The sequence below is a fragment of the Hemiscyllium ocellatum genome, chromosome 43, assembly GCF_020745735.1.
Source record: "Hemiscyllium ocellatum isolate sHemOce1 chromosome 43, sHemOce1.pat.X.cur, whole genome shotgun sequence".
Classification (NCBI taxonomy): Eukaryota; Metazoa; Chordata; class Chondrichthyes; order Orectolobiformes; family Hemiscylliidae; genus Hemiscyllium; species Hemiscyllium ocellatum.
In genome coordinates this window covers 14,483,117-14,627,295 of record NC_083443.1, presented here as the reverse complement: position 1 = coordinate 14,627,295, position 144,179 = coordinate 14,483,117, and the positions used below count along the sequence as shown (strand labels likewise).

Sequence of the window (144,179 nt, the reverse complement as noted above, 5' to 3'; positions counted from 1 at the left end):
ACTGTGACCATGATTGTCAACCCCCAGTCAGGGAAAACATCATCCCTGCATCTAGTTTGTCCAGCTCTATTAGAATTTTATACCTTGCAATCACATTCCCTCCCTCTAAACTCCAGTGATTACAGGCCCATTCAAACCAACCTCTCCTTATCGGACAAACCTGCCACCCCCGGTATCAGCCTGGTGAGCCTTCACTGTACACTCTCTATGGCAAGTATACCCTTTCTTAGTTAGAGAGATTTTATGTCTCAAAAGATATTTTAGATACTTTTCTCTGAAACCCTCTGAAGAGAGATAGGAAAGTAAAGTAAAAGTCAAAGCAAGGAAATACTTGCCCTTCCCTTTATTATACTAGGCCTGATAGTCAAATACACTTTGAATTCTCTTAATACCTTTGGCTCAATGACCTTACCTTGAAGATTGTTTTAAAATGTTATCACTCTTTGAATAAATATGTTTTTAATGTTCTGTTTTATATTTAGATTTCAAGAAATTAATCTGCTTTGTTCCTTTTAGCCTAGTTGACCTTGGAGTAATATTCCAAGTTTATCTTATCGGTACCATTTTTTACCCTTGAAACTCACTCTTTCAAATATGGAAATTGAAGTACTCGAGTAATTTCTTAAAGTCCACTGTTTTTATCCAGATGTAAAATCTTGTAACTATGAAATAAATGCAAGGTGTGACAGAACAACTCAGCAAGCCTAGCAAAATCCATGAGGAGCCTTTCAGGCTTTTAAAAAATTAGTTCATGGGATATATATGTCACTGGCCAAACCATTATCCTGGTTTATTTCCATCTTTAGTTGCCTTGGTGAAGATGGTGGTGAGCTGCCTTCTTGAACTTCTGTACATGCAACCACAGTACTATTAGGAAGAGAGTTCCTGCGTTTTAATTCAGCAACAGTAAAGAACCGAGTGTGTGGTGCTGGAAAAGCACAGCAGGTCAGGCAGCATCCGAGGAGCAGGAGAATCGATGTTTCAGGCATAAGCCCCTCATCAGGAATCAACAATGAAAGGACATCAATATAGTTCCAAGTCAGGATTGTGCATAGCTTGGAAGACAAGCTGCAAATGATGGTGTTTTCATATATCTGCTGCCTTTGTCCTTCCACATAGTACAGATCATGGGCTTGGAAAGTGCTTTTGGAGGATCCTTCATGGGCTACTGAACACCAGTTGAGGATCTATCTCAAGAAGTGCAAGAAATTAACAAGAACACAGCCTGGAAAAAGGAATGGAGGAAAGAACAGCATAAAGTGTGATTAGTCCTGACATGCTCTCCCACACTCTTCTTTGAACCATGGTTGATTCACCAGCTTTATGGTAAATGTAGAGTAGGGAATATGTTGGGGCAAAAACTTGCAGATTTTGTTTGAGTACAATTCTGCTGCCAGTTGTGTACTGTGCCTCTTGTATGCCCAGTCTTGAGTCACAAGATCTCTTCAAAATCAATCCCTTATAGCACAGTGGTAGTACCAGACAACATGATGGAGGTTATCCTCAATGCAAAGATTGGGCTTCTTTTCAACAGGATTATGTGGTGATCACTCCTACTGATCTTACCTTGGACAGATGCATTTGCTGTATGTGGATTGGTGAGGATGAGGTCAAGTATTTTGCTCCCTCGTCTTGGTTCTCTCACCTCCTAGCAGCTAGGTCCTTTAAGATTTGGCCAGCTCAGTCATCAATGGTGTGAGCACACTTAGTGATAACGAATGTTGAAATAACCCCATTGTATGTGCTACCCTTTGTTATTCTCTGAACTCGAAGGGGATTAATACACTGGTAGGGAGATTTGCTGGAGCTACTTGGGAGGATTTAAACTAATAAGGTGAGGGGCTAAGACCCAGTGAGATACTGAGGAAAGAGATTAGTCTGAGAATGGTGCATTTCGAAAAAGAAGCAAGTTAAACAGTCAGGGAAGGCTGGAACAAAGCAGAGAACGAGGTAAATTAAACTGCATTTAACTAAATACAAGAGACCTAACAGGGAAGGCAGATGACCTCAGGGCAAGGTTAGGAACACAACTGGGTTATCATAGTAATTAGAGACATGGCTCAGGGATGGACAAGACTGGCGGCTAATGTTCCAGGATACAAATGCTAAAGGAAGGAAACAAAGGGGTGTGGCATTTTTGATAAAGGATAGCATTACAGCTGTACTTATGGAGGATATTACTGAAATACATCCAGGGAAGTTATTTGGGTGAAACTGAGAAATAAGAATGGATGATCACCTTATTGGGATTGTACCATAGACCCTCCCCCCTCCACCTCCAACAGTCAGTGGGAAATTGAGATAAAAATTTGTAAGGAGATCTCAGTTAGTTATAAGAATAATCGGGTGGTAATGGTAGGGGATTTTAACTTTCCAAACATAGACTGAGACTGCCATAGTGTTAAGGGTTTAGATGGAGAAGAATTTAAGTGTGTCAAAGAATGGATTCAGTATGTGGATGTACCTACAAGAGAAGGTGCAAAACTTGACCTATTCTTGGGAAATAAGGCAAGGCAGATGACTGAGGTGCCAATGGAGGAGCACTTTGGAGCCAGCGACCATAATCCTATTAATTTTAAAATCACGTGATTGAAAAGTATAGACAGGATCTAAAAAGTTGAAGTTCTAAATTGGAAGAATTTTGACGGTATTAGGCAATAACTTTTAAAGGTTGATTCAGTGTGGATGTTCTCAGGTAAAGGGATGGCTGGAAAACGGGAAGCCCTCAAAAAAGAGATAACGAGAGTCCAGAGACAGTATGTTCCTGATAGGGTGTAAGGTAAGGCTGGTAGGTGTCGGGAATGCTGGATGACTGGTCAAGAAAAGGAAGGAAGCATATATCAGGAATAGGCAGCAGAGATTGAGTGAATCCTTAGAGTATAAAGGCAGTAGGAATATACTTAAGAAGAAAATCAGGCGGGCAGAAAGGGGACATGAGATAGCTTTGCCAAATAGGGTTGAGGAGAATCCAAAGGGATTTTATAGGTTCCTTAATATCAAAAGAGTAACTAGGGAGAGAATAAGACCCCTCAAAGATCAGCAAGGCAGCCTCTGTGTGGAGTCGCAGGAGATGGGGAGATGCTAAGTGAATATCTTGCATCAGTATTTACTTTGGAGGAGGACATGGAAGGTACAGAATGTGGGAAAATAGATAGTAACATCTTGAAAATGTCCATACTATAGAGGAGATGTTGGATGTCTTAAAATGCAAAAAAGTGGGTAAATCCCCAGGACCTGATCAGGTGTACCCAAGAACTTTGTGGTAAGCTAGGGAAGTGATTGCTGAGTTATTTGTATCATCGATAGTCACAGGTGAGGTACCAAAAGACTGGAAGTTGGCTAATGTGATGTTCTATTTAAGAAAGGTGACAAGGAAAAGCCAGGGAACTATAGACTGGTAAGCCTGACATCAATGGTGGGCAAGTGTTGGAGGGAGTCCTGAGGGATAGGATTACCTGTATTAGGATAGGCAAGGACTGCTTTGGGCAAGGGATATCATATTTACTAACTTCATTGAGTTTTTTGAAGAAGTAATACAGAGGATTGAGGGCAGAGCAGTGGATGTGATCGATCTGGACTTCAGTAAGGTGTTCAACAAGGCTCCTCATGTTAGATTGCTTAGCAAGGCTAGATCCCATGGAATACAGGGAGAACTCGCCACTTGGATACAGAACTGGCTCGAAGATAGAAGACAGAGGGTAGTGGTGGAGGGTTACTCTTTAGACTGGAAGCCTGTGACCATTGGTGTGCCACAAGGATTAGTGCTGGGTCCACTGATTTTGTCATTTATATAAATGATTTGGATGTGAGCATAGGAGGTATAGTTAGTAAGTTTGCAGATGACACCAAAATTGCAGGTGTCGTGGACAGCGAAGAAAGTTACCTCCGAGTACAATGGGATCTTGATCAGATGGGCCAATGAGCCAAGGAGTGCAAGTGGAGTTTAATTTAGATAAATGAGTTTGATGCATTTTGGAAAGGCAAATCAGGGCAGGACTTATACACTTAATGGTAAGGTCCTGGGGAGTGTCGCTGAATAAAGAGACCTTGGAATGCAGGTTCATTGTTCTTTGAAAGTGGAGTTGCAGGTAGATAGGATAATGAAGAAGGTGTTTAGTATGCTTTCCTTTATTGGTCAGAGCATCAAGTATGGGCGTTGGGAAGTTATGTAGCATCTGTACAGTTCATTGCTTAAGCCACTTTTGGAATATTGAGTACAATTCTGGCCTCCCTTCTTTGGAAGGGTGTTGAGACACTTGAAAGGGTTCACCACAGTGGCACAGTGGTTAGCAATGCTGCCTCACAGCACCAGACACCTGGGTTCAATTCCTGCCTTAGGTGACTGACTGTGTGGAGTTTGCACGTTCTCCCTGTGTCTTCGTGGGTTTCCTCCAGGTGCTCCGGTTTCCTCCCACAGTCCAAAGATGTGCGGGTCAGGTGAATTGGCCATGCTAAATTGCCCGTAGTGTTAGGTAAGGGTTAAATGTAGGGGTATGGGTGGGTTGCGCTTCGGCGGGTCGATGTGGACTTTTTGGGCCGAAGGGCCTGTTTCCACACTGTAAGTAATCTAATCTAATCTAAAAAAAGATTTACAAGGATATTGGAGAGTTTGAGGGAGAGGCTGAATAGACTGGGGCTGTTTTCCCTGGAGTGTTGGAGGCTGAAGGGTGAACTTCTAGAGATTTATAAAATCATGAGACATGGATAGGGTAAAAAAACAAAGTCCCTTTCTTGGGTAGGGGGATTCCAGAGCTAGAGGGCATAGGTTTAGGGTGAGAGGGGAAAGATTTAAAAGGGATCTAAGAAGATACCTTTTCACGCAAAGGGTGGTGCATATATGGAATGAGCTGCCAGAGGAAGTGGTGGAGACTGGTACAATTACAACATTTAAAAGGCATTTGGATGGGTCCATGAATAGGAAGGTTTTAGAGCAATATGGGCTGAGAGCTATCAAATGGGACTAGGTTATTTTAGGCTATGTGGTCAGCATGGACAAGTTGGACTAAAGGGTCTGTTTCTGTGCTGTACATCTCTATGACTGTAACACAACTAATAAATCATTGCCTCCCAGCATTTAAAATTAGATATTAATATATGAATAACATCATGGTACTCTTGAGGGCCATTATAAATCTAGAATTTATTGATTATGATTTGGAATTTGTTTCAAATTTTTAAAAATGTTTTTGTGGTTTATTTCAGAGGGATAAAGTAATTTTGCAATAGAAGATTAAACATGTCACTTATGTCATGTGATACAAAATGGTAGATTGGATACGAATTGGCCTATGTGACAACATTCTGAATTATTTGAAGTGATTAAACAGTGTAGAAATTATTGTTTTTACTATTGATTTGAAAGATTGTTTTGGTAAAAGCAGAATAGCAAGCAGATCAGAAATGTAAGAGTGAGGTTAGAATGAGAGGAGTAAGTTCTGGCCGTTTAAATTAGTAACCTGAGAACATTTTTTAAAAGCTTGCAATGAGGATACAACTTTCAGAGCAGAAAAAGGAAAAGAAAAATCAAGGATTAAAAGAGCTATTCTATCTGGACTTCACTTTCCTGTGTCGTAGGTTTGTTGGATCTAGTAGTTTCAGGTAACCTTCCTTTAATTCATTTTCATTGGAATTGTGATAAAAAAAAGGTTTCCTTCTAGTAAGTGGCAAGAAAAAATTTGAATGCGTACCTGTGGCTATAACTTTTGAATTAAAGTTCAGATTTTATTTAGTGTTTTAGTTTGGTCTGCAAAGATTGAACATTTTGAAGTGTCCACCAGAAATAAAAGTTAACAAACTTCTTGAACAAAAGATTTTGAAAAACACAAGGATCACCAGATTGCATTTGGAAAAGAGAGCTATTTAGCAACTAGAGAAAATCAAGCTTTGGAACAGTCACTTATAATTCACAAAAGATGTTACTCTCTTGTTTCAATTTTTCTTCTGTGCCTATTTCTGCATTTGTGCAAACCAGTATATTCCACTTATAGAAGATAATTCATCATAATGCCTCCTTTCCCTTTTCAACAACCATTCTTTGCTCATTGCTCTCTCGAATCTACTTTGAACATTTGATTTTTTTTAAACTTCCCATCAACACATTTTTGCACAAAACATCCTCACTCTCAAAATAATCCTTTTCTGCCTTCTCAAAATATTTTTTTTTCTCTATTCTGGGAAAGCATCCTACTAGTCTAAACCTTATCCTGAGAAAAGTCATTTAAAAATGGTGTAGAATTCAGGAAAATGGCCATAAGAATAATCTAAGTTCCATCAAAAATTGTGCTGTGAAGAGATAATAAATAAATATGAATATATATTAATATAAAACATTCCTAGATAAAGTAAAAAAAAAATGCATTGCAATGTATATCCAAACATTTTCTGAGGAAGTCTTTGAGTGATTATCGGAAAATTCAGGAACACTGATGAAATCTAAAAGTATGCTGTTGAACCATTGCTAAGGATATATTTTAGATTTGATGACGTGTTTAATAGAAGAGTAAGAACAATGTACTTGTGGAGGGTTACAGATAACTGTGTTTATTTAATAAGTAAGATGTTTGCACTTAAAATCTCAAACAAAGTTGCCTCCAAGAGAGACATAGTCGAGAGTGTGTTGTTAGAAAAGCACAACAGGTCGGGCATTCGAGGAGCAGGAGAATGAATGCTTCAAGCATAAGTCCTTCATCAGGAATGAGGCTTGTGATCTATAGCATCTGTAGTCCTAATTTTTTTGCAAGTGAGATAGCACTTATGCCATAGCAAATTTTCTATAAATAACTGTTCCTCTATGTCACATAGAGAATACTTTCCACATGAATACTTGAATACACCTTTATACCTTATTCAAGATTATTAATTTAAATAACAACATTTTACATTTTCTTATACAGAGAGTGTATACAGCACAGAAACCGACCCTTCAGTTCAGCCAGTCCATACCGACCATAATCCCAAACTAAACTAGTCCTGCCGGCCTCCAAATGTTAATTATTTATGCACTTTCCAAATGTCTTTTAAACATTGTAACTATACCCTTATCCCCACTTCCCGTGGAAATTCATCCCACACATGAACCATTCTCTGTGTAAGAAAAGTGCCCCTCATGTCTTTGTCAATTTTTTGCCTCACACCTTAAAAGTATACCCTATAACTTTGAAACTCCCTATCCTCGGGAAAAGACACTTGCCATTCACCTTATGTATACCACTCATGATTTTATAGACTTCTAATAAGGTCATCCCTCAACCTCCTACATTCCAGTGAAAATGTCCCAGCCTATCCAGCTGTTTCTTATCACTCAAACCCTCCACTTGCAGCAATATCCTGGAAAATCTCTTCTGAACCCTCTTCAGCTTAATAATCTTCTTCCTATAACAGGGTGACCAGAACTGGACACAGTACTTCAGAAGAGGTCTCATCAGCATCTTGTACAACCTCAACAATGCATAGTACATTTTAGAAAATATATGTAAGTTTAAAATAGTCTGACAAAATTAAACTGAAAGAATTGTGAATTTCATTCAGTTTAGGTTAATAAATCTTAAAATAAGTGTAGGCTTCCTTGTTGAGCGAAGAATAGATGTAAAACATTTTTGAGCAGTTTGCCAGTCCATTTCAACCTTGCTACTGAACTCCTAAATGGGCATGCGCTTTCGAGGACCATGTGGCCCAACAAGCTCATGAAGGTTCTCAACTTCCATTGTAACTGAATGCAATTAGTCTCAAAATGTTGCTTTTGGAGATGTTGAAATTCTTAGAGAAAGACATGTATTTTGTTATAGCAAGGTTTTAATTTTACCACATCTTAACAACCAGCCTAGCTGAGCTTCCTATAGAACAATCATGATGCCATTCGCCAATCAAATGGGCAATATTGAATGAACATGTGATATACGAAACATCATATTTTTGCCTCGCTGAAGTAAACATTCGTAAAACTATGGAAAGTATCAATAAAACTGAAAGAACTGCAGATGTTGGAAATCCGAACAAAAACAGAAGTTGCTGGAAAAGCTCACCAGGTCTGTCTGGTAACATCTGTAAAGAGAAATCAGAGTTAATGTTTTGCGTCCAGTGACCCTTCCTCAGAACTGATGCTAGCTCAGATAGGTTGTTTTTTCATGCAGAAGATACAGTGAGGAGAGGGGACAAGGAGTAAATAATAGGTGGAGATAGAACCCAAAGAGAGAGAAAAACAGTTGGACAGATAAAGGAATGGATAATGTTCACCCTTGAAGAATGAATGGGGATGATTAGTGGGTTTTGTGTCATAGCAGATCATGAAATAACAAGGTCTGGTGTGTTGGAATTAGGGGTGGTGCCTGAAGCCCTAAAATTGTTGAACTCAATATTGAGTCCAGAAGGCAGTAGAGTTGCCAAGCAGAAAATGGGGTGCTGTTTTTCCAGCTTGCACTGAGCTTTGCTGGAGCACTGCAACAACCCTGAGACAGAGATGTTGGCCAGGAAACAAGGTGATTTGTTGAAGTGACAAGCAACTGAAAGCTCAGTCTTTTTTTATAGAAGATATTGATGTTCAAGTTTAAGTGGTTTTATTATTTACGAGATTTCTAATTGCTTATTTATTGCTATTGGTTATACAAATTTATACAACTAAAACAAAATATTAAAGGATGAGAACCTGAAATAGACAATTTAGCTTGTTCCTATTGTGAACCACCTGTAATGATTGGCTTCTACCCAATATTCTTAATGTGCTGAGTGAAAATTCTCTCAAATATTTCATTGCCTTCAAAGTGCAGGAAATTCTGAGTCTTGGTGAAACCTTGCAACTCGCATTATTCAACTTTGGTAGGTTGCTTTATTGCAGCTCTGTCTGAAGCAGTACTTAAACCATTTTGTTTTACAGAGTATTTGATTATATTTGCCTATTCGAATTTGTTTAATAGTATCCAGTTCCTTCCAAAATAATTTATCACAGGATTAAATGAGAACATTTTTTTGTCTGAAAGAGAGGAAAGCAAAACATCTGTGTTATTTTGTCATAATGGCATCACCCACAGATGATATATTTTTGGTAAATCTTAGTTTATTGGGTCACATGCTTACGAGTGAATGAGTACAACTTCTGCTTTTTAACAGAAAGTAAAATGTAGCCCTCGAACAGCTAATGTAAATCTATTCCTGAAGTCAGTATCCTGAAGATAAATGTTGCTAATCTCTAATATCATGTGAAGTTTGTTGATTTTGCATTCATCTCAGGGTCACAGTCCAAGCTGATTGACGTTTTTGAGATTATTTGCACTTGCAATATCCAAACTGTTCTGCATTCAGAAAAACAGGGTTGTAAAACATCAATGAAATCCTTCATTCAACTTCTTTCAATGAACAGTTCACTCAGTCTGTCTTCATAATCTGGTTCTTGAAGTATCAAAATCATCTTTGTCACTTTCTTTCCCAATGCAGAGTTTAATTTTTGAATACAGTATTTAAAATTGCATGTAACATTCCAAATGTGTCCTTGCAAATGACCATGAAAAGCTCAGATAATATGCTTTGACTTATTATCAAGTGACCCTGAATACATCTCAGTACATAATTTACTTTATTGGCAACAGCTTCGAAGTTGCACCAAATTCTCTACTTTCCAACTTTGCTCATAGATACCATCGCTGTGTATATTTATTTGCATTAAAATCTATTACCTCTTCTTAGCTCATCAGATCAACAATAGTTTGCATTTCTGGAGCACATTTAAGGCAAAATAAATATTGCTTCAAAATAGACTCATAATTAAAATAAAGCATTTCGGCAGTCCATTTAATTACTAAAATTCACTTAAATACTACCAAGGACCCCTGTTTTATAAGGTAATGGTTCTGAATGGGTTAATGCTGAACCTTACATTAAGCTCCTCCCAATCTGATGTCTTAATGACATGGGTGTACATTTTAGGGTGTTGAGGAAGGTAGACCTAGGTCTAGACTCTAGGTCTCCTCAGTAATTTTAATAATGTCTGCTGACTACTGTAACTTGTTGGTATTTCGAAGGATGAGAAGTGACCTTGTCAAAACATTGAAAATTCTTAAGGTAGTTGACAGAATTGATGCAGAGAGATTCTTTCCCCTTGTGGTACAGTCTAGGACCAGGGGGCATAATCTTAGACTTAGGAGTGGCACATTTAAGCCAGAGATAAGGAAGAGTTTTTTTTCTTTCGGACGGTTGCGAATCTGTGGAATTCTTTACAAAGAGGGCTGTAAAGCCTGGGTCACTAAGTATATTCAAGGCTGAGATAGAAAGATTTTTATTCAGGAATGGAATCAAGCACTATGGAAAGAGGCAGGAAAGTGGAGTTGAGGGTTATCAGACAGCAATGATTTCACTGAATGATACAGTCGACTCATTGGGCTGATTAGCCTACTTCTGCTACGACATCTTCTCGTCTAATTTACACTTGATTGCTGTCATGACAATAACTAACCTTGTTCAACCAAGAGTGTTTTCTCATGAGACTTCTTCATGGCTCTCTGCAACTATTTAGATCAAGTAAGCCTGTAAAACTATTCAGAAAAGAGGATGGTGATAGCTGTCTACCACCGAAAGCATGATAGCAGTGGAGTATGGGGGAGATGAGTCCAGGGCTTGGTTGCTCCCATCAGCTTTCTTTCTCTTGTTTTCCTTCTTTTAATTTTTGCTCTTTTTTTTCTTCGTTTTATTTTATTGAAAACCTGGAGAGTGGTGAGTGAAGGAGGAGGCCTTCAGAAGCAGGAGTAACACCAGGACAAGCCCAGGGTCTCCCATCGAACATGGAGCAGATCCTGGACTGATTCCCCCGGCCCAGATCCCCCAGCCGGGCTGAAGCTCCAAATCTACGGCTAGGCTCTGGAGCCTGAAGGATCCCGGCCCAGGAATGAGGAGGCTTCCAGTACCACAGCATGGTGGCATTGGCCTGGCAAGTCAGTCTTCTTTAGTGGAGGCTTCCAACCCAGTGTTCCAGCAGTTTAGTGTGGTGTTCTCATTCCGGCATGGTGTTCTTGTCCCAGAATTGCAGTCTCTTCCTGGCTGCTTCTTCAGGATGTTTCATCGTTCTTTAATCAGCTTTCTCTGAGCCCAGGAGCCATTAATTGAACTGTGATGAACTTTGTCTTCATTTAACTTTTTTAAAATTATGTGAGACTTCTGTCATTGATGTAGGTGCCGTGGTGAACGGCTTATAAAACTTTTCATGTATTTTCATGCAGAGGTGCACGTGACAGTAAATTACAATTCTAACCACATGTTGGCAGTGTTTGGTATTGCATGCTCATGTGACTTGAGGCTGCCATTTACTAGAAATTGGCTCCAGTGCCATTTTTGTTGAGTTAATGGAAATTTCTCTTCACAAGGCCTAGTAACTTTTCTGGCGTATCATCCCAAACTCGCCTTTATATTGAGGTACCATGTCAGCATCCAGTCAAGTACGGACAGTATGAAATTTCCCTTTCGTGTGCATAGTGGTGTGATGGCATCCACAAACCAACACTATTCAGGGCACATAGGTAGCATGGCTGTGAATTCTTTGCACATAAGATATATTCCTATATCTATGACTGTTTAAGCACCAAGACAACCAGCTTACCTGTTCTTATCCACATCCTATTTTACATCTCTCTGTGTAAGTCACTGCTGCTCTTTTCCCAACACTTCCAGCAGTTTATAATTATTCAATATGGGACTATCATTTAACAGGAAAATCTTCAAAGTCATAGAGATGTACAGCACAGAAACAGACCCTTCGGTCCAATTAGTCCATGTTGACCAAATATCCCAACTTAATCTAGTCCCACCTGCCAGCAGCCGCCCCATATCCCTCCAAACCATTCCTATTCATATACCCAGATGCCTTTTAAATGTTGCAATTGTATTACCCTCTACCACTGCCTCTGGCAGCTCATTCCATACACGTGCCACCCTCTGCGTGAAAACATTGCCCCTTAGGTCTCTTGTATATCTTTCCCCTCTCACCCTAAACCTATGCCCTCTAGTTCCCTCACTCCGGAAAGAGACTTTGTCTATTCATTCTATCCATGCCCCTCATGATTTTATACATCTCTATAAGGTCACCGCTCAGCTTCCACTCCAGAGAAAACAGCCCCAGCCTTTTAAACCTCTCCCCATAGCTGAAATCCTCCAACCCTGGCAACATCCTTGTAAATCTTTTCTGAATCTTTTCAAGTTTCACAACATCATTCCAATAGGAAGGAGACCAGAATTGCACGCAATATTCCAAAAGAGGTCTGACCAATGTCCTGAACAGCTGCAACATGACCTCCCAACTCCTGTACTCAATACTCTGACCAATAAAGGAAAGCATACAAATGCCTCCTTCACTATCCTATCTACCTGTGACTCTACTTTCAGGGAGCTATGAATTTGCAATTCAAGGTCTCTGTTCAGCAACCCCCCCAAAACCTTACCATTAAGTAGCAGGGGAAAGAATAGGAAGCTGCAAATTAATGAGGTGAAATTGGTTAATGAGGATGCTGTTGAATAATCCATATTTTGGGTCAACATGGCTTCGTCAAGGGCAGGTCATGTCTCTCAAACCTCATTGAATTTTTTGAGAAGGTGACCAAGCATGTAGATGAGGGTAGGACAGTTGACATGGTATACATGGACTTCAGTCAAGCCTTTGATAAGGCTCCACATGGTAGGCTGTTGGAGAAACTGCAGAGGCATGAGATTGAGAGCAATTTAGCAATTTGGATTGGAAACTGGCTTTCTGAAAGAAGGCAGCAACTGGTGGTTGATGGAAAATATTCAGCCTGGAGTCTGGTTACTTGTGGTGTGACGCAAGGATCTGTTTTGGCACCACTGCTGTTTGTCATTTTTATAAATGACTTAGACATAGGCATAGGTGGATGGATTAGTGAGTTTACAGATGACACAAAAGTCGGTGGAGTATTGGACAGTTTGGAAAAATGTTACAGGTTGCAGGGGGGACTTGGACAAACTGCAGAATTGAGCTGAGAGGTGGCAAATGGAGTTCAATGCAGCTCAATGTGAGGTGATGCACCTTGGGAAGAATAACAGGAAGGCAGAGTACTGGGTCAATGGAAAGATTCTTGGTAATGTGGATGTGCAGGGGGATCTTGGAGTCCATGTACATAGATTCCTGAAAGTTGCCACCCAGGTTGACAGTGCTGCTAAGAAGGCATTTGGTGTGTTAGATTTCAGTGGTAGAGGATTGAGTTCCAAAGCTGTACTATCATGCTGCAACTATACAAAACGCTAGTGCCGCCACACTTGGAATATTGTGTACAGTTCTGGTTGCCATATTTCTGGAAGGATGTGGAAGATTGGAAAAGGTGCAGAGGAGATTTACCAGGATGTTGCCTAGACTGGAGGGAAGGTCTTATGAGGAAAGGCTGAGAGACTTGGGTCTGTTCTCATTGGAAAGAAGAAGGCTAAGAGAGGATTTGATAGAGACATACAAGATGATCAGAGGATTAGATACGATAGACAGTGAAAGTCTTTTTTCGAGGATGTTGACGTCAGCTTGTACGAGGGGGCATATTGACAAATTGAGGGGTGATAGATTTAAGACAGATATCAGAGGCAGGCTCTTTACTCAAAGCGGTAAGGGCGTGGAATGCCTACCTGCCAATGTAGTTAACTCAGCTACATTAGGGAGATTTAACCATCCTTAGATAAGCATATGGATGATGATGGGATAGTGTAGGGGGACGAGCTGAGAATAGTTCACGGGTCAACGCAACATCGAGGACCAAAGGGCATGTTCTGCACTGTATTGTTCTATGTTCTAAGGGCCTCTAGTCACTTACTAATGAGAATCTTGTCTTGTCACTCGAGAAGCTCCTTGCTGGACATCTCACTCCCTTTTTATAAAATTCTTCTCCCTGCCAACGCTATTTATGTTTATACACTATAAAGGGTTATTTATCCCCAAAAGACTCCTGAGCACTTTTTTAACGCACTGCTTGCTGCATCAGCTATTCCAATTATTGTTCATTATGTTTTTGCCAAATCAATTTTCCCCAATAAAAAAACTTTATTGAATAAAGTTTGTTTTTCAATTAAAATTTGAGGACCCAAAATAACATCAATAATGTAGATGCTGGGACATTTCAGTAAATTTATCAAGGAGATAGATTTTTAATTATTAACAGGTTGAGGGAATGAGATCAGACATAATTACAGGTTCAAGAGGCTGTTCTTAGTCCTTAGGTTCTTAATGCTATGATTTTTTTAACTTACCTATTCTAACTACAAACAGTAAACTTTGAGTTTATTTTCAATTACTGTAAACATTGTGAACAGATATCACATTCACATAATGGGCTATCTTGATATACTATGTCCTATTTACTAGGTTAAACAGCTACTATGAAAGAACTTGTGAAGTTCCTTAAATCATCACATTAGATTTAGGTCACTTACGGTGTGGAAACCGTCCCTTCAGCCCAACAAGTCCACACCGACCCTCCGAAAAGCAACCCATCCAGACCCATTCCCCTACATTTACCCCTTCACCTAACACTATGGGCAATTTAGCATAGACAATTCACCTAACCTGCACATTTTTGGACTGTGGGAGGAAACTAGAGCACCCGGAGGGTGCTCACACAGACAATGGGGAAAATCTGCAAACTCCACACACAGTTGCCGGATGCGGGAATTGAACCCGGGTCTCTGGGGCAGCAGTGCTAACCACTGTGCTACCATGCTGCCCATACACATTAAAAATGCTCAAATTGTGATTGGATTATTTAGGGAATGCTAGCATTGAATTAATGTGTTTTAAAAACTTTATTGTCTGCTACATATCCCTAAAGAACTAAAGTGAAAGAAAAATAGTGCTGGAAAAGCTAAAAAGTCTTAAAATTGATAAATCTCCTGGCCCCAATGGGATGCATCCTAGAGTTCTGAGAGAGGTGGCTGAGGAAATAGCAGAGGCATTGGTTGAGATCTTTCAAGAGTCACTGGAGTCAGGGAAAGACCCGGATGATTGGAAGATCGCTGTTGTAACCCCTCGTTGTTCAAGAAAGGATCAAGACAAAAGATGGAAAACTATAGGCCAATTAGCCTAACCTCAGTTGTTGGTAAAATTCTAGAATCCATCATTAAGGATGAGGTTTCTAAATTCTTAGAAGGGCAGAATCTGATTAGAACAAGTCAACATGGATTTAGTAAGGGGAGGTCGTGCCTGACAAACCTGTTGGAATTCTTTAAAGAGGTGACAAGTAGGTTAGACCAGGGAAACCCAGTGGATGTGGTCTATCTAGACTTCCAAAAGGCCTTTGATAAGGTGCCACACGGGAGGCTGTTGAGCAAGGTGAGGGCCCATGGTGTTTGAGGTGAGCTACTGGCATGGATTGAGGATTGGCTGTCTGACAGAAGGCAGAGAGTTGGGATAAAAGGTTCTTTTCGGAATGGCAGCCGATGATGAGCGGTGTCCCGCAGGGTTCAGTGTTGGGGCCACAGCTGTTCGCATTATATATTAATGATCTGGATGAAGGGACTGGGGGCATTCTAGCGAAGTTTGCAGATGATACGAAGTTAGGTGGACAGGCAAGTAGTACTGAGGAAGTGGGGAGGCTACAGAAGGATCTAGACAGTTTGGGAGATTGGTCCAGGAAATGGCTGATGGAATTCAACCTGAGCAAATGCGAGGTCTTGCACTTTGACAAAAAGAATAAAAGCATAGATTACTTTCTAAACGGTGAGAAAATTCATAAAGCCAAAGTACAAAGGGATCTGGGAGTGCTCATCAACAATTCTCTAAAGGTAAACACGCAGGTTGAGTCCATGATTAAGAAAGCGAATGCAATGTTGTCATTTATCTCAAGAGGGTTGGAATATAAAAGCAGAGATGTGCTACTGAGACTTTATAAAGCTCTGGTTAGGCCCCATTTGGAGTACTGTGTCCAGTTTTGGTCCCCACACCTCAGGAAGGACATACTGGCACTGGAACGTGTCCAGCGGAGATTCACACGGATGATCCCTGGAATGATTGGTCGAACATACGAGGAACGGCTGAGGATCCTGGGATTGTATTCATTGGAGTTTAGAAGATTAAGGGGAGACTTAATAGAGACATACAAGATAATACATGGCTTTGAAAGGGTGGACGCTAGGAAATTGTTTCCGTTAGGCGAGGAGACTAGGACCCATGGACACAGCCTTAAAATTAGAGGGGGTCAATTCAGAACAGAAATGCGGAGACATTTCTTCAGCCAGAGAGTGGTGGGCCTGTGGAATTCATTGCCGTAGAGTGCAGTGGAGGCCGGGACGCTAAATGTCTTCAAGGCAGAGATTGATAGATTCTTGTTGTCTCGAGGAATTAAGGGCTACAGGGAGAATGCGGGTAAGTGGAGTTGAAATGCCCATCAGCCATGATTGAATGGCAGAGTGGACTCGATGGGCCAAATGGCCTTACTTCCACTCCTATGTCTTATGGTCTAAAGCACTGATGTGGTTCCCAACTATCTGCCACAACTTCAACAGTAAATGGAAAGTTGGAGAAATGTTATAAAAGGCTATTTCACCTGATCCGCCACACAAGATCTGTACAAGTACAAGAAAACATGAAAAATTTAATGCCATTGGTTTATAGCATTACACAGTAGTTTATCCTTTTAGCTTGCCAATGATAATTAACCAATATTTCTTACCTATTTACATACATCTGTTTATGTGGAACAATGCTCACATTAAGACATTCATCAAATGTGCTGGTATTCTTCTAAAGTACAAATTTTTACATTCAGAGAAGATAGATTTCAACAATTATCCTATTTTTTCAGTTTAGAAAAATAATTCAAAATGGTTCTTAAGTTCCTCAATCAGACCTTTACAATCAGATGTCCACAGTGTGCTCTTCAGCATAGTGAATATAGGCATCAGTACAGACATCACCTTCTTGCTCTATTGCTATATGCTAAAGGTTTGGCAGTTCTTTTGCTTAATTTAATAATTGAGTTATGTTTTATCACTTTCAGAAAGGTACATAATACTGAAATGCCAATAATGTTGGAAAGGATGAAACCCGATTCTGAACTGCCTGCCTTCCTCTTCAGTTTCAGCTAAAAGCTGTCAGAGTTAGTCCTGTGGGATTTAAACAATTAAATTTCATTTGTTCCATTAAATCATTTTCCGGATTTAATTTCAATCATCTGCATATGATAAACATAAAGGTTCTGTTGTAAGATCAATTCTAGTATTACTCCAAAATTCAGTTTATGATTTATGACCTTACTCTGAGTACCATGTGATGCCTGAAGGGAATCAAATAAATAAAAGTAATTTCGCTTTCCAATTCTTGTTCAGACTTATACAATAGGTAAGCATGTTTTTAAAGACTTTTTTCAGCCATATGTTAATGACAAAGCAACATACTTAAAGTAATATTTGGTGCAGCAAAATATCTGATATAAAGTGCAATTTGCAGCAGAAATTATTCATCAAATTTAGTCTGAGTTTGTATTTTGAGCTGTATGTTAACTGTGGGAAGTAATACTATTGATGAGGTAGCTGAGAAGCAAATCAACAAACAATTATGGGAGATCAGTTTTCACTTATTGCCACATTGCTCATAATATTTATTTTTTCCCCTAGGCACCGGTAGTGGTGAGCACAATGGAGCTTGGTATTAATTTCATATACAAAATCAATGTTAATGACTTTCAGGCAATGTCTAAGGCATGGACTGTTTTTCAGACAACCTATGACCGAACTAGATTAACTATAGTGTAATATATACAGTGCTATTTTAAACAGCCACTGTTCCACATGTGACCGCTTTATGTAAATGCATCTAAAATAAAAGACATTCTATTTACAATTCTTGTGAGTATTCTTTTACAAAAAACCAGTATGCTTAGTGACCACACTCATGGAAGCAGTATAATATCTCTCCAGTACTGATGAGGTCTCACAAATTTAGGATTTCTATCTATACTTCATAGGCCATCCTTTGATTAGATTAGATTAGATTAAATTTGATTACTTACAGTGTGGAAACAGGCCCTATGGCCCAACAAGTCCACACCAACCCTCCGAAGAGCAACCTAGCCAGATCCATTCCCCTACATTTACCCCTTCACCTAACAACAGTACGGACAATTTAGCATGGCCAATTCACCTAACCTGCATATTTTTAGAGTGTGGGAGGAAACCCACACAGTCACAGGGAGAATGTGCAAACTCCACACAGTCAGTTGCCTGAGGTGGGAGGCAGCAGTGCTAACCATTGAGCCACCGTGCTGCCCATAAATTTGACATAATTTCCTTCCATAAAGAAGTTAGTAAGCACTAAATTTCGAATACTGCTTATACCATGACATATTCACACAAGAGGTGTTAGAAATTATCATCCTTTGAATTTTGTCATACTTAATCTGTATATTCAGGGAGCAGAGGTCACAGCTCCCAAGAAAGTTTGGGTGGTTTTCAGAAACGAAAACCTTAAAAGTAACATGGATGCCATGAACACTGGAAAAGATCTGTATGATACAAGTTGAATGCATTTAACACTTTCAGTTTTATAACCAGTCCCTGGAAGAAGTTCCCAATTAATTATGATTCTCAACAGAATACCCAGAATCATTAAGCTCCTGAGTGAGGAAGAATGAACTGGCTCCCCCTCTGTATTCACTCACTATCTGGATTGGTTGCAACAAGGTTATTTTTTTTTTAAAAAGGACCCCTTTCCTTGTGGAATCATTTCATAGAATCCCTACAGTGTGAAAGCAGGCCATTTAGCCCATCAATTCACACTGATCCTCCAAACAGCATCTGACCCAGACCCTCCTTCCTACAGCCCTACGTATCCCATGGTTAATCCAATAGCCTGCACATCTTTGCACTATGGAAGGAAACCAGGCATAGGGAGACTTTGAAAACTCAATACAGACCGTTGCCTGAGAGTGGAATCAAACCTGGGTTCTTGGTGCTGTGAGGCAGCAGCACTAACCACTGAGTCAACAAATTCTCTCAGACCAATTTACCTTTGTTTAAAAAGGAGTCACTTAACCAGGCATTTTTTGAGTTTAAAATAAAAGTGAGTTTGTTAGCTATTAAAGGCAAGAAATATTTCCCTTATTAGTTTCAGAGTCTCTCACACTTGGTGCTTGTAATTTAATTAATACAGAATAAAACCAGTGGATTTATTGAGTTGATACTAACAAACAGAAAGAAATCCTGTCCTGTCATGACAACTTACCCCAATCATTGTTCTTAAGGGCTGGTGGTTCTCAACTAGTGCTCCCTCTTGCTGCAAGTGATAACATTGAAGCTGGGCCATGCCCAAGTTACTCATGACTTCCTGTAATACTTTGAACATGAAATTTGAGCTCTGTTCCAACTGAATCTTGGTGGGCAGACCATACCAATTCAAGAATTCGGCCAATTCCATCACCATTATTTTGGCAGATATGGTTCCCAGGGGAATGGTTTCTCAGAAATGGATAGCAATGACCATGATGGTAAGGGTATTCTATAATCCCATTTTTCTTGTCGGGGGTGATGGGTGGGAGGAGGGGATGGGGTGGGGGGCGGGGGAAGAGAGGGCGGGCAATGGTTGCAACACAGTTCACCAATCCCCTACTGAATGGCTTCACAAAAGGCGCCATTGTAACTTATAGGTATAAGCCATTTGGCATTTGGGGTTTTCCCACATTCTAACAGGTGATTCACATTCTGCAAAACCTTACCACATCCTTGTGGAACTGTGACCAGTAAGAATGCTGGATTTTGCATATACTGACATGCATCCCTTTGGAATTTTGTGATCTAGCCACAGTATTTCTTGATGGCACCGATCCAGCTCCATTACCTGATGGATTACCATCTCTCCTTATTTTCAAGTTTGATGGATCTTCCATTTCCTTATCAGCACCTCACACTTTATGTAGTACGGTGGCTGAGTGATTGGCACTGCTGCCTCACAGTACGAGGGTCACAGGTTCGCCCTTAGGTGACTATCAATGTGAAGTTTGCACATTGTCTGTGTGGGTGTGCGCAGGTCACAGTCCAAAGATGTGTTGGCTAAGTGGATTAGCCATAGAAATGTAGGCATTGGGCCTGGGTAGGATGCTCTTTGGAGGGTTGATGTGAACCTAATGTGCCAATGGGGTGTTCCCAGACTGAAGGGATTCTATGAATTCAAGGGCTGCTTCTACCTTAGCTACAAAGTGAGCTTTTTTTTTACAGTGGGTCAGCTTGGGCTGTTTCCAAGGAAGTTCTATTTACTATCTCATTCATTCCATGTCTAGGCTTCCTGTGGTAATAACCCTTCTTACTATTACGTTGATTTTACTTTTCAGTAACAGGACTACCTTACTCCATTTCCTTCTTACCTGTCATTCCTAATGATTGAATGCCATTGGCTATTCAGCTCCCAGTCTTGGTAACCCCAGAGTTATGTCCCTACAATTGTACTCCCATTTAGAAATATTTGCATTGTTCATTCATCCACCTTATTGCAAATGCTCCATGCATTCAGATATAGTACCTTTAGCCTGGTCTTTTTGACATTTTTACACATCTTTTGTGTGACAGTAGCTGCAGTTGCAACAGGAGCCAATTGTTGCACACTTGGTAACCCTGGACACTGGAACTGTCCCCTACTTTCCTCTACAGAAACTAATTTCTGGACTTTCATCTCCTCTTTATAAGAAGATTCAATTGTGATTTTTTTTCGCTGTTTTGCTCACAGCGTGACACCTGGTTTCAAAACAAGAAATGTTAATGTCTTTGTTCACCTGTATTCATCATGAACAAATGGATTTTTGGCAACAGTTATTGGTGCATGTCATGCATGCATCCACACGTGAAATGCCTTCTTCGCTTCAGTAAATATCCTTAAGTACATAATAATATCTGATTCTCAGTCTTGAGAACTCTCTGCTGGAAGACCACAGAGAATTTGTTGAAGTAACTTTTAATCAGCGGAGCAAATTTGTTGCTCCCTATTTTTGCTGAAGGACAAAATGTTTTTTTTTTGGTTAGCCTTATTGAAGTGATTATTTAATCCAACAGAGTGAATTCACAAAACTGAATTTCTTTCAACCTTTCGGTGCTTGACGTTCTGCCTACTTCTACATTAAATCACTGACAATAGTTGATGTTTCATGTCTTACGACTTATCTTCAGAACCTGTTCTGAAGAAGAGTCACTGGACCCAAATCTTTAACTCTTCTTTCTCTCCACAGATGCTGCCAGACCTGCTGAGTTTTTCCAACAATTCCTGTTTTGTTTCAGATTTTGAACACCCACAGATCTTAGTTGTAAAACAAGATTAATTGATGACTGTGGTCGATCCAAGATCAGTCTGATTTTAGTTCATTATACTTTCATATTTAATTTTATGGTACCAAAATCACTACTTCTTGCATTTCAAAAAGTTGCCTTCAGTCAATGGTTCCCAGAGGGTAAGTTTTTTGTGTCTGTAACTGAAAATACACATCCCATTCAGCTGATTAGAAACTCCAGTGGCCCTTTCAACTATGTTGAAATGATGTATCTTTTCAAAGTGCTGTCCTGCACTGCTAAAACAGTTTACTCTTCTGATTAATTATATTTGAAGAAATATATGCTGTTATTTTGGGTGCAAGTCTTTGGAACTTCCTTGCAGAACCATCAATATTGCAGACTAAATTGTGGTCAGTTGACAAACTCCATCTAATTCACTTACACCTTGTCAGGGCACTAATTTGATATGCAAACTTTAAAGGAAGCAAACCTTAAAGGATGCTTAGTTCTATGGCTGGGTCCTTCTGGCTGTGGTATACAGCAACTTTAGGCATGTTTATTAATTCACAAGCATGGATAGTTTATTTCTCACTGGAGTGAGTATACCTCTAGACTGCATTCATCCCATTGTTATGGATCAGACCAGATCCTCTCAAAATATTTTAAGAAGGTAGCCAAGACCCTAACATTTTCCTTAATTTAAAGGCAAATGTGAAGTCTCATGTTCCAGATGCAATGTGACTGGTGAAACTACTTGATATTAAGCAATAACACAATTTATTTAAACACTACAGTAAAAATACAAACAAAAGAAAAAAAAACTTAGAATAACTTAATTCTATTGGAAAACTTAACTGAACAATAGATACAGTGACTACTACTAATTAACTGTTCCAATATGGTAACATCCCATAAACACACCCCTTGACAAAAGGTAAATTAAGACACCGATTCTCACAAGCAGTTCTCTAATGCATGAGGAAAATTCATGGAGCTTAGCAGCTAGAAGACATTCACAAAAGCTTCTGTTAAGACCCCAATAGCTTCTGATGCTATTGAAAACGCAAAACACAGAAATCCTGATCTGTGAGAGCTGGCCACACATATTCAAGTTACTAACCAAAAACCCCAAAACCCCCAACTGTTTACTCTAGTGGTTCTGATAGACTGATTGGTACCTCTAACCTACAACTTCTGTTTAAAAAAAACCAGGACAAAATAATCTCTTAAAGCCTCAGCATAGTCACACCATGAATGATACATAACTTAGGTTTAAGATTTCTGACCAAAGGTCATGAAGAGTCTCAAAACAAATTCAGAACAAATAAATATCAGATTAAACTCTCACCTGCTGTGCATTTGTGCATCTGAACATGGCCATCCTTCTTTACAACATTTAGAGATCATGAAAAATTCAGTGGAATATACTTACTCTCTAATATTTCAATAAAAAAAAACTCATGTTCAATGTCTTTTCCAGATTCTCATTACCAGCCAAGCTCAGAGAACAAAACCACCTGCAAGGTCTCGAGGACTCTACATACTGATCACGTCCTGATGGACTTGTGATCAAAAGTGTTTTCTTTTGCAAACTTTTCCACAAGGGACAGGTGAAATGGAATGGTCCAACTACTAGGAGTGCTCTGCAGCAATGATACCAGTTCACAACAGCAGTGACAGGTAGAACTTCAGTACATAGTGCCACTTGTATTTGCATACCAAGGGTCAAGGCACAGCTTGATGCAGCCACACAGAAAGGTGACCAAAGGGATGAGGGCAGCATTGAATACGTTCTTCCACACTCCCTATTATCCAGAACTTTTACCAGATGAAGTGGAAGATGGCTCAGATGACTGCAGTGGTACAGGCTCAGGGATTACGGCAGACTTGCGCCACATACTCCAACAATCTCAACCTCTCACTTGATGACCAGTTGTATACCCACAATGGAGAGGGAACAGTGCTCCTATTTCCACCTTGATGAAAGCTCCTCCCAAATTTTGGGGCATCTCTGAGCCATATTCCTAGTACCTTCAGATAATGTATCCTTATGGTGAAGGGGATAAAGGATCGGTCTGGATACCTGAGAACATGGACTCACTTTTGCTTTGATTTACCTTGGCTCCTGAGGCCAGGTTGAACTGGTTGCAGATGCTCATCAGTCTGCACCCTGTCAGCAGATCCAATCTTACTTTTTGTTAGGCTAGGGTCCACTTATTCTGTGCAATAGTGAGCAATTGTTTTTGATCTAATCATTCCCTTCTGTCTTTTAATTTCAGGTTATTATTATGAACCTAGTGCGTGCAATTCTTTACAGACATTTTCTATAATCTTCAGCATCCCATTTGTGGTAAAGGCATTGCTGATGGAGCATTTGCTTTCTCAAGTAACCAATAGCTGAAGGTATATGACTTCTAATGGAAGGTAATAGCTTCTTTTCCTTTCATGAGGTTTCCAATTGAAATGGCAAGTTTGGCCTCCCTAAAGTGCAACCTCAGGTATTCCAACCTTTCCTTTGGTTTATTTCTGGTATAAATGATGTCTGAAACAACTTATTCCCATACATTTGGCTGACAGGATCTCATTTATATTTTCTTGAATAAAATATAAAAGAAGAATTGGTCATACCACATTTGGAGTATTGTATTCAGAAATGGGTACCTGTGTAAGGAAGGATGTTCTAGAGACAGTTCAAAGGAGATATTAGCAGACTATTAGAAGGAATGTCAGATTTTAGATATATGGAAAGATCAGAGAAATTGGGCTTATTGTCCTTGGAGTAGAGAAGATTATGTGGTGATCTTACTGGAGAGTTCAAAATTATGAACAATTTTTACAGGGTGAAGAACGACATTCAGTTTCCACTAGTTGGTATGTCAGTAACTAGGGATCACAATAGCAGAGACTAGAATCGAATGCAGTATTCCAAAAGTGGACCAACAAATGTCCTGTCCAGCCCAATTATGCCTTTTTTCATAAATGTGCACTTCTGAATAGAAAAATGTACATTTATGTATCCATATTATTAATGTGAACTTAAAATATGTAAATAGGGCTTGAAAATATAATCTCTGCCACTACTGGAATCGGCTTACGCTTTGTTGATTGATTTTGAGTCAAAAATTTCAAATGGCCTCTAGAAGGCACTGTATGCTTACAATCAAACATTGCCAGCAACTGATGCTTTCAGTTTTCTTTAGTACCAATGCAAATGCCATCCCTAAGTCTTGACGGTTTCTCGTTTCCTAGAAGTACTTAAAATTGGAGTTTTAAGCTAATAAAGAGTAAAATGCCATGGATGCTTGAAATCTAAAATGAAAACAAATATTGTCACAGATATTCAGACCAGACAGCAACTGTGGAGAGAGAAGCAAAATTAATGAGCTGGGGGATGTTTTCTATTGGGCAGAAGCTCTGGGCTCAAGACCCACTCCAGGACTAGATGGCCAAGAAAGATGCATTCATAATGTTATCAAAAAGGTTGAGTATTGACTTGGAAGGTCATGTTGCAGCTGTACAGGACATTGGTTAGGCCACCTTTGAAATATTGTATTCAGTTCTGGACTCCCTCCTGTAGGAAACAATTTGTGAAACGTGAAAGGGTTCAGAAAAGGTTTACAAGGATGTTGCCAGTGTTGGAGGGTTTGAGCTATAGGGAAAGGATGAATAGGCTGGGGCGGTTTACCTTGGAGTGTCAGAGGCTGAGGGGGACCTTATAGAGGTTTATAAAGTCATGAGGGGCATGGGTAGGATAAATAGACAAATTATCTTGCTTGGGGTGGGAGAGTCCAGAACTAGAGGGCATAGGTTTAGGGTGAGAGGGGAAAAATTTAAAAGGGACGTAAGGGACCAGTTTTTTATGCAGAGATGGTACATGTATGGAATGAGCTGTCAGAGGAAGTGGTGGAAGCTGGTAAAATTACAGCACTTAAATGGGTATACGAATAGGGAGAGTTTAGACGGATATGGGCCACGTGCTGGCAAATGGAACTAGATTAGGTAAGGATATCTGGTTGGCATGGATGAAGTGGGATGAAGGATCTGTTTCCGAGCTGTACATCTCTATGACTATGACTCTAAAACCTTCCAAACATGAGTCATGTGTTACATTTGTAGTTTAGTTTGAAGGTGGCAGAGTGTCATTAATGCATAGGATCTTCGTGGAATTGTAAGTCTCCTCCCTGGAACTGGTCAGCCACATAATGCAAAGAAATTGGATTTTCTACAATCACAATCCTTAACCTCAGGCTCCAAGGCACTTAGATGTGTACAAAGTTAAAAATCACACAACACCAGGTTATGGTCCAATCGGTTTATTTGGAGGTTTAGATTAGATTAGATTAGATTAGATTAGATTCCCTACAGTGTGGAAACAGGCCCTGCGGCCCAACAGGTCTACACTGACCCTCCGAAGAGCAACCCACCCAGACCCATTCCCCTACATTTACCCCTTCACCTAACACTACGGGTAATTTAACATGGCCAATTCACCTCACCTGCACATTTTTGGACTGTGGGAGGAAACTGGAGCACCCGGAAGAAATCCATGCAGACATGGGGAGACCCCACACACGGGGAGACTCCACAAACTCCACACAGACAGTTGCCTGAGATGGGAATTGAACTTGGGTCTCTGGCACTGTGAGGCAACAGTGCTAACCACTGTGCCACCATGCTGCCCAGTTTAAAGAGTAACCCACCCAGATCCATTTCCCTATGACTACTGCACCCAACACCATGGGCAACTTAGCATAGCTAATTCACCTGGCCTGCAGGAGGAAACCCTACAGACACAGGGAGAACGTGCAAACTCCTCACAGGCAGTCACCTGAGGCTGGAATTGAACCTGGGTCTCTGGTGCTTTGAAACAGCAGTGCTAACCACTGAGCCACCGTGCCACCCCTTGATTCCCTACAGTGTGGAAACAGGCCCTTCGGGCCTTCCAGTCCTCACCGACCTTCTGAAGAGCAATGCACCCAGACCCATTTCCCTCTGACTAATGCACCTAACCCTAAGGGCAATTTAGCATGGCCAATTCACCTGGCCTGCACGTCTTTGGACTGTGTGAGAAAACCAAAGCACCTGGAGGGAACTGAGCCACCGTGGTACTAGCTTTTGGAGTACTGCTCCTTCATCAGATAGCTGTGGAGCAGGATCATAAGACACAGAATTTAAAGCAAAAGATCACAGTGCCATGCAAATGAGACGATAGATTGAACAAACTGTTCATCTCTTAGAATGGGTTGCAGGTTTTGGTTTATAGACAAATCAGCTCAGATTACTTTGCTGGCGTGGCAGTATTTGAGCTGGCTTATTTAGCTGGATGACCTGTGAATTAGATGAGACTCATCAGTACGAGATTCGTTCCAGCTGGGGTACATTCAAGATCTATGTCTTTCCCCTCCCATAACGGAAATTATGGTGCTCTGAGTCAGATTTGTTCTCAAGCTGAGAACTCAAGAGGAGGTAGATTTAACAGTGGCATCAAGGATTTCACCTGCCAGCTGAGATCACCTCTCCCCGTACCATGGTTGCTTCCTGCCAACATAAGTGCTGCATCATTAGGTGTTGGAAGATCTTTTCCAGGATCAAGGACTGTGGGAGAGGAATTCTGTTAAGAGCTGCTGACCAATGAGAGACTGGCAGTACCACAGGAGAGTACATTTCTGCTGTAGGTATGATATCCATCCACAGCGTCATACCTTCTTCACCCAAGTGACAGTGGAATGATGGCAGGTGGAGTAGTTTACAGGGGAGGGAAGGGGCTCACCATCAAGTGCAAGGGGTTGGTTCTTTCTGGGGTCTCCCCTTCCTGATAGCCAGTCCCTCAATTAGACATTGTACTTTTGAATAAGTGACCTGCCAAGGGGACTACAAGTACCTGCCAACTGTTTTTTCCCTGTATGGCAAAGCCCCGTCCACTGCTGGGTTAATAATACTAGTGGCAAAGGCAATAAGAACCTTACATAGGCACTAATTATCCTTTGAGGCCCTTTAGTGGATATTAGTTGCCCACTTAAGTGCTTCAGTTGATGACAAGGTGGGCAACCCACCCACAGATCTTCACATCATTAAATTAATGGCAACAGAGGTGGGAAGGCACTTGGGTTCCCACACTGAAAAATCTCACAGTCAGAGTTATACAGCGTGGAAACAGACCCTTCAGTACAACTCATCCACATGGAACAGATATCCTAAATTGATCTATGCCTTTTAAATATTGTAAATGTTCCCACCTCTACCACTTCCTCTGTGGCCCTCTATGTTGAACCAATGGGTTCCATAGTAAATAAGACCGGCTGCTCTAATCCGGAAGAGTAAAAAGCCCAAGAAATCTCCTGAATGTGACTGAAAGAACCCAGTGGTATTGGAATCCTACATATTATTATTATCTTCCACAACTGTCCAGTTGTTCTTCTAATGCAGGTTTTGAACTCCAACTCTAGCAATTTGCTTAAATCATGTAAGATTTCCCTTCCATAACAGAATCTTAATACAAATTGCTAATCATAAATTGCACAAAGAAGCAGGAAGCAAGTTGATTGACTGGGTACTACTTGATTCTCCTCAGTCATGCGTCACATATAACCGTCTTCAGGCTTTAATGCATCTCCCATACAGGCTCATGCTCTACTTCTCTTACAACTTCAAGCATCATTTTCCCTCAATTGTCACTTACCCAAACTCCCCAACTACCCGTGCATGTCCTCTGCACTTACCCTCCAAGCTGCCTGCTGATCCTCTGTCTGCATGTGCACACGAAAAACTCTTAATGGCCAAGACCATGCAGTCACCTCCAGCCTGGTGCTGGAAGAGGTGTGGGGTCTCTGCCAGTCCTCTGAGCACTAGTGTTTCTACCTCCACTTAATCTAGCTAAAGTAACCATTGAGGCATCAACATCTGACTGGTGGAGAGGGCAGAAGGCAGCCTTGCCAATGTATCCACTGAAGGATCTGTGGTATCTTCCTCAGAGATGGAGAATACAATGTCTTAAGCTACTGCTCTCTTAAGGGTGGAGACTGTGCAGATGCCACTGAAATCAAAAGGACATAAAAGAGAGAACAGTTTATGAAACAGGTATAGATGCATGGACATATTTGATTTGATTTAATGTAATTTATTGTTGTCAGATGTACAGTGAAAAGTTTTGTTCAGTATGAGGATATACAGATCATAAAGTGATTGAACAGAGTGAATTATACAAAGTTACAGTTGCACAGGAGATTGTTCAAAAGCAAAATCAACATTTGGAGATGCCGGTGTTAGACTGAGCTGTACAAAGTTAAAAATCACACAACACCAGATTATAGTCCAACAGGTTTAATTGGAATCACGAGCTTTCGGAGCGCTGCTCCTTCATCCACAACCTAGTGCTTCCAATTAAACCTGTTATCAGCAGTCTAACAACAGTTGAGAAGAAGCTGTTCTTGAATTTGTTGGTATGTGTGTTTAAGCTTTTGTACCTTCTGCCTGACAGATGAAGCTATAAGTAATCATAACTGGGGTGGGGAGGGGTCTTTGATGATGTTGGCTGCTATTCCGCAGCAACGTGAAGTATAGACAGAGTCAATGGATGGGAGGTTGGCTTGCATGATGGTCTGGGCTGTGTACACAACTTTTAATAGTTTCTTATCCTCCAAGCTGTTATGCACCCAGATAGAATGTTTTCTTTGGCATCTGTAAAAGTTGGTGAGAGTCCTTATGAACATGTTAAGAATACCTTCACATTGGCAGTTATGGGAGAGCAGAACAGCAATTGTCAATGATCCTTATTTGGTTGCCAAGATTTGAGGATTTTGGTATCACTACACGAGTGGTTAGAGTCCTCTTCAGCTCAGGCAAGGATCTTCTCCTAGTAAAGGATATGAGACACCCCACCAGCTATCTTAGCTCCCTCTACCTTGAAGTGATGAAGGGCTTACGCCCAAAACATCGATTCTCCTGCTCCTCAGATACTGCCTGATCTGCTGTGCTTTTTCAGCAGCACACTCTTGACTCTGATCTCCAGCATCTGCAGTCCTACTTTCTCCTCCCTGCAGTGGGCCCTTTTTTTCCAGGAATGAAACCAAGTGAGGAATTGAGTGAGATGAAAGTGGATGGTGCAGCTATTACTGCTGGTACAGGTGAGGAAAGGTGTCCAGAGTAAGTGGGTAACTCAGACCACACAAGGTTAGTGGTGCAGGGAATTGGATGGGTGGGTGGGAGTGAGCAGGGGATGTTATTGCAGGCATTGGTGAGAATGGTAGAGCAACAGCCTTACTGGGAGGTGGCTGCTGTAGCACAGTTAGTAAGTATAACATAGCTGAGAGAAGATAGTGGCATTTATTATCACAGAACAATGAAGGTCATTGTCATTTCTGAATTCAACAGCATGGCACTGACCTGGATGTCAACTTAACGCAAAACTGGCAGAGTGTGGTGCTGTGGTCTTTTCTGGCAGTCTGGAAGAAAGACATTTGCCCTGTCCTGCACCACCCCCCCATCCAGGAGGATCTAAAGTTCCCTGTGGGCAAAGTAAGGAGCTAAATTGTTAGCCCTCCAGGGCAACTCTTTGGAAACAGAAATGTGCAGAGTGGCTCTGAATTGCCAGTGCCTGACAGTGTACAACTGCAGGTGAAACATGCCACCTCTGGGACAGCCCAGCAATGGCAAGTGCTTTGGGGAGACAATGACCTAGTGGTATTATCTCTGGACTGTTAATGCAGAGAACCAGGTAATGTTCTGGGAACACGAGTTTGATGATGGAATTTGAATTAAAAACTATCTAGAGTTAAAATATCTAGAAATATCTAGTGGCGACCATAAATTGATTGTGGGAAAAACCCATTTGATTCACTAATGTCCTTTGGGGAAGGTAACTGCCATCCTTATCTGGTCTGGCCTACATGTGACTCCAGACTCCCAGCAACGTGGTTGACTCTTAACTATCCTCTGGTCAATTAGGAATGGGCAATAAGGCCATCATCCCATGAATGATAAAAAAGTTAATGTGGTGCATTTAGGTGAACAGTCTGGGAGCTATCAGTGAGAGAAACCTAACAAACACGCCATAATTGACACTGAGCTGATTTCTTTGGTAAAATTCAGCCTAACGACCTCGATTTTGACCCAAAATACTGAACCTCCTACCCAGTTGAGAGACCTGATTCTGCCACTTTGTATGAAATTGTGGCTCAGTGGTTAGTACTGCTGCCCCACAGCACCAGGGGTCTGGGTTTGATTCCACCTCAGTTGACTATGTAGAGTTTGCACATTATACGCTGTCTGCATGGGTGTGCTCTAGTTTCCTCCCACAGTCCAGAGTTGTGCAGTTTAGGTGGGTTAGCCATGCTAAATTGACCAGAGTGTCCAGGGATGTGCAGGTTAGGTTAGGTTAGTCATGGGAAATGCAGAGTTACGGGCATAGGATGGGGTGCTCTTCGGAGGGTCGGTGTGAACTTAATAGGCGAATGGTCTGCTTCCTCACTGTAGGGTTCTGTCAACAGCAGCCGCTGGGTGATTGCTCACACACTTCCGGAAAAACGGTTATTTCCCAATTTCAGGAATAGGTCCTGCTCGGGATCAGAGATTGCACCCTGGCTCCCGACCAGTCTTTTAGCCTGTTTGATTATTTCTGAAGACTGCTTGTCTTGACATTCGGGCAGAAATGGAAGCAAAACCTGTATATCTATTAAGAAAGACTCCAGCAGGGCGGGGCTCACTGCGGAGGCGACCTGCCTTTTCATTGGCGCATTGGAAGATGCTGCCAAACAGGACTGGTAGCTCCTCGGAACGCCTCCTTTAGACAAGGGAAGCCAGTCTGGACAAAATTGTATGGCCACACCTATACATACCTATTCATCAGCTTTCATTAAAAAGAATCCCCTCAAATCAATCGTTAGATCGTGTTTCTTACTAAGACAGCAAAAGCAGAGAGTTGGGCTCACCCTGTATCTTCTGTGAAAATTACTTATAAACAAAAACACTTCTAATTTTGAAATTATGGCGACTAAGAGCGTATACAATGTAAGTAAATGGCATGGTTTTTTTTTTGCGGCGCTTTACAAATTCAGATGCATTGCGTTTGAAGTGCACGACGGAAAAAAAACGTGTTTCACACCTCAGGGTTTGGTCATTTCTTCTGGTGCCGCAGTTTCGATATCTCTTAGCCATCTCGTGTAAGTCACCATTGCTATCTTATGGCAAATGATCCAAATTCAGCCGATTTCTCGCAGATGGATTGGAATATAAACTGGGAAGGCATCGATACCTTCTCTCTCCCTTATATTAACATTGACACTTTGTAAATTCGTGCACACTGTTAATAGCTAACGGCCGAGTAAGACAGAACCCCTCTGAAGACCAATTTTATATCATTATGAGGAGCAGCGTGCTGTGAATTTACAGTTTCAGAAACATCTGCGGTAAATTACACTTGGTTTCTGGGCGTGGTCAAGTTGCTCACAAATTGGGAAGTACAAGAGTATTTCAGCTTCGGTTTTAACTTCATAGCACCGAATCGCGATTTTTTTTCCCCCCCATACGCGAGGGATTTCTTTCGCCTCATGGGTGAATTCTACAATTTCATCCAGAAAATGGTGTGTCCCCTTTCTAATGTCCATGGGCAGAACTTCCTGTTGAGCAGTTGTTCATTCTGTCACACCCAGTTTCCGAAAGAAAACAGGAACGTGATTGTTATACAGACTACTTCCGCACAGTTATTGAGACAGTTACAAGTCTTCACATCAATATTACCACACAATTTTGGAATGATATGGATGGTGCTAAATGCTCCAGTAACTAATGTAAGACCATGGTTAGAATATTTACGAAATGCTAGGGTACTATACAAATGCAACGACCCACAAAATTTCTCAGAATGTTCGAAATACTGAGGTGTGATACTTCGACTGTTTGTCCTTGGAGCTCTATAACAATAAGAGAGACAAAGATAGGAGATACTACCTTAAATGATCTGGCCAATTGAATAAATTAATTATTCCCTCATTGGAATGATCTCCCCACTTGGAGTCAATTTCAATACAATTTCTGTTTATCACAATAAGCCAACTCTTGAAGCTTATTGTGATAAACAGAAGCAGTTTATTTGCCCCAAAAGTACAAATGTTACCACACTAAGAGCCAAGGGGGAAAAAAAGGGGAAGGACAAACCTGTTGTAGGGGTATTACTAGAACCTGCCATAAATGATGTCAGAAATGGACCCTGATAAAAATGGGCAGCCATCATGGATTTGCAACCTGTAACCCAGCATTTCCCATCGCTAATTCACACAGCCTGCACATTTCTGCGCACTGTGGACAATTTAGCATGGACAATCCACTTAACCTGCACATCTTTGGACTGTGGGAGGAAACCAGAGGACCTTCAGAAACAGGGGAATGCGCAAACTCCACACAGACAGTCACTCGAGGGTGGAATCAAACCTGGATTCTTGGCACTGAGGGGCAGCAGTGCTAACCACAGAGCCACTGTGCTGCCCACTTGGAGCAAATATAGTACAGGAGAAAGTGAGGACTGCAGATACTGGAGATCAGAGCTGAAAATGTGTCGCTGGAAAAGCGCAACAGGTCAGGCAGCATCCAAGGAACAGGAGATTCAATGTTTCGGGCATTGGCCCTTCTTCAGGAATGAGGAAAGTGTGTCCAGCAGGTGAAGATAAAAGGTAGGGAGGAGGGACTTGGGGGAGGGGCATTGAAGACGCTATAGGTGGAAGGAGGTCAAGGTGAGGGTGATAAGCCAGAGTGGGGTGGGGGTGGAGAGGTTAGGAAGAAGATTGCAGGTTAGGAAGGCAGTGCTGAGTTCGAGGGATTTGACTGAGACAAGGTGGGGAGAGGGGAAATGAGGAAACTGGAGAAATCTGAGTTCATCCCTTGTGGTTGGAGGGTTCCTAGACAGAAGATGAAGCACTCTTCCTCCAACCGTCGTGTTGTTATGGTCTGGCGATGGAGGAGTCCAAGGACCTGCATGTCCTTGGTAGAGAGGGAGGGGGCGTTGAAGTATTGAGCCACGGGTGGTTGGGTTGGTTGGTCCGGTGTCCCAGAGGTGTTCTCTGAAACATTCCGCAAGTAGGCCGCCTGTCTCCCCAATATAGAGGAGGCCACATCGGGTGCAGCGGATGCAATAGATGATGTGTGTGGAGGTGCAGGTGAATTTGTGGCGGATATGGAAGGATTCCTTGGGGCCTTGGAGAGAAGCAAGGTAGGAGGTGTGGGCGCAGGTTTTGCATTTCTTGCGGTTGCAGGGGAAGGTGCCGGGAGTGGAGGTTGGGTTGGTGGAGGGTGTCGTGCAGCGGAAGGTGCTGGAGCCCGGTACCTTCCCCTGCAATCCACTCCCGGCACCTTCCCTTGCAATCCACTCCCGGCACCTTCCATTGCTCCAGTGGAGAGTCCAGAGTCCATTGCTGCAGTGGAGATAGAAAAAGGCAGGTCTTGATGGTACACCCATTCTATGGATATAAACTAATCGCAGAGTCAAATACGACACTGAGGTTACAGATTCCCTGGATAAAATAGTTCTGAGGAAAGGGCTGGAGTTGATGTCTAGGGCATGACTTTGTGGCAAACACTGAAAAGAATACTCAGTCTTCAGTTGGAGTTATGCACCAATGGGAGAAGTAATTGCGGGTAACAGCAATCCTTGGCAGTTTATTGAGGAGAAATATGGGAGGAAAATAGTGTCAAAGATGCAGACATTGAGAAGGATAAAGATATATTTCAGAGCTACATAGGAAGTGTTCTGTGATTTTTGATACCGTGGTCGGGGTAGAAACCTGATTGGGTAACTCATGGACTGCAGCAGTTCAAAAAGGCAATTCACCACCACCTTCTCAACTGGGGATGAGCAATAAATGCTGGCCCAGCCAGCAACACAATCATCCCATGAAAGGAATTAAAAAGATATAAAGTTACACAAAAGATTTGTGCTGATTGGGAGCATGTTTAAAATGTTGGGGAGAAAAAAACAAAACAGTAATTGATGCATACGATGGAAGTGAGGATGGGCTTTAATTTTCAAGGTCAGGAAGAATAGTGAAAGCAGGCAAATGTTTTCTCCAGAACCACCTCCTCACACCATGTCAGGGCCAAAACTGGACACAGTCTTTAACTGTGGCCATTTCAAAATCTTGCAAAGGATAATATTCTTTGCTTAAATTAGTTCAGGAATGTAGCCTGAAGTCTTACCCATCTTCACCACGATCTGGTCGTGCTGGTTATAGATTAATAAATAATCACTGCCCAGGCATTCTCTCTTACCAAAACCTTTGATTTTCACTATAGTCATAAATAAAGACCAAATGGCAGATTTAAGGGGATTAATCTATTTTCAATATTGTGGTTGAAATATGGGAACAAATTTTTTTAAATTTTCTTTACTCAATCACAGGATGAAGGCATCACTGGCTAGGCAGCATTGATTGCCCATCCTTAATTGCTCAGAGAGCAGTTAAGAGTCAATCACTTTGCTGTGGGTGTGGGGTCACACATAGGCCAGACCAGGCAAGGATGGCATTTTCCCTAAAGGACATTAGTGAACCAGATGGGGTTTTCTGACAATCAGCCAAGATTCATGTTCATCATTAGACTCTTATATTTATTGAATTCAAATTCCACCATCTGCTATGGCAGGATTTGAACCCAAGTCCCCAGAACATTATCTGGGTCTCTGGATTAACAATCCAGTAATAATATGACTAGGCCATCACCTAGGTGGTGAAGAGGAAAAATCCTGAACTCATAACTTGTAATTTTTTGAGAGACAAGTCCTTGGGAAGTTCTAAAATACAGTCCTATTGGACTCAAAACATTTATCTTGACAGATGCTGCCAGATGTACAGAGTTTCTCCAACATCCTGTGGTTGTTTCAAGTTTCCAGTATCCATTTTGCTTTGTATCCAAATGTGTAACTCTTATGTGTATCCAGTATTCAAATGTGTAACTCTTATGAAATTTGTGTAAAATGATCCATTGTTGAATGTTTCCATCTGAATCATCTTAAATTTCTTAATGAAATGATTGGTAAAATATTGTAACTATATTGTTCTTCCTTGTACAGCCAAGAGCCACTGTCAAACCATATCCTGCCTTTAATGCTTACCATGATGCAGAAAATCTTCGCAATGCTATGAAAGGACTAGGTAACCGAAATTTTTCAATAAATGTCTCTATTGCTATTGCATGATGAAACAGAGAGAACTGCATTGAGTAGCTGAAATGGAGTGGAGCAGGATGTCTGAGCCGAGATCTGAGCTCCTTTTCCATGAACGCCATCTAGTTTAGTTGCTTAAAGTCATTATGAGTAGCTGTTGGTCCCATGTGTATATATAGTGCCCTTCCTTGATCTGTAAACTTTATCAATTTGATGCCATTGAATTCTACTAGTAAAGTTCTGGATAAACACTCTCTCTTGTAAATGAGGGGGAGATAGTTATGATTGAAGATTATTTTTCTTTGAAAGAAAAGAAACACCTTTAAAATTGCAAAACACAGAAAGATAATGGATGCATTCTTGCTACATTCTTGTCTAAATTGATTTTCACAAAGATCCTTGACCCATTTAAGAATTTCACTGCTGCTGTTTGCTTATGCACCAGATAGATATGATTTAAGTCATGCTGCTGTATTGAATGTGTCAACTAGGAAATCTCCCTGTCCTGAAGATCTTTAGATCCAGAGAAAAAATATTCAATTATAGCTATTTAGAAAATGAAGTAATTTTTAAAAAATAGTGATAGTGTTTTTTTTAAAAACATGGCTAAAACCAAAGGAGGTGAACCATATTTAATATGCCAGCTTGCATATAATTTGCAAAAATGAAATCCTACTGGGATAGAAATGTTCATTGCCAACAAACTAGAATGGTTGGCAGGCTGGTCTACTGTCTGTTGGAGCTGATCCTATTGTTGTGTCTCATGGTTAGTGTGCCTTTCAGACCAGCTCATGACGTCATTGCTGCATCAAGTAATCTGAGGGTATAAATGTCTCCTCCGTCATCTTTTTATGTTGCTTTGTGTCACTTAACATGAGTCCAGACACTTGTACCTGTAGATGCAATTATTGAATATAATAGTTACCTGTCACATGTGTCTCGCGAATTCATCCATAGCTAGTGTAATATTGAATACAAGATAATGCAAGCATTGCCTCACCAGATGTAACACACTTATGGAGGCAACATCGTTTCACTAAAGGCCAAATGTTGCCTTCTCTATCAAAAGAATTGGCTCCTTGTAAGCACAAGGAAGACACACATTAAAATGAAGTTGTAGATTTTGAGAACTATGTTATGGGTGGATTTATTTAATGCTTGCCTCTCAAATCAAATACAACAAGCTGTTAAAATGTAACTCCTATTTTTTTTGTTTGCCCCAGAAAGTTTTAAGAGGCATGTACACCTGGTTTCTTTTGTAAAAGTCTATTTACTTCATCATTGGGTTATGACAGCTTTGATGAAATAAAGAGGCGTTTCCCTGATTTAAATACAATATCTCTTTTGTCTGCATTTCTTACTGCAATTGTAGAATTTCCAGAATTTAGAATTAAAGCATTAAAAGATGTTGGGTGGAGATCAATTCTATTTCATTTAACAAAGTGACATTGAGTTTCCCATATTTAGAAGTAAACCACAGTTAGTCTATTCACAAGTTTATTTAGACCAGTTGTTTATGTTATCTAATTCTTAGCACTATTTTCCATCAGGTTACATATGTATGGAGTTGCTTTAATGTAGTAATTGATAGATAATCTGCACTGTCCACGTTAGAACAGGTAAAAGTTAGAGGACGGAGATGAGGTATAGAATTAATTATTACAATTAAGATTGTTAGTTTGATATATTCAAGGCATTTAAGAACACAAAATCCAGTTTCTAATGCATGTCTCAGTATATCCTGTGTTTATGGAGTTTTAATTTTTCAATGATTGCAGGATATAATGAATTTTATTTTAAATATAGGAAGATAAAACTAATGTAAACTAAAAGCTTACTTTTACTGGTAACAGAAAGTGAATACTGAAAACACAAACAATCCTCTGTCAATTATTTTGATATTTTAATCTAATAGTTTTCAATTGTTTAAAATATTTATAGTGCACGTAACTATTCAAATGCTTCATTTCTAGCTTGATGTATTAAGATTTTTAAAAGGAATTTGGAGTGCTTCAATTCCAATCTCTTGTGTACTTCCTATTTGCTATGTCCTATCATTGGTAGACAGAGCCTAAGCTCTGGAATTCTACTCTCTCATCCTCTCCACCTCCAAACCCCTCTCTCCTCTTAAGATGCTCCTTTAAATCTACATCTGTGACCATGTCACTGATCTAATATCTCCTCCTTGGGCTCATTGTCAAATTTTGTCTGATTATTCCCATAAAACACATTTTTATATGTGTTGCTACTCTACAGATGCTGTATAGGTGTAAGGAGTTAGAGATTAGTTTGATCCACGCATCAAGAATGAGGCAAGTTGATATTCCATACAGAACCTAACATTTTACATCAACAACATTGAGTTCTGAAGCTACTTAAATTGTTATTGTCTTTGGTTACCATGGAAGGAATGCAATGATGATACCTTTTTGTATTCTGTGTGTATCTTGTAAATATTTTCTGTTCACAAGTTAACATGATGCACCTGGAATCATATCCTCAATGAAAGGAGCTGAACATTTCAGAATTTTATTAGAGCTAAAATAACTTGTCAGCATTTCAATCTTGAAAATACTTGTGACCAGTTCAAGAGGAGAGTTTTTTCTTGACAGATAGGAAAAGGGACATAGGATTTTAAGAAGTCTAACACTGCATTAAGTGTAATGTCAAGAATCAGAATTTTCTGGATTCTCCCTGTTCTATAATAAGTTTCTTTGGTGTAGCATTTTCAATTTCCTTTAGTGACTTTTGTTATGATATGGAGACAGACAAATCAGTTTTTCTACCTCTGTATTTACAATGCAGCACAATGAACCTGTCAAAGGCCCCAAATAATCACTCCAATGGTTCTAAGCAGACTTTTGAAAAACCAATCCCAGAGAAAATTAATTTCGAGGCAATCATTTTGTATCTTAAACAAAAGACTTAACCACTGATTAAATAAAAATGACATTAGCAGAGAGTAAATTAAACAACACTGTAAGTTGATTAATGTCTGCATTTTAAATTTGAATCGCATTGTTTCAAGCCCTCATTCACACAAAAGACAGAAAAGGTAAACACAGTTAAATTAAATTTTAAAAATAACAAAACTGGCCAGATTACTAAAACTATCCTTCATGATATGTTGATTCACAAGCATAAATATGGACGACTTAGCTATTTTTCTTGAAACGTTGATAAGGGCCACCCTCTCAGTTCACCCAGGTAAAGGCAGCAATACTTCTAACTCGGTTTTCTGCTCTCTGGGTTTCTGGAAGTTGGTGTATCAAATTAGGCAAGGAACTTTCAAACCTTCATGCTGTCTCAGCAGCATTCCAGGACCATCACTCAGAAAACATAATTCAAGAAAAATAAACCTTAATTCTGGTTCTGCCATCTTAGGCTAATCAACTCCTCCTTTATCTTGTGGGAAGCCTTCCTTGTTTAAGGATGTAAATTTTTCTTTTGTTTCTAAGTGTGGGGCAGGCATGTTAGGTGGTGACAAACTTGCCACCCCACTGGCAAGAGAACCCATCCAATCACCTGCCAATCAGTTCATTTTAAGCAATGATGGGCATATACTTCCCCTTTTCACTGACTTCCACTGATGACCTAGGTTGCCAGAAGCTGCCAGTATTCAGAAGCCAGCAGCTTCTGGTCTTAGGGATAGTCAGTTTTATTTTCAATGAGGCCTCAATTACCATTCAACAACTGCCATTTGCTTGAACATAGGGCATCTTTCAGACTTGCTAGAACCAATTCCCAGGTACTGACCTCATTAATGCCAACTTCTGTTTCACCACAGTGCCCTTCTCAGGAGTTGCTGCATCTGTAGAACCTTTTAATCAAGGCTTACCCTGCAATTAGCCTCAGAAGCAAGCAAAGCTTGTTTGGTCTGTTCTTCCCCTTTTAACATAGGCTGTCCTAAACCTCACCAGTCATTTCCAGCTCATAATTCAAAATTGCTAAAAATTAAAATTCAGTGGGGGTTCTAACATCATAAAGCCACTTTTACTGGAAGCTCCACTTTGGTGTGTTGCCCCTCCTTTCCTGCAGTTGTGAATAAATATTGAATATCCTTACTGTTTGGGTTAACAAACGCTTTCCCCATTGCACTTTTGAGTATTAAAGACATGTTGGACCTTAACTTAGCTTTATTAATGTAATTTTATTTTTAGAAGTGTTTTGTCAGTTTCTTTTTAGTTTTTAAAATTGACAAATATGATGCAAAGCTTAGCCTTGGAGAAGGCTAGAAGCGATATCACATTCCAGTTAACATCTGCACCAAGAACTATATTTTGTAATACATTGCAAGATTTGATCTACAATGGAGCTTAATTTAAAATGCTCATTTGCACAGATGCATTGATCAAAATAATACAATTTTTCAAATATTCTAAACTGTTTTATTTGTATATTGTATAATTCCATACTTCATTACTTTGTAAGTGAAATTACCATCCTACATTTTGCTATTCCGTGACCTCTGAAACAAAGCGTTTTTCAGAAAAGAAAATTGTCTTCTTAATCCCCTCCCTGTAAGCCACACAAATAAAAAAATCTTGTTTTGATGTTACTGCTGCTACCATAAATCAATGACCTGAGCAGATGGTTTACTCAAATTCCCAGCCTAAAAAGCAAACAAATTCTGTCATGTGTGGCTTTCACCCTAAATAAACTCTGAAAAGTACTGTATTTTGTTTGAAGTACTTTGCAATATTCTTCGTAAATCTTTCCTTTATTATATCAGATGTGACTTGCCTGGCAATTCTCTCACCTCTTGAATGCTGTATTTAGGGAGAACTGCATCATTGGAAGTACTTTGTTCAGAAGGGACATTAAAGGGAGGTTCTTTCATGTCAAATGGTGTATTGGGTCCAATAGCAATACAAGTCCTGGTGACCTGGCTAACAGCTGTTGCTCATACAATATCATTTAGCCATTCTCACATGGATCTTTGTGGGAGCTTCCTGTGCACAGATTGCCTACAGTGTTTCCTGTGTTACATCGTAACTATATTTCAGGATATAAGCTTCATCCCAGGACTTGATAGCCACAGAAGGTGTGTTCATACTCTGATTTATGAAATTGTAAATCCTTCCAACATGCCTTAGGCAGGAGCCTGAAATAGGAGAGCATGTCAGCCAACTATCTGTCAAGTCAGATAGCCGCAGGTTTCATCATATTCTAGGAATGGAAAACTGCACAATCATTCTATGTGCTTGCTTCATCTTCCACATGTTTCTAGATGCAGGAAACCTTCCTAGTTTAAGGATGTAAATTTCCCTCTTTTTCTTTCCACCTAAGCATCGGAGTGTCAAGCATGCCATCCCCACTGGCAAGAGAACTCATCCAATCACCTGCCAGCCAGCTCATTTTAAGCATTGATGGGTGTATGTAGGTGTATCTCCCCCTATCACTGATGTCCACTGATGACCCAGGTCACCAGGAGCTGCCAGTGTTCTAGGGCCTACTCCTCAAGATCCAGTAGTGGGAATGTTTTTTTTCATTTCGATCTGTGGCGTACGGTTTGTGGTGAGAGTGTTCTAAACAGATTGGATGCAGGGACAGGAGGATCACTTATCAAGACCACCCCTTTGCCACCCCTTCCCTGCCTCCATTCATGCCTCTACTTAAAACTTCATGACTACGTCATAACCTTAATTGCTTGCAAGTCAATAGAACTCCCCAATGGACCTGCTCATCCAGCTCAAAATTGTTGATGTGGTGAGAAGGGGTTAAGTTTTCCTCTAGAACCAACTCGCTTCATTATTTTCCCTACTCTGTACTTCTAGGAAATGGGAAAATTAAGCCCTAAGTGGATTAGAACATCCCTTCACTTTATCGTTCTCTTTGATAACTGTTACTCAATGAAGAGAACATGATTCCTAAATATACAAAGGACTATTTATAGTTCATGCAGCCATCCCATTTTATCTTTCTATTCTCTATCTATCCATATACAAGAGCAAATTGGTTCCATGGGTACGTATCTCACCAGATGCTGTCATTTTGTTTGGAAAGTCTAAGCAGGAACACCTGGTGGATGAGTTGCCGTCAATGGCAAACATCACCTTTCCATGAAGATCAATGATGAAGCCTGGGGGGAATAAAGTCTCTATTGCAAGTCTATTGCTTCAATGGGATATCTGTAAAAAAAATTTAATTGGAATTTTTAATATGATGCTAATTTCCTTGTTAATTCACCAGGAACTGATGAAGATGAAATTATCGATATTTTGACAACTCGCACCAATCTTCAACGACAGAAAATAATTGAAGCATTTAAAGCAAGTTATGATCAGGTAATGAACATCACTTAACACTTTCTAGGCACTTATGTGCTTTTGAGAGAAAAAAATTATTTCTGACTGTATAAAGATAACTTTGTCCAATAGATGGATGAAGTTTTTTAAAATCAGAATTGCTACCTTCCTAACAGATCAGAAACATCAATAGAAAGTGGAATTTAAATACTATAGTGCATGCTTTGTTTAATCTTTTCTTTAAAATATGGATTTATTTTGTCAATGAAACAAATATGTTGTCCTTACAATGAAGTATAACAACTGATGTCTATTTAACCTAATTACATTACGCCATGCAAAAGCAGGAAGTCTATTGTCCTTTAGTTAGGAACAATCCTATATTAGATAGTGAGATAAATTTAGGATAGGGTAATGTCTTGTAGGAAGTTGAGATTTTGAAGATTGGCTTTCAACTACACAATATCTTAATATGGGTCAGCAAGCATAGGATAAACTTGACATTGTTAGGACATGGCCAACATGGAGTTTTTGGATGGCCTCCAGCTTACAGATAATAAAGTATAAGAGGTCAGCTGGTCGTTGTAATAGTTAAGGGGGAGGGGATGGCCGAGTGATATTATCGCTGGACTATTAATCCTGAGTCTCAGCTAATGCTCTGGGGAACCTGGATTTAAATCCTGCCACAGCAGATGGTGGAATTTGAATTTGATTTAAAACCTGAAATTAAGAGTCTAATGATGACGATATGTCAATTGTCAGAAAACCCATCGAGGGAATCTCCAAATCATCTAGGGAATGTCCTTTTACGGAAGGAAACTGCCATCCTTACCTGGTCTGGCCTGCATCTAACTCCAGACTCAGTAATGTGGTTGACTTTTAACCACCCTCTGGGCAATTAGGGATGGGCAATGAATGCTGGCCTGGCCAGCAACATCCTCATCCCTTGAATGAATAAAGAAAGTCTAGAGGTGACAAAGACCTTAATGAAGGTTTTAGCAAGAGCAACAGAAACGTTATGGTGCTGAATGTAATAGATCTTAGCAATGGCACAGCTGTGCTCGAAGTCCAGTTTCCAGCTGTCAAGAGGTTGTACTTTAAATATACAGCAAATTGAAGGGAGAGTGTGACAATGAGTCTCGCATCCTCAGAATCGAAAGGAGAGGGTTTTGATTGTTGTAATTCTATGCCATAAGGTGATCACTAAGATGATTTGCTACAGAAGTTGTGAAATATATTCAATTGAATCTCCACCCTATGTCCTTGAAACTCTTAAAAGCAAGTCACAACACAACTTTGAGTACCGTTCTGTACTTTTTCTATTGTGTTGAATAATGTGCAACTAAATTTTACAATAGAGCCTGATTGATGAATTGAAATCGGAACTCGGAGGGTACTTTGAATGTGTGGCTGAAGGTCTAATGCTGACTCCTGGAAAATTTGATGCAAAGGAAATGGCAAATGCGATGGAAGTAAGTCATAGCTATCCTTTTTTTTAGTTTGGCCTTTTAAGTACCAAAAATGTGTAAATACTGAACCAAATGCTTACTTGACAACTGCAGTGCAGGATAGTATCTTCTAAGGCAACCATATCAGCAAGAAACAACCAAGCCTACAGGATAGCTGGAACAAACAGTTGAGTAAATTACTTTCAATTATGAATCTGTGGTAAGCCATCTCCTCTTCTCCGAGTCCCCATTCCAACAGGCTGCTAGTGCTATCTGCAGTCACCAACTGCTTTCCCACCCTGTACTCCCTATAGGATTAAATTTATCCACAACCCCTACAATCCTCAGAGCTAGCCCTCTTTCTCCTTTTCTTAGGCTCCTCCTGCGGCTTTATTTCTATTTGAATGACAGCCAATACTCGGGGTCTCTTTGGATTTTTTTCTAATGTAGGCAAGGTAAATATCCTGTTTCAGTGTCTAGGCCAACGTGCTCTTTGTGTCATCACTATTGAATGGGAAAGGCCATTAGGCACTTTAATGGAACTATTTCACAGCAAGAATACGGGCTGCTGTTGTTGGCTGTGTTTAATGGAAGTGTGTGAACAGCAGATAAAGGTTAAAATCTGACACTGTAAAGGTCAAATAGTCTGCTAGCACTTGGTGTCTAGGTTGAACTTTGAATTTTCAGCCTAGGTCAAAGACAGGAGTGGCTGAAATTTAGCTCCGCTGACCAATATGTCAGTTTCATGAATTGATCCGGTGGTTAGGTACATGAATTGGACTGGTATAGAGGAATTTGGGACAAATGCTGGCAAATGGGATTAGGTTAATTTATAACTGATCGGCATGGATGAGTTGGACTGAAGGGTCTGTTTACATGCTGTACAGTTCTATGATTGTTTCTGGGCCACACCTACACAATGAGTACCCAGTCAAATTGATGATGTGCTTCAGTTATTAATCCCAGTGAAAGGCTGACTAGGATTTTTTAATTAATCTCCAGATTCATGGCAAGGACCAATTGACCTGCCTGGAGAGAGGTGCGGAGTGACAGGCTAGAAGTCCAGCAATTGCACCAGTTTTATGATCAGTCCCTAGGCGAGGGTTCTCGAATGTATTACGGTACTAGGTGAGGTATTGCAAATGGCCAAGTCTCTCCTGGGTGGGGAGGAATGAATCACCTCTCCTCCTTTACCCAGCAGCCCCTTCAGTTGGTTGCAATAAAATTAGTTAAAAAGGATCCCCTCCCTTGTCTCTCTGATCAAGTGTCTTTGTTTTTAGCCAATTTAATCAGTCTGTCTTGAGTTCTGTTGAGAAACATTCAATGCAATATTCTTCTCATGTTGAATCTGTGTACACATGAATAAAAAAAATACAAATTGAAAGATATATAAACTAACTCCAAGGACACTTGTGAAGCTTTGACTCCGCAAGCTTTCTGTGTTGAGATATTTGGCTTTGCAGGTGGATTAAATTCTTTAGTCCTGTTTCCTTTTAGACATCTTGCTGACAAGCTGACAGCCCTCAGAGAGAGAGAGACTTTTACCTGCAATGTAGGGGTGATTAGTCATTGATTCTTCATCTTTGACTTTCACAGCACAGTAGCACATAAATTAAGCTAGCACCGTCATGTACCTCAGCAAACTATTATGAACCAGATTTCACAATGGCTCTTAACCCCTGAACCCTGTGTAATGTTGAAAAATGCAAACATCTCTCTTGTCCAGACTGCTGCATTTATTTCTATCGCACTCCCAGTCTGAGAATCTGTCAGGAGATGACAGCTCAGTTTGTAATGCATATCTCTCTTTGATGCTTCTTTGACACTTTCAAGTGTGATGTTCTTAACAAGCAGTGACATTTATATCCACAGTCATACTTTGTCTGCATCTGTTATTTAAAAAAAATGTTCCAATTGAATACCTATGGTCATATTGATATTGACGTTATGATCTGTGGTCATGACACGAGACCTAAAGGCATTCCCTGTCTACCGGGGTGAAAGAAAGGTTGTGAGCAAGCAACTCTGTGGATGAATGTGTCTCTTTCCTGACCGCCTCCCGCTCCCCCCCCCCCCCCCCCCCCCACCATATCTGACTACTAAAGGAACTATTTTTCATTAGTTAAAGATTTTGACATTTACTTGATTTGTATTGTGGTTAGTCTATCTCTCTCAAATGACTCTACAGTGGTCATTCTCAGTAGCCCTGACATGTGCTATTAAACTTCAACTTCATTGAAAGAGGGCTTCCTTGTTGAATCACCTTTTACCTTTACTTACCATCTCATAACCTGCTGCTACAGTCAAGCTGGCAAGTTTCTAATTGGCCAACCAGCTTCAAAAGTCTAGGCACTGCCCTTAATTGGGCAGGGAATTAGTCAGTAAATGCCAATTAAAGGGACTCCACCTCTCTGAAAATCCCAACAAATGACTGCTTTTTTGGAGGTAGGTTCTCATCCTGGAAATAATACAATTGTCTATTTCCTGCCTTGGGGGCAATATAACCCTGCTTGAGATGGTAGACAGTCAGTATGTGAGTAGAACCCTCTCCTGGCATGAGATGTAACCTGGAAAATAGGTTTAAAACAATTCTTGCATTTCCTTTATTATCTTCCTAAGATCATAATGTGCAAATTGAGATATATTGAAGACCCAACAGAATTATTGCTAACTGATTACCACAAGATGAAAAATTGTGGCACGACGTATCATAATGTTTAGCAAAGGTGAAAGGTTAAAGGTTTATACACATAGTTGTGTAACATTTTTAGGATGAGGTTGTTACAGACCGGATTAAATTTCCCTCAAAAATAGATCAAGGAGAAAGCTTAGACAAAAACTTTTTATTTTAGTTAAAGGCAAGTGCAAGGCACTGTATTCCAGATTTGATCCAATCAGTCCATGACTGGACTTGAAGCAAAACACACTTTATTCTTACAACATAATTAAAACACAAAACAAAATTGGCATAACTTTAACTCTACTGAAATGCTTAACAAAATTTTATATTATTTAACTACCAGTCATCAAGTGTTCCAATATAGTAGCATCCCATTAACACACCCTTGGCAAAGGCAAATTCAGCCAAACAGATTTTCCTCACATGCTATCTTTGCTCCAGGAGAAAAGAACATGCAAAGTAACAATGTAGCAGCAGAGAGAGAACTCAAGCTTTTAGCTGTAGCAGAGAGAGAGCTGCATTTATCAGCTTCAACAGCCAGCTCCAAACCCCTGACTGAAAGCAAAACTAAAACCCTGGCTCTGTGTGAGACTGACACCATGCACTCATGTTTCTTATGTCTAATTTAAAAAAAAATTCAACAAGCACAATGCTGTTTACCCACTGCTTCTGAAGCAGATATTCTGACACCACTGTGGCAACACCTCTCTGCAAGAGAAACAGCATAGAACAAATCCCTCCTAAAGGCACAGTGCCAACACAAAGTTTAATTTTCTATATTTAAATTTGATTGAGATCATGGTGTATGTAGTTAGAATTTTTTTTTGTTTACTAGGGTGCTGGAACCGATGAGCATGTCCTAATAGAAATTCTTGCTACACGGACCGCCCAACAACTTTGGGCACTTGCTGAAGCCTACCAATCAGGTAAAATATTTACTTTAATGTCTAATGTTGAGGGGAACTGTCATTGTAATTGGGTCCACTGTAAATATTCCAAGCCCACTCTTCAGATTTGAATGCTTTTCCTTCCACCAGTTCCATCCATTACCAGTTGCTGTTTTTTGTATCTTTCTCACCCTCATCGTCTTTCTTTCTTTCTCGCCCTTCCAAATACCTTTTCTCTCCAAGCCATTCACCATCCTGTTTTAAACTTCCTTCAATGTCACTGGGTCAAAACTGTGGAAATGCCTTTTTCGAGGCATTATGAGTGTACCTATACCAAATGAACTGCACCACCACCTCTAAGGCAACTAGGGATGGACAGTCAATCCTGGCCCAGCCAATGACACTAACATCCTGTGAGTGACTTAAAACCGAGGAACCTTTGTCACCAGAAGCCTGTTGTAATACTATATTCAGCATTTGTATTTTGTAAAAATAACTTTGACTTTAGGGGCATTTGGCATGAATTTAACTCTATTGTTAAGATTATCGATTAAATGAATCTAATTGTTACAAGTTCTCAATCCAGTTATCGAGTCATACAGCACGGAAATAGATTCTTCAGTCTAACCAGTCCATGCCGACCATAATCCCAAACTAAACTAGTCTCATTTGCCTGCGCTTGGCCCATATCCCTCCAAACATATTGAAATGTATTTTTAAATGTTGTAATTGTAGCTGCATCCACCACTTCCTCTGGAAGTCCGTTCCACATGCAAGTCATTCTGTGTTTAAAAAAAAAATTCCCTCATGTCTTTTTTAAAATCTTTCTCTTTTCATGTTAAAAATATACCCTCTAGTTTTGAAATCTGAAAATAACCAGTTCTCCTGGTGTGAGTTATACAATTTTGAAATTAATTTGTTAAATTGCTGAGTTGGTTTACTAAGGTTTGACTGTAAATGAATGGAACAAGTGACAGTTCCGCTGTACTAGATCATATTTTACTGATGGATTTTACAGCATTTTTTTTCTTTTAATATGCGAGGCTTCTACTAACACTAACTATGACACACTAGATTTAGAGGAAGTTGGTAGGATATGTTCCTTTCCTGTTACTGTGCGTACATTTGAAAGAAATGCAAAAGGCAGTGTGAAAGTTCAGAATGTGATCAAGAGGAAAGAGGAGGTACTCGCATGATTCTAGAAGATAATTTTGAATCCGAGTAAGGAATATATGACTGCTTTCTATGTTTTCTCTTGGAAGAATTTTGAGGATATTGATATTGAATCCACTTAAAACCAGCTGATCTTCCATCCTTGAGGCCAAGAAATATTTCTGTACTAAATTAAAACCATATACTAAAAATAGTCAAAGTTGTTCTGAGTACTTAGCTTAAATATTTAAGAAGTTAGGATTTGTTAGCACTTGATTGCTGAAAGACAATGCACTTTGTTGTTAAGGACAGTTTGCAAGAATTACTGTATATTGGCAATACTTTCAAACTATGCAGTCAAGTATAAAATGAAAAGTTTAACTTTTTTTTGTTTATCAATTTCAAATGTTATTGGGTTGTTTGCAAAATCTTCTATATAAATAGCATGTTTTTCAATTAAATTTTGTCTTTTACTTTTACAGGGTCCTTCAGTTGGTATTGACAATAGTTTAAGACTTGCCCACTTTTTAAAAATGATTTTGCCAGATTCAGCAAAACTTTATGTCTAGAAGCATAGAAACATAGAAACTAGGTGCAGGAACAGACCTTTGGAAACTGTACCACCATTCAATATGAACACACCACCATTCAATGTGCCTAGATGAAGGTCAAGTGTAATCTGAACTTCATTGGTGATATACATTTTAGACATCAATTCTTCTGTTTGTGTTAACTAATGTGAGCTTCGCCATTTTAAACAAAAAACATCTAGTGTCCCAGAAGTATGTGTTCAAGGTATTTAATTAATCAGTGTCCTCTGTCTGCGTATTCTTCACCATTTAATTGCATACCATGAACAGACTTCCCTCAAAACATGATAGCACACTAACAATATTTCAAACCAAACAGGCGAAGAAAAAAGGACTGCCCATTTTTTTTTGTGCACCACATGGTGGTGTGATATAATGTGTCATTGGCCTGGTAATACAAAGGCCCAGGTTAACACTCTTGGATATGGTTTTAAATGCCGCTATATTGTGTGGGAATAGAATAATGGTACCATTGTTGAACTAGCAATCCAATCACTGAGAGTAAGAGGGAAAACTGGCAGTCATAGCTGGCACAAAGAAAATGATAATGGAATTCAGTCATCTCAGCAGGAGGACATCTCTGTTATTTCCTCAGTAATGTTCCATGTCCAACCATCTTCAGCTACTTTACCTTCCTTCCATCATAAGTTCAGAAGTGGGGATGACTACACAATATTCAGCACTATTTGTGACTCCTCAGATATTGAATAGTCCATAGCCAAATACAATAAGACTTAGATGATAACCAGGCTTGGGCCAAGAAGTAGCAATTAACATTTATGGCACACAAATGCCAGGCAATGACCATCTTGAACAAGAGAATCTAACATCGCCCATTAACATTGGAAGGTAACACCATTACAGAATCCCCAAATATCAACATCCTTTGGGTTAGCATTGACTGGAAACTGAATTTGACTAACCACATAAACATTTGTGGCTACAAGAGCAAGTCAGGGACCATGAATCCTACAGTGAGTGACTCATCTCATGACTCCCCAAAGCCTGTCTACCATCTAAAAGGCACAAGCCATGAGTGTGATGGAATACTCCCCATTTGCCTGGATGAGTGCAGTACCAACACGCTCAAGAAGCTTGACACCATCCAGGACAAAGCAGCTTGCCTGACTGGTATCAAAACCACAAGCATCCACTTCCTCCACCAATAATCAGTTGCAGCAGTATGTACCATCTACAAGCTGCACTGGAGAAATTTCCAAAGGCTCCTAAGATATCGCCTTCCAAACCCATGATCACTACTAGAAGGACAAGACAGCAGATACATGGAAATGTCATCACGTTTTCCTCCAAGCCAATCAACATCCTAATTTGGAAATATAGATTAGATTCCCTGCAGTGTGGAAACAGGTCCTTCAGCCCAACAAGTCCTCACCGACTCTGCGAAGAGTAACCCACCTATACCCCTCTGATTAACACTACGGGCAATTTAGCATGGCCAATTCATCTAACCTGCACATCTTTAGACTGTGGGAGGAAACCGAGCACCCAGTGGAAACCCACGCAGACACGGGGAGAATGTACAAACTCCCCACAGACAGTCGCCCAAGGCTGGAATTGGACCTGGGACCCTGGTGCTGTGAGGCAGCAGTGCTAACCACTGAGCCACCGTGCCGCCCCTATAGTATCATTCGCTCAATATGATTGGGATAAAATCCTAGCATTCCCTTCCTCATGAATTGTGGGTCTACATAGACTGCAGCAAGTCAAGGAGGCAGCTCACCATCACCTTGTCAAGGCCATTTAGGCTTAGGCAATAAATGCTGCCCCAGCCAGTATACCCACATCCCATGACTGAAATATATTTTTAAAGAATGCCAGTTGATGGTTCTAGATTCTAATCCCACCACAGCAGATAGTGGAATTTGAATCAGTAAAATCTGGAAAATATTATCTCATGATTGTGAAATGATTGTTATCCTTTTTGAGGAAGAAAATCTGCCATCCTAATATTCTAGGACCTCCAATTGACTTTTTGTACAGAAATCTGACAATTGCGGGTTTAGATCAGAGTGGTGCTGGAAAAGCCCAGCAGGTCAGGCAGCATTCGAGGAGCAGGAAAATCGACGTTTCGGGCAAAAGCCCTTCATCATCTATCCATTTTATCTTGGAGATTTTTTTTCCCTTTCTAACATTCCTCTTGACATCAACAAGATCAGTATTACCCCTTTTCTCTTTCAGTCACACTTTTGTTACACATATTGCCCCACAGAGTTTGTATATAATATTCAATGGGCAGACTGTTTTCAAAATAATCTTATTATAGATTTTTTTCCCCCAAAATATATGACCAGTAAAACGCCATATCTATTACTTCTACCGGAGCCAGTATTTCCAGAGCTAAAGTAATTTTTACTCTTTTCATTTATTCTGAACTTCCCACACCAAGAAAAAACATTTGGCATTTTCACTCATCAAGTATATTGTAAAAGGAGCTCCACTCAAACATCCATCTGGGTGATTGACAAGTTAACTGTCATGAAAAGTAACTAATTTCAGAGATAAAAATCACACAACACCAGTTTATAGTCCAACAGGTTTAATTGGAAGCACACTAGCTTTCGGAGTGTCGCTCCTTCATCAGGTGGTAGTGGAGGGCTCAATCCTAACACAGAATTTATAGCAAAAATTTACAGTGTGACGTAACTGAAATTATACATTGAAAAATTGATTGTCTGTTAAGCCTTTCATCTGTTAGAATATCGTGTTAGTTTCATCTGTTAGAATACTAACACGGTACTGAAGTGCGAGCTATTACTAAGGAAAAGGAGGATGTAATTTGCCTGAATTTTCAACATGTATTTTGTGATTTTGCATATATAGATATTCCTGCTTGGCTTTATACATTACAGAAGTAAATCCAGCATTTTCACCTTGCCCAATGAAAACAATCCTTTTTATCAGAATGAACAGTATTTGTCATTTCTTTTTGTTCAATAGAGAACGCTTCAAGTTTAAAGGATGATCTCAAGTCAGAGAATTCTGGTGACTTCGAGGAACTTTTACTGTCCCTGCTGAAGGTTAGTGTGGTTTGTATTCATGGCAATCCATTCCTGAGAATCATAAATTCACTTCATATTTTCACAGAATTCTTAACAGTGTAGAAGGAAACCATTCAGCCCATCATGTCTGCACTTGCTCTCTGAATAAACATTACAGTTCAGTGTGATTCCACTGGCTTTTTCCCAAAACCCTGAATATTGCATGACTCAGTTGAACCACATTTCCAGGCAACATACTCCAGACCTTAACTATTCATTATGTGTAAGAGCTGTCTTCTCGCATTCACATTTGCTTCTTTTGCAAATGATCTTCTATCTGTGCCCTCTCATTGTTAATCCTTTCATTACTTTTGTTATATTGGTTATAATTTGAGACCTCATTATATCTAAAGGTAAACTGATATCTCTGGCTTTCAGCAAAGTACCATAATTTGAGAAATTATTTCATAATGATAAAAAAAATGAAGATTGTATTCCTTTTCATAACCATCTAATGTAATACCAGGGTCTGAAGCCTAGGTGGTCCTTGGTTGTGGTTATGTTCACTGACAAATCAGGAGAATAGCAAGGTTCTGTTTTTGACTTGAGGAAGAAATCAGACATGTAAAGGTAATAAAAAGAAAGAATAGCTAAAGTGAGTATGGAACCCTTGGAGAATTGATAATGCTGAATAGAGAAATAATGTTAAACTAATATTTCATTGTTATTCACAGTGGAGGACACTATAAACATCCCAAAATTACCAGATAAGTAAGGTGCTAATGGGAGGACAGATCTTGTAACAGTCTCTATCATGAGGGTCAAAGTATTTGACAAATTAACAAGACTGAAGAGAGACAAATTGCCAAAACGTGATGGCCTGCACCAAACAGTTAGAGGTAATGAAGGCATTAGGTGGAATATTGCAGAATTCGCTGAATTCTGTGTAGTTCCAATGGATTGGAAAGTTGCTAATATGTTAGTCCTGTTCAACAAGGAAGAGAGACAGAAAGCGATAGACTGGAGGCCAGTTAGCCTAACGCCTGTCATTGGGAAAATGCTAGTGTTCATTATTACAGAAGAACTCGCAGGACATTTAGAAAGGCTTAACCCAGCAAACAGTGTCAACATGGCTTGGTGAAAGGGAAATCATGTTTGACTAATTTGTTGGATTTCTTTGATTATATAACAACTAGAATTGATAATGGGGAAACCAGTAGATGTATTTGGATTTCCAAAAGACCTTCTGTAAGGTGCCATATAGAATGTAGGAGGTCATGGTATTGGGTATTATGTATTCACAAGCACTGTGGATTGGTTAATACACAGACGACATAATTGGGATTAATAAGTCTTGGATGTAGGTTTGCTCGCTGAGCTGGAAGGTTCATTTTCAGATGTTTCATCACCATACTAGGTAATGTCATCAGTGAACCTCCCATAAGTCTTTCTCAGGCTGAAAAGAGCAATTTAAGGCTCAGTCCTAAGGCCTCAGTTATTTACCGACAATATGAATGACTTGTATGGGGAAGCAGAGTGTAACGTATCAAGTTTACTAACAGTACAAAAATAGGTGAAAGGGCATGTTGTGATGAGGAATGTTCAAATGGATATAGATATGTTGAGTGAATGGCCAAAATTCAGTGAATGGAGTTTAATGTGAGAGGTTATGCATTTTGAAGAATCAAAAAGTCAGACTATTATTTAAATGGAGATAGAGATTCCAAAAAAAGGTGTAGCACAGAGAACTCTAACAAACTTAATATGCAGTTGCAGCATGGGAGGCAGATGGGATTTTGACTTCATATTGCTGGGGGAGTAGAGTAACTGTATTGAGAGTTGATGAGGCTGGAGTTGTGTATAATTTTGATGTTTGTATTTGAGTAAAGATATACTGGCATCGGAGGCAGTTCAAAGAGATTCGCTAGACTGATTCATGGGATGGTTGACTTACCAAGAACTGCTCAACAGACTGGACATTTATTTGTTAGAGATTTGAAGAATGAGGGATGATCTTGTTGAAACATACAAAATTCTGGGGATGGGTGGGAGGATCTTGATAGGAAAGGTGTTCCCACTAATGAGGGTATTTCAAACTAGTGGACTTAGTTACAGAATAAGGAATATTCACTTAAAATTGAAATGCAAAGGAATTTCTTTTCCTCATGGGTGTGAACATCTGGAATTCTCTGACCCAGCGAGCTGTGGAAGCTAGATCACTGGAAATAGTTAAAGGAGGTTGTTAGATATTTGATATATCAAAGAGTTGAGGTTTGTCAGGAGTTGAAATGAAAGAGGAGATGAGAAAGGGACAGATAAGCCATAATCTTGTTGAAGGATGGAGCAGTTTGCTTGGAAGTGGGTGGGGGTTGTGGGGGTGGGGGGGTGGGGGGGGTGGCGGTTGCTGGTTGGCCCAATTTCTTATGTTCTCATACGAAAAGGGACAAACATGCAAAGAAGAAAACATGTGATTCTTTTTTAAAAATCTAGAGCCACAACAGTTTAATAACTGTACTTTAACCATCTGGTAAGATTCTTGTACAATTGCTGTCATTTTAATGCAGTAATTTTACACTCAAAACATTTGTGTTTTCCTTGTCAGGGTAACCGTGATGAGAGTTGCCGTGTGGATGAAGATCTTGCAAATCAAGATGCTAAAGTAAGCTGTCTTTTATATCGCCATGGAAACAAACTCTTTGGTTCAATTTTCTGCATCCCAATCTGACCTCATCCCATTTGCCAGCATTTGGCCCATATCCCACTAAACCCTTCCTATTCACGTACTACTCCAGATGCCTTTTAAATGTTGTAATTGTACCAGCCTCCACCACTTCTGACAGCTCATTCCATACAAAGTTACCCCTCAGGTCCCATTTAAATCTTTCCCCTTTAGACCTTTTAAGTCTATGCCCTTTAGTTTTGAACTCTCCTACCTCAGGAACAAGACCTTGTCTATTTACCCTATCCATGCCCCTCATGATTTTATAAACCTCTACAAGGTTACCCTTCACTCTGTGTTCCAGGGAAAAACAGGCCCAGCCGATTCAGCCTCTCCCAAGAGCTCAAACCCTCCAATCCCAGCAACATCCTTTTAATTTTTTCTGCACCCTGTCAAGTTTCACAACATCTTCCCTACAGCAGGGTGACTGCAACATGATGTTCATTGGGACTTTAGTCTTCTGGTGCAAAAGGGCCAATCTTATTCATGGCAATTCTGGTCTCAGTTTGCAAATTCGTTTTGATTATTGAGAAGGAAAATACAGGCCAAAACATGTACAGGCCAGAAGGAAATTCCAAACTTCTGTTGGTATGCGATCGAGTCCATTGTTTCGCAATTACAGTGTTCCTATTCTGAATGTTGAAATATTGGGAGAGTCCTGCATTCAAAGATTTATCTCCAGATTAAAGATCTCAGAACTTGCATGATATCCAAGTCAAATGGTGAATTAATACGCAAGACGCTGAGATTTCCTTTGAAAATAGGTTTATTTCCAGAATGCAGGCTTAAGCATCTGTCTTCTAAGTACAAGCCACCCGTATCTCAACAGTCCCTTTTAAATCACAAACAAAAACAGAAATTGTTGAGAAACCTAGCAGGGCTGACAGTATCAGTGAAGATAAGGCAGAGTCAACGTTTTGAATCCAGTTACCCTCCTTCAGTCTTTTTCAAACCAATTACTGAATTATCCTGAAGAGTTAGCTGTGAAGAAGCACTGTAACAAAATTCATACCTTCAAAGACAAATTCCAAAATTAAATTTTCATTCCTGGCGCTGATGATGCATTGTAGCCCTTGCGCTGCCAGTCGGTTGTGGAAGGCCTTGAGTGTGTCAGTGGACATTGTTTCCTCTCACTGGATACCTGGGCACTCTTCCCTGTTTTAATTGTACCCAAAGACAATCAATACCCAATACTTTACTGTTAGCCTTAACTATATGTCACATTGCAGTATATGCAAAAGACATTCTTAAAAGAATCTTCTATCATGGTGTTAAATCACAACAGAGACATTACTTGTGATTTGCTTTCAGTGTGCTATAGGAAGGATATTATTGAATTGGGGAGGGTGCAGAAAAGATTTACAAGGATGTTACCAGGAGCAGAAGGTTTGCGTTATTGGGATAGGCTGGGACATCTTTCACTCGAGAGTAGTAGATTGAAGGGTGACCTTATGGAGGTTTATAAAATCATGAGGGGTTTAGATAAGCTGAATAGCAACGATCTATTCCCTGGGATAGGGAAGTTCAAAACTAGAAGACATATTTTTAAGTTGAGAGGAGAAAGATGTAAAAGGGACCCAACACTGTGGGTTTTTCACACACACGGTGATTCATACGTCGAAGGAAGTAATAGGTGCAGGTACAGTTACAATATTTAAAAGACATTTGGACAGGTATATGATTAGGAAAGATTTAGAGCAATATGGGCCAAACGTGCACAAATTGAACTAGGTTAGTTTGGGAAATCTGGTTGGTATGAATGAGTTGGACCAAAGGATCTGTTTCTGTACTGTATGATGCTGTGATTCTATTTGTTACTTAATCTACTTGGGTAACGTGAAGTGTTGAATGACAACCAGTTGTGTAATGTCTATGTCATCATAGTGATGGTGCAGGTCAGGGTCACGAAGCAGACCAGGAAAGTGTCAAAATTGTATACGGGTGTGAAAGGGTTAATCCTGACGAATGCCATAAGCACTGCCCCCACTATGACTGTATCATATGGACTTATGGGTAGACCAGTTTAGGATCTCAAGGAGTGAGATTGGATCCTCCTCAAAATCTCCATAAGTCTCTGACATATCAATGTAATCTGTAAAAGTAAATTATATTCTCTTAACACAAGACATGGCTACACCAGGAACTAATTGCCCTCTACCAAGCAGGCCCTGTAGACCATAAGACATGGGAGCAAAATTAGGCAGCATTTCCCAGGACTTTGCCATTAGGTGTATAAGTCCTGCCCTGATTTCCCTTTCCAAAAAGCAGCGCCTCACATTTACCTAAATTAAGCTCCATCTGCCACCCCTCAGGCCATTGGTCCATCTGATCAAGATTCCATTGTACTCTGAGGTAACCTTTTTTTGCTGTCCACTACATCTCCAATTTTGGTGTCATCTAAAAATTTACTAACTATACCTCCTATGTTCACATTCAAATCATTTATGTAAATGATGAAAAGCAGTGGACCCAACACCGATGCTTGTGGCAGACCACTGGTCATAGGCGTCCAGTCTGAAAGGCAGCCCTCCACCCACATTATATGCTTTTCCTTTTGCTTTGATGCTGTGTATGTCTTCCCTTGTCAGCCATCGTTGCCTCATCCTCCCTTCCGTTCCAATCTCCTCTGGCCAGCAACTCCTTCATGCCTTTGCAGTTCCCTTTACCCCAATTCTAATACTGTTATATTGGATTCCAGTTTTTCCCTACACTTAGAGAATGGTGACTGCAACATTCATCCTAGGTAGCAGATTATACATACACCAGCTGATATGCCTGAGAAAGACTTGTTAGAAAGATTCTGAGGATGAAAAATTTCTGTGGAATTTGGACTGTTTACCTTGAAAGAGAAGCTTGTGAGGAGATTTCAAAATCATATAGGTCTGGACATATTAGAAAGGAAAACATGTTCCGATTGCTAAGATTGAGAACCAGAGGGCATAGATATCAGATAATTGACAAGGACAAGGAACAGTGACATGAAAACTTGCAGACATAGAGGTGTTGGGATCCGGAATGCACTGTCTGATTCTGTGGTGGGGGTAGAGTCAACTGAAGCTTTCCAAAGGGAATGAGATCATTATCTGTAAAAGGGAGAAGTTGCTCTTTTGAACGGCCAGCACAGATACAACCGACTCAATAGCTCCTCTGGGTGTTCATGGTTTTATGATACTAGGACAACAAAATTAACTCATCTGCTCTTTAAATAATACAATGGAATCTTGCATTAATCTGAAAGCCATGTGGGTTTATTATGTTGTGGTGATAAGAGACCAGGCTCATAGAAGGGCTGGTCTGGATATTAAATATTTCTGGTTGTAAGGTTTTCAGATACAAGGACAATGGGCAATACATTTTGGTGTGGATATAAGTTTGCTCACTGAACTGGAAGGTGCTTTTTCAGACATTTCATCACCATGCTAAGTAATATCATCAGCATGCCTCTGGTGATGTTACCTAGTATGGTGACAAAATATCAGAAAACTAACCTTCCAGCTCAGCGAGTAAACATACATTCAAAAGCTCAACCTGAGCTGCAAATCTTCACAAAACTTGCTTATACATTTGTCAGAAGCATTGCCGTACTGGAGAAAGAGAATATTTAAGGGTTCAGAGACAATTGGTCTGGCAAAAGATAAATATTTAAGGGTTCAGAGACAATTGGTCTGGCAAAAGATAAAGAATAAAATGGGTGCAATTATATTGCTTGATGTAATCTATAGATCACCAAATAGTGGTAGGATGTAGAAGAACAAATCTGCAAATAAATTAGGGAGATGACAACATCATCATTATAGTGAGGAATGTTAATAACCTGTATGGAGACTGAGAAAGTGGCAGTGTAACATGCAGCAAGGAATATGTGTTCCTGGATTATGTTCAAGAGCATTTCCAACAACATTACATGTTGGGTACAACTGAAAAGGAGGCATTGCCAAACATTCTTCTTGGGAATGGGATCAAGTAGGTCAAGTGAGAGTGGGGTCTGTTTGAGGGACAGTGATCATTTTGCCATAAGGTTTTGGTTGACAGTGAAAAATTAAACTAGTCAATCTAGAGTAGAGAGAATCAACTAGTGGAGAGCTGACTTCAATGGGCAAGAATGGAAGTGGACCAGTTCAACTGGGGCAAAAGTTTGTTCAGAAAATAATCAATGAGCAATGGGATACCTTCACAGAGGTGGTGGTTTGGCCACAGTCGAGGTACATTCTCTCGAAAGAGAAAGGTGATTTAAACCAATCCAGAGCTTCATGGATGAAGCAGAGATTAAGAAAGAAGAAAAAATGTGCTTATAGCAGGTGTCGGGTTAGTTCAGTTGGCCAGTTTGTAATGCGGAGTGATGCCAACCATGTGCACTCAATTTCTCACTGGCTGAGGTTACCATGGAGGTCCCACCTTATCAGGCAAGGGGAGAGGTTGATATGTGGTGACTCCCAATGGTTAAATCACCACTGATGAGAGAGCAGCCCTACCTCTTGGTGGGACAATGGTGACTTTACAGGTAATAAATACAATTAAGAACCAAGTTGAGTGTACTGGCTTGGTCTAAGGATTCAGACTGACAGTTAACTGTTCTCTCCTCACCATTTGTGGCCCAACCAATTCACACTTTCTCTTCACTCTCTATAAAATGGTGTAAGATGAAAAACTTTAACTTCTAATCTCCTTTTTAGCAATTTTTAAATTCTGTACTAACCAGAGGTAAGAATTAGGCATAATAAGTTGAAGAGACAGATCAGGCTGAAACAGGACAGGGAGCGAGGAATGTCTGTTGGATTAAATTGCATTTATTTCAATGCAAGAGGGCTGACAGATAAGTCTGAAGAACTCGGGCGTGGATAGGTATGTGGGACGAGGATATTATAGCCTTTAGAGCAACATGGCTAAGGGAGAGACAGGACTGGCAGCTTAATGTGCCAGGGTGCAGGTGTTTTAGACAGGACAGAGGTGGTGGAAAGAGGAGAGGGGACGTTACATTTTTGATTAAGGCAAGTATCACATCAGTAATCAGAGATGAAATAACTGAAGGATCATCCAGTGGGGCTTTGTGGGAGGAGCTAAGACATAAAAAGGGATGGTAATATCATTGGGGTTGTGCTGTAGGCCCCCAAATAGTCAACTGAATTAGAGGAACAAATATGCAGGAAGATTGGGGAGACTTGCAGGAGCAACAGGATTATCATAGTAGGGGATATGAATTTTCCTACCATAGACTGAGAGTGCCATAGCATTAAGGGCTTAGATGGGGTTGAATTTGTTAAGTGCATTCAGGAAAATTTTGTCAAGTAGTATATAGAGGCCCTTACTCAGGAAGGGGCAAAAGCCAACCTACTTTTGGGAAATAGGGCAGGACAGGTGACTGAGATGACAAAGGAGGAGCACTTGGGGATCAGTGACCATAGTTCGGTTAAATTTAAAACACTTATGGAGAGGGACAAAACTGGTCCACAGATTCATGTTCTAAATTGGGCAAAGCAAATTTGGATGGAATTAGACAGGAGCTTGCAGGCAAAGGGACCTCTGGCAAGTGGGAGATCTTTAAGAGTGAGATAGCTAGAATTCAGTGTCTATATGTTGCTGTGAGGGTGAAGGGCAAGATTGGCAGGAATAGGGAACCATGGGTGGCAAGAGATATTGAGGCTTTGACCAGAAAAAAAGGAGGTATCCCTCAGTTTCAGGCTTCTAGGATCAAGGGAATCCTTGAGGAATATGGGGATTGAGGAGTTTACTGAAGAAGAAAATCAGGAAGGCAAAAAGGTGGCATGAGATAGCCTTGGCTAAGAAGATTCAGGTGAATCCAAAGAGGTTCTTTAATTACATTAAAGGTAATAGATTAACAAGAGAGAAAACAGGACCCCTCAAGGACCAAAGTAGACATGTATATGTAGAACCACAGGAGATGGGCGAGGTCCTTAATGATTATTTCTCCTCTGTGTTTACTGTGGAGACTTGGGAACTTGGGGAAGTAAGTGGTGATACCTTGGGGACAGTACACATCATAGTAGGGGAGGTGTTGGATGTGTTAGAATGTATGAAAGTGGATAAATCTCATTGACTTGACCAAGAACAGCGCAAGAGGCTAGAGAAGAAATTGTGGGGGTCCTGACTGATATTTTTGCATCATCATTAGCCATGAGTGAGGTCTTGGAAGACTGGAGAGTAGCGAGTGTTGCACCCTTATTCAGGAAGGGCTGCAAAGCAAAACCTGGGAACTATAGAGCAGTAAGCCTCCCATCTGTAGCAGGTAGGTTACTTGAGAAGATTCTGAGAGATAAGATATACATTCACTTGGAAAGACAGGGTTTGAAGGTTGACGAGGGCAGGGTGGTAGATGTAGTTTATATGGATTTTAGTACGGCCTTTGATAAGGTCTGAAATGTTAGGCTGTTCTGGAAGGTTAGATCGCATGGAATCCAGAGCGAGCTGGACAATTGGATACACAATTGGCTTGGTGTTAGGAAGGAGAGGGTGTGGAAGGATGCTTGTCGGACTGGAGGCCTGTGACTAGTGGAGTGCCTCAAGGGTCGGTGCTGGGCACATTACTGTCTGTCATCTACATCAATGATTTGGATGAGAATGTACAAGACATGATTAGTAAGTTTGATAATAACACTAAAATAGGCAGTATCGTGGACAGTGAAGAAGGTTGTCAGAAATTTCAGCAGGACCTTGATCAGCTAGGGAAGCGGACTGAGAAACGGCAAATGGAGTTTAATATAGATAAGTGTGAAATCTTGTGTTTTGGAAAGTCAAGTCAAGGGAGGAGTTTTATCATGACTGGTAGGGCCTTGAATGTGTTGGAACAGAGGAATCTTCGAGTTCAAGTTCACAGTTCTCTGAAAGTGGAGTCACAGGTAGACAGGGCAGTGAAGAAGGCTTTTGGCACACACCTTCATCAGGCAGGGCACTGAATAAAGAAGTTGTGAAGTTATGTTGCAGTTATACAAGATGTTGGTGAGGCCGCAGTTGGACTATTGTTTTCAGTTTTGGTCACCTTGCAGTAAGAAGGATGTTATTAAACTGGAAAAGAGTGCAGAAGAAATTTACAAGGATATTGCCAAGACTCAATGGTCTGAGTTATAGGGAGAGTTTGGACAAGCTGGGACTCTTTTTTTTTTCTTATAGTGTAGAAGACTGAGAGGGGGCCTTATTGAGGTGCATAAGATCATGAGAGGCATGGATAGGGTGAATACACTCAGTCTTTTTCCCAAGGATGGGAAAATGAGGACTAGAGGGCATCAGTTTAAGGTTAGAGGGGCAAAGAATAAAAAAGAACCTGAGAGGCAACTTTTTTCGACAGATGGTGGTACGCATATGGAATGAACTGCCAATGTGGTTGAGGTGAGCACATTAACAACATTTTAAAAGGCATTAGGATAGTAAAGGATGAGAAGGATATAGGTCAAGTGCAGGGAATTGGGATGGATGGACATTTTGCGTGGATGGACATTTTGCTTGGCATGGACCAGTTTGGGCCAAATGGCCTGTCTCCGTGCTGTAGGACTCTATGACACTATGATTCTATGACTCTATAATAGCATAAGAGGTAAAAACAATGACTGCAGATGCTGGAAACCAGATTCTGGATTAGTGGTGCTGGAAGAGCACAGCAGTTCAGGCAGCATCCAAGGAGCAGCTCCTTGGATGCTGCCTGAACTGCTGTGCTCTTCCAGCACCACTAATCCAGAATCTATAAGAGTATAACTGACTAAGCCATGCTGATAGGTCAGGACTTCAACTGAAACCTCAAACCTTGGAAAAACAATTTATCTGCAAAAAGGTTATGGTGATGATATTTAACCACTGATACTTCATACATTTCTAATATCCCCATAATCTTTGTATTTTGTTACAGGGATTGTTTGCTGCAGGAGAAGATAAGTGGGGAACTGATGAGACCACATTTATTAAAGTATTTTGCAGGAGGAACTTCGCTCATTTGCGAAAAGGTAGAGTGAAAATATCCAGCTTTCTTGAATGTTCTCCACATGCTCCACTGCTATAGTGATGTTTTTTAAAGTAACTTCCTTCACTGGCTGTTGATGCCTGACAAACAGACCCGTCACTCATCCCCATGATTCATGAGTCGTGTTCCCAGAGAAGCAGAGAAGTATTGCAGCAAGCTGAGGGTCAGCATAGTTTATGTGCAGACTGGGAAATATTGGTGATTCATTTTATCTACCTCATAACGAAGGACTAGTTGGCTCAGTGGTTGGAATTGGCTCAGAATAACAGCAACGGTATAGCTTCAGTTTCTGCTCTGACTGAGGTACAGTTAGGATTTGCCTCTGAAAAATGATGAATGATTTATTTATGGTCAACATACCTTGAAGATACAGTGAAAAGTGTTTCCTTGCCACAGTCCACCACCGTTTTGAGGTACAACAGGATAAAATGAATTTGCCTAAAGTTCATCTGCTGCTGAAATTGGGGTCTCAAGCACAGCTTCAGGGCTTCTGCAAGGTCTCTGCAAGGTGTTCCTCAAGGAATCCTGCTGCAGGAACAACAATGATGATGTCGATGCCCCAGGTGACCCTGTCTCTGCTGTTGCCACCACCTCACCAACACCACCATGTATCCGGGCTCCAGGCCTACTCCTGCCAAGAGTCCGGCCTCTGGGCCTACTGCCACCAAGCGTCCGGGCTCCAGGCCTAACGCCACCAGGCATTAGAGATCTGGGCCTACCGCCTCCAGGCGTTGGGCTCTGGGACTACCACTGCCAGGCATCTGGGTTCCGGGCCTACTGCCACCAGGAGTCCAGGCTCTGGGCCTACCGCCTCCAGGCATTGGGCTCTGGGCCTACCACTGCCAAGCGTCTAGACTCCGGGCCTACAGCCACCAAGAGTCTGGGCTCCGGGCCTATTACTGCCAGGTGTCCAGGCTCTTGGTCTACCACTGTCAGGCATCTGGGCTCTAGGTCTAAGGCTGCCAGGAGTCCTGGCTCTGGGCCTGCTGCTGCCAGGCATCCGGGCTCTGGGCTACTACCACCAAGCATCTGGGCTCCAGGCCTACAACCGTTAGGAGTCCAGGCTCCAGGCCTATTGCCGCCAGGCATCTGGGCTCCAGGCCTACTGCCATCAAGAGTCTTGGCTCCGGGTCCCGCCACTGAGAGAGGAAGACCAGGACAAGCAGCCACTGTTAGAAATTGTCAAGAGAAACAATTTGGAGTGAAGCCTCACCACACAGACAGGGAACCACGGACATACCTTTGGGAGGAGCACAGTTTGAGTGGAGTGAAATGAATGCTTAAGGAAAAGAATATCGTTAGAATTACCTGGTTCTCTAAGTTGCAATTTTTCCAGGGTCCTTTCATCTGGAAATGGAATGGGTCAAAATCAGAAATCACATGACACCAGGTCATATTCCAACAGGTTTATTTGAAATCACAAGCTTTTGGAGCCCTGTTCCTTTGTCAGGTGAAGCAGCATTCCAAAAGCTTGTGATTTTAAATATATCTGTTGGATTATAATTCCGCAAACTTCCCAAAGTGCAATAGCGACATCATGTATAAACTTCTTTGAAAATGTGCTTCACTGTCTCCACGCGGGCTAATGTTGTTCAAAAACCAAGTTTTCTGGTGCTTCTTATTACAAATTTATACATAATCATCATTGGTCCCTCACAAACAAAGATAACGCTCTTCCACTCTCAGGGTGAGTCTGTAGGTTGTTGTACTGATCAATGCAGCTACCGCAGGCACTGATCACCTGGGGCAGAAGATGGTTGGAGGAAGGGGGTGGGTGAGGTGTTGGCGTGGTAACACACTCCTTCCACTGTTTTAGTCTGGCTTCCACTTTTTCCCAATGGCAAGTCTCGAGGAACTCAACATCTTCCTGGACGCTCCTCCTCCACCTTGGACAGTCTTGGCCAGTGATTCGCAGGTGGCTGTGGGAATGCTGCAGTTCCCCAGTGAGGCCTTGAGCATATCTCTGAAGCGCTTCCTCTGTCCACCTGGGGCTCACCTGCAGTTTCCAAGCTGGGAGTACAGCACCTGCTCGGGGAGTCTCGCGTCAGTCATGGGGGTGATGTGCCCAGCCCATCGCAGCCATTCGAGGGGTTCAGTGCTTTAATGCTGAGGATGTGGGCCTGGGTGAAGAAGCTGGTGTTGGTGCATCTGTCTTCCCAGTGAATGCATAGGATCTTGCATTTAAACATGCTCATACACCAGGGTAAGTCCTGATATGCAGGGCATGTAATAAATAATGCAATAATGGAAGTATTGTAAAAAAATGTTGTCTGACTAATTTGTCTGACTGGCTACTGGACTAATTATTAATTTCTTCTTGTTTTCCTGTGCTTTCTTCAACATAGGTTGATCAAGTCCCAAAAGTATGTTTGTCATTGACAGTCCAGCAGTTGATAGAACTTTTATTCTCTGACAAGTTTTTATGAAGTGAAAAATCACCCAACACCAGGTTATAGTCCAATAGGTTTATTTGGAAGCACTAGCTTTCGGAGCGCTGCTCCTTCATTAGGTGGTTGTGGAGAATAAGATTGTAAGATACAGAATTTATAACAAGTTTCTATGAAACACTATCATTTTGGATCCATTAAAATGACTTCAGACATATAATGCAGCCAAATTAAGCACAGTTACTAAACATGACGTGGCAGCTAACCAGAGTGTAGTAATTTGAGAGTACAGCCCTCTCAGTTGGTAACCAGACACTCCCTGTAGAATGTCACTTAAGTGAGTAAATATAATTATGTTTACTCATCCTGCTGACACAACCTGGGGCCTGTACCATCCTGCTATTGTGCTATATCAGTTTTTTCCCAAGTTCAATGGATACAAAGGGGACTATTGAAAATCAACATCAACATTGAAAATCAATCAACATTGGGGGCGGCACGGTGGCACAGTGGTTAGCATTGCTGCCTCACAGCGCCAGGGACCTGGGTTCAATTCCCGCCTCAGGCGACTGACTGTGTGGAGTTTGCACATTCTCCCCGTGTCTGCGTGGGTTTCCTCCGGGTGCTCCGGTTTCCTCCCACAGTCCAAAGATGTGCGGGTCAGGTGAATTGGCTATGCTAAATTGCCCGTAGTGTTAGGTAAGGGGTATATGTAGGGGTATGGGTGGGTTGCGCTTCGGCGGGTCGGTGTGGACTTGTTGGGCCGAAGGGCCTGTTTCCACACTGTAAGTAATCTAATCTAATGATTCTGAATCAAAAATAGATTCAAAATATATTATCTTTTGTGTCATAGAATCATAGAGCTGGACAGAATGGAAACCGACCCTGTGGTCCATCTCTTTCATTCTAACCAGGTATCCTAAATTAATCTAGTCCTATTTGCCAGCATTTGGCCCATTACCGACTAACCCCTTCCTACTCATGTACCCACCGGCATGTCAAAGCAGATGACAATAAATGAGTTCAACTCTGATATTGCATTCCTCCCATCGTCCAAAGATATGCAAGGTTAGGTAGATTGGGCATGGTCAAAATGATTGTTCCAGAGTGTCCAGGGGTGTGTAGGTTAGGTAATTTAGCCATGGTAAAAAAATTCCTTGTGGGGATGGGGCAGAGGGGTGGCTCTGGGTAGGATGCTCTTTGGAGGGTCAGTACAGGTTCAATGATCTGAATAGCCTCTCTCTGCACTGTTGCAGAGAGAACCACTGTTTTGTGGTTCAAGGTCAAACAGTCCAGTGTTGCAATTTTAGCTTCCAGAAAGGTTGTGCACTTGCAGAGGAGATTAGTTTGAATGCTGACAAAATCTATTGAAGATTGACTTTTCCTCTTTCTAAAAAATGCACGTTAGAAAATTGCACAGTTTTTTGGTTGTGTTGTCTCTGCCCTGATTGTAATTTTCTGGCAGAAATCAATAGTGTTTTTAATATCCTGAAGATAAGTTGCTGTTCTCTGAAATAACTGTGACAGGAGCCCAAGCGTTCCAATAGTCAAATAGTCTGCCCTGGAAATAATAATGTGGTTGGCTCTACAGAGTTTGCCTCGAAAGTCAAAGCTTCCAATGACCAGTTCCCCTGCCCTGGAACCTTTCGAGAAATGCCATTAGAGTTGGAGATTCTAGGTTTTGACTTTCGCCTAAGCTTTATCTAACTCAGGAGAGATTTTAGAGGATTTGAAAACAAACTCAAGCTACCAACTATTGGACTGAAATGTGACACTCCCTGCATGCCCAGACACCACTACTCCATCCCTGAGCTGATTCCACCATGATCGGCAACCCAACAGTCCCATAATCTGCTCCTTCTCTTACCAAAACCCCTCTGCCCTGGGTCCTGAGCTGACACCAATGCCCCTCATTCCATCCTGGACCTGCCATCTTCCCCAGACCTGAACTCCGAAACTACCCTCATCCTTCTACTGCTGTCACCATCTGCCCCCAACCACATAGCTGTCCAATTCCCTCCTCCTACCCTGCCTCCTCATTTGTGTTCTGTACTTACCTTTTCACAATGTTTCCTGAGAATACTGCACTCAGTGCTGTAAAATGTGGAATGCTTTTAATGATTTGAGGTGGCTGGACAAGTTAGTGTCAAGAGGTTCCTCTCCAGGAATCAGCAATTCGTGAGTCAGCTAAAGTTAAAACACTTTTATTTTAACATGATCAGGGATTCTGACCTTGATCAGAAGTTTTAGGTATTTATTTTTCATTGTAAAACTTTAGTATCATTTGATTTTAGATATTTGGAAGATGGAATGATCACTGTTTCATTTGCTGTTGTCAAGAGAGACAGTGCAAATTAATGAGAGTTACCATCTAGAGTAGAGAATCCAATATGCTTTTCCAGGACCATATATTGACCCTGCTGACTGGCAAAGTGGCTGGAAACTTCAGCTGATTCACATTTTACTTGCTGTATCCTCATTTGCTGCATGCCTTTTTTTTTGATAATCCCTTCCCCAGACAGGTCAACCAGCATTGGTTCTTGGTCCAATCATGTCTCAATTTCAAAAGAATGACCTTTGATTTTCAAAACCCTCCACTCATCCCCATATCTCTGACCTGCTCCAGCTTGACAATTCTTTGGGACCTTCAATTTTGGCCTCTTCAACATCCCTCATTTTTGTTGTTCCGGCTTTGCTGTCCCTACCTTTTAGTTATCAAGGCCTGCCCCTTGGCAACTCCCTACTCTGATTTGTATGAATATATTCTTTCCATCCCTTTATGCATGTCTCAACCAATGCCCACACCGTTCTCAAGTGCAAGGGGGAACGAGTAACTTATAGACACCATTATTGGGACCATTGTTTTCAGTTCCTGCTCCAAACTCGGTTCCTTGGCTACCACCTTTAACTGTCTTCCTGGTGAGTTATAGTTAGTGAGATCTTCCATCACCTTGTGTATACATGTTCTTGTTGAATGAAAAGAATAGGGTCATGTGCACTAGTATACATAGCTTCTAGTATATGCAAGTATGTCACACTAAACCTGATTGACATTCCGAAATTGCACACTTCAGCAAATCGTGTCAAATTGCAGGCAACCTCATCTAATTTTTAACGCGTTATATGTTGTGCAAGTACCTTGTATGTTGTGACCAGCTGAAGGGACAGGTTGTTTGATACAATCTGCCATTACTTATTTAAGTGATAGCAGATTGCCATTTTGGTTTGACAGGAGCATCCTGTCTGGTGAATACTACTTGTGTTGCTATTGTCTAATAGATGCTGTTACTCAAACTTTTAAGATGCCCCTGGAACGATGAGATAATGCAGAGTAAGGGGGCGCCTGTTTTAACTCAACAAAATGGGTGACATCTATTTGTTGGCTCATTTCAGGGCAATGCCCTGAAGTCCACCCACCCAGAGACTGACACTTAACTGTCAATTAGCATGAATGGTATGGTCTCCATGGCAATACCTCGACCCATCAGAGTCCATGTGCCAACCAACCAATTCTCTCCTTTCGTTGTAGAAATGGGAGTGTTTTCACTTAAATTTGTAATCTTGCCAAATATCCTGATGTGTGTGAGATGAAAAGCTTCAATAAACTGTATTATATTCTGAGGAAAATAATTTCAATTGCCTTTTAATATGTAAGTTGGATACTAAACACAAGATGCCTATGTTTGGACTACTTGTTCATGTGCAAGATTCTTGAGAGAAATACAAGGTCATAGTTTGTGAGGCTGCATTGCTGGTATTGAGTCATACAGAGTTGTGATTCATGATGGTTGTGTAATAACCGTCAAATTGGGAATGCTGTGAGTCAAGTATACCAACTTTTAGCCTGATTCTTCATTTGTCATTCCTTTTTCAACTCACTGTCCTTTACTGGAAGTGTAGAATTGTAAAATTTGCCTTCATTAACTTCCTATATCAGTAGCTCAGTTGGCTGGATAGCTGGTCTGCGATGCAGAGTGATACCACCAGCACAAGTTCGGTTCCTGCACCAGCTGAGGATACCATGAACGTCCCACCTTTTCAACTTTCCCCTTGACTGAGGTGTGGTGACCCTTGTGTATTATTTCTCTAATGAGAGAGCAGCCCTATTGTGCTCTAGGACTGTGGTGACTTTCCCTACATCAGTGGGAACTTAATATTATGAAATATGAAAACTTTTCATTTAATCAACGATTAATTAAAATCGTTGTTTTTGGGACTGTTTAAAATTGTTTGATAATATAAAATGACTGCTGATATTATTTTCAAAAGTCTAAATATTGACTCCTATCTCTTCTTGTAGTGTTTGATGAATACTATCAACTAACTAACAAAGATATTGAAGACACCATCAAAGATGAAATGTCTGGCACATTTCAAATGGGAATGCTAGCTTTGGGTAAGGATTATTTTATCTCCAGGCTAAGTCTATAACTGTAGAATGTGCAACGTCCCAAGAAAATTGTGGATTATAAACCTTTGCCTTTTGAAAGAAGGTAAGTGTGTGACACCCCAGTGAAGAGCTAGGTAAGAGGTAACTGGTTACATCGCGTCCTTCTCAGAGAGTGGATTCAATCACACAGTCATACAGATGTAAAGTACAGAAACAGACCTTTGGGTCCAACTCACACATGCTAGCCAGATATCTTAAATTAATCTAGTCCCATTTACCAACATTTGGCCCATATCCCTCTAAACCTTTCCTATTCATACAACATTTAAAAGGAATCCAGATTGTGTAATTGTTGCAGCTCATGGCATACGCAAACCTCTGGCAGCTCATTCCATACGCAAACCATCCACTGTGTGAGAAAGTTGCCCCTTAGATCCCTTTTTAAATCTTGCTCCTCTCACCTTAAATCTATGCCCTCTGGTTTTGGACTTCCCTACCCCAGGGTAAAGGCTTACGCTATTTACCCTATCCATTTCCCTCATGATTTATAAGTCTCTTTAAAGTCACCCCTCAGCCTCCAACACTCCAGGGAAAATAAACGCAGGCTATTCAGTCTCTCCCTATAGCCCTCCAACCCTGGTAACCTCCTTGAAAGGATTCAGAAAACATTTACAAGTTTCTCAACATTTTTCTATATCAAGGAGACTAGAATTGAATGCTGGAGATCAAAGTCGAAGAGTGCGGTGCTGGAAAAGCACAGTCAGTCAGGCAGCATCCAAGGAGCAGGAGAGTTGATGTTTCAGGCATAATCCCTTCTCCTGCTCCTCGGATGCTGCCTGACCGGCTGTGCTTTTCCAGCATCACACTCTTCGACAATAGCATGAGAAGCAGCTTTTGCAGCTCCACCTTACACCCCCTAAACTCTGGAATTCACCCTTCTTCATCCACCTGCACGGTGGCACAGTGGCACAGTGGTTAGCACTGCTGCCTCACAGCGCCTGAGACCCGGGTTCAATTCCCAACTCAGGCGACTGACTGTGTGGAGTTTGCACATTCTCCCCGTGTCTGCGTGGGTTTCCTCCGGGTGCTCTGGTTTCCTCCCACAGTCCAAAGATGTGCGGGTCAGGTGAATTGGCCATGCTAAATTGCCCGTAGTGTTAGGTAAGGGGTAAATGTAGGGATATGGGTGGGTTGCATTTCAGCGAGTCGGTGTGGACTTGTTGGGCCGAAGGGCCTGTTTCCACACTGTAAGTAATCTAATCTAATCTAATCACCTCTTTAAAACATGTCCCTTAGTCACTTGCTCCAAGATCTCCTTCTAATGGTTGGTGTCAAATTCAGTTTAATGGTTATGTGAAGCACCCTTGGGACATCTAACAATTTTAAATAAATGGACCAAATATGGTGTCAGTGGTGGGACATCAATGAGGACCAATTAGCCTTCCAAAACTCACCTTCAAATGTGAACATACAAATTCAGAACAGGATTAGGGCATCCTCTGACTTGTTCCACCATTCACTAAAAACATGGCGGATAAGCCTGTGCCCTCAACTCCACATTCTGTGAACCCCAAGTAACCTTTCGTGCCATATTCGTCAAGAATGCATCCATCTTAAAAATATTTCACAATCCGACTGTCACTGCAGTTCAGATAATTGAGTCCCAAAGACTTCCAACTGTCTGAGAGGAGAAAAAAAACATTTCCCTTCACCTTAAATAGGGGACCCTTTAGTATTAACTTGTGTCCTCATGGCTCTTTTACAAGGGAAACAGCCTTTTCACATCCACTGTGCCGATTTATGTGTTTCAATAACACCAGCCAAAAGATTAGATTAGATAGATTAATTACAGTGTGGAAACAAGCCCTTCGGCCCAACAAGTCCACACCGACCCTCCGAAGAGCAACCCGCCCAGACCCATTCCCCTACATTTACCCCTTCACCTAACACTATGAGCAACTTAGCATGGCCAACTCACCTAACCTGCACACTTTTGGACTGTGGGAGGAAACCGGAGCACCCGAAGGAAACCCATGCAGAGATGGGGAGAATGTGCAACACAGACAGTTGCCTAAGGTAGAAATTGAACCTGGGTCTCTGGCGCTGTGAGGCAGCAGTGCTAACCACTGTGCCACCCATAATAGTTTTGTGATAACCATTGATGAGATTTCTTCAAGTCCCCAAATTTATTATTTGAACTGAAATTTCTCAGATGCCAGCGTCAGTCTCGGGATTAGCGATGTAGGCCTATGGATCATTAGTCCAGTGCCATTACCTATTATGCTACCAAAAGTGTCTGTAATTCAAGAGAGATGATAATCACAGTCACATAAGTAATTGTGTACTCCAGTCCAGACTATAACTTTCTGCTCGTATTGAAGTTGCAGGCAAGATGAGTGAACCTAAACATAGACTCATAGAGACATACAGCATGGAAACCGACCCTTCAGTCCAACTCGTCCATGCCAACCAGATAACCTAAATTAATCTTATCCCATTTTTCAGCATTTGGACCGTATCTCTCTAAATTCATCCTATTCAGATACCCATCCAGGTGCCTTTTAAATATTGTAATTGTACCAGTCTCCACCAAGTCCTCTGGCAGCTCATTTCAAACATGCACCACTGCTCTGTGAAAAAGAGGTCCCTTTTAAATCTTTCCCCTCTCATTTAAAACCTCTGTCCTCTAGTTTTGAACTGTTCCACCTTAGGGAAAAGACCTTGACTATTCACCCTGTCCATGCCCCTCATAATGTTATAATTTTTGATAAGTCATCCCTCAGTGTCTGCTGCTCCAGGAGAAAAAGCCCCAGCCTATTCAGCTTCTTCCCGATGGTTCAAATCCTCCAATCCCAGCAAAATCCTTAAGTCTTTTCTGAAGGCTTTCCAGGTTAACAGCATCTTTTCTATAACTGGGAGACCAGAACTGATTCCAAAAGTGGCCTAACCAATGGCCGTAACATCACAGCCCAATTTTTATACTCTCGGAAGCAAAATAGAATTGAAAGAAGGTTGCTGGTAGAATTGACCCTCCACATTCTTAAGGGAGTGAAAAGTCATTGATTGTTTGAGAAGTGCAATCCCTGGTGTCTGGTTGAACAAGATTTCCTGAACAAGTGACTTTGGATTAGTTTTCAGGCAGTCCACGTTTGTATGTTTTTTTTATTCCCTGAGTTACGTTGATGAAATGACTCTCAGTTTTATAATTTCTAGCAGCTTCTAAACTTCAAAAAACAATTTCAGTCCAAGATGCAATCATCCTCTGCATAAATTATACTATTACTATTTTATCATGTAATTCTGTCATGCAAAGCCTGAGGAGATTGTAGGGATCAATTTTTCAAACACCTTCTAGTATTTTATATCAATGGAAAATCTTCTGTTGAGAATATGTTATCTTTTAAAAAAGCTATTTCATGTGAACTGTTAATGAGACTTTTAAATGTGCCTTAACAATGGAAGCACTAATCTTTCAGACTGACTGACTTAGCCATATATTCATATAACACAGAAATAAGTCCTTCAGTCCAACTCATCCAAGTTTCTCAAACTAAACTAGTCCCATTTACATGCATTTGGCCCATCTCCCTCCTAAACCTTTCCTACCCATGTACCTGTCCAAATGTCTTTTAAACATTGTAACTGTACCTGCATCTGCCACTTCCTCTAGCAGTTTATCCCGCCTCCAAATAGAGCACGCATGAATATTTTGACATTCACCTACATTTTCATGAGAACAACTTTGTCTATTATTTTTGTCTCAGTAGTTTTGTTAGTCATTTGTTGATTTTTTTTCTCTCTCTCTTTTCACTGTAGTGCAATATGCAAAGAATCCAGCTGCTTATTTTGCCACAAAACTTTATGAATCGATGAAGGTAAGCATTAGAAAAGGTTTCCTTTGTTTGAATTGACTAGCATCTATTATACACAATTTGTAATGATTTTCAAGCTTTGTTTCAAGAATTCCTCCCTGTTAGCTGATACTTTTGATGTTCTGGGGTTTTTTCTTTCTGCTGTTGTTCCTCTTTGCTTTTATGTCTGCTTTATCATCCTTGTCCTCAAAAAGTAACCCTTGACCAAGCTGCCATTGTAAGCTACTATCTCTAATCCAACCTCCCTTTCCTCTCAAAATTCTCTTCATGCCACTTCAACATGTCACCCTGTTTCCTGGCCGACATCCCTGCCTCAGGCTTGCTGCAGTGCTCCAGCAAAGCTCAATGCAAGCTGGAAGAAGAGCACCTCAGGTTCCACTTGGCAACTCTGCAACCTTCAGGATGCAATATCGAGTTCAACAATTTTGGGGCTTGAGACAGCCTCCTGGAACTTCAGTTTGAGTCTCAAAACTGACATAGCACTTTCTTACCAAATTCACAAATGACATCTGTAATGGAGACGAAGAAAAATATTTCCCCTCAGTTTTTCTACAAACCTCCAGAGTGTTGTCCCATTGCGTGAGCCAGCTGTCACATGGTTTCATTCTTGTTTATCTAATCATGATAGGCCTCTCTTTCTGCTCTCATAGCATTACCTTCATTCCCCAAGGTGGCCTCAGTCCCATTATCTTATTTTCCATCTACATGCTGCTCCTTGGACACATCTGGATACACAGCATTAGTTCTTACAAACAGACTGGTGACTCCCAGCTCCATGTCACCACCATATCTCCTTCCCTGTCATTATAGTATCAGACTACTTATCCAGCATGGTGATTCAAAATTTCTGAAACACTGATGTTTTTGTTTTCAGTCCTGATTCCAAACACCATTACCTACCTACTGACTCCAGCCCTCTCCCTGGCAATGATCTGTAATTATGCCAGTCTGCTTGTAATCTAACTGCCATTTGAGCTTCTGACCTGATATTATGATGGCACCAAGACTGTGTTGAATTCCTCCTCCAGAACTGTGCCCTGTTTCAGTTTATCTGCTTTGAAATCCTTATGCATGTCTTTGCCATCTCAGTCCAATACATTCCTGGCTTTTCATCCCACATTTTACTCTTCTATCTGTAGTCATAATATCATTTTAAAAATCTGCCCTTGTCTCAACAATCCCCTATCAACCGTGTACTTGCTGACCTATGTTAGAATCTAGTCAATTAAGTTTATTTTACATTCTAACCCTGCTTTCAAAACATTCCCTCACTACCATTACCTCAAACTCTCTAATCCTCTGAGATATCTATCCATCTCTAAATCTGATCTCGTGAACATTGCCAACTATAATTGCTCATTGTTTTTTTTTGTAGATATTTTTATTGAAATTTAACATTTTTGCAAATTTACAAAAATAAACAAAACTCTCAAATACAAACATTGATGTACAATTAAATCATATATACAATAGTCATAATTTAACAAAGAAAAGAGAAAGAAAGAAAACAAAAAGAGAAAAAAAAAGAAACGCAAAAAAGAAAGAAAAAAAAACCTCAACTTTCTACTAATCTAACCTATAACTAACCAGAGTGTATACCTAAGTCTCTTACATGCTCGGAATGTATAAACATCAAATATAATAAAACCCGTATTCGCGCAGGATTCCTCTCCCAGGGGGCCCCGGAGCAGCCCGGTCTGAAATCTTCACTAAATAAAAGCCCTTGTTAGGATAGCTGAAATATCTGCATTTATATAATTCAAAAAGGGCTGCCATATTTTATAAAATAATTCAGTCTTTCGGTGCACCATATTTGTGAGGAAGTCAAGGGGGATATATTCCATAATTAATCTGTGCCAATTTGAAAGTCCAGGGGGACCCTCAGCCACCCAGTTCACCAAAATATTTTTCCTTGCACAGAAAGAGAGAATAGAAAATAATCTCTTCCCATGCATATCCAGAGATGAGAGGTTCGAAAAGCCCAAAAGGAGAGATACAGGGTCCACCCTAATTTCCGTTCCTAAAATTTCTGTCAGGGTATTTGCCACTTTAGTCCAGTATCTGCGGATTTTCTGACAAGTCCACAGACAATGTGCAAGAGTACCCACCTCTATTTTGCATTTGGGACACATTGGAGATGCTCTTGCCTTAAATTTTGCCAGTCGAGCCGGAGCTATATGGGCCCTATGAAGTATCTTTAGTTGGATAGCCTGAGTTCTGTTACAGATAGCAATTCTTCTAGCATTTTCCCAAATGTCATTCCACATATCCTCAGAGATTTCTAGCCCCAAGTCCTGCTCCCATGTTTTAAGCAGGTCATCCATGTCTCCTGAGACTCCATCGTGTAGCAAATGGTATTTAGTACTAACGGAGGATGCCCCCGCTGGTCGTAAGACATTACGTTCTCTGTCTGATTTATAAAGACTATCTATTAATGTAGTCTTCCTCTGTATATAATCTCGAACTTGGAAGTATCGAAAGAGATCCCCATTAGGTATTCCGAATTTCAGACGCAGCTGCTCAAAGGACATCAGGATCCCATCTTTAAATAGGTCCCCTAAGCATGAGATGCCCCTGGATCTCCAGAGTTTAAAGGTGGCATCTGTAATCCCCGGTTGGAATCCCCATGCGCCTACTATTGGTGCATGGGGGGATGTTTTATGTGAGTTACCCTCATTTTGCCGCATTATATTCCAGACCTTAATTGTGTTTAATATTATGGGATTTTTACAGTGGTCTGTAATGATTTTCCTCTTATCTGAAAATAAAAGGTTAATAAGTGGGTATTTTACTTGGGAGGCTTCGATATCCAGCCAAATTGATTGTGGATCAGATGAAACCCAATCAGCTATGTAACTTAGTAGGGAGCTTAACTGATATTTCCTAAAGTCTGGGAAGTCCAGTCCTCCCCTTGCCTGTGGAAGCTGTAGCTTCTTCAGCTTAATAAGGGGCCGTCTATGGTTCCAAGTAAAGGAGCCCAACCAGCCATATAATTTACGTAGGGCTAGCCTTGGCAGCATCAGCGGGAGCATTCTCATAGGATATAAGAGACGGGGCAGAACATTCATTTTAATTAATGCTATTCTCCCTAGCCAGGAAGTCGGAAGGTCTCTCCATCGCTGGAGGTCCTGCCTTATCCTTTCCAGTAATTGTACAAAATTAGCCCTATACAGCTGATCAAATACTGGCGTGATAAAAATACCTAAATATAAGAAGCCCTCCAGGGACCAACGGAAGGGAAAAGGGGATCCGTCCATTAAGTGGGGTATCATAGCCAGACCACCCATTGGCATGGCTTCCGATTTTGAAAAATTAATTTTATAGCCTGAGAATGCACTAAATGTATTAATAACTTGAATTAGACAAGGCACTGACATTAAAGGATTACTGAGGAATAAGAGAACGTCATCTGCATAGAGGGTAATTTTGTGTTTGCCTGTACCAATTCTCGGGGCCGTTATATTAGGATCAGTCCGGATGGCTTCTGCTAATGGTTCGATTATCAGCATAAACAACAATGGTGAGAGAGGACATCCTTGACGGCAGCCCCTACCCACACTGAAGCCATCCGATCTTAACCCATTAGTAATAACAGCTGCTTTGGGATCACTATACAATGTTGAGACCCATTTGGTAAACACCTGTCCAACGCCAAACCTTTCCAATGTGTAAAATAAATATGACCATTCAACCCTATCGAATGCCTTTTCCGCATCTAATGACATTACTACTCCTGGTATCTTTCCCTGATGACAGGCTTGGATCATATTCAAGACCCTTCTGATATTATTGGATGATCTGCGGCCCTTAATAAATCCCGTCTGGTCCTCCTTTATAATATATGGCAGTACCCTTTCTAGTCTTAGTGCTAACATTTTTGAGAGAATTTTAAAGTCTACATTTAGTAAGGATGTTGGTCTGTAAGATGCACAATCTTCTGGGTCTTTTCCTTTTTTGAGGATAAGAGAAATATTTGCTTCTTTCAGCGTGGGTGGGAGACAGACCTGACTATGCGCAAAATTATACATATCCATAAGTGGGTCAACCAATATTCCTGTAAATTCTTTATAGAATTCAGCTTGAAAACCATCCGGGCCCGGTGCTTTTCCGCTCTGAAGTTGCCTAATTGCCTCAAGTATTTCTTGGACTGTTAAAGGGGTATTTAGGGCCGACACCTGTTCCAGAGTCAGGCCTGGGAAGGTCAAATTTTTAAAAAATGACTGCATCCTCCTAATCCTATCTTCACAATCCTGCGATCAGAATAAAATTCTTTAAAGGTCGCATTGATCTTTTTATGATCATGAGTCAGGGAACCTGTACTTTCCTTGATGGTCGGAATAGTTTGAGGGGCTTTCTTTTTCTTTGCAAGAAATGCTAAGTATCTACCCGGTTTGTCGCCATATTCATATAATCTTTGTTTCGCAAATAATATTTCCCTTTTAGCCGTTTGAGTAAGCGCGGTGTTTAAAGCTGTCCTAAGAGCTGTAATCCTCTGCAATTTTGTGATAGAAGGTCTATCAGCGTATGCTGTTTCGGCTGCTTTTAGGCGAGCTTCGAACAGACGCTGTTGCTTTCCCTTCATTTTCCTCTGGGTCACTGAATAGGAGATGATCAAACCTCGTGCATAAGCTTTGATGGTCTCCCACATCATTGACGGATTGCTAGCCGTACCAGTATTAATTTCTAAAAAAGTTTTAAGTTCTTGGGAGAAGTACTTTAAAAATTTGCTATCTTTTATCAGGAAGGGGTCCATACGCCAATGCCGAGCGGATGTCCCATTGTTCTTTACCTTAGTTTCCATGTATACAGCGGCATGGTCAGAGATTGCTATAGTGCCTATTTTACAGGTTGCTATAGAATTTAGAAAAATCGATGGGGCAAAAAACATATCAATTCTTGTGTGACATTTATGTGGATTAGAGTAGAAAGAAAAATCTCTACCCTGTGGATGGAGACATCTCCATACATCTACCAATCCTAATTCTTTATTCAGGTCCGCCAGTTGTCTAGATCTGGGAGATACTCCAGCGGCACTCTTGGGAATCCTGTCTATTTCCGGATCCATAATACAATTAAAGTCTCCCCCTATAATTGTATGACGGGCACCAAAGGCCATCAGTTTTGAAAAAGCTTCCGTTATGAATTTAAAGGGGTGTGCCGGGGGGCAGTACACATTTAAGATCTCATATTCCTCTCCATTTATGAGGGCTTTAATCAAAATATATCGTCCAGATTCGTCTTTTATCTGATTTAGAATTTTCAAAGGGAAGTTCTTCCGGACAAGGATAACGACTCCCCTGCTTTTTGAATTAAAAGAGGAAAAAAAGGCCTGATTGCTCATTGTTAATGCTGAACATTCAGTTGCTTGGAAGAGCTCTCTCTCCTACCCTTGTACCTTCTCACTGCTTTATCATGCACCTCTTTCACAGAATGTTTGGTTTTCTGACCTAATATCTCTTCATGTGGTTTTAGAATACAATCATTGAATCCCTATAGTGTGGAAACAGGCCCTTTGGTCCAACAAGTCCACACCAACCCTCTGAAGGGTATCCTCCCCAGACCCATTTCCCTACCCCACTACTGTACATTTACCCTGACTAATGCACCTAACCTACACATCCCTAAACACTATGAAGCTCTCATGAAATGCCTTATGATGGTTTTCTGTGTTAGATGCAGTGTCTCTGTGAGTAGATCTTATTTGCTAACTTTGAAAATCGGGTCTTTTTTAATAATTGTGGAATTATGTAACCTGCAGAGTTGTTAATTGCACCCTTTGGAATGGTCTAGAATTACAATTAGGTTTATTGTCACGTACTCAAGTACAAAAGAGCAGTACAGTAAAATGTGTACAATGTTGCAACACACTGCACCATCTTGAGTACAAAGTACTTAGTTACAAATTTTAGGTCCTGAAATAGAGAAAAAAGCAAATGTTCTACATTACAGTCCTTTGTAGTATAAATTAGGAACATAAAGAAATGAAGTTAAAAGGTGCTGGAACTACAATAGGCCTTGTGTTGAGATAGCATACTCTGTTCAGATTAGTAGATGATTAAGCTCTGTTTAGAGTCCCTAGGTTAAGCGACCACATGATTTGCAAGTACATATAAATGGAAAAGATAGAATTGCTGACAAGTAAAAATTCTTGTGAACATCGAAAAGTTGCCGATTGGTGTTAGCCTGTCTGCATCCTTTTCATTTACTTTCAGTACTGGTGTTGAATAGAAATCACATTGTTCAACAAAAGAAGCATTTCACTGTAACTAATTCAAATTTCTGATTAAATTCTATTCTTATCTGTCTTGTTTCCTGTGACTTGGGTGTCTAGCTAAACGTGAACCAGATTGGATTGTTTTGCTTTTATGCATTTCATTCAACAGTTCAATTGATGCATATACAATTATTACTGCAATGTCAATTCCTATCAATCCAGAGGTTGGTGTCAGTGAGAAATGTTTATTATGCTGACTCCTGATGTCTTTATTATGAGCAGATTATAATAAGAATTGAGTGTTTTTGAGCAATTGTTAATAGAACAGGAAGCTATTGCTATTTTACAATCAAGTCACCACACCTACTCTAAACAATGGAGACTGTTTTTAGTCTGAATCAGTTGAGTACTTGTTTGAAACCTAATGTGTCAATGTTTTTGATATAATTAAACATCAGTTAAGCCCAAATGAGGAATACTATGTTTTTGCAGTTTAAATGTCTATTATGATAACTTTTGAAACAAAATAGACTTCTTTAATTTAGCAGTCAGATTATTGAGATGTATAAAATTCCGAAGGGTTAAAAAAAAACCTGTTTTGCATGTAGAGAAAACTGTGGACTGTTGATTAAGAGTGCATTAAAATAGGGAAGTCTTAAGCCTAGTAAAGGCATGGATGAGAGTTTCATCAGCAGGTGAACTGGAACAGGGATGGAGCTGGACAGTTTTACAGAAGTAAAAATATGCAGCCTTTGTTCTGGCATGGATGCTAGGTCAGCAACTCATCTTGGGTGAAGTGATTCTTAGAAGGCAAATAAACTGGTTTGGTGTTCGATGTTTCAGGGAAAAGGATGAAGTAGACTTGTAGCAAGGATCAAAGTTTCAGTTTTCCAAGGATTTAATTGGAGAAGAAATTCTGCTCATTTCTGGTATTGGGTGTCAGTCAATTATTAGGATAATTTAGCATCAATTGAGGAACATGGATCAGTGCCGGGACCATCATTGTTTGTATATGGAAATGATTAGGATGAAAAGATGGTCTGATGCGTAGGTTTGCAGATGACACAAAAATTGATAGAGTTGTGGATAATAAGGAAGATTGCCAAAGGATACAGCAGGATATAGATCAGTTGGAAAGTTGGGCAGAAAAATGGCAGATGGAGTTTAATGTGGACAAGTGTGAGGTGATACATTTTGGGAGGTCAAGTGCAAAAGGAAAGTATATAGTAAATGTAAGATCTTTAGGAGCATCGATACACAGAGGGCTCTTTGGATGCAAGTTCATAGCTCCCTGAAAGTGGTAACATTAGTGGAAAAAGTGGTGAAGAATGCATACTCCTGCTTGCCTTCATTGGTCAGGGCATTGAGTATAAAAATTGGTAAATCATGTTCCACCTGTATAAAACATTTAGAGTGTCACATGCAGTTTGGGTTGCCACACTATAGGGAAGATCCCGAAACTTTGGAGAGGGTGCCAAAGAGGCTTGCCAGGATGTGGTTGGATTGGATTAGCTATAAGGAGAGGTTGGACAAACCTGCATTGTTTTTCCCAGAGCTTCAGAGGCTGAGGGGTGATCTGACGGAAGCGTATAAAATTAAAAAGCATAGATATGGTGGACATAGGGAGTCATTTTCCCAGGGTAGAAATGTCAAGTACTAGGGACATAACTTTAAGGTGAAACAGTGTAATAGGTGCCTGGAATGCACTGCTACTGAAGCTGGTACAATAGCATCATTTTAAGAGATATTTAGGCAGACCCCTGAGCAGGCAGGGAAAAGAAGGATATGGCCCATGTGAAGGTAAACGGCAAAAACTTAAAATGGCAACATGGTCAGCACAGACATGGTAGGCCGAATGGCCTATTCCTTGCCTGTACTGTTCTATGTTCTAAAAATTGTCACAGTTTTGAAAATGAACAGCCAGCAACTAAATGGATTTGTATAGCACCCTTTTAATTATGTAAAATCTGATGAGGTGTGTCAGAGCAGCATAATCAGACCAGGCTAAATCTGGCACTGAGCCACACAAGCATATGTTAAAAACATATCCCAAAAAGTTGACTTTAAAAAAAAGATTTTTATGAAGCCTCTTAACAGAAGAGACAGACTAGAACTCTTTAGAGAGAGAATTCCTGTTCTGAAAGCTGAGACAACTCAAGGTGGGTAAGGTAAGCCAGGGACACACAAAGACAAAATAAAAACTGCAGATGCTGGATTCCAAGATAGACAACCAGGATGCTGGAAGAACACAGCAAGCCAGGCAACATCAGGTGGTGGACAAGTCAACGTTTCGGGTATAATTCTTCTCCAGGACTGAGGATGGGGTGAGGGGAGCTGCTGATAAAGAGGGTGGTGGGAGCAGGTGACGAAGTGGGAATAGGTGAACACAGGTAGAGGGCATGACCTGGTTGGTCGATGGGAGGAATGAATCCAGTTAGTAGCTGCAAGGAAGGGTCGATGAGAGGAATGGAAAGGAGGGGGAGGGGCTGGAAAGGATGTCGGCTGATGGGAAGGGAGGTTACTTAAATTCAGAGAATTCCAAGTTGATGCACAAGAGGCCAGAATTGGAAGAATTTGTTGAACTGGCCTCAGGACCAGTTAGATCTAATCCCTCATCATCAAACTTTGGAAAGTTGCCCAATCTTATCAACACAGATCCCTGATTCCAAGAACGTTTTTGTCTTTAGGGGGTAATGGTGATTTGAGGCAGTAAGGGATTGTGGGAAGTGCAGTGAAGCTGTCAACCAACAAGCTGTACAGTGAAAACAGTGATGTAGAGATGCTGGAGTTGGACTGGATTTGACAAAGTCAAAAATCAAATGACACCAGGTTATAATCCAATGACTTTATTTGAAATTACAAGCTTTCAGAGCTCCGCTTGCATTCACAAACTGGAGGAACAACATCTCATCTTCAGACCAGGCACTCTACAGCCTGCTGGACTTCATATTGAATTCAACACCTTTAAATTGTGAACCAACTCCCATTTCTTCCCTCCTCTCCTTTAGCATGTTATCACACCCTCCTGTCCTCCAAGTACACTTACTGTTGTTTAAAGTCTGGCAGGAGACACACCATTGTTCTCCCATTCTCACATTCCAATCACTTAATCTGAACTATCAACATCTTTTTGCCACCAGCACCCTGCACCCACTTGAGATTTGTTTTTCTTCCTGGCACTGACTTAATGATCTTTAATGAGTGTGGGACTAAAGAGGGTCTCTGACCTGGCTGTAACCCTAACCCACTGGTGTTTGAGTGATTAAACTCAGTCCTTTGAATCAGAAATGGGAAGCTTATTTTACACCACTGGCATCCACTACTGTAAAAGTGGCTGCTAAATTTCTGCTTACTTCTGCATGTGTTTGTTTCAATCTAACCATTCAATATATTCAATCCCAGGAATTTAAATGTTCTGTTTCTATCAGGGTGCCGGTACAGACGACAGAAGCCTCATTCGAATTATAATCTCTCGGTGCGAGGTGGATATGATTGACATCAAAGCTGAATTTATGAAGCAGTATGGAAAGTCATTATATTCGTACATTCAGGTATGTCCCTAATTAATGCACACTTTTTAAAAAACTGCAAGTTGATCCTGTGTGGTAATCCTAGTATCCTGCGGACATGATTGTAAACTGGAGCTGCCAAGACATTTAACTGTAACAGTACCTCGTCTGTTTTTTAGGTCCCCCTCATAACAAACTTAGCTGGAGTATTGGTGCCACACAGTAGGAAGGATGCGAATGTATTGGAGAAAGTGCAGGAAAGGTTTCCCAGGAAGGTTCCAAGGCTGAGAAATGCTTTCGTTCTGATGAAAAAGAAAATTGAGATTTTGTGACTGTTTTCATGGCTGAGAAGATCTGATGGAAATTTTTTAAATCATGACATATCTAGACAGAGTAGAGAAGAACTGTGCACACTTGTAAATAAGTTGAAAACTGCAGCACACAGTCTTAGTGATTTTTGCAACAGAAGCAAATGTGAGGTGAGAAAGTCTTCTACTTAATTACTGGTTAGAGTACGGATTTCCAGAAATTTTGTTCAATTGAGGCATTCAAACAGCCATTGAATGATTGTTTTTATTTGAGTAACGTACAGAATCATGGAGGATCGGCAGGGGATAGGCACCAAGAAAGCTCGTACAGAGATGATGGGCTGAAAAGCTGTCTCCTGCACCATAACGATTCCTATCATAGAGTGTAGGTCAGCAGCGGTAGGAGACTCTACAGTCTTATCTGGTGCTGCTGTATATGTCCAGTTATAGTTCACTTCTATTTAGTCCTACACTCATTAAAGATCATTTAAGTCACTGCCAGGAAGAAAGCCTAGGAATAGATGTGAATGGAGGCTGAAATTTCAGCTTGGATACTAATTGTGCAATGTTTCTATTCGCTACTGCTTTGCATATGTTACGGGCAAACCAAAGAATAATTCTTTGTGTCCGTAAAGCATTCCAGACCTTTGTGTCCAGTGATTGTGGAAAGCCTCAAATCTGTTGGCGGATATTACCCTCTCCATTCTCAGGTCATCTGGGTATGGGAGAAAATGAAGGGGATAGTTATGTTTTATATAATCAACCTTTCCAAATAAAAATGAATAAGGCACGTTTGCTTTACAATTTGGCTTTCCTGCTTTATTGTGTACTTATTTATCTAACTGAGCATTGCTGTTTCATTGTGGAACCCACCTTGATTTGGTTTCCAATAGAGGAGGCTTGCTGGACCAAATGGCCTACACTTGTCCCTATTTTCTATGACATTCAGTTCAAAGCAATGGAGCGTCATTAAAAAAATCATAGAATCCCGATTGTGTAGAAACAGGCCATTCAGCCCATTGAGTCCACACCGACACACTCCCCAACCCCACTCCTGTAACTTTGCCTAATACACCCAGCCTGCACCTCCCTGGACACTATGTGCAATTTAACATGGCCAATTCACCTAATCAAATTTTTGGAATGAGGGAGGAAATTGGAGCATCTGGAGAAAACCCGCAGAGAACGAGGGAGAATGTGTAAACTCCACACGTGGTTTCGTGAAGGTGGATTCAAACCCGGGAACCAGGGATATAAAAGATACTTAACTTTCAGAAATACTTGGAAAACTGTGCAATAAATTCAATGGTTATCAGTACACCTGACTTAATCCCAATAGCTTTGTTTAATGTGCTATGTTTGACTATTTGAACAATACAATGAAACGGCCAACTGAAATGCAGTATATGACTAAAGCTTTTATTTTTCCTGCAGGATGATGTGGGAGGAGATTATAGAAAGATCTTGCTGCGACTCTGTGGGATGGATGATGCTGAATAATGCAGCACATTTAAAGTTTCTGAAAAAGTGGCCATAATTAGGACTTTGGATGTAAAATGCATATCTACACTGTCTTGTTCATTCCCATTTACTTGCATTCTGTATACTTGAAGTATTAAAGTTTCAATTCACAATAAATTCAACAGTTGGGATATAGAGCTGGATCTTGAAATCCACAATGTGTTTGCCTAACACATTTTTAACCTTAAATCAGTGTTTCCATAAACACCAGATAAATAGTGCATTTTTGTTCTTGTTGAACTGTTTCCCATCAGTCATTGTTTTAAAAAATCTGTCTAAACAAAAATCAGCGTTTTACACAAAAGACTGGTGTTTGAAAAACACTTAAATTGGTTGGCAGCACTTAAATTATATTTAATATGCTGAGCACTGAATGTTGTAATAATGGAACACTTTATCTTCTAAATTGTGTTTTATATTTGTTGAACTAGGAATCCTTATTTGTGCTCAGCATGATGCTATTAAATGTTTAGTTGGGGAAGAGTTTCATTTTGTATCTACTGCCTTTTTGTTATAAATATTTTGGTTTACAGCAGATTTCGATTTGAAGATCCTGGCCTAACATTGAAAATAAAATTCCTGATAACTTTTCAACTGATTTTACTGCATTCTTTATCTTACCTGAATATATTTTTGGTTAGGTCTCAGCTATTGTCTTCACAGCAGTGCTCATTTCTAGACAGTGATCAGTTCCAGTTGTGAAAGCCCAGTTGCAACAAAACTGGAGATGGCTTTTTTCCACAATTGGCATGCACCACTCTCTGCTGGGTGGTCACCTACACTAACTCAACTTTGTTGGGGAAGCTTCTAGGAGACTGCAGCTATTAAACCATCTTAAGCCAAGATCAGAAGTCCCACGACATTAGGCTATTGCTCAGTAGGTTTATTTGAAATCACAACCTTTCAAAGCATTACCCATGTAACCCAGTGTTGCATAACTCCTGACTTTGTCCATCCCAGTTCAGTTCCAGCACCTGCACGTCATGGCTAACACCTTAAGCCAACATGTGATACGAAGTATTTGTATTTGACCTGGTTAGCTCACTTATTAATGATATATTTTAGGTGTAAGCCCTTTTGATGAACTTTGCCACATGTACAAATACATTTTTAAATATAACGGGGGGCCAGATTTTGCTTTGTAATATGAGTATACATGAAGTAATGTTGCATAAATGGTGCTGCCCTTAATTCTATTTTCAAGTCTTGAACCAAACTATAGAAGATTGTAATTTTACCATGTTTTCTTGATAGATAATACAAGCCAGCTACAGCTGAATTTTCTCTGGGCTCTGACTCCAGATATGACCTTGTATTTTTAATTTGCATGAAATCTTCAGAAATCAGATCTTCACGATAATAATTATTTGATGGCTGACCAGCAATCGTGTGATGGCTTTTGCCAAAGAGTGACATGCTTGCTTTATTTTGTGGTGTTGCTATAACTCAGTCCTTTTTCATAGGTAAAATATGCTGCTTTGCTTCTTAAATATCCAGTGAAATGCATGTTTACATTTACATCTTTCTCTGTCCTGCTCTACTGTGAACGAATTGAGTCAGACATTCATACTCCTCACGTTAAGCTGTGCTGAACTGGCTGAGGAATTAGAATGTGATTTGCAGCAAAATGAAAGCAGGAGCTCTCTCTCTGCAAATAATTCAAACTTCATGAGATTTATCATTCTTGTTGCCATCGAACTTAAGATACGCATTTCCTCGCCCAATGTGCTGAGTGACTCCATTACTTTACTACCCAAATCTCATGTGCATTAATCTTGCACATTAGCCTCACATATGGAACTTTATCAAAAGTTGTCTGAAAATCCAAATATACCACACCTACTGGTATTTCCTGATCTATTCTACTATAATGTCCTAAAAACAGTCTCCAGTAGGCAAACATAATTTGCCTTTCATTAATCTATGTCGACTTTGTTTAATCCTGTTGATATTTTCTAACTATCACATATTTTTAAAAACACTTAACATTCTATAAATTGTACCTTCCTAATCTGGATCTTGCTGCCTGAGCAGCTTCCTAATGAGGCGCCCACAGTACTTCCTGTTTTCACTGTGCTGGCCCTGCATCGACCAGTTTGAATATCCTTAATCCTGTTTTTGATGACCAGTCAGAAAATCATTGATCGATTAAGCATGTGATTGATACAAGTCAAGGTGAAGTCTTTAAGTGTTTGTGTGTTTAGTGTCCATGTCTCCCATGGTCTGGTGAATTTTCTGGTCTGCCAAAGGCTCGGTCATGAGCTGCCACTTTAGCGAGGTACTATCTGTGCTGCTGTTAGGCTAACCAGTCTGTCTTTCCCTGTGTGTTTTATTTCTCCCACTGTTCTGTGCTTTCACACCTCTTCCCATCTCCCTTTTCAAATAGTGGTTACATCTGCTATTCCACCTATGTACAACATTCCAGAATCCACAGACTTTTGGAAGGTACCCACCAACTCGGCCACTATTTCCACAGCAACTACCTTTAGTTGCCTGGATGTAAATTATCAGCCCTTGGGGATTATCCACTTTCAGTCTCATTTATCGCTCCAGCATTTCTTCTAAAAAACTAATACTTATTTCCTTATGATCCTTCTCAATAGACCCTTGCCTGGAATTTCTGAAAAATTATTTGTTTTATTCTAAAGACCGTGTTAAAGTCATTACTAATTGCAATGCTATTTCTTGTTTTCTGACCAATTTTACCATTTCTGACTACAGTTGTCTTCGTTAGTCTTTTCCTGTTTAACTTTACTCCAGGAAGGAATACACAACAGTTGTAATTTGTCCATTAACTATTAGCCATTGCCTAGCTGTTGACATGCCCTCAAATGAAGTCCCCAATCTCTCACAGCCAATTCATGTCTCCTAGTTACATAGATTCCTTTATTTAGATTTAGGATCTTAGTTATGGATTAGACCATTTCTTGTTCTTGTTCCAGTGAAGAATTCCATCATCTCATCATCATTCATCACTCAAGACGTTCTGAGGAAGGATCACCGGACTCGTAATGTTAACTCTGTGTTCTCTTCACAAATACTGCCAGAGCTACTGAGCTTTTCCAGCAACTTCTGTTTTAGTTGTTAAAGATGTTCATTAACCTGCACAATACTGAATTGAGGATCCCATTGCAGTTTCTTCAATGTAGAGATCATAAAAAAAATCTTGTACATACTCCAGGAATCCATCACCACCATCTTATTATTTTAATGTGGTTTACCCAGTCTGTTTCTGTTTCTCTCTCTCTCTCTCATCTATTTACATAGATGTATTACATGTAGAGAGATTAAATCACTCATGTTTACAGTAACACCCTTGTTATATGCACCTTTAATTCATTGTTTAATGTGTTTTTTATCAACGACCCCCCCCTCCGATTATAATCTCTTCCAATCTCTTCTGTCAGGCAGAAGATACAAAAGCATAAACACACGTACCAACAGATTCAAGAACAGCTTCTTCCCCGCTGTTACCAGACTTCTGAATGGACTTTTCAAATTTTAAATTTAATGATGATCTCACTCTGTGTGCACCTCCTCTGGAGCTGTAACACTGTATTCCCCGCTCTGTTCTATTACACCAATGCACTTTGCATGGTATGAAAATATGGCATGCAAAACAAAACTTTTCACTAGGTACATGTGACAATAATAAATCAAATAAAACAGCTATTTGAATGTCCTTTGTTGCTTCTTATAGCTCCACCCAGACTAGCTCAGTAACTCTAGAAGTAGAATCAATATCATTTCTCATCATTGCACTAATTTTACCCTTTACTCACAATGTTATCCCATTTCCCTTTCCTTTTTGGCTGTTCTTAAATGCTGTACAGCCTCCGATATTAAGTTCCAAATGTACTAATTTTTAAAAAAATCGAACATTGTATCACTGACAGAGATAGGATGGTTCCCTGGCTGGTGACTCCAGGGGATATAATCTCAGCATAAGGTGCTGGGCATACAGGAATGAGATGGGGAGGAACTTCTTCACTCAGAATCATTGGAATTCTCTGCCTGGGGTGGGGGGGGGGGCGGGTTCAGCAATTTGTCTATTGAGCGGGTTCAAGACCAAAATCATCGTTTGGAGTTTGGAAGATTGAATGGCCTTTAGAGATATGGAGTTGATTAGCCATGATTTGGAATGGCAAGGTAGGATCAATGGGCTGAATAGGCTATTTCTGCATCTATGTTCACCCTGCAACACATCTCTGTAATTGCAATTATATTGTTAAAAATCTCACAACACCAAGTTATAGTCCAACATGTTTATTTGGAGGCAATTGCTTTCGAAGCACAGCTTCTTCATCAGGTGGATCAGGAAGCAACTGCACTTCGAAAGCTAGTGCCTTCAAAGAAAGCTGATGGACTATAAACTGGTGTTGTGTGATTTTTAACTTTGTCCACCCCAGTCTAACACCGGCTCCTGCAAATCAATTATATTGTGCCAGTTTAAAACTCTTAATTGATCATTCTCATGGCAAATGTTCCCTGCATTGAAATACAATATGTTTGTCTTTTTAACATAGAGTCATAGAGATGTACAGCATGGCAGTAGACTGTTCAGTCCAATTCATCCATGCCGACACCAGATATTCCTAAATTAATCTAGTCCCATTAGGTAGCACGGCCCAAATCCCTCTAAAACCTACTTATTCATATACCCATCCAGATGTCTTTTAAATGCTGTAATTGTACCATTATTAGAGTTCCGGTTTCTATCAACAAACACGTCGAGTTAGACCCTATCTACCACCCCCTGAGAAAAGGAACAGGAAGTGACTTCCCCACAGGAAACAATGTCACCACAGGAAATGACATCACCAACCCAAAGAAACCCAAAAATATAAATCGAAAGCAGGAATTTTTAGCATTGCTTTGCCTGAGGCCCACTGAAGATGTTACCTAGTAGGATAACGAAATGTCTGGAAATGAACCTTCCAGCTCAGTGAGCAGACCTACATCCAAAACCCCAACCTGAGCTACAAATCTTCTCAAAACTTGCTAACTAGTTGTGAATTAGGTTTTTTTTTTACTGTGCACCGTTTACGATTTACCACTGTCAAATTATTTATATTTATGATATTTGTCTTCACATTTATTTACTGCCCGAATCATTAGTTCGAGGAATGAAAGCGTAGATTTTGTTTTTCTTTGTGTTGTACTCAATAATGGCACTGGATCCCCAAGGTGAAAAGTATTCCAGAAACTATAAATTTCATACTGAAGTGGACACTAAAATACCATAATATAATAAAATGATTTAGCACATTCAAAGGAAGAAACTTCCTTTGGATCAGGTTTGAGTGCTCCTGCTTAGCAAGCAAATGATTGATATTGACACCATCTTTGTCTGCTTCACCAGCCATCATAAGGTCAGAAGTCACAGCGTTCAGTTTCATTTGACATTCCTTCAAGCAGAAAACTGTGCCCATGTATCTCAAAATCTGAAGTACACTCAGGCTCATGCTGATGAAGCAAGAAAATTAATGCCAAACAATTACCACTTCCAATGGGAGAGGAAACTCTCCTCCTGAATTACTGTCACTGACTACCTGGGGTCACCATTGACCGGGAACTTAATTGGGCCAGTTGCAATAACATTGATTTCACAACAGCAAAGTGAGAGTTTAGCAATTATATGGTGAGGAATTTATATCCTGACTTCCCAAAGTCTGTCTCTAAGTCAGGAGTGTGATGGATTCCACTCTGCCTGATTGGATGGGTGCAGCTCCAACAATATGTCTGAAATTTGACCCCATCCAAGGAAAAGCAGCTCACTTGATTGGCATTCCATTCACCATCTGAAATAGTCACTCCCAGCACTGCAGGTACATCCTGACTTGGAAATACAGTATATGGCCGTTCTGTCAAGAGTGGCTGGATGCAAATCCTGGAACTGCCTCTCTAACCTTACAGATTGCAGCATTTCAACCCCATTTCCTCAAGTGCATTTAGGAATGGGCAACAAAAACTGACCCAGCCCAGGGCCCAGGAACGATGATTTTCACTTCTTATCTGGCCCGGTGTTTGATGATGCTCCTATGGACAACTTGGAACATTTTACCAAGTTAAAGGAACTATGTAAATGCAAGTTATTGTTGCCTGCTTTCTTTAGAATACAGTGCAACTGATTGTTATCATATGAGTAACCCTGTGATTTTTCATTAAGACAACGACAAATTTCCTCAGGGTTTCTCCTGATTAACTACCACAACTCTGATGAAAAATCTCCTGCTATAAATGGGTTTTTGTGCTGTCTTTTGCTGAAATTTCAGGGAGGCTTGGTTCTCTGAGTAAACAGCCAGAAACCTTCTACTATTTGGCACAAAATCAAACATTACATCAGTATTCTGTGAGAAGCAAAACATGGACTGCACTTTCTTTCAAGCTGCAGCGGGCTTGGTCCCTATCTTTGGATGTTCGGACTTACATCATACCTCACCACTTTGGCCCATGGCACAGAAACTGAGGCAAATGTCTTTATTTGGTGCACCATTCCACAGCACAATAAAGAAATTGCTCTTTGTCAATTTGGTTTTGCTTCATTTTGCATTGAATTATTAAAGATATCATAAAATGATCAGTCAATAAAAGGATAAATATTTCATAGAATCCCTACAGTGCTTAAGCAAGCCATTCAGCCCAACACTGATCCTCCAAAAAGCATCCTACCCAGTCCCTGCATTTCCCACGGTTAATGCACATCCCTGGACACGACAGGCAATTTAGGATGGCCAATCCACCGAACCTGTACATCTTGGGACTGTGGGAGGAAACCAAAGCACCCCTACACGGACACGGGAACAACATGCAAACTCCACACAGAGAGTCACCCAAGGCTGGAATTGAACCCGGGTCCCTGGTGCTGTGAGGCAGCAATGCTAACCATTGAGCCACCATGATGAGGTCCAGCTGTCCAAGTTGTTCAGTTATGAAATTTAATGCATAGTTGAGCATTCCTTTGTACTGAGACCCTCAGTACGGTGGAATAAAAGATGGAGGAGTCTGTCAATGTTCCCACTGCCGTCATAATTCTGCCATACTTTCACATGTCTGCCTCCCTGGAAAGAGTGGTGGTTGCCTTGGAGACCCAGGTCAAACAGAACAGTCAGCGGCTGCAGGATGTGTGCTTAGACCTGCAGTCTATTACTGTAGCTGTGATCAGCAACAATGCAACAGGGGAACAAGCTCTTGACATTCAGTGACATTACTAGCACTGCATCCTCCACTATCTATGTCCTGGGAGCTAACATTTACCAGAAGCGGAATTGGATTGGCCAAATAAATGCAGTGGCTACAAGAGCAGGCCAAAGGCTAGGAATCCTGCAGGGAATAACTCACCTCCTGACTTCCCAAACCCTATCCACCGTCTACAAGGTATAGGTCAGGAAGGTGATGGATACACTCCACTTGGCTAGATGAGTGCAGCTCCAACAACTCTCAAGAATCCTAAAACCAACCAGGACAAAGCAGCACATCCATAAGCATCCACTCCTTTCACCACTGACGCTCAGTGGCAGTAGTGTGTGCTATATTCAAGATGCACAGCAGAAATTCACCAAAGATCCTGAGGTATCACTTTCCAAACCTATGACCACTTCCATCTAGATGGACAAGGGCAGCAGATACATGGGAGTACCATCACCTGCCATTCTGCTCCTAGCCACTCACCATCCTGACTTGAAAATATATCACCGTTCCTTCACTCTCACTAGATCAAAATCCTGGAATTCCCTCTCCCAGGGCATTCTCAGTCTACCTTCAGCACCTGGACTGCAGCGGTTCAAGAAGGCAGCTCACCACCACCTTCTCAAGGACAACTAGAGATGGGCAATAAACACTGGCCCAGCCAGCAACCCACAAATCCTGTGAGTGGATGAATAAAAAGATGCCTTGATCTCTCTCTAGGCATTCCTTCTCAAAGAGACAGGCATCCATAGGGAGGAGGGATGACAGACAGTTTTATCTCCCCTCCCAGTGACACCATTAACCCCAGCAGCTCAGCAAGAAGACAGTGAACCTGTCCCTGTGCAGGAGAATATCAGCAGGACCTGGGTCCTTAAATCCCAAAGTACCAGAGGATACCTGCCAAAGCCATTAGGACATACCAGGCTCTCTGTACCCCATCTGCAGATGTTGGGCATGTTCATGGACAGAGTGGGCGCAACAGGAACAAAACAAAACCTTCTGAGGACATAGCAGTAATTTGGGTCTCCAATCATGTGACAGAGGTTTGTAAATATATTTTCACTTGCCTGTTTCTAATGTTTGTACTGTCTTAGTATCTCCAGAGATGATTCTCCAAAGTGAACGCTGTGGATGATATTCATGAGAATCCAAGTGTGGTCCATGAGGATGCTCAGGCTTGGTAAGAGACAAAAACACTGCAGATACTGGAATCCAAAACAGACAGGAGGAGGCTGGAAGAACACATCAGGCCAGGCAGAATGTTGATATCTCCCTGTCCTCGTGCTGCCTGGCTTGCTATGTTCTTCCACTCTCCTGCCTGTTTATTCAGGCATTGTAAGGGCTATTTCATTATGAAGTACTGCAGGATAGCAAGGATGTATGACACAAAGGGAGGACTCTCAGGATGTGGAAGAACTCGGGATTACTCAATGGGAACGGAACTCTCGAATGTTGGTAGTAGGAGTTTTGCACAAGGTCTAACCAGGCTCAGATCTGCATAGAGGTGAGGATCAGAGCCTCAGCTGTAAGGAAAAATTACCAATTTATGCATGGATAAATAAAATCAATCCTTAAGGAATGCAGCATAGATCCAGCAAAAAGCTGGCACTTAATTGCACAAAGGAAATAAGAACCAGAACAGAGGACACAGCTCTGTCATCCTGGGAGCTGGTTTATGTCAGGTTCCCTCTGGTCTCTCTCTGTCTCAATTGCTCTTTGTCCTAGCCCCACCTTGTTGGTGCCGTTTCTGGTCCACTTTTAGATTCCCTACAGTGTGGAAACAGGCCCTTTGTCCAACCAGTCCACACCGACCCTCTGAAGAGTAACCCACCCAGACCAATTTCCCTCTAACTAATGCATCTAACACTATGATCAATTTAGCATGGACAATTCACCTAACCCTCACATCTTTGGACTGTGGGAGGAAACCGGAGCACCCAGAGGAAACCCACACAGACACGGGGAGAACGTGCAAACTCCACACAGACAATTGCCCGAGGCTGGAATCGAACCTGGGACTCTGGTGCTGTGAGGCAGCAGTGCTAACCACTGAGCCACTGTGCCGCCACTTCAGGATCCTCACCCTCATCTTCCTACTGGGATGTTTCCTCTCACCCCTGGATTTCCTCCTCAGGCAACACATCGAACCTTTGGTGACTGAGATTGCACACCATCTTGTCTGGGCTATACTGCGTGGTATGACCTGAGCTGGCTAGGCATTGGGTCCTCGTCTTCAGGACCTTTGGTGACAGTTCCTTGGCTGTAGGAGGACCAAGAGCCAAACAGTTGGACTAACCTTTGCAATGTTGCATGAAATTTCAGCAGATCTGCGAACAGTGAGAGAAAGTACATTCTTCAGACAGTTTCATCCCCAACATCCCTCCCTGTTAGACTGCAGGCTATGCCCTCACAGAGGGTAGTGTTATGCCTTGTCAATGTCCCATGCAGAGTGACTCCATTTCTGCAGGACAACTCCGTGTCGCCAACTCCTAGCAGAAGCTTGTTGGCATTTAATGTAGCAGGATTACCTTCACTACTGACAATACCACCCCCCCCCCCACACACATTCCTGACCTCATGTAAGGTGCCCTGAAGTAAGTGCCCTGGAATTAAACACTTGCAAGGAGACCCCCTTAGTCTAACACAGTTACTCTCAACCTTAATCTTGTGTGTGGGAATATGGCAGCCACAAGGTGATAGTTTCCAGAGACTGTGTGACTTGGCCAAGATTTAAAAAAGACATGAGGGGTCATTTTTTTTTAACACAGAGAGAGTGCTAAATGAATTTCCAGATGAAGCGGTGAATGTGGATACAGGTACAATACTTAAATGACATTTGGAGAAGTACATGAATAAGAAATGTTTGGTGGAATATGGATCAGGAGCAGGCAGGTGGGACCCGTTTAGTTTGGGTTTATGGTCAGCGTGAGCTGGAAGGGTTTGTTTCTGTGCTGTGACTCAATGAGGAAGATTGAATTGAATTGAATTGTTTGTCATGTGTACCAAGGCACAGTGCAAATCTTTGTCTTGTGAGCAATACAGGCAGATCACAGAGTCACGTTGCATAGATAGTAAATAATAGGTAAACAGCGGCAAAAACAAAAACACAGGTACAGGCAAATATTAAGAGTTTGTGAGCTTGCTTCATTGACACTTGCTGACCTCAGAGATTACATGCTGCCTGTCAGAGCCAGATTTCCTCTCACTTCATGCAATCGGATGAGAATTAGATGGAATAAGGAAAATACTATTTCTCATTAAGCTCTTTGGACCTGATATGGCACACCTTTAGGGCAGCTGGAATTTGATCCCAGATCTTCAAGCAAAGATCCTCTGGAGGCAACATTGAGATTCCAACTCCAATTTCTTGATTACGGGGCTGCTGCTTTAACCAGTTTACATGGTCCACTTAACCACGGATTGAAGACAGTTGTAATAGCATAGTCTAATGTTTGGATTCATGATTACTGGAGTAACTCTTTAGGAGGACTCATCTCCCAACTCTGGCATCTAGCATTCTTCCAAAAGGCAGTCAATTGCTCCTCCCATGTTGGCTGCTGCTTTCTCAACACCCGAACCTGACTGCTTCATTGCTTCATGGATCAATAAAGTGAGATTTAGACTTTGCATTCGCTGCAGACTCCACCAGTGACCCACAAAATACCATGGTCCCCACTTTCATTTCTCCTTCCTGTTCCCACGTTGACATTTCAGCTTCACCCCATTTCTGTTGAGACCCTTTACATGATCGTTATTGTCCTCATTTACATCGCAGGAGCCCTCTATTATTACGGTGCCAGTGACCTTGAAGGCACCACAGTCTCCCCACATTGAGGCAACAGTGATCATAACTTGCCTGAGCCAGCCCTTGGAAACCTTCAATATCCTATTAGATCACAACCTACTATTGACAACTGCCCCCTCTAACTGGGACCATTCCCTCAGCCACCAAATGTTAGTCCCCAAAATGGTCCTGAAAACCTCCCGGATTATGTATGACCCATTTTATTGACTGACTGCTGTCCATTTCCAGACAGACTTGGGAGGACAGCCCAACCAACTATAGGTTATCCTTGGCCTGAGTTTGCAAGAGGACTCCAAATGAGTGACCAGCAAGGTCCTGGACATGAGGAACTGTGTTCCTTAAGCACATGCTGTTTGTTTGCCACATGAGCTCCAGGCATGTGCACTCCCTTTGACATTATGTGGAGGAGCTGGTGTTGGACTGGGGTAGACAAAGTCAAACATCACACAACACCAGGTTATAGTCCACAGGTTTATTTATAAGCACTAGCTTTCGGAGCACTGCTCCTTCATCAGATAGCTATAAAACAGGATCATAGGACAACGGAATTTATAGCAAAAGATGACAATGTCATGCAACTGAAATGATATATTGAATAAACCTAGATTGCTGTTAACTCCTTCATCTTTTAGAATGAGTTTTTGACACTGACAGAGCTCAACGTCAAACAGCAACATGTACTCTCCTTTTATATTGACTGTTCATTATTTCCTGATAGAATCTTCAATCTAATAATATCTAAATCTACTCCTAAGACAACACAAGAAAAAAAATAGTGTTAAGGGTGGAGGGAAACACTGGAAAATAAGTTCAGTGGTCACTTTCTAAATGGTTTGCTGATCAGAATGTTGATTCCTGATCTTCCTTCTCTGGAGACTTTCTAGGGTGACTCATTCACAATTACAAATGTCACAGACTCCAGAAATGTCTGAAGGAAAAATAAACTAGTTTTCTTCAGGACTAAAGTATTTTTCCCTATGGAAATTGGAGACAGCTTGCAGAGGTCTGATAGTTTCTCCTATCTTCTTCATTGGTCCCTAGCTGCCTGGCAACCAATCACGTTGCTGTTCACAGACAGAAGGTCTTTGTCATCGATGACTGATTGCTTGTCCGTGGACCAATCAACAACTTGTTGCCCATTGAATCCCTATTTGTATACCATCATGGTCTCCAGCTCATTGGCACACTAGCTACCACAGCCTGAACTGGCAGCTGTGTAAACAGTGCTTGCAATGAGTGTCAGGTTACATGCTTTCAAAAACTGTAGTAATCCACCAGCAACCTTTGGTTTGAAAATAGTTCTTTTCTCATTTCAGTTTGCAAATGAAAATACAGAAAAATAAAAGGACGTAGTCTTTTCATTATGTATTTAAACCAAATAACAAGGAAAACAAAAAAAGACCGAGATGCCTAATGTGGAAAAGAGAAGGCTGAGGGATGTCCTGGTGGAGATGTTTAAGATTAGAGAAATGTAAGAGAGGGAGTCGAAACAGGTAGATAAGATGACCACTAATAAAGCCGAAAGGGAATTCAGGAGAAACATTCTTTCCCAAAGAGTGGTGAGAAGGTGGAAATTTGCACCATGAGGAATAGTGGATATTAACAGCATGATTAATCTAAAAGTAGATGTGCACATGAATTCCAGGAATGGAGGGACATGTTAATTGGACTAGGTGCAATGTATAAGGGGAAACTGGTTGTAATGTACAAAATCAGGCCTGGATCTGGTGAACTGAACAGCTTGTTTCCACGCTATAAACACTTAGCCAATTTGTGAAGGAAATGCATTGCAAAGGTCATAGGGTGATCATTGAGAACAATGTGAAAATTCAGGAAATGGTTTTAGGCAGGGACAAAAATTCATGTCAGAGGGTGAGGGGAAAAATGATCGGAAACGTATTGTGCAGTATTGAGAGCACCAAAAGGCTGCACTCTCATTGGAACGAAATGACCAGTGCTGAGTTTAACCTGAGGATCACCACAACACCGTCATGGTAACCTCAGCCGGTGTGGGCATTGGACCCACTTTTACGTTCAAAATACACTTTATTCATTCAATATATCGGCAATAACCTAGTGGTATTATTGCTGAACTGTTATCTAGGGACCCAGGTTCAAATCCTGTCACGGCAGATGGTAGAATTTGAATTCAATAAAAATCTGGAATTAAGAATCTAACGATGACCATTAATCCATTGCCAATTGTTGGGAAAAACCCATTTGGTTCACTAATGTCCTTGAGGGAAGGAAACTGCCATCCTTACCTGATCTGGCCTACATGTGATCTAGACCCACAGCAATGTGGTTGACTCTTAACTGCCCTCTGGGCAATTAGGGATGGGCAATAAATGCTGCCTAGCCAGAAACACCCTCAACCCGACAATGAATAAACAAAAAAAGGTCACAAATGCAGAGAGGTGTTCTATAGTAGATAATCAAGGAAACAAGCAAACATTGGAGTTTGACTCTATCCAAACAAAACCAAGGACATCTCTTACACATGCAAGACTGTATTTACATATATTTGAGGCACTAGGAGTGTCTGATAACTGAACGGATCCCTATTTACCTTCAGCAGGAAGACCTCAGTCAGTGGTCTTTCCCCACTGTGCCTAGGTGGCAGCTGCCCCAGGCTTAACTGCATCCCTCAGCACATAGACCTGGAGCTTGGACTATGCCAGGCTGCAACACATAGTCAGGGTTAACACCTTGCTCTAGAAGACCAACAACTTCAGGCTGACCAGAGAGCAGCTTTCACTGAGTTGATGGTCCTCCAGGTGCAGTCGATGTTTGTCTCAGTGTGTGTCCCGGCCACCAGACCATGGAGCATGGACTTCTGTGTCACGGAGCTGCTTGGGTTGAACCTCAGTACAAGCCACTGCATCTTTCTCCAGCCTCCCTTTGCAAAAGCACATTCCAGCAGGAGATATGTGACAGTCTGAACCAAACCTCCCTACCCCACAATGAGGGCATTGGGTGGTCACACAGACCAACTGGGTGTACAGGAAGGACCTGACAGACGGTGCCCTTCTCACCACCAGCCCAGCAACATCTTGGTGCTAGTCGGAAAATTCAAATGGCTTTGGCAGTCTGCTCAGCAAACCACCCTCTCCTTCTCCTGCAGGGTCTCGAGGACGCTATGCATGGACCACATCCAGCTGGCATTGAAGCCATACTGTTGGCACCACTCTGCATCTGCTGGCTGGACCCCACGGAGGTCTCATTTTCCCGACCTCACCTGAGACGTGAGGTTAAACCGTCACCAGTCTCTAGTGAGCGAGGAGCCTCTGACACTATGGGGACTTTAACTATAATTTTAGTATCAAGCATAAGCAGTTCCTATTTTCGCTGTCAGTTCTTGCAATTTAGAAGGTTGAACCCATTTCAGAATTGGCGGATGTCATTTTAGGCCCTGTGCCAGTGAGAGTTAGTCCCAGGGAAACCCTTGCCTGAGAGACTGGATTCATTTGGCAATAACAAGAGTAAGTTCGGTACTGGTTTTATCTGCCTCCACAATAGCTTGGCGTTAGTAGCTTCTCATAGGCCACCTTCCTTTCCAGGACTAATGTATTTAAATAGATTTTCCAACCTCTCAGCCAATCCGTAAGCAGCTTTCCCTCGAGAAAAGGCAGGCCTTTGCTGTAGTGTTTTCTTTAATGAGCTACACAGCCTAGTTTTGTTTTTCCATAGCCGCCCTTGAAGCAGGTTTGTCTATGTTTTGAAATGATTTAATATTTTGTTAATTAAAACATATTGAAGTACTTCAAGAAGACTGAAAAAGCTACATTAAATTGTGTGTTTTTTTTAAACAGATTTTTCGAGTGAACCATGGCAGCCAAAGGCGTGGTAAGTAGAAACTCTAATACATCTGTCGAGAAGGCAGTTTCGGTGTAACCCGAACAGTCTGCACTGACTTTTTTTTTCGCTCTGAATACATGCAGTTACTTTTTGTTTATCTGGAGGAAAGTGTAGGAGGTTAGGGCCTACGAATTAGTGTTGCTGGAAGAGCATAGCAGTTCAGGCAGCATCCGAGGAGCAGTAAAATCGACGTATCGGGCAAAAGCCCTTCATCAGTTACAGTACAACACTCTCAGCAATGTTGTAATATCTCTATCACAGGTTAATCTGTTTGGTTAAAAGGATACTTTTGTTTCCAAGTCAGCGTTTTTTGACAACTGACTCAGTGTAACTCCGATTCTAACAAAATGTTACTAGCTTCTAATCTTAGAACAGAACACCTTCATTGTGAGATGCTGTGTTAATTTAAAATCCTGTTAGCCTCCGATAAGGGAAAGTCAACAAGACTCCAATCCTGGGTGTTGTAGCAAATAGGCAAGGTGTCTACTTTAAACGCAGTTGATTATGCTGCCAATTATAGGCTTAAATGCAGAAACTAGTTTCTACAATATTCTTAAAGAGCTGGAAGTCTTTCCAATTTTTCTTTCAGATCTTTCTATGGTTTAAGCCACAATGTTGCTGAATAGGTAATTCTATTACTCTAACTGGTTTTGCATTCGGGTCTTAATGCGAATGTGCAAATAGCCTTAACTCTACAACTGGAACAGCAAACCTTCATAAATGAATGGGTTTGGGCTGTTGTTGGGTAGGCTGGAAAGCTGTGCAAACAAGGCTATTAAACGAACTGAATTGGCTCCAATTCTCCACAGTGGAATAAGGAAGTTGCAGTATGTCTGAGGGATTGGTTTGCACTAGTTGACAACCAGCTGTTCAATTAGGTAGCCAATTAATTGAGCTGGGGCTCATGTGGTTCTGTGGTAGTGTCCCTACCTCTTTTGAGCCTGCGTGTCATAAACATCTGAGCAGGTTGACTTTTTTTTTGTAGGAGATATATCTCGAACTCACTGAAGGGTTTTTGTGGTACTGTTGACCTCTGGTCTTGAGTCCAGGTTCAAGTTTTACTGTCCTAGTGTATCTGGATGTTTTGCTATTAAAATGACATCTCTTCAACAGAGTGAAGGACCACTAGTTGGCACTTGTTAATACTGCCACCAGCTCCAGCCTAACTTTATAAGCTCCCTCTCTACTTTTTATAGAGAGATTGTAGTAGTATTAATGTCTCTACCTCTGGATCAAAATGTCTAGGTTGAAGTTGTATTTCACTGGAGTGCTCTGAAGTGCCCTTATTGTAATTACTCTTACCACAAGTTTCTGTTACTGTAGTTTTAAGTACTCCAAGCTTTCTGCAAACCTTATTCCTCTATTTTGTAGTGAAGTCTTTTCTCAAACAAGACTACTAAATGATACCTGATCATTACCTCAGTTTATGGAACTGAGCAGTTTGTAAACTACTTCAGTGTTGTCTAGACAACTGTGTAGGTGTGCCAATAAATGCAGGAGAGTTAATGCTGTAAAGAGAGCTCCCTGACAGGACTTGAATTGTATGGAGGGCAAGAAAATGAACAAAAATATCCCTTAAATATATGGCATGTCCTGAACTGTATGAAAGGTGCCCTTTTCATACTTTAATGAAAATGGGTGCTTTTGGCAAAGCCAGCACTGATTGCCCATCCTAACTGGTATTTGAGATGATTAGCAACGTGTCTGTGTATTTGCAGTCTCTCTCTATGTATTTAAGACAGGGGCTGAGGATTTTCCACCAGTCTCGACAGTGATATGTCTTCAAGTTAGATGTGTGGGTTCTTGTGGCAGTGTTTTTGCCTCTGGGACAGGAGACCTGTCTCTCCTGCTTCAGAGCTGAGTTAAGGCATCACCATTCATTTAATCACTCTGCCTACCACTCTTCCACCCCCCTCCATGTTGAGGAGTGAGGAATTTAATGCCATTGGCTGAGGAGGTGGTCACACTCTCAATGTTGTTGTCTGGACCATGTTACATAGTTTGTTTCATTTTATCAGTTATGATTGGCAGTGCAACCCTCTTTGTTCAGAATTTTTATGGTATCAGGTGCCCATTCAGCACTCCAATCACATTGCCATTGTGTAGTTCTGGATGGAGGGAAGGTTGGATGCATAAAGTTGGAAGATGATAAATTTAACTGAGAACTGCAGATGCTGTAAATAAGAAACAATTGCTGGAAAAGCTCAGCAGGTCTGGCAACATTAGTGGAGAGAAATCAGTTGGTATTCAGGTCTCGTGGCCTTCATGGTCTTTCCTTTTGGAATAAGGTAGCGATGGGGAGGGATGTGAAACAGCAGTGGAGAGATCTTAAATCAATGATGTGGACTTGTGTGCAGATGTAGTTTTGAGTTGGATGAAACAAGATGAGGACTAATTTCCCTGCAGTGTCAGGCAGGGATAACCTCTTTATGGCAATCCACAATCATGGGGTGCATAGTAAAAATGAATAGCGTCCTCCTCTCCCCTCTTCCTTCCACCACCCACCCCCCCCCCCAAAAAAAAAAATGGGAGCTCAAAACTAGAGGACATAAGGTGAGCATGGACTGGAGAGGCAATGTTTTCTTTCAGGGTGGTGCATGTATAAGTTGCCAGAGGTAATGGTGGGTGCTGTTACAAAGGGACATTTCTACAAGTATGTAGATAAGAAACTTTTGAGGGATGTGGGCCAAATTCAGATAAATGGGACTCCTTCAGTTAAGGAAACCTGGTCAGCATGGATGAGTTGACCAGGGTCTGTTTTCACATTGTATGACTGATAATGATCCAGATGTACTTACAAACACAATGTAGTAACTAGTTAGACTTGGCATCTGACTGTCCTGAGGGATAGTCTTGGTGACTTTGACCAAGACAGTCCTCCTTAAATTCAAGACCTTTTTGCTCATGCTGTATTGTTCAAGCAACCTTCTCATAGTAACGAATGGGAAGGGAACTAAACTATAGTGGTCACAACTTTGACAATCTAAAGTGTTCTAAGTTTTTCAGGGGAATTGTCATAATGAGCATTATAACTGTTTGCTGCTTGGAATTAAAGAGACTTGCCTAATCTTACAGCCGAAATGAAGGTTGGCACAAACTTTTTAAAAAAAAACATTCAAATGGAATTGCATTATTTTTCGTGTTGAACCATCTCGGATTAGCTAAGTTTTTTTTTGTTCCCCTGTGGTGTTGGAGTGAGTGTCTTGTGATTCATGGTATGAGTTGTAGCTGCATCACAAGGCCCTGAATCAGGGAGAAGTTGGAACTGCTGAGGATGGGTGTGGCTGGGACTCTGAATGGAGTCTGTGAAGTCATGATTCTTGATCCGACTGCAAGTTGTCTTGGCTGCGTCTGACAATCATAATGGCGATTGTCACTTCAGTCAAACGCAGGGATTTCTCATCGCTGATCTGTCAGCGTTTTAATACTATTTTTTTCTCCCCCTGCGGCTTAATCCCTGCAAGATCAGTGTGATGTGAGATTCTGATCGGACCTCGCTTGTTCCTGATCTCTGCAGTGAACCCCACCCACTACTGTGACCCTGTCTGCCTTCACAATGGAAAAATAGAACCACGATGAGTCTCTAGCTTATCTCCGAGACGTTTTGATATGTTTATACAGCGCTAACATGCAGTAACTCCGTAGTAGCTATAAAAGCTATATACCTCCTCTGCTTGGAAAACGTCAAATCACTCTACACATTTCACCCTTTTTCTTTCCCAAGGATAATCGGGTGGTAAATTCATGTTCACTTTACTATCTTAAAAATTCCCAGATTGGCCCTTAGACCTAATTCTACTAAATAATAACATCCCCAAGACCTGACCATGGGGTAGTGCTGGCCTAAGACTTGCTAATAACATCTGGCTGCAAGAGTTAATTTTAGTGACCAGTGTTTTGCACACAGTCCATAGGCAAAACTCTAACTTGCTCAGGTAAATCTATGCAAACACCAACCATGTAAGGAAGTGATGTATTCAATTTTTCTAAGCTGGTACTCTGCACAGTGTAAATGTTTGATCCAGGACAGAAGCAAGGAAATACTAGTAGTGTACTTAGAATAGGAAGCAGTCCAGTTCTAGCCGTGTTTGGGGGGGATGCTCTTCATTGCTGTAGAGAATGATTGTGGAGAATGGAAGGCAGTGTCACGTGGGAAGTTTTCAGAAATCTTTCCTCTTCTCTTCTCCTTTTTCCCCACCACCATGAAATGTTTTTTGAATTAAAAAAAAATACCGATTTTTGGTGAAAGAGTCTGAACAAATGGATGACTAAACTGCAAAACTAATTATTTCCTTTTTTTTAAATTTGTTTGATGTCCAATCTGTGTAGTGCAAACTGGTTCCAATTTTTTTCACTCAACTGTTTAGATTTGCTGTGGCACTTTTGGTACATCCCTGAATTTGAACCTGGACCTTTGTTTTTGGGTTCCTTCCACAGAAATGTGATATGATCATTCTTTATCAGAAGAGAGCTTGCAGACTGAGCCTAAAGTGACATTTTTGCAAGGGAAAGGCTGGCTTGGCAAAGGGAACTGGCTGTGTTGCATTTGTGAAGAATGCAAGTCCCAGACACTTTCCAAATGAAAGTGGTTTCTTGCACTTTGTCTAGTTACTGTGTTTGCCACTCCAATTTCTAACTTTTTTTTCTACTTTGGGGCGAAGAGCAGTTAGTGTGTTGTGTAAAAGAGCTCCTGATTGCCTGCCACTTTGACATGCTGCCTAGCTGCCATTTCTATCTTAAGCCAACTACAGTACAAGCAGCAAGAACAGCACCTGCTTGGTCTCATGGAGATCTATAACCTTCAGGACTCTTAACAATTTCAGAACATGCCCACACACTTTCATGTCTGCTACTCAGCCCCCATATCCCAGGTCCTGCCATGTAATGAGTTGTTTTCAGTTCAGACAAACTTTCAACAATACAGCCCCTATTATTACCCTTTGATTCCCTTCTGGCTTACTATCAATAGCCATCACTTTGCTTATTTTTCTCCCTGGGTGTTCTCACCATCTGCAAGGGCTCAATGGTTAGCATTGCTGCCTCTCACTACCAGGGAGCTGAGTTCAATTATAGCCCCAGGTGACTGGAATTTCCCCCATGGCAGTGTGGGCTTCCACCCACAGTCCAAAGATGTGCAAGTTAGGTGGGTTGGCAATGTTAAATGCCAACATGTGCAGGCTAGGTGGATTAGCCACCTGAAATGCAGGATTATAGTAATAGGGTAGAGGGGGGAGTCTGCATGGGATGCTGTTTAGAGATTTGGTGTAGATCTGCTGGGCTGAATGGCCTGTTTCCATATTGTAGAGATTTAAAAAAAAATTCCAGTCACTGAAGTGTACCCAATTGTGCTGATTCTTCAAGTGTGGTGCTCTATCTATGGCTGTGTAGATGTAGAACTTCAAGGTGATTCACCACTATTGCTTTTGACAAAAAAGTAATAAATACTGACCTTCATGTGAAGAACATCTCTTTAAAATTATTTTTTTCATGGAGGCTGTAGTTAGGTGTAATTGGTCTCCTAACTTTAGATGCTGTCCTGCAGTGCAACAAGTCTATTACTAAACTGAGCTATCTGTGTCCATGCAATCATTAACATTACTCACCTGTTTTCACTCCTCCAAAAAACAACAGGTGCTGGGTCTGCCATGACCCTTCCTGAAATGAGTGCCTTGACAAATAAGATGTTTAATGAGCCTCCTTCTATGGTGGTGCCATCACTGAAGTGCTGATGGAGCCCCCAAGCTCCCCCACCCATGATGGTTTAATCCACTTTGTTTGTGAAATGCATGTAGAATTATAAAGCCCTATGGGATATTAAATTATTTCTTTCTTCCTAGGGAAGGACCCGTGGTACAGTCTGTGACTATCCAGATTTTGATGCCAGCCAAGATGCTGAGGTGCTTCACAAGGCTATGAAAGGATTTGGTAAAGAGACTGTGCTCATATTTATCCTCTATGGCATCCCCTCTTTGTTTACTTCATCTTTCCCTCAATCAGCATGACCTCCTATATTTGTATTGGTTAACTTTCCCAGTATAAACACCCATGTCTGCAGTCCCACTACAATGGCTGTTACTTCAATCATCTTCAGTTCATGTGGGGTTGTGTTGCTGGCTTTGAGTAGTCCCACAAATGGAAGTGTTTTGATTCTTGTCAGTAGTCTTTTTTTTCTTCTTTCCTTCATTGAGGTATTCACCCTTGGGTGCCATTCTGAAATCTATTGAGTAAGTAAGCATCCTAAATGTGAGTAAGCCATCAAATTTTAAAATGTTTGCTGGGATGGTGGGTGGGGTAGATACTGGCTGGAAGCTAAAAACCAATCTGAATTGTTTTATTCAACTTCCCAAATCTAAAATGACTAAACAGTAACCTCTTGCTACTGCCTTGCTTAGGTTCAGTACTTTTTTGTCTAGGCTTGTGGATTAAAACCTCAATGGTTTCTCCCCCCCCATGTAGGGTTTGGCACATTGTTCAACCATTGGCAATTACATTGTGAAGAGCTAATCTATGAATAATTTATTGCATCTCCAAATACTTAGTTTAAAATTGGGAAAAGTCTGTTTGTTTGGATCTGATGTTTGGTCATTAAATCATATTCCCATCTTTAACTCCTCCCTTCAAGGGTACAACTGCACTCTGCTTAAATAAAGCACTGAATTATTGCGTTAATATGTAATGATGCAAAATAACTTGTTCTTGTGGCATTGACGAATTCTAGTTGCTGTGGTGTGATGAAGAGCATTTCTAACAAATGTCACAGTACCACCACTCCTCCCACACCTTGTGCTCTAATCATGTGCTTGTCTCTCCTCCTCCTGGTATGGATTCTTCTGCTAATACTCTTGCTCAAGAATAATTGCATAACATTAGTGTTTTCAGAGGGCATGCAGATTCTTGGCCAACATATGGTGCATTTCTATCCCATCAGGCATGCTGTTGTAGCACACTTCCTCCTGTCAGCCCTTTCTGGATATTTTAATTGGGGGGGGGGGGGGAGAAAACAAAACAAGTGTTCCAACTTGTAACTTCTTACTAATCCACAAGGCTGATTTGGTCCCTAAAGATTGAGCAAATTTGTTTTTTTTCCAAAACACTACTGGTTTTCTCTGGTGCAAGTAATTCATTGTAATTTCAAAGAGCCCTTCTCTTGTTCCAATGATTCTGGGGTGAAGCCTTCATTTAATAGTGCCTTCTGACTGAAATGTCTTTAGATGGTTTTCAGTTAAATGTTTCTAATTTAACACTCTGGTTTCTTGAGGTCCTGAATGCATTGGCAATACTTCATGTGGAATTGGTTAAGCTAGCATTTATGGCTATAGAAAATGGTCTGCTGTCTAGTTGCCTTTGGCAGCAACAAAGGCAAAATATTCCAAATGTTGGAGACGCTCTGCAGGTCTGGCAGCATCTGTAGAGAATTAAAGTTGAAGTCCCATTATCATTCTTCAAACAGCCCTACCAGATTCTATACCCCTCTGCTTCTGTCTACATGTGCTGCCAGGAATGCTGAGTTTCTCCTCCTCCATCCTTTTTTTTGACAATGGAACAAACCAAGTGTTAAACAGGGTATGAATGTGGAAATCCAGCGTGCAGGTGATCTAGGTGTTGGTGCATGAGTCAAAGCTAGTGTAGAGGTGCAACATCTCCAAGATGGCAGGTGGGATGCTATCTGAGGAATTTAAAATGTTGGCTTCAGCTCGAGGGTGAGACTACATTTCAATATTGTATGCAGTTTTGACTTTACCTAAGCCAAGATATAAACCCATTTGGCGACATGGAATTAATAAATTTGTATAAGTTGGCCATCCATGTGGGGTGTTGGTCTGAGAGGGATGCCTTTTGGAGGGTTGGTGGAGACTTGATGGATGAAATGTCTGCTTCCACACTGGAAGGATTCTGATCTGACAGGCCAAGTTTGCTTTCACTGGAGTTTGAGGAGTGACTAGATTAAAGTGCTTAAGACCATGAATGGCCATGACAAGATGATGTGCAAAACTTTTATTTCCTCTTTGGAAAGCCCTGTTGCAAAAGGTGACTGAAGTATTTTAAGGCAGATGAGAAATTGAGGTTCACTTTCAAACTGACTCCAGGCAATAGACAGACATCTTTTTAAAATTGACTGGTTGAGTACAGGGCTCCCTAGAGCTAAAATAGTTTTGGGAGCACAATAGTGGAATAGACTCAAGGGGTCAAATGGCCTGTTTTGCTCCTAACATTCTTAGACCACTACAGCCCTTCGTGTGGGGAGACCATGCTGTTGAATGTCATGTCAAGGTCTTTGACCCAGTGAAGGAATGGCAGTTTCACTATCGTATTCCTCCAGGATAAGCATGTGGCTTGGAGGTTGATGGTGTTCTTGAGTGTTTTACTGTTGTTGTTGTTCTTCTGGATGGTGTTGGAAGATCTTGTCTAAGAGCCTTGGTGAAGTTTTGCAATGCATCTTGTAGATATTGCTGCTACTGAGCAGCAGTGTACATTGTTGGAAGGAGACCCTATTGAAGGTGATGGATGTGGTGCCAATCATGTGGACTACTTTCTTTCTGAAGTGTTGAGCTGATTGGGTGGTGTTGGAGCTACACTAAGCCAGCAAGTAGGAAGTATTCCATCATTCCTGCCTTTGTAGATGGTGGGCTGAGATATGGGCAGTGAGACTGAGTTGCTAACCTCTGACCCTGTTCTTGTATCTGCAGTCATTATGGCTCTTCCAGTTCCTATTTAATGGAAATCCCTAGGGGTCATTCAAGCAACAGTAATTGCTTGAGTCTAGGACAGTACCTGGAGGAACTCTTGCAGTATATGTAGCCTGAAATGATTGACCAACAGCTGTTTGCCCATTTATCCAGCTGTCGTTCTGCTCTTGAAGGGTCTGATTGCAAAATCACATTGAGATTTAGCTTGTCCACTTAATCTCTTGGTGGGAATGTGGTTTCCCCACCCCCCACCCCCCCCCCCCCCCCCGTAATACACTTGCAAATAAAGACTGGCTTTATTTTACAGGCACTGATGAGGATGTCATATTGGATATACTGGCTCAGCGAAGTAACAATCAAAGGCAGCAGATCATTCGTGCCTATAAAACTGTAGTTGGAAAAGTAAGTCATGGCTAACTGATTATCTTTTGATTCCACCGATGAAACTTGCAAACAGTGTGCATGGGGGGAAAGGATGCACAGAAGTACTTGTCGTCTTCAAGTTTGGTCTCCTGTGTCATCTACCTTGACTTTCTGGACTGATCAGGTTCCACACTCTCCTTCATTCTCACCCACCCCATCATCCCATTTGTGGGTATTGTCACACAGCAGGATTGTGCTAAACTGTCTGGTGCCCCTGAAGTCAAAATGAGTCGCACTTGTCTTATTTGTACCCTCCCAATTGTCAAGTCGGGTTAGCAATGTTCAGCCTGGAGATGACTACTCTCCAGAGCTGCCTCCTTTCTTCAACCTTTCATTGCTCATCCAAAGCTCAACCCATACGTTAACTAAAGTCCTGATCACTCCTTTCTGCTGTACACAATGGCATATTCTGTCATCTTAATGCCTCATTCTTAAAATCTTGTCTTTGTTCAGATTCCTTTGATATCACTCCTCATCTCTAATCTTTTGTTGGCCTTATCTATTAACTGAGGGGAAAATGAACTAAAGAACTGCAAATGCTGGAAATCTGCAACAGAAATTTCTGGAAAAGCTCAGCAGGTCTAGCAGCATCTTTGGAGAGAAGCAGAGTTAATGTTTCTGATTCAACAGATCTGAAGGGTTACTGCAATGTTTGTGCTCTCTAGGTGCTGCCAGACTAGCTGAGTTTCTCCAGCAATTTGAGCTTTTTCTTAACTCTAGATTTCTCTAAAAGGTCAGTGTTTAATACCATCATTCTGAGCTGAGCAATGCTTGCCTCTGGCAAAGGATATGGTCACTCTTCTATGAAGTGTAGTGAATGTCCCAAGTTATTGGCATTGATCAGATGTGGCAGATTAGTCTGGTATACTGCCTTCTCCATAATCTACCATGTCACTAGTGTGATCAAATTGTAATTTTGTGCTCAAATATTCTAATTTCTCTGCATTTGAAGCTAGGGAAACAAATGGGTGGGCAAGCATTCAGGGTGATCCGCTTGCCTGATTTACCTGTTTGACCACTAGCATCATGTCAGTGTGGATAATTAATGACCTTCATAGATCCAGGAAACCACTGGCTTTTAATATTGCAAGAGGTAGCTCTCTCAATGGCTGCCACAGTCAGACCAAAGCAGTGACCTGGCTCTTGTTAAACTTACCTCCACTCCCTTCCCTTTGGTTGTTAAGGAAATCTGGTGAAAGGTGATAAGTCTAGCTTTGTCCACCCTTGGTGTGTGTTTCTGCAAACCTGACTGATCACTAAAGTGCAATGTTCAGACTGTCCAAGGTTTGGATATCTAATTTCATGAGTACAATAGTGGAAATTCCAGATTATCTGAAATTTAATTGTTGCATTGTAAATAAGCTACACCATATCTTCAAAAGAAACTTAGGGCAGTTATTATGGTATATAATTGGTATGTTTTTAGACCCTCTTTCAGAATTGCTGTTCATAACCTCACGGCTCTGAATTCATGTTGCTAATCCATTGTTTATTGCCACAGGACTTGATGGATGATTTGAAATCTGAGCTGTCTGGGAAGTTTGAATCCCTGATTGTTGCCCTCCTCCTTCCTCCAGCACGCTACGATGCCAAGGAATTGCATGATGCTCTCAAGGTAACTATGATCCTACTTGACCTGTGAAGGAAAGATTGACCAACTTGTTCCTGCAGTCAGTAGATGCTATATTTCAGAACTGACAATCTGCAGGCTTGTCTTGCGCTTGCAACATGACTTGGTTCACTTCCTGCTCCAGCTGTCTCTCTCCCCTTCTTGATCTCCTTACCTTTCCTTGATCTTGCCTTTTCTCTGTTACACTATGCAGGCTTTTAGAACCTAAGTTGGCAACCCCCTAACCACAGCTTCCTGGCTCCTTTCCCTCCTGCATTTTAACTTCATGTCCTGCACGCTGGATAGTGTTCTTCAGTTGGCCTTTCCAGTAAGGGGTAGGTCTTGCTGTCTTTATTTCAACTGTTTGACATTGTTGTGCTTTGAGTCTTTAGTCTTTTTCCATGTCAATATTTGTTTTATATGGGCGTGCTGTAAAATGATAGCTTGTTGATGGACACCCAAGTAGTTTTGTCAACACTTTTAAGTTGGTGACAACTGTCCTGTGACAGAATGCTTCAGTGCAGTTTTCGTGAGAAGCTAGGATTTGCTTTACAACAAAGCAATGTTTGTTTGGACAGAAACTTCCTCTCCTACAGCAGTACATGTTTTGTCTTGCTGTACACCTTGGACTCTGTTTTTGTCCAGGCTATTGATAGGGAGTTAACGGTTTGTCTGTGTCAGACCACCTTCCTTAACCAGAAACAGTCCCATCAGCAGATGACATAACGATGCCCTCTAATGAGAACTAGTGCTCTGGAAAATGAAAACTGAGGCTTCACCTTTTTCAATTGATTTGACAGTCCAGTCTCTACTCATTTCTCCACATGAGAAGTTTGGTTTTTTTTAATAGGAACCCTATTTTAGCAGGGGAGGGAGAAGGGTGTGAACATAGAGAACATAGAACAGTACAGCACAGAACAGGCCCTTTAGCCCATGATGTTTTGCTGACCATTGATCCTCAAAGATAAACCTAATGTACAAACTTTCTCAATTTCTGTGACCATATGCATGTCCAGCAGTCTCTTTAAATATCCCCAATGACCTTGCTTCCACAACTGCTGGCAACACATTCCATGCTCTCAACTCTGCATGAAGAACCTGCCTCTGACATCCCCACTATACTTTCCACCAACCAGCTTAAAACTATGACCCCTCATGTTAACAACTTCTGCCCTGGGAAAATGTTTCTGGCTATCAACTCTATTGATGTCTCTCATCTTGTACACCTCAATTAGGTCCCCTCTCTCTTTTTTTCTTCTTTCTCTAATAAACCTCTTCAGACAAGCTCTCCATTCCAGGCAGCATCCTGGCAAACCTCCTCTGAACCCTCCAAAGCATCCACATATTTCCTATAATAAGGCAACCAGAACTGGACACAGTATTCCAAGTGCAGTCTAACCAAAGTTTTATAGAGCTGCAACAAGATCTCATGACTTTTAAATTCAATCCCCCTGTTAATGAAAGCCAAAATACCATATGCTTTCTTAACCCTGTCCACCTGGGTGGCAATTTTAAGGGATCTATGTACCTGCACCCCAAGATCCCACTGTTCCTCCACACTGCCAAGAATCCTATCTTTAATCCTGTACTCAGCTTTCAAATTCAGCCTTTCAAAATGCATCACTTTGGATTTATCCAGGTTGAACCCCATCTGCCACCTCTCAGCCCATTTCTGCATTCTGTCAATGTCCTGCTGCAGCCTACAACAGTCCTCTATACTGTCAATGACACCTCCAACCTCTGTCATCTGCAAACCTGCTAACCTATCCTTCAATCTCTTTATCAAAGTCATCAGAGTAGAGTCCCAAGAACAGAGCCCTGTGGAACAGCACTCACCATTGACTTCCAGGCAGAATATTTTCCTTCCACTACCACTTGCTGTCTTCTGTTGACCAGCCAATTCTGTATCCAGGCAGCTAAATTTCTCTATCCCATTCCTCTGACCTTCTGAATGAGCCTACCATGGGAAACTTTATCAAATGTCTTGCTGAAGTCCATATGCACCACATCCATTGCTTGACCCTCATCAACTTGTCTAGTAACATCCTCAAAGAACTCAATAAGACTTGAGGCATGACCTGCCCCTCTCAAAGCTGTGCTGACTGCCTTTAATCAAGCCATGCTCTTCCAGATGGTCATAAATCCTATCCCTCAATGCTTTCTAACACCTTGCAGATGACAGATGTGAGTCTGACTGGTCTGTAATTGCTGGGGATTTCCCTATTTCCTTTCTTGAGAGGAATCACATTTGCCTCTCCCCAGTGGAGAGCGAGGATGCAAAGATCTTCGCAAGTGGCAAAGCAGTCGCATTTCTTGCTTCCCAAAGCAGCTGAGGACAAATCGTCTGGCCCTGGCAACTTGTCTATTTTAATGTTTGTCCAAATTTTCAACACATTAGCTTCCTCCATTTCTATCCATTCCAGCATGCTTACCTGCTCCTCAATGGTTTCATTCACTACAAGGTCCTTGTCTTTAGTAAAGACAGAAGCAAAAAACTCATTTAGGGCTTCCCCTACCACCTCAGACTCTATACACAAGTTCCCTATGCTATCCCTGATTGATCAAAGAAAGAGTAGGGCCATTCTCTTATTCCTCTATACATGTAAAATGCATTTGAATTCTCCCTAATTCTTCCTGCCAAGCCTTTTTTCGTGCTCCCTCCTGGTTCTCCTCAGACCATTTTTGAGCTCCTTCCTCACCTGCCTGTAATCCTCTAGAGCTGAGCAAGACCCTTGTTTCCTCCACCTTATGTAGGCTGCCTTTCTTTTTGACAAGAAGCTCCTCCGCTCTCGTCATCCAAGGTTCCTTTATCTTGCCCTTCTTGCCTGTCTCAGAGGAACACATTTGTGCATCACTCGCAACAAATGTTCTATAAGCAATCTCCACATGTCTATAGTGCCCTTTCCATGGAGCAGGTGCTTCCCAACACATCTGATTGTATCATAGTTTCCTTTCCCCAATTAAATATCCTCCCATTGTGTCTGCTTCTCTCCTTCTCTATAGCTACGAAGACAGTTGTTGGGACAATTATGAACCTGCTTTAGATGAAGAGTGCAACTTTTTAAGCTACCAAAGTAATTGAGACATGTCAGACTTGAGCAGATTTTGGATTGAGTTTACTGATATACATACATCACTGGAAGACACTACACTGACTCCATTAGTGATTTGAGAGCAGATACTTCTCTTGGAATAATAAAATACACACTATTTCTCCAGTTGTCTAGCCCCCTTTTATTAACCAGTGTGTTGTGGTGATTTAATATTAATTGTACTGAAGTGTTAAATTGTGCAGCATGTCTTTTAGCACTGCTAACATCAGTTACTAAAGTTAACTTATTTTATTTTCCCATGTATTTTGTAACATGTAAAGTGTTGTTTGTTTCATCAAATCAGAAAGCTAACATTTGAGTATTTTATAGGGTGCTGGAACATCTGAGGATGTCTTGATTGAAATCTTAGCATCTCGCAACAATGCACAAATCCAACAGATTGTCCAAGTTTATAAAGAAGGTACACCAATATTTGGCTAAAGCAATTGCTATTTATAGCTCAATTAAAGCAACTTCTCCAATTGTTCTTCAGGCTAGCTTTCCTTAGTGAGAAAAATAATTCAACATGGTTATTCAGAATGATTTTGTTTTCTAATGTTATGAAGAGTTTCAGTATGTTAGTGTTCAGAATGGACATGGGGTACTGGAGTTCAAATCTCCATGAAGCCAGTAGGAAGATCCCAAGCTACCTCCTGTCATGAGGTAGTTGTATTTCAGTCAGAAGCCATGGGGCACTGCAATTGGGGGAAATTGCCAGCCATCCTATTCCTGATTCCTTTCTTCCCCCGCCCCCCCCCCCCCCCCTTTCCTGTTGGAAACTTGCTTGGATTTTTCCCTTTTGTGTATACTTGGTAAATACAGAAGTGGTTATAAATGCCAGCTATTTCTGCCTCCCAACTATGAGGAGTTGGGTTTGTAAATGACTCTTCCTGACCTAGATTTGAATTGGTCCAGTCATATGAAGTACATGGCTAAAATTACAAGAATTTCAGAAACACCATTCTCAAACTTGTTAAAATCCTGTTCCTAGCTCCTGGAATTTGAGCAGAAAGTGTCCCTTCGCTGTCTTAGCTGGTGGATGGAGCTTTTTGATTCACTCATCATGGGCATTGCTGGCTGGACAGCCATTATTGCCCATCCCGAGCTGCCCTTGAATTGAGTGCCTCTGGTCTTTTCAGTGTGCAATGGTGGGTCAGAGCAGGTGAGGATGGCAAATGTCCTTGCCTAATAAACATTGGAGACTGATGGGTTTTCTTAAATAGTTTCACTATCATTAGGTTTTCTCTTAATTCCCAATTTAAAAAAAAATTGGATTCAATTCACCATCTGGTGTGGCAGGATTTGAACCCCAGAATAACAGCTGGGTTTCTGGATTAATAGCCTAGGGAAAAGACCACTAGGCCATCTCCTCTCCTAAAGGATTGCATATGGTCAATGTCTAGCTTAATCAAACACCTATCTAAAGGCTAGACTCGAGCAAGTCAAACCCAAACTCTAAACAAGTTGCTAAAGTTGCCTGATCTGGCCCACATGACTGACGAGTGCAGGGCATTGAGGGGTTCAGTGAAAGCAGGAAATGCTACTTTACCAACTGACTGATCTTGGAAAGGACTAACATTATATCAACTGATGGTACTAGGAAAGTCCAATTTCTAGATAAAAGCTGGCTTGCAACACTGTCAAACTGCAAACTATTTTAAAAGGCCAGAGTTTCCTTTAACACAATGAGTGAAAACAAAGCCCAAGCTATCTAAACATAAATTCTGCATCTTAAAACACGGCATATCCAGTTTCAACTGGTTTCCCACTGTTATCTATCTGGACTCCAATTTGGAGAAATGTTAGCCTTCTAGCAAATAATTCAATTTTAATTGGCTTTTTAAATTAGAGCCTAAGGAATATACTTCAGTTTTTTTAAAACCAACATTTCTTGTTTTGAAACTTCCATGATACACTTTTTTGCCCCTACTTTGGTGACTCTTATTTTCACTCTGGTTCTTATCCTCAGAGGCAAATTTTCCTCTAATCCCAGTTAGATCTCCTTAATTATCCTATAAATGTTCAATCTCTGGGTTTCCTCAGCAAAAATTGCTTTTATCTTGAACTGATAATAAGCCAATGGCATTCAATGTGTACACTGCCTGTATTATAAACATTTTGAACAGCTTCTGTCCAGTGGTTTGCAGTCACCTGACTTTTTATAGGTTGGGTTACTGTTCTGAAAAAGTGTCTACCAACAGTGCCATGCAACTATTCTGAAGTCCCAAACACGTGTTGATGTTTTTGTCATGATTGGTCATATTACAAGACCAGGATACTTTAGATCAATGGATAGTCAGTCCAATGTACTATGAAACAGACCCTTTGGTCTAACTCGTCCATGCTGATCAGATATCCTAACCTAATCTAGTCCCATTTGCCAGCACTTGGCCCATGTCCATCTAAACCCTTCCTATTCATGTACCCATCAAGATGCCTTTTCTTAATGTTGTAATTGTACCAGCCTCCTCCCCTTCCTCTGGCACTTCATTCCACACATGCACTAAACTCTGCAGAAGTTATCACTTAGGTCCCTTTTATATTTTTCCCTCTCCCCTAACCTGTACCTTCTAGTTCTGGACTCTCTCTCCACCCCAGGAATTTGTATTACAGTTGCTAGCACTGGAAGATTTGCAACAATGGAGAGAGTTTGTTTTGGTTTTTTGTTTTATTATTTTCTTTTTCTTCTTTTCCCCCCCCCCCTAATTGTCCAGGCAATGTTGTGCCATTTAATACCCCTCAACACACACACTCTTACCGACTTTTTTATTGTCCTTTTTTTGCTCCTGAGCTGATGGAGTAGTTTTGGGGTACTTTTTTTGCTTTCAGTCTCCAGGTTGATTTCTCTAAATTCAGGATCTCTGTCCTGAAGTACTTTACACAATCCAGTTGGTTAAACTTCAGTATTACTGCAGCTCCAATGTTTCTGGGTTTTTCTAATTGTAGCGCACCCCAAATATTTAATTCCACATTGGGTACAAAGTGAGTTTGGAAATCTGCTGAACTTGCCTTTAACAGCATAATTGCAGGAGGGGACCAAAATAAACTTTATGTTGGTTTTTTTTAACAAACCAAAACAAACTCTTGGAAAAGCTTACTAAGTCTGGCAGCATCTGGAGAGAAATTTAGATAACTCGAGTGACCCTTTCTCAGTACGTGGGCTAGAAGTTGAACCCCAACATTCCCAGAGATGTTTGGAGGGAAGATCCTTTGAACTGAAACATTAATATCTCTCCACAGATGCTGCCAGACCTGTTGAGCTCTTCCAGCTACTTCTGACTTACAGAATCTGCAGTTTTTTTTTCAGTTCTCCATTTTTGTTCCACTGATTCTCAACTCTCAAGAATGATAGTACTGACAATACAACAAGTATCTGCTGTTTGTGTGTATTTTGTCATTTTTAATAGTATAAATCCAGCAATCCTTGGATAAATTCTCAGTAACTTTCTAGCCTCCCTCCCTATTTTTTGACTAGTGGGTTCCTATTTACTTGTAATAGAACTTGTCAGCTGATGGTTCTATTTATCTCGCTCACTTGGGTGCCAGTGGCCATGGTATATGGTGACTTTATTGAAATTCTGTAACTTCTGCAATTTTTTTTACTCTGTTCACCACTTGGCTCTTTATCAGCTTCTCTTGATTTCTTTCTAGACTTTGAATCTGATTTGGAGGAGGATATCTGCTCCGATACATCCAGTTACTTTCAACGTGTTCTGGTTTCTTTAGTTCAGGTAACTATTATCTCTATCAATCACTCTTTAAACTAGGCATTTTTTACAAATTTCAAGATTGCATGGGAAAAAATCTTTATTTGCTATAGCATCCTGTTGGACAAGTTTCATATTTGTGGAACATTGAGATTTGGTGATGCTAGAGTTTAACCTACCGACTTTTCAATTCACTATAGCAACCTGGTTACTAATATCGGACAGTGAACATTGCAATAAACAACTTGCTACAGCCATTTTTGGGGCCATCAATCACCTCCCTCCCCTGCTTAAATGTTAAGGTACATAATAAATAGGGAATTCCAGCAGCACAGTGGTGAGCAAATTTCCTTCAGATAGAAGGACAACAGGAGCAAGGTGTCAAAGTTGAGCTCCACCATTCAAATCCCAATGTCCTCTGACCCAGGATAAAAGCAAGGCTTCCTTAAGTCCTTGTTTGTTAAACAATACACTTGTGATGCATGTTCTGTCTTTTTCTATATTGTGTGAGATGCCTCTGCTCCTAGGAAAGGCTAGAACCCAAAGACACAGCCTCAGTCCTAAAGAGTCCCTCTGCTGAGATGAATTTCTTCAACCAGAGGATTTTCCCTCTGTGGAGGCCAAGTCACGGAGTGTATTTAAGATGGTTTTTTCACTTATTATGGGGCACAGGCAGGAGAGTGGGCCTCCTGTTTTACCACTCAATCATGGCCAATGGTCTAGTTCTACTCCATTCAGCCCATATGTCTAGAACTTGTGGAAGACAAACATTTTGGACAATATTCTCAGACTACCACAATTGTTTGATTCTTTGCCTCCTAATCGATAGCTCACTGGCTACTTTGCTCCTCAGCTTTTTTGTTCTCTTCTGTATTGAAAAACAGTAAAATCCAATGAAGTTTGTGTCCATTTTTCCACAAGTGGAGAGAGCAGCCATGAGAGCTTGTAGCAAGCTTCTGAAAAGTCTTGCTTCTGTTTCCCTCCCCTCAGTGTTGAACTGCAGCCTGACCATGGCTATATATGCTTGTGTGGCCTGCACCTGTAAGAAATTTCTCCAGAAATTACTGCTTACATGACTTCTTGAGCGGACATTGTTTCAATTTAGTTCTCTTCAACCTGCAAACAACTCCTTACCACTTTTTTCCTTAACCTTTTTTCAGCATATAGTCCAAAAGATGTGATCTCTTGAGGCTACGGAATAGTTCAAAACTCTGATCCAGCTTGGTTTCAAAGTTGGAACCAGTGACTGAACTCCATTGCTACCTCGTTTCTACCTCCTGCCCAAAATCCACAGACCTCAATGCCCCGGCCGACCCATTGTCTCAGCCTGCTCCTGCCCCACCGAACTCCTCTCCGCATACCTTGACACGGTTCTGTCCCCTTTAGTCCAAGAACTCCCCACCTACGTTTGGGACATCACCCACACCCTCCACCTCCTCCAGGATTTTTGCTTCCCCGGTCCCCAACGCCTTACTTCACGATGGACATCCAGTCCCTGTACACCTCCATCCCCCATCACAAAGGACTCAAAGCCCTCCGCTTCTTCCTTTCCCGCCGCACCAACCAGTACCCTTCCACTGACACCCTCCTTCGACTGACTGAACTGGTCCTCACCCTGAATAACTTCTCTTTTCAATCCTCCCACTTCCTCCAAACTAAAGGAGTTGCCATGGGCACCCACATGGGCCCCAGCTATGCCTGTCTCTTCGTAGGATATGTGGAACAGTCCATCTTCTGCAACTACACTGGCACCACCCCCCATCTTTTTTCCTCCGCTACATCGATGACTGTATCGGCGCTGCCTCGTGCTCCCACGAGGAGGTCGAACAGTTCATCAACTTTACTAACACCTTCCATCCTGACCTCAAATTCACCTGGACTGTCTCAGACTCCTCCCTCCCCTTCCTAGACCTTTCCATTTCTATCTCGGGCGACTGACTCAACACAGACATCTACTATAAACTGACTGACTGACTCCCACAGCTATCTGGACTACACCTCCTCCCACCCTGCCCCCTGTAAAAACTCCATCCCATATTCCCAATTCCTTCGTCTCCGTCGCATCTGCTCCCAGGAGGACCAGTTCCAACACCGCACAGCCCAGATGGCCTCCTTCTTCAAGGACCGCAGATTCCCCCAAACGTGATTGACGATGCCCTCCACCGCATCTCCTCCACTTCCTGCTCCTCCGCCCTTGAGCCCTGCCCCGCCAACTGCCACCAAGACAGAACCCCACTGGTTCTCACCTACCACCCCACCAACCTCCGTATATGGTGTATCATCCGCCGTCATTTCCGCCACCTCCAAACGGACCCCACCACCAGGGATATATTTCCCTCCCCTCCCCTCAGTGTTCCGCAAAGACCACTTCCTTCGTGACTCCCTCGTCAGGTCCACACCCCCCACCAGCCCAACCTCCACTCCCGGCACCTTCCCCTGCAACCGCAGGAAATGTAAAACTTGCGCCCACACCACCTCCCTCACTTCCCTCCAAGGCCCGAGGGATCCTTCCATATCCGCCACAACTTCACCTGTACCTCCACACACATCTGTTGCACCCGATGTGGCCTCCTCTATCCTGGGGAGACGGGCCGCTTACTTGCAGAACGCTTCAGAACACCTCGGATGCCCGGACCAACCAACCCAACCACCCCGTGGCTCAACACTTTAACTCTCCCTCCCACTCCACCGAGGACATGCAGGTCCTTGGACTCCTCCACCAGCAAAACATAACATGACGGTTGGAGGAAGAACGCCTCATCTTCCGCCTGGGAACCCTCCAACCACAAGGGAGGAACTGATTTCTCCAATTTCCTCATTCCCCCCCCACCCTCACCTTGTCTGTCGGTTCCCTCAACTCAGCACCGCCCTCCCAACCTGCAATCTTCTTCCTAACCTCTCCGGCCTATCACCCTCACCTTGACCTCCTTCCACCTATCACATCTCCATTGCCCCTCCTCCTACATTTTATCTTAGCCTGCCTGGCACTCTCTCCTCATTCCTGATGAAGGGCTTATGCCCGAAACGTCGAATTTCCTGTTCCTTGGATGCTGCCTGACCTGCTGTGCTTTAACCAGCAACACATTTTCAACTGAACTCCATTGCTGTCTGCACCAGAAAACCCAATGCTGCCATCTGGTGGCTAGATGTCATAGCAGCGTGGGATAACTTTGAATGTCAGGAATGTTTCCTTTGCATACCACTCATTATCTGTCATTCTCAAACAAATGATAGTAAACCCTCCAAGATCCTACAGCTTGGTGTGAACATTTGAAACAATTATACCTTAAAAGGTCTCTGACCCAGATTATATTCTGATTTAATTTATCTACAAGCTTTTTAAACTTTTTTAGATTAATTACTTAGTGTGGAAACAGGCCCTTCGGCCCAACAAGTCCACACTGACCCGCCGAAGCGAAACCCACCCATGCCCCTTAACTAACACTACGGGCAATTTAGCATGGCCAATTCACCTAACCTGCACATCTTTGGACTGTGGGAGGAAACGGGAGCACCCGGAGGAAACCCACGCTGACACGGGGAGAACGTGCAAACTCCACAGTCAGTTGCCTGAGGTGGGAGTTGAACCCAGGTCTCTGGCGCTGCGAGGCAGCAGTGCTAACCACTGTGCAACCCACTTTTCTAGCAGTTCTTGGTAGAACTTCCTTCTGTTTGAGAGGAAGATCTGCCACTCTTCACTTGTCAGTGAAGCCAGACTCTAGCAGTTTTTTGGATTCAAATGCTGTCTCTCCAGTGTCTGGAATGTGCTCCTTTTTACTTGTGATTGGCTCACGAGTTAACTTTTTTTTTCTGAATTACCATGTTATCCAGGCTGAAGTGTTTTATGTCCAAGACCAATCACTTATTTGACACTAGTTAAGTGATCCTAAACTGAACAGTCTGCCTTCTGAGAAAGGAAGCAACTTCTTTGCAAACCCCTGTTTGCAGATTGTAATGGAAAATGAGTCCTAATTAGATTAGCAATAATTTGTATAGCATAAGATGCAACTGTACTAAGCAATGTAGCAGCAGCAAGTTAATTGATAGCGATGCTCCTAGAATCCCCAGTCTGCCACCAATAATATTTCTGGCACTTCCCAATGCATGTTGTCTAAAATGTTTTTGTTGTATTGTCTTATGACTGCCAGTGATCAAAGGTCACTTTTTTATTGAATTTATTTTTTAAAAAAAAACATTTAGGGTAACCGTGATGAAGGGGGTGCAGATGCTTCTCAAGCAGAAGATGATGCTAAGGTGAGATGTACATATTACAGAGCAGCAAACCTTATTTCATTAATACAACTTCTCATCAGCTTGCCTGTCTCCTTGGAAAGTCAAAGTAAGGAGGGAAATGATGGTCTATTCTTTAGTATCTGGGTCTGTATTAGAATGATGCCACATGCAAATTTGTATGCAAATCCCATTTTGGGTGGCATTTTGATTTTTGCTAGACATTAAACAGATCTAGCATCCACTCAGTGCTTTGGGGCATCAAAATTGTATTCTGCCTCAATGGCTGGTGTATCTTTCTGGCAAACTCCCTTCTATTTCTGCCTAGCAAAGGGATCAAATGTAGATTCAATGAAGAGTTCAGGGAGTAACACAAAGTACATAGCCCAAGGTAAAGCCACAGCACCTAGTGCTTTCATGCAATAGACATAGCCTACTGATTCCATATTCGGTAGATTGGGCTAGATTACTCCAATCAGTGGCATCCACTATGATTTTAAAAGCTCAGTCCTGCCATATGTGAAGGATGATTCCCCAACTTGTTGGGGGGTCCACAAATTTCTCTATTTGATTGGGGGAGGGGGGGGAAAGCCCAGCACATCAGTGTAAAAGATGCTCCTACCTGTGAGGTCCTGAACATCATATGCCAGCTCTCAAAACTGGGGATGCACTGCAAGGGCCAGGAGTGACCATCTCAAAGAGAATCTAACCATAGCCCCTTGTATTCCACAGTTGAACCCATTTGATGTGCACATGAGCGTGCCTGCCACCACCACCATCCACGCTTCAATATTCAAACTCTTTGGTCTCTCACTATTGCAGTAGTGTGTACCATCTACAAGGTGGACTGCACAGAAATTCACCAAGCCTCTGACAGCACCTTGCAAATCCATGGCGACTGCTATCTATCTGAATGGATGAGGGCAGCTGAGATGTAGAAATGCTTTTTCTGATTTGCTTCCTGAAACCTGAATCATAACTTGGATTACTTCCTGGTTTTGACCCAGGGACTGAAGGAATGTACTTCCTAAGTGGTACTGACTGTATGCCCACACCCCAGTGACTGTAGTTTGTTGCCCCCTCCAGAGTAATTTTGACATGTACAATAAATGTGGCCTAGCCTCCAATGTCCACATTCTGAATACAAACATTGGAAGGTATTGTTTGTATGTAGCTACACCATGTATGATTCTCCACTGAAATTTTGCCTCTTTCCAAATAAAGGCTCTCTATGAAGCTGGTGAAAATGCATGGGGCACAGATGAAGAAAAATTCATTGCTATTCTCTGTTCAAGGAGTGTTCCTCACTTATTAGCAGGTATTAATGAACAAGCAATCTCGTCAAACCTAGGAGAAAGTGAGGGTCAAGATGTAGGAATAATTAGTTTGCAACAAAGCAATTACAAAATGTACACTGTCTAATTGCTGATGTCAATTGTCCTATGAGCAAGTGTAATTGCTACAATCAGTTTGAAGCTAATAATACTAGCTGCTATTTAACATTCAGTCAATAGCATTTGTTTAATTTCCATTGTGATTTGACTACAACTGGCAGAACCTGTTCTGAATGCTTTGCCATTAGCAGAAAGCTAATCTACTTTATTATTTATATTCCTGTGTGCATGCAGTCTTTGACGAGTATCAGAAAGTGTATGACATTGACCTCGAAGATAGCATCGGCAGTGAATGTTCTGGCAGTCTGCAGCAAGTTATGTTGGCCATTGGTAAGGCATCTAAGACGAAAACTTCAATTAAAGATTGGTCCATCTATTAATTAATCATAGCTGATTTTATTTTTTTAATAGCTCTCATTTGAAATGGTATAGAAATGAATCCATATGTGGGTGTAGAGCACAAAGCAGTGAGCAACAAAAGCCCATGTCACTATAACCTTGACTTTGTGAAACAACAGTTTACTGTTTAATAATCATGGGTTTTTTTTTTTGCATTGTCTAAAACTACTTGAACTGGAGATTTTACTTGCCACTTAAATTCATATCCACTCTAGCTATTATTTCCCACTGAATTTGCTTAGTTTTGTAACATTTGCCTTGAACATGACAAACATGTACATAACGATGATTTATGCAATAATTGACTGTGCTATATAAATTGCCCTAACTTTTTTGACTCATAAAGTATTCCTCCCCCATTGGAAGGAAAAATTCCAGCATACTAGAGCTTTGTTTGGGTATTAACATTTCTAGTCTTGGAACCATTTTTTTTCACTTATCCATCTCCCCCAGTTTGGTTGAGCTCTCCTTTTGAGAAATGTTGACTATTTTGGCTTCTATCAAAAAAATTCCCATCCTCCTATGGGGCAAGTGGAGCTACATGTGCTTCAGTATTGGAGGGTTTCTTTTGGGGGTGGGGGGAAAGAGAGGTAGGTCCCTAACATGCAAATAGTTGTATTTACAAAATCCCTTGTTAATGCTAACTTAAGTTCTGACATGAATATTTGCTTGTGCTTTCAAATTTCATACTGTATGTCAACTTACAAATCAACTGATGTCCATAATCCAGAGTTGAACCCATTTCACTTCCCATGTGAAGAGGAGATTGACACTTCTTTCCAATCTGATCAATCAATCAATGGAGTATGACTGCAAAGGCTTTTAAAAACAAAATCAGTTAATAATAATGCAGACCTACAGCAATAACTGATTTATTGCTTTTTTTTTTGTTGGCTCTGATCACTGTTTAAAATTTCTACTTGCTTTCCTTCACCCTGACACTTTTTTTTTAATGAAGTTTTTGCCAGTGTCCCAATGTAATATTGGACACTGACAATCTCCAGCAAAGCCCTGGGCCTCTGTTATTTTCCTACTCTTGGTGTTGTTAAATAGTAACTTAACCCAAACTAGACCCTATAGCGTTTTAGGCAGCTACAAATTGAAGTGTGCAAAGATCCATCCAGTGGACTTGCTGCTATTCTGTTTGTACTAGAATATACAGGACCTGTCTCCTCTGCTGGATAACAGTGGTTTGCTTCTATTGAGGAGACTTGTCTTAAACCAAATTGTCTTGCACAATGATTCTCAAACTTGAGAGCGAGAGACCATGAACCCTTCTGATGCAATCGGGAATATTGAATGCTATTCACTGTTTAATACTTTTTTCAAGTCTATTGTACAACAAAAATAGCTTGAAAATGATTCTTTGATAGCAAGGCTGCAATAAATATTTGCTGTGTATTACAACTGACGAGCTTGTCCTTTTTTTTTTGTTCAGTCAAATGTGTGAAGAATACCTCAGCCTATTTTGCAGAAAAGCTTTATAATGCAATGAAGGTAAGTCTGGCAGCACATGCTTTTGTCAAACAACTGTTCAACATGTGCAACCTCCCCTGCACAAAGTTGTCTTTTTTTTGATCACCAACTCCTTCCTCAGTTGTAACCTTGTTACCTTTTTCTTAAAGCCATGATTTATTGCTTTTTTTTTTGTTGTTGGCTCTGATCACTTTGTTTAAAATTTCTTCTTGCTTTCCTTCACCCCTGACACCTTTTTTTTTCAATGAAGCTTTTGCCAGTGTCCCAATGTAATATTGGACACTGACAATCTCCAGCAAAGCCCTGGGCCTCTGTTATTTTCCTACTCTTGGTGTTAACCTAAAGTCTATGCACTCTGTCTTGAGGGTTGGAGATTTGCCAGCAGTGTGCTGCAATGGACTAGTTCTGGGGGGGTGGTGTCTGTTCAGAAACAGACACCAACACCTCTTTAGATGTCACTCTAATTGGAAGGCCCAAGGTCATCTTTGGATTCTGGGCAAGTAGGTGATTGTGTAACGAATTCTCTTATAAATTATCCTAGCCAGTCCAGAGTCCTCACATCACACCTGGTTTTACTGTCTGGTTCTTTTTCCATTGTGATTTAATGGCTTGCCCTGATTTTTAAAAATAGGGTGCTGGAACAGATGACAACACTCTGATGCGAATTATGGTGTCTCGATCTGAAGTTGACCTGGTGGAAATCAAAGCTATTTATAAAGCAAAATATGAGCACACCCTTCATTCTTCAATTGAGGTAAGTTGTAAACATGATGCTACTGCCTTCCTAGTGGTATTTTCCCTTTGGCTCAAAAGTAATATTTAAGTAGGCACTGTACAAGGTGTTTTTTGACAACTGCATTCCAAGCCAAACACCTCAATTTTTAAGGTTTTTTCACTTCTGTAGTGTGGGACCTGAAAGTCTTCAATGTGCTAATTTTAGTTGAGGTTTTGGTACTAGTGGTCATGGGTGTATTAAATAGTTTAATTGGGCAGTGTCCAGGCTGCAGTCCTTGTGGCCCAGTAGTCATGTTTGTTTCTTCTCTCTTCTCCCTCCTCCCCACCCCCCCCCACCACCACCACACACACCCACCAAGAAGTCTCCATTACAAAATTATATTTGCTTAAATTGGCTGCATCCAGATTCGTGATTGAGATGCTGGTGTTGGACGGGGGTGTATAAAGTTTAAAAATCACACCAAGTTATGGTGAGACAGGTTTATTTGGAAGCACTAGCTTTTGAAACGCTGTTCCTTCATCAGGACATGACTACTGATGAAGGAGCAGCACTCCAAAAGCTAGTGCTTCCAAATAAACCGTCTGACTATAACCTGGTGGTGTGATTTTTAACTTAATCCAGGTTCATGTTTTGAGCAAACCCATTACATTTAGTTTAATGTTAAATTAAGTCATTGCCTATTCAGTTGGACGTGTGGGAAGTCATAAGAGCAATGTTCTCTAGCAACTTTCCCTCGTGTCAGAGGCTGAGTGGTGACCTTGTAGAGGTTTATAAAATCAGGAGGGTGAATAACATTCTCAGTCCCGATCTTCCCCAAGATTGGAAAGCCCAAAACTAGAAGGCATAGGTGAAAGGAGCAAGATTTAAAAGGGACCTAAGGGGCAACATTATACCCAGAGGTTGGTGCATATGGGCAATACAGGGTGGTAGGTATCTGTACCACATTGCAAGCAGAGGTGGGAGAGGCAGGCACAGTAGATGCATGAGTAGTTGGGGAGCAAAGGGATACCAATGCTTGGGAACTGGCAACAGGTTTAGACAGATTTGGATCAGCTCAGGCTTGGAGGGTCAAAGGGTATGTTCCTGTGCTGTAAACTTTATTTTTTTTTGCCAGAGGAAGTGTTAGAGACTGGTATAATTACAACATAAAAAGCCATCTGATGGGTACATGAATGGGAAAGGTTTGGAGGGATGTGGGCCAAGTGCAGGCAAATGCTTTACTCACTGCAAAAGTTGGAAGAAAGTTGGGAAAGAAGGGTGTGGGAGTCTCTGCTTACCTCTGTATGCTTAACAATTGATATTTCTACCCACAGGGAGATACAGGTGGGGACTATAGAGATACCCTTGTGAAACTGTGTGGTGGCGATGATTGATGGATAGATATTTTGGCTTTTCTCTCCAGATCTGCAAATGGACCACAAGGCAAATGTTTCTAATTGTCATTTTTTAATAGCTTAAGCCAACAATCCTCTGTATAGCTACACTAGTTGCAACAAATGGATTATGGCTCCACTATAATATTGAGGATGCAATTGTATACATTAAATGCAAGATTTGCTTTTTAAAGTCATTGCTCATGGAGTGTCTCCATCCACATTTACTTCATGTAATTCCTGCCATCTAAATGAAGCCCACTCCATGAGTTGAAAAAGACATACTTTGGATGATGAATGGAAAGATATCCTTTTTAGTGTAATCCATCTAGTTTGTTTTTGCATTTCACTAAACAATGCAGACAGCAAATTAACAAGGCGTTCATTTGACTTGACTGTGACTAAACCCACACATGCTGTTTTCTAATTAGTCTTTGGATATACACTCCATTTGCATGTTTAATCTAATCTTGTATCAAAAATATTATGTACACAAACCTAACTGTGGAAATGTTTGATCTCCATGCCAATAAACTGAAGCTCCACCATTTTTCAATGGTGGAGTTGTTTCTGTCCTATAGAATCCATAAATGAAGAAACATTGCTGCATATGAAAGGAACCTCTGAATAATTTAGTTCAGAATAGACTGGACTGTTTAAACCAGCACTAGATTGCATTTTCCTCCGCTAGCTTTTTTTTCCTTCCACTGAAGATGATGACATTAAACACTAATTCCTCTGGTCTTATGGGGTTCCTATCCCAGCAAGTTTAAAATTACTCACAGAATTTCATTCCTTGTACAAATCTACCTAATTTATCAAATGATAATACAAAATATTGCAATATTGGTTATTTAAGTCTATACTGGACACTCTCAATGGCTGTCAATCCTGGTCAAAGTCACTCCTGTTCTGTATAATGCCATGGAGTTGTGAAGTTTCCTATGGAAGGTGCAAACTGTGTGGAAGTGTAAACAATGAAGTCATGGATTTAGTGTATGCCCAAGAATAACTGGCTGAGATTCATTTTTGCTGGTTCCATGTTTTCATTCTCCTATTATGCCATTAATGTTTTTCATATCAAATGTCCAAAGTTGGTTATTCCTTGAGCTTAGAATGTATACAACTCATACCTTGTAATGGTGCTCCTAGAGAAATAAAATTCATCTGGAAAATTATTCAATGGTTTCCTTTCTTTAGTACTACTAATTTTTGTTTGACCTCTTTTACCTCTAAATACCTCCCCTCCTTGCTTACCTGTTCCCTCTTTCAAAATGAAAAGAAAATGGAGGAAGCACAATACTACACCATCAACCAACTGCTGGTAGAGGTTTTGAGGAATCAAAGGCTGCTTGTGCTTGAGGCCCATGTTTGGAATGGAATCAGTAGATTGAGCTCAGGACTTCAAGCCAGACATTTTTCTGGGACTGGTCTGCTCCTAACTTAGTTGCATCTCTACAATCCTATATACTGCAATGGTATGTCTGCTACATGCAAACTGTAGGAAGCCCTGCACTTGGATCACACTCCTTTTTTTAAACTTTCTTTCCTTCACATCCTCCTGATTAAAAACTATCTTTTTGGTCATCTTTGTTTTCCAACTTGCTGGAACTGCCCCATGGTCCAGTTAAACTTTGAAAATTACAGCAAGTGCATTTGCTATTTCTCCTGCCTTCTCTTTTTAGCATCCTGGGGTATATGCCAGCAGAGCCAGGAGCCTTGTCTATGCTTAGCTCTATTGGTTACCCAACACACTCTCTCTTTCATGATTGTTTCCAGGATCTCTCCAATCTGTCTCCTTGTTATGCATGTCCTCCACTGAAGACAGACAAATATATATTCAATGCATCAGCCATTTCCTCATGTTCCATAGTGAGAGGAACTGATTGGGGTTTTTCTAGTAGCAGGTGGGACTTAAGGCTGGTGTGTTGCCCTGGTGCCAGGGTTAAAAACATCACAGACCGAGTGCAGGACATCCTCAAGGGCAAAGGTGAAGTGCCAAAGGTGCTTGTACATATTGGCACAAATGTCAGGAAGAGGAGGAACATACTACAGCAGAACTTGGAAGAAGACTGAAAAGCAGGATGTCCAGGATGGGATCTCTGGTTTGCTTCCAGTTCCTCGGGCTGGTGAGGCCAGAAACAGATAATGGACTTGAACATGTGGCTGGGGAGCTGGTGCAGAAAGCAAGAATTTAAATTCTTGGATCACTCCGGTATGTTTTGTGGTAAGTCAATTCTACAAGAGACGGTTTGCACCTTAATAGGTTGGGGACCAGCATTCTGGCAGGCAGGTTTGCTACTGCAACACAGTTTAAATGTAGCAAAGTTGCTGCGGGGGGGGGGGGGGGGAAGTTAGAACAAGGGAAGTCAAGAAGGACAACTATCGACGAAGCGGAAAACTCGAGGGATCATGCTGTAAGATTGAGTGAAATAGGAGTTGATGGGAAGGATGAGGGCAGTAACAAATTAAAAGTACTATATTTCTAATGCTTCATGCATTCGTATAAGATGGATGAGCTTGAGGCTGTTTTGGAAATTGGCAGATATGATATTGTGGGGATAACAGATGTGACTTCAAGTGGACAGGGCCTGGGAAATGAATATTCAAGATGATATGTCCTATTGTAAGGACAGACTGATGGGCAGAGGGGGTGGGGTGGCCATCTTGGTAAGTGATGATATTCAGTCCCTTTATGTGGGGGGAACCTAGAATCGGGGGATGTAGAGTCTGTATGGATAGAGCTGAAAAATTCTAAGGGTAAAAAGATCCTCTTTGGAGTTATCTTCAGGCCCCCAAATAGTAGTCTGGATGTCAGATGTAAATTGAATCAGGAGCTGAAATTGGCTTGTTGCAAAGATGTTACTACAGTTATGGGGGATTTCAACATGCAGGTAGACTGGGAGAATCAGGATGGTATGGACCTCAAGAAAGAGACTTTGCGGAGTGCCTCAGAGATGGATTCTTAGAACAGCTGGTGCTGAAGCCTACCAGAGTAAAGGCAATTCTGGATCTGGTATTGTGCAACGAACCAGAATTGATCAGTGACCTCGATGTGAAGGAGCCATTGGAAAGTAGATACCATACTATAATAAGCTTCAAACTGCAGTTAGAAAGGGAGGGGGTACAATCGGAAGTGACAATATTTCAGTTTTAATCAGAGGGTATCACAGCTACAGAAGCTTCCACTGTTGAGGAAGATCTGCCATACCAAGCCAGTATGGGTGGAAATTAGGAACAGTAAGGGAGCAGTCACCTCTTTAGGGGTTTACTACAGGCCACCCAATAGCAGCAGGGAGATGGAAAAGTGTGGGCGTAGTAGGGTTGTTGTAATGGGCGACTTTAACTTTCCCAATATTGATTGGAACCTCCTTCGAGCAGAAGATTTGAATGGAGCTGTTTTTGTAAGGTGTGTGTTCAGGAGGGTTTCCTAACTCAGTACGTTGACAGGCCGACAAGGGGAGAGGCCATTCTAGACTTGGTGCTCGGAAACAAGCCGGGGCAGGTATCAAATCTTGTGGGAGATCATTTTGATGAAAGTGACCACAACTGCCTTACGCTCTACATAGCTGTGGAAAAGGAGAGGATTGGGCAAAATGGGAGGATATTTAATTGGAGAAGAGGAACTTATGATGTGATTCGACATGAGTTGGGAAGCATGGATTGGGAACCTTTTTTCCATGGTAAAGGCACTATAGACATGTGGAGACTGTTTTAAGGAACAGTTGTTGCAAATGATGAATAAATATGTCCCTCTGAGACAGGCAATAAGTGGTAAGGTAAAGGAACCTTGCATGACGAGAGCAGTGGAGCTTCTCGTGAAAAGGGAAAGGGTAGCTTACATAAGGTGAGGAAGCTAGGGTCAAGCTCAGCTCTACAGGATTACGGGCAGGCGAGGAAGGAGCTTTAAAAGTGGTTTGAGGAGAGCCTGGAGGGGGCATGAGAAAGGCTTGGCAGAATGGATTAGGAAGAACACAAAGGCATTTTACTCATGTGAGGAATAAGAATGGTCAAAGAGAGTAGGGCCGATCAGGGATAGCGCAGGGAATTTGTGGAGTCTGAGGAGGTAGGGGAAGCCCTAAATGAGTTAGTTTCTTTTGTAAGTACAGAAGCAAAAAAAAAACTTTAGTGAATGAAACCTTTGAAGAGCAGGTGTGTATGCTGAAATGGATAGAGATGGAGGAAGCTGATATGCTGAAAATTTTGTCAAACATTAAGATGGACAAGTTGCCAGGCCTGGACCAGATTTGTCCTTGTCTGCTTTAGGAAACTAGAAATGTAATGGGAAGCTAGGGAGGAGATAGCAGAGCCATTGGCCTGGATTTTTATGTCGTCATTGTCAATGGGAATAGTACCAGAGGACTGGAGGATAGCGAATGTGGTCCCATTGTTCAAGAAAGGGAGTAGGGATAGCCCTAGTAACTATAGGCCAGTGAGTCTGACTTCAGTGGTGGGCAAAGTCTTAGAGAGAATGGTAAGGGATAAGATTTATGAACATCTGGGTAGGAATAACGTGATCAGGGATAGCCAGCATGGTTTTGTGAAGGGTAGGTCGTGCCTCACAAACCTTATTGAGTTCTTTGAGAAGGTGACTAAGGAAGTGGATGAGGGTAAAGCAGTAGATGTTGTGTATATGGATTTTAGTAAGGCGTTCGATAAGGTTCCCCATGGTAGGCTAATGCTAAAACTTCGGAGGTATGGCATTGAGGATACATTAGAGGTTTGGATTAGGAATTGGCTGGCTGGAAGGAGACAGAGGGTAGTAGTTGATGGACTATGTTCATCTTGGAGCGCAGTTACTAGCGGTGTACCACAAGGATCTGTTTTGGGACCATTGCTTTTTGTTATCTTTTATAAATGATCTAGAGGAAGGACTTGAAAGCTGGGTAAGCAAGTTTGCAGATGACACGAAAGTTGGTGGAGTTGTGGATAGTGAGGAAGGAAGTGGTAGGTTACAGCGGGATATAGATAAGTTGCAGAGCTGGGCGGAAATGTGGCAAATGGAATTCAATGTAGCTAAGTGCGAAGTCGTTCACTTTGGTAGGAATAACAAGATGATGGATTACTGGGCTAATGGTAGGCTACTTGGTAGTGTGGATGAGCAGAGGGATCTTGGTGTCCATGTACACAGATCTCTGAAAGTTGCCACCCAGGTAAATAGTGCTGTGAGGAAGGCATATGGTGTACTGGGCTTTATTGGCAGAGGAATTGAGTTCCGGAGTCCTGAGGTCATGTTGCAGTTGTATAAGACTCTGGTGAGGCCTCATCTGGAGTATTGTGTGCAGTTTTGGTCGCCATACTATAGGAAGGATGTGGAAGCTTTAGAACGAGTGCAGAGGAGGTTTACCAGGATGTTGCCTGGAATGGTAGGAAAATCTTATGAGGAAAGGCTGAGGCACTTGGGGCTGTTCTCATTGGAGAAGAGAAGGTTTAGGGGAGATCTGATAGAAGTGTATAAGATGATTAGGGGTTTAGATAGGGTAGATACTAAGAACCTTTTACCGCTAATGGAGTCAGGTGTTACTAGGGGACATAGCTTTAAATTAAGGGGTGGTAGGTATAGGACAGATGTTAGGGGTAGATTCTTCACACAGCGGGTTGTGAGTTCATGGAATGCCCTGCCCGTATCAGTGGTGAACTCTCCTTCTTTATGGTCATTTAAGCGGGCATTGGATAGGCATTTGGAAGTTATTGGGCTAGTATAGGTTAGGTAGGATTCGGTCGGCGCAACATCGAGGGCCGAAGGGCCTGTACTGCGCTGTATCCTTCTATGTTCTATGTAATTGCTTCGCCACTTGCGAAGATCTTTTCATCCTTGCTCTCCACTGGAGTTGTACCTGAGGGCAGGAGAGAGGCAAATGTAATTCCTCTCTTCAAGAAAAGAAATAGGGAAATCCCCGGCAATTACAGACCAGTAGGTCTCACGTCTGTCGTCTGCAAGGTGTTAGAAAGGATTCTGAGGGATAGGATTTATGACCATCTGGAAGAACATAGCTTGATTAAATGCAGTCAGCACGGCTTTGTGAGGGGCAGGTCATGTCTCTCAAACCCTATCGAGTTCTTTTGAGGATGTGACTAGAAACGTTGATGAGGGTCGAGCTGTGGATGTGGTGTATATGGACTTCAGTAAGGCATTTGATAAGGTTCCTCATGGTCGGCTCATTCAGAAGGCCAGAAGGAATGGGATTCAGGGGAACAAAGCTGTCTGGATATAGAATTGGCTGGCCAACAGAAGACAGCGAGTGGTAGTAGAAGGAAAATATTCTGACTGGAAGTCTGTGGTGAGTGGTGTTCCACAGGGCTCTGTCCTTAGGCCTCTATTGTTTGTAATTTTTATTAATGACTTGGATGAGGGGATTGAAGGATGGGTCGGCAAGTTTGCAGATGACACAAAGGTTGGAGGTGTTGTTGACAGTATAGAGGGCTGTTGTAGGCTGCAGTGTGACATTGTCAGGATGCAGAGATGGGCTGAGAGGTGGCAGATGGAATTCAACCTGGATAAATGCGAGGTGATGCATTTTTGGAAGGTCGAATTTGAAAGCTGAGTACAGGATTAAGGATAGGATTCTTGGACGAACAGAGGGATCTTGGGGTGCAAGTACATAGATCCCTTAAAATGGCCACCCAAGTGGACAGGGTTGTTAAGAAAGCATATGGTGTTTTGGCTTTCATTAACAGGGGATTGAATTTAAGAGCAGTGAGATTTTGTTGCAACTCTATAAAACTTTGGTTAGTCTGTACTTGGAATACTGCGTCCAGTTGTGGTCGCCCTATTATAAGAGAGATGTGGATGCTTTGGAGAGGGTTCAGAGGAGGTTTACCAGGATGTTGCCTGGACTAGAGGGCTTATCTTAGGAGGAGAGGTTGACTGAGCTAGGACTTTTTTTCATTGGAGAAGAGGGGACCTAATTGAGGTGTACAAGATGATGACAGGCATCGATAGAGTCGATAGCCAGAGACTATTTCCCAGGGCAGAAATTGTTAACACGAGGGGTCATAGTTTTAAGCTGGTTGGAGGAAAGTATAGAGGGGATATCAGAGTTGTGAGAGCATGGAATGCATTGCCAGCAGCAGTTGTGGAGGCAGGGTCATTGGGGACATTTAAGAGACTCCTGGATACGCATATGGTCACAGAAATTTGAGGGTGCATACATGAGGATCAGTGGTCGGCACAACATCGTGGGCTGAAGGGCCTGTTCTGTGCTGTGCTGTTCTATGTTCTAATAAAGGGAACTATGGAGCTATGAGGGAGGAGCTGGCCAAAGTTCAATGGTGCAATACCTTAGCAGGGATGACAGTGGAGGAACAATGGCAGATATTTCTGTGTATAATGCAGATGTTGCAGGATCAGTTCATTCCAAAAAGGAAGAAAGATCCTAGGAGGAGGCATTGGTGGCTGTGGCTGATGAAGGAAGTTAAGAAACATATAAAGTTAAGAGGAAAAAGTATAACATAGCAAAGATAAGTGGGAAGACGGAAGACTGGGAAGCTTTTAAAGAACAACAGAGGATTACTAAGAAGGAAATACGCAGAGAAAAAATGAGGTACGAAATTAAACTGGCCAAAAATATAAAGGAGGATAGTAAAAGCTTTTTTTAGGCATGTGAAAAGCAAAAAAAATTGGTTAAGACTAAAATTGGACCCTTGAAGACAGAAAGCGGGGAATGTATTACGGGGAACAAAGAAATGGCAGAAGAATTGAATTGGTACTTCAGATCGGTGTTCACTGGGGAAGGTACAAGCAATCTCCCTGAGGTAAGTGGCTGAAGGACCTGAACTTAAGGGAATTTATATTTGCCAGGAATTGGTGTTGGAGAGACTGTAAGGTCTAAAGGTTGACAAGTCCCCGGGGCCTGATGGTCTACATCCCAGGGTACTGAAGAGGTGGCTCGAGAAATCGTGGATGGGTTGGTGATTATTTTCCACAGTTTGATAGATTCGGGATCAGTTCCTGTGGATTGGAGGGTGGCTAATGTTGTACCACCTTTTTAAGAAAGGTGGGAGAGAGAGAGCAGGAAATTATAAGCCAGTTAGTCTGACCTCAGTGGTGGGAAAGATGCTAGAGTCTATTATAAAGGATGAAATTACGACACATCTGGATAGTAGTAACAGGATAGGTCAGAATCAGCATGGATTTATGAAGGGGAAATCATGCTTTACTATTCTTCTGGAATTTTTTGAGGACTTAACTCTGAAGATGGACGAGGGAGATCCCATAGATGTAGTATACCTGGACTTTCAGAAATCTTTCTGAAAGTCTCACATAGGAGGTTAGTAAGTCAAGTTGAGGCGCATGGTACTGGGGGCAAAGTACTAAGTTAGATTAAAAGTTGTTTGGCTGACAGGAAACAGTAGTGATAAACGGCTCCATTTTGGAATGGCAGGCAGTGACCAGTGGGATACCGCAGGGATCAGTGCTGAGACCGCAGCTTTTAACAATATATATTGATGATATAGAAGATGGTATTAGTAATAACATTAGCAAATTTGCTGATGATACTAAGCTGGGTGGCAGGGTGAAATGTGAGGAGGATGTTGGGAGATTACAGGGTGACCTGGACAGGTTAGGTGAGTGGTCAGATGCATGGCAGATGTGGATAAGTGTATGGTAATTTTAGTCTTAACCATTTTTTTGCCTTTAACACAAAGATGCTTTTACTATCCTCCTTTATATTTTTTGGCCAGTTTACCTTCGTACCTCATTTTTTCTGTGTATTTCCTTCTTAGTAATCCTCTGTTGTTCTTTAAAGGCTTCCCAGTCCTCTGTTTTCCCACTTATCTTTGCTATGTTATACTTTTTCTCTTTTAACTTTATATGTTTCTTAAGTTCCCTCGTCAGTCACGGCCACCAATGCCTCCTCCTAGGATTTTTCTTCCTTTTTGGAAAAAACTGATCCTGCATCTTCTGCATTATACACAGAAATATCTGCCATTGTTCCTCCACTGTCATCCCTGCTAAGCTATTGCACCATTGAACTTTGGTGGAAAGAACAGGAAGGCAGATTATTACCTAAATGGAATCAATTTAGGTAAAAGGGCAGTACAAAGAGATCTGGGTGTTCTTGTACATCAGTTAATGAAGATAAGCATGCAGGTACAGCAGGTAGTGAAGAAGGCTAATAGCATACTGGCCTTCATAACTAGAGGGATTAAGTATAGAAGCAAAGAGGTTCTTCTGCAGCTGTACAGGGCCCTGGTGAGACGCACCTGGAATATTGTGTGCAGTTCTGGTCTCCAAATTTGAGGAAAGATATTCTGGCTATTGAGGGAGTGCAGCGTAGGTTCACGAGGTCAATTCCTGGAATGGAGGGATTACCTTACACTGAAAGACTGGAGCGGCTGAGCTTGTATACCCTTGAGTTTAGAAGACTGTGAGAGGGGATCTGATTGAGACATATAAGATTTTTTAAAGGATTGGACACTCTGGAGGCAGGCAACATGTTTCCGCTGATGTGAGTGCCGAACCAGAGGACACAGCTTAAAAATATGGGGTAGACCATGATGAGGAGGAGAAATTTCTTCACCCAGAGAGTGGTGGCTGTGTGGAATGCTCTACCCCAGAGGGCAGTGGAGGCCCAGTCTCTGGATTCATTTAAGAAAAAGTTGGATAGAGCTCTCGAGGATACTGGAATCAAGGGTTATGGAGATAAGGCAGGAACAGTATACTGATTAAGGATGATCAGCCATGATCATATTGAATGGTGGTGCAGGCTCGAAGGGCAGAATGGCCTACTCCTGCACCTATTGTCTACCAAATCCCTCTTCTCTAAAGGATCAGTGTTGACTTTAGCTACTTTGTTTTATATTTCATAGAAGCTTTTGTGAGCCAGTGCAAGGTTTGAACCACTTGCAATTCAAATGTTTGTTTTAAATTTAATGGGGGTTGGGCATCATTGGAGCATCTAATTTTGATAGTAGGTGTTTCGCATTACCTGAGAAACCACCTCTACTGAGGATTTTTTTCTTGATATGGATAACACACTGGCAAAGCTGACACTGGTATCCATCCTTTTGCTTGTTCTACCTCTTTGTTTTGTTTGTTTAGAGGATAGTTGAGTCAGTCCCATGCCTCTGGTGTTGCATATAGGCAAAGATGGTAGATTTCCATCCCCTCTGGAGGTTGGCTAATGTGCTACCACTATTTAAGAAAGGTGGTAAGGATAGCTGGTGAACCTGATGTCAATGGTGGGCAAGTTATTGGAGGGAATCCTGAGGGACAGGATTTACACTTGGAAAGGCAAGGACTGATGAGGACGGGTCAACATGGCTTTGTGTAGGATATCATGTCTCTCAAACTTTATTTGACATTTTTGAAGAAGTAAGAGGATTTGAGGGCAGAGTGATGGACATGACCTATATGGGCTTCAGTAAGGCATTCGAGAAGATTCCCTGTGGGAGACTGGTTAGATCTCTCTGAATACAGGGAGAAGTAGCCATTTAGATACAGAATTGGCTTGAAGGTAGAAGACACAGGGTGGTGGAGTGTTTTTCAGACTGGAGGTCTGTGACTAATGGAGTGCCATAAGGATTGGTGCTGGGTCCACTATTCATTTAGATAAATTATTTAGATGTGAACAGAGCAGGTATAGTTTGCAGATGACACAAAAATTGGAAGTGTAGTGGATTTTGAAGGTTACCTCAGATTACAACAGGATCATGATCAGATGGGCCAATGGGCTGAGGCGTGGCAGGTAGACTTCAATTCAGATAAATGTGCGGTGTTGCATTTTGGGAAAGCAAATCTTAGCAGGACTTGTACAATTAGTGGGTGGCACTGCTGCCTCATGGCACCAGACACCCAGGTTCAATTCCCGCCTCAGGTAACTATCTGTGTGAAGTTTGCACGTTCTCCACGTGTCTGTGTGGGTTTCCTCCGGGTGCTCCGGTTTCCTCCCACAGTCCAAAAATGTGCAGGTTAGGTGAATTGGCCATGCTAAATTGCCTGTAGCGTTAGGTGAAAGAGTAAATGTAGGGGAATGGGTCTGGGCGGGTTGCACTTCGGCAGGTTGGTGTGGACTTGTTGGGCCGAAGGGTCTCTTTCCACACTAAGTAATCTAACCTAATTAATGGTAAGATCCTAGGGAGGGTTGCTCAACAAAGAGACCTTTTGGAGTGCAGGTTCATGGCTCCTTGAAAGTGGAATCGCAGGGAGATAGGATAGTGAAGAAGGTGTTTGGTATGCTTTTCTTTATTGGTCAGAGTATTGAGTATAGGATTTGGGAGGTCATGTTGCAGCTGTACAGGACATTGGTTAGGCCAATTTTGGAATATTGTGTGCAATTCTGGTCTCCCTCCTATTGGAAAGATATTGTGAAACTTGAAAAGTTTCAGAAAAGATTTACAAGGATGTTGCTAAGGTTGGAGGATTTGAGCTTTAGGGAGAGGCTGAACAGACTGGGGCTATTTTGCCTGGAGTGTCAGAGGCTGAGGGGTGACCTTATAGAGGTTTATAAAATCATGAAGGGCATGAGTAGGATAAGTAGGCAAAGTCTTTTCCCTGGGGTCAGGGAGTCCAGATCTAGAGGGCATTGGTTTAGGGCGAGAGAGGAAGGATGTATAAAAAAAAAGACCTATGGGGCAATGTTTTCATGCAGAGGGTGGTGCATGTATGGAATGAGCTGCCAGAGGAAGTGGTGGAGACTGGTACAATTGCAACATTTAAAAGACATCTGGATGGATGCATGAGCAAGAGGATTTGGAGGGATATGGGCTGGGTGCTGGCAAGTGGGATTAGATTAGATTGGGATATCTGGTCGGTATAGACGAGTCGGACTGAAGGGTCTGTTTCCATGCTCTACATATCTATGACTCTGTAAAGAGCATTGACTAGCAACATAACATTTTATAATGTCTACTGGTACCAATTTTGTCAATATAGTTCATCCTCTGCTGCTCCTTGGGATATGAATTTGCCACTATTTACCTGAGGGTTCCCTCCATTACCAATCAATATTTCAACCACTCTGCTAGTGGACCCATTTCTCTCACCAGAGTTAGTCATGTGGCAACTGTTCATTGTCTGAATTATTAATTCAGAGTAATGCAATAACTTGAGACTAAAATCACAAGCTGACTAAAAAATGTGATCTGTTATTAGAATTAACTATTAAATTTTGCAACATTTTAAAATTTTTCTCAAATGAAATCCAATAAATGGATCAGTATTATACATTTACAACCTATTATTATACTTTAAATGGATCTTTTAATTTTGACACTGCACTTGACTTCTGAATTAGTCATACTTTATCATTTAACATAGCTGGTATAAATGAGATGTAATGTCTCTGACTTGACATCACTGCCAAAATGTACTAATCTGATTTATTAACTGATTTTGCTCCACTCATGCATACAATACTTGATGAGACTGAGTGCAAAGGACAAAACCATTAGATCTGCACTCTGTTAAAAAGCAAGAGGCTTCATTGAATGTGTTGATTACGGAAGTTTAGTAAGAGCCCAAGCTCCAGTTTCACATGAACTGATGTCACTGCTCCTTCCACACACACTCAGTAATTACCAACATGGGTGTGCAATTCCTGTTCACTCCACTCCAAGCTACAATTACAACACGAGTACCTGAAAGCTAGTCATTCTTAACCTATAACTTCAGCAGCCTTTTAGTCTGAAGGAAAGTAAAAGCCAATATTTAAGGCATGAATTTGAGAACCTTGTGACTGACTTAATTAGTGAAATTTGAACGTGACTGGGAGACTGTGACATGGAGTCATCGAGATGTACAGCATCTTCAGTCCCTTCAGACCCTTCAGTCCAACCCGTCCAGGCCAACCAGATATCCCAACCCAATCTAGTCCCACCTGCCAGCACCCTGCCCATATCCCTCTTAAACCCTTCCTATTCATATACCCATCCAAATGCCTTTTAAATGTTACAATTGTACCAGCCTCCATCATTTCCTCTGGCAGCTCATTTCATACACACACACACATCCCTCTGTGTGAAAAGGTTGCCTCTTAAGTCTTTTATATCTTTCCCCTCTCACTCTAAAACTATGCCCTCTACTTCTGGGTACCCCAGGGAAAATACTTTGTCTGTTTATCCTATCCATGCCCCTCATAATTTGTAAACCTCTATAAGGTCACCCCTCAACCTCTGATGCTCCAGGTAAAACAGCTCCAGTCTGTTCAGCCTCTCCCCATAGCTCAATTCCTTCAACCCTGGAAACATCCTTGTAAATCTTTTCTGAACCCTTTCAAGTTTCACAACATCCTTCCAATAGGAAGGAGACCAGAATTTCACATAATATTCCAACAGTGGCCTAACCAATGTCCTGTACAGCTGCACCAAGACCACCCCACTCCTGTACTCAATTCTCTGACCAATAAAGGAAAGCATACCAAACGCCTCCTTCACTATCCTCTCTACCTGCGACTCCACTTTCCTGTTGTAAACTGAGGTAACCTTCTTCACTGTCCACTACACCTCCAATTTTGGTGTCATCTGCAAACTTACTAACTGTACCTCTTATGCTCACATCCAAATCATTCATGTAAATGACAAAAAGTAGAGGACCCAGTACTGATCCTTGTGGCACTCCACTGGTCACAGGCCTCCAATCTGAAAACCAGGCCTCCACTACCACCCTCTGTCTTCTACCTTTGACCCAGTTCTGTATCCAAGTGGCTTGTTCTCCCTGTATTCCGTGACATCTAACCTTGCTAACCATCTAATGTAGGCAGAATGAAATATAATAAGGATTTTGGCAAAGTTCTGGTCGTAAAGGCTTGTAGATTCAAAATTGGTGCAGTGACTTGGAGTGAAGGGTGATTGTTAATAGGAATATTTGTGACTGGAAAGCCTTTTGCCTTCAAAGTTTGATATTGAGACCCTTTTTCAGTGGGAGTGTGTGGCCAATAGGGAGGGGGGAAGATATGTTGTCTGCGGGAATTTACCAATGGCTGGACAGAAGAGTGACAAATAGAATTCCATACTGGATGGAAAGCTATGCATTTGGGAAAGTGAAAGCAAAATGGATATGCAGTGATGAATAATGTAGAAGAGCAGAAATAGGTGGTTGGATAGTTGGCTTAATCAAGTGATTTTGAATTGCAAAGCCATTCCCTGCAGTGTTCCAGATCAAAAGCTAATGTAGAATCGTGTTGGATAGCTCTTTCTCAACTTTGATCAAAAAGTCTTGCTGTCTCCTAAAGATCTTTGATTCTGTGAATGAAACTTGTATTGACACAAGATCTTTAATGTTGAACTGAATACATTCAAACGAGCTATGAACCTATACTCCAAGATCTCTTTGTTCAGAAACATCCTCTGGGACCTTACCATTAAGTGTATAAATCCTGCTAAGATTTGCTTTCTCAAAATGTAGCACCTCGCATTTATCTGAATTAAACTCCTTCTGTCACTTCTCAGCCCCTTGGCCCATCTGGTCCAGATCCTGTTGTAATCTGAGGTAACCTTCTTCACTGTCCACTACACCTCCAATTTTGGTGTCATCTGCAAACTTACTAACTGTAACTCTTATGCTCACATCCAAATCATTCATGTAAATGACAAAAAGTAGAGGACCCAGTACTGATCCTTGTGGTACTCCACTGGTCACAGGACTCCAATCTGAAAACCAACCCTTCACTGGTTGGTGTAGGAACTGAAAAGGGAGGGAGGAAGGAAGTATGGGAAGTCCAGACGGGGTGCACATCAGTCTGATGGTTATCCCAAGTTATAGCAGATTTTAATTCCTCTCACATCTCCTGGGTAGCAATTAAAGCAAAGTCAGTTGGAACCTTTTGTCAGTCTCTGACTCAAGAAATGTCCAGATCAGGGGTGGGATGGTGGCTCAGTGGTTTGCACTGCTGCCTCACAGCGCCAGGGACCTGAGTTCAATTCCCATCTTGGGCGATTGTCTGCGTGGAGCTTTCACATTCTCCCCGTGTCTGTGTGGGTTTCCTCTGGGTGCGCCAGTTTCCTCCCACAATCCAAAAGTGTGCAGACCAGGTGAATTGTGCATGCTAAATTGCCCATAGTGTTAGGTGCATTAGTTAGGTGTAACTATAGGGTAGGGGAATGGGTCTGGGTGGGTTACTCTTCGGAGGGTTGGTGTGAACTTATTGGGCTGAAGAACTTGTTTCCACACTATAGGCAATCTAATCTACTCTAATATGAGGTGAGTGCCCATTGGAAGTTCCAACTGCTGGAGGACTTCCAGGGAATCAGTTGTGACAGGGTTATCCTGCCAGCTAATTCCAGTCCATGCTCTTGCAATGAGTCCCCTTCCCAATGGAAAAGGAAGGCAATGATGTATATGTGCCTGCAGTGTGCCCAATATTACTGTCCCACTACTGTATTCTCACAGTCTCAGATGGGTAGATGCCTCCAAGCTAATTGGTCCACAGTAGGACATGGCAGGAGGCAGCAGAAGTACCTTTTGTTTTAATAAAAGGAGCAAAGTTTCATCCACTATCAGTTTGAAAACATGTACCAACAGACTCAAGAACAGCTTCTTCCTTGCTGTTATCAGACTTTTGTATGGACCTCAGATATTAGAGTTGATCTTTCTCTGCACCTTCTCTGTGGCTGTAACAATGTAGTCTGCATTCTGTTCTATTACCCTGATGTAGTTATGTAAGGTATGATCTGTCTGAACAGAATGCAAAGACAATACTTTTAATCTTGGTACATGTGACGTTAGTAAATCAAATCAAATCTAAACTAGGAATATATCATCCATTTCACAAACTCTGGTGAAGTGATCAGTGTTGGACAACTTTAGTGAATGCTGTGCAACTTGCCTTTTAGTGAGTTTTGTCATTTAAAGTAAATATTAGAAATACACGATCCATGGGAGAGAAATAAAGGAACCATTGACATGTCCAGTTGATGACCTTCAATGAAGAATTAGAGGAAGTTAGAGATGTAACAATTATGGACGAAAGAGTTCAAATCCTGAAGTGAGGTGAGAGTGATTGCCTTTGATATCAAGAGTGCGTTTGACTGAATGTGGCACCAAGGAACCCTAGCAAACTGGAGTTCGATTAAAAGGAAGTTTCAATGGACCTAAAATGTTAACTCTAATTTCTCTTCACAGATGTTGCCAGACCTGCTGAGCTTTTCCAGCAACTTCTGTTATTTTTGGAAAACTCTTTGCTGGTTGGAATCATTGCCAGCACAAAGATAGACGGCAATCAATTTCTCAGGGTATTGTCCAAGGCTCAACCATTTTCAATTACTTTATCGATCGCCTTATGACTCTATCATAAAGTCAGAAGTGAGAGTATTCATTGATGCTTGCACAGTGTTCAGTATCATTCCTGACTCCTCAGATACTGAAACAGTCCATGTCTAAATGCTGTAAAACCTAGACAATATTCAGGGGAAAGGTGGCAAGTAACAATCATGCCGTACATGTCAGGCAATAATGAACTTGTACAGAAAGGAATCTAAGCATTGTGCTTTGATTTTCAATGGCATTGATGTGGAGTTTATTTGAAGTTAAAAATCAAACAGCACCAGATTATAGTCCAATAGGTTTATTTGGAAGCACTAGCCTTCGGAGCGCTGCTACTTCATCAGGTGGTTGGGGAGCATAAGACTGTAAGACACAGAATGTATAGCAAAAGATTAGAGTGTCATGTAACTGAAATGATATTGAACAAACCTGGATTGTTGTTAAGTCTTTCATCTTTTAGAATGGGTTGCAGGTTTTGGTTCATTTATGAGTAACTTCAGAAGCTCTGGGATTTACATATTAATGAACTGAAACCTGCAACTCATTCTAAAAGATGAAAGACTTAACAATCCAGGTTTGTTCAATATCATTTCAGTTGTATGACACTGTAATCTGTTGCTATAAATTCTGTGTCTTTACAGTCTTATGCTCCACACTCACTTGATGAAGGAGCAGCACTCCAAAAGCTAGAGCTTGCAAATAAACCTGTTGGACTATAATCTAGTATTGTATGATTTTTAACTTCACTGGCATTACCATTACTTAATCTCCCACTATCAATGTCCTGAGGTTACCATTGTCCAGAAACTGAACTGAGAGTGTGACGCTGGAAAAGCACAGCAGGTCAGGCAGCATCAGAGGAGCAGGAGAGTCGACGTTTCGGGCAAAAGTTTGATGAAGAGCTTTTGCCCAAAATGTTGACTCTCCTGTTCCTTGGATGCTGCCTGACCTGCTGTGCTTTTCCAGCGCCACATTCTCAACTCTAATCTCCAGCATCTGCAGTCCTCATTTTCGCCCAGAAACTGAATTGGATTAGTCATATAATTACAATAGCTAAAAGAACAGATCAGAGGCTTTGCATTTTACAAATTACACCACTCCGAATTTTTATTTCTGCATTTGTTTTATTCCTTCGAAATGAAAGTCATAAATTCACGAGTTTATAAGAAGTGCTTATCTAATATTGCTTGTTCTCACTATTGCCCAATGGTCATTTTCAGAGGACATTGCTTTCTGGAGATTTGGTTACTCTCACAGAGTTTGGAGAGTTGATAACATGACCAGCAAATGGGCGATGGAAACAACAGAGGATAATGCAAATACAAACAGCTGCTGGTGTAGATGAGAATCAGGGGGTTATATTGAAAAATTGAGCAGACATAAAGGAGGTAACAATATAGTCTGAAACAATTTCTCTAAGAGGATAAAATGGTCTTTATCTCACTTCTAACATCTTCTAGAACAATCAGTAAATATTGCACCTGGAGTTATTTCACGGACTATTTTAAATCACAACACATTTACCAGTTATTTTCCAATTTAAAAGAAAATTAATTTAAAAGTTTGAACAGCATGTAATATGCACACAAGCTTCAAAGCATTGGGCTTGTAAGAGTCAAGAATCCTTTGCATTGCAGTACTTTTGCTTTTTTGAACTAAAATTCCATCCCAGATCGAGACCGTTGATGAGAAGAGCTCTCTCAGGAGTAAAGATTATTGTTGAATCTATGCAATTCTAAAGAGTATTTT

The 144,179-nt window shown here is 41.3% G+C and overlaps 2 protein-coding genes across 2 annotated transcripts; both read left to right on the top strand.

Annotated features, from left to right (window-relative positions):
* Positions 1 to 31,016: 31,016 nt before the first annotated feature.
* Positions 31,017 to 84,805, top strand: LOC132835008 (annexin A4-like). The gene is made up of 12 exons (XM_060854237.1): positions 31,017 to 31,218; positions 35,267 to 35,348; positions 41,552 to 41,646; positions 42,966 to 43,079; positions 46,571 to 46,661; positions 51,323 to 51,402; positions 53,966 to 54,022; positions 61,938 to 62,031; positions 68,736 to 68,831; positions 72,642 to 72,700; positions 82,340 to 82,462; positions 84,163 to 84,805. Exons 1-12 carry the CDS (start codon positions 31,195 to 31,197, stop codon positions 84,226 to 84,228), a joined length of 981 nt encoding a protein of 326 aa, XP_060710220.1. The 5' UTR covers positions 31,017 to 31,194; the 3' UTR covers positions 84,229 to 84,805.
* A 14,050-nt stretch (positions 84,806 to 98,855) lies between these two features.
* On the top strand, positions 98,856 to 127,404 carry LOC132835041 (annexin A5-like). Its single transcript, XM_060854299.1, has 13 exons — positions 98,856 to 98,947; positions 99,055 to 99,088; positions 104,938 to 105,025; positions 108,095 to 108,189; positions 109,712 to 109,825; positions 113,242 to 113,332; positions 116,563 to 116,642; positions 120,819 to 120,872; positions 122,073 to 122,166; positions 122,477 to 122,572; positions 124,080 to 124,138; positions 124,749 to 124,871; positions 126,167 to 127,404. The coding sequence occupies exons 2-13, from the start codon at positions 99,071 to 99,073 to the stop codon at positions 126,224 to 126,226; spliced, it is 972 nt and encodes a 323-aa protein (XP_060710282.1). The 5' UTR covers positions 98,856 to 98,947; positions 99,055 to 99,070; the 3' UTR covers positions 126,227 to 127,404.
* Positions 127,405 to 144,179: the final 16,775 nt, after the last annotated feature.

Bases quoted from the DNA above. Each gene is read 5' to 3' on its own strand.
- LOC132835008 (XM_060854237.1), top strand. From the start codon at position 31,195: ATGGCGACTAAGAGCGTATACAAT. The intron at 41,647-42,965 runs GTAATGAACATC...ATTTTACAATAG, and splicing joins TTAAAGCAAGTTATGATCAG to AGCCTGATTGATGAATTGAA. The intron at 62,032-68,735 runs GTAGAGTGAAAA...CTCTTCTTGTAG, and splicing joins CTTCGCTCATTTGCGAAAAG to TGTTTGATGAATACTATCAA.
- LOC132835041 (XM_060854299.1), top strand. The intron at 105,026-108,094 runs GTAAAGAGACTG...TTTATTTTACAG, and splicing joins CAAGGCTATGAAAGGATTTG to GCACTGATGAGGATGTCATA. The intron at 116,643-120,818 runs GTAACTATTATC...AAAAACATTTAG, and splicing joins TTCTGGTTTCTTTAGTTCAG to GGTAACCGTGATGAAGGGGG.